This window comes from Pelecanus crispus, chromosome Z (genome assembly GCF_030463565.1).
Source record: "Pelecanus crispus isolate bPelCri1 chromosome Z, bPelCri1.pri, whole genome shotgun sequence".
Lineage (NCBI taxonomy): Eukaryota > Metazoa > Chordata > Aves > Pelecaniformes > Pelecanidae > Pelecanus > Pelecanus crispus.
This window is the reverse complement of record NC_134676.1, coordinates 85,408,164-85,552,342: the sequence shown is the minus strand read 5'-3', so window position 1 is coordinate 85,552,342 and position 144,179 is coordinate 85,408,164. Positions and strand designations below refer to the sequence as shown.

General features: G+C 43.4%; 3 protein-coding genes across 4 annotated transcripts; 1 reads left to right on the top strand and 2 right to left on the bottom strand.

Annotated features, from left to right (window-relative positions):
* Positions 1–14,805: 14,805 nt before the first annotated feature.
* MELK (maternal embryonic leucine zipper kinase) lies at positions 14,806–37,167 on the bottom strand. The gene is made up of 15 exons (XM_075726210.1): positions 37,141–37,167; positions 36,454–36,597; positions 34,567–34,635; positions 33,330–33,422; positions 32,070–32,168; positions 28,894–28,962; positions 28,249–28,347; positions 27,179–27,265; positions 25,701–25,829; positions 21,776–21,922; positions 20,827–21,043; positions 18,963–19,056; positions 18,352–18,520; positions 16,133–16,236; positions 14,806–14,999 (listed from the first exon to the last, which is right to left on the bottom strand). Exons 1-15 carry the CDS (start codon positions 37,150–37,152, stop codon positions 14,822–14,824), a joined length of 1,710 nt encoding a protein of 569 aa, XP_075582325.1. The 5' UTR covers positions 37,153–37,167; the 3' UTR covers positions 14,806–14,821.
* A 16,360-nt stretch (positions 37,168–53,527) lies between these two features.
* ERAP1 (endoplasmic reticulum aminopeptidase 1) lies at positions 53,528–69,611 on the top strand. Its single transcript, XM_075727119.1, has 18 exons — positions 53,528–54,015; positions 54,165–54,303; positions 55,550–55,684; positions 56,263–56,383; positions 56,740–56,894; positions 57,472–57,585; positions 58,331–58,462; positions 58,976–59,107; positions 59,256–59,339; positions 59,785–59,942; positions 60,419–60,498; positions 60,779–60,962; positions 62,382–62,538; positions 62,629–62,813; positions 63,536–63,697; positions 64,629–64,769; positions 64,877–64,958; positions 68,276–69,611. The coding sequence occupies exons 1-18, from the start codon at positions 53,528–53,530 to the stop codon at positions 68,420–68,422; spliced, it is 2,796 nt and encodes a 931-aa protein (XP_075583234.1). The 3' UTR covers positions 68,423–69,611.
* A 1,482-nt stretch (positions 69,612–71,093) lies between these two features.
* Positions 71,094–124,505, bottom strand: CAST (calpastatin). Of its 2 annotated transcripts, none has more exons than XM_075726026.1 (28): positions 124,474–124,505; positions 106,578–106,637; positions 101,105–101,155; positions 100,713–100,769; positions 100,437–100,550; positions 98,192–98,317; positions 97,601–97,702; positions 96,730–96,810; positions 96,583–96,636; positions 95,897–95,989; positions 95,639–95,734; positions 94,850–94,954; positions 93,608–93,691; positions 92,579–92,626; positions 89,988–90,092; positions 89,614–89,715; positions 88,542–88,643; positions 87,411–87,494; positions 86,572–86,619; positions 86,303–86,398; positions 85,634–85,732; positions 84,124–84,225; positions 82,289–82,381; positions 80,861–80,914; positions 80,355–80,444; positions 74,549–74,628; positions 73,400–73,466; positions 71,094–72,339 (listed from the first exon to the last, which is right to left on the bottom strand). In XM_075726026.1, exons 1-27 carry the CDS (start codon positions 124,498–124,500, stop codon positions 73,409–73,411), a joined length of 2,211 nt encoding a protein of 736 aa, XP_075582141.1. In that variant the 5' UTR covers positions 124,501–124,505; the 3' UTR covers positions 71,094–72,339; positions 73,400–73,408. The 2 variants fall into 2 exon arrangements, with proteins under 2 accessions (XP_075582141.1, XP_075582142.1); XM_075726027.1 differs by having other exon boundaries at positions 74,549–74,623.
* Positions 124,506–144,179: the final 19,674 nt, after the last annotated feature.

Here is a 144,179-nt window from a genome sequence, read left to right as displayed (position 1 = left end):
TCTCTCACACCTCTGAGGCAACGTGGTTTGACTGGCCAAGAAGGGACAGAGCATGTGGAGGTGCCAATTTTCTCTTGTTGAAAGTGCAAAACTCTACAAAAAATGTAAATCTATTGTAACTTCAAGTGCGACAACATCCTGGTTGGCTCCTTTCAGCAGCGGGCTCAACAGTGAGATTAGAGAAGCTGCATCCAAAGCAATATTCAGATAGCTGGCTGCAGAAAATACAACATGCTGCTCGGCATCCTTTGGGGGAAAGGTTTGGCACACTGCTGTTAAATGGAGTTCTACTAATTATTTACAAGGCATATCCTTAAAGATCCATTCCATGATTAAATTAACATAAAATGTATTAATACATGAAAATCACCAAACAGGATGTATTTGCAAGGGATTTTTTTTTTATTTTGTTTACATTTGATAGGACATAATGAGGCCATCTTGGTGCTAATTGTGTCTCTGCTAGAGACATGATTCAAGAGCACAGCCTACCATTGTTGAATGAAATTGCCCAGAAAAGTAATTGCTTTTCAGGATGAGCTTGTGCTCATTTATATGATTATGATTTGTTGATTAACCTTTTTTTCTTTCTGTTCTGTGCATAGTAAGCAGGATCTTCTCCTTTTGTAACTTTATCATTTTAATAAACCTTGGCATGCCAGCAGCAACCCAGAGACCATCGTGACCTGCCCATGACCACCTGAGCCCTACTTAATCAATTTAATTAATCTACCTTACACAATCCTTGATATCAAGTTTAATCAATTCTATTTGATACACCAAAAACTCACTGGCCAGTCTTGTTACACTTTGTGTGGGGGTTGTAAAAGCTCTTGAGTTTGTCTTTTTAAGAAGAAATCAGCTTTCTCTCTAAGACCATTGCTAAGTGAAACTATATAGATGAAAAGTAGAATAACTTCTCCCAGCAAAGGAAGAAAATAAGAGCAGCCATACAGGTCCATTCAGCCCATCTGGCTGTGACCAGTATGGGATGTCCAAGAGAGAGTACAGCAAGATGGCAATCACTTTATTATGATTTTATCTGAATATTCTCCCACTAAGTAATGATTTACAGCTCATGAGCATCAGCCACCTCATCTTTAGTGAGATGTCCAACTCAGGAACGCGAGGAGGAATAGGGATATGCCCCCGTTGTCACAAATACATTTTTTTACATGGCTTTGGTTAGCAGCAATTTAAGATTTATTAATATTTCTGAGATAGATCACAGTATTAGGTTGTATAATTCTTAACAACACTTAAGCATCAGTCAATTTGAAACAACGATTTGATGGAATTTGTTATAATCAAGACAGCGACTTAGTTAAAGATTCAAGAATGGCAAGGTTCACTCTATTACTTACATGGAATAAGTACACAAAGGAGAATTCAGCTACACAGAGGGATCATGGGTGCAGGGGATAAGGAGGACCCTCCCATTGAGTCACGAGATTCAGAATAGACCTTGCATTCTAAACTCCTTTTTGAGAAGAGTCTAGGTGCAGCTAGGTCCCATCTTAGTCTCAGACTTGGTCAATGGTTTATGTGAGTAGGGATAGTATATAGGGATATATATATAGCCAAATTGCACACACACACCCCGAGGTTAAGCTGTGATCAAAATTTCCCTTTTTGTGAGTTTCGTGAATTACTTTTATGTGCCGGCATTCATCAACGGATGGTCGGCGAACCTCATGAAGTCAGTTCTTTGAGTCCTCATGAAATCTACCCTGAGAGGCGTCCCAGCTCAGGGGGAGATACTGGGTCACACAGCCCGCTGCTGTCCCAGAGAGCTCCAAGGGGTCTCCCTCTTGGGTCGCTATTTATAGGATCTGGAGATGATTGGCTTTGGTCAGTAATTTACATTCTGGCCACAATTTGTGCTGAGTGGTTCTGCTGTACCATTCAGGCAGCAGACAGCCCGGGTGTGGACAGAGATTGCCTGACGCCCAAGTCCTTATGATCAAGATAACAACACAAGAGGGCTTTTCCTGGGATCTCAGAATGGCCCCGGGGGCTGTACCACCACACCCATTCCCCAAGTTTATAAACTGGTTGCAGAAAAATCCTACGAAAAAAAAAGAAAAAAAGGAAGAAAAGTTGACTACACAGCTTAAAATCTGGTCAAAATTGTGAAGTCACAGCATGCTGGAAAAAGCCACACACACAGGGACGCGAGACTTGAAAGAAACCTGGGTGACCGAGGCACCATCGCTGGCAGCCCATGACGTGTCGACCCCCGAGGTGTCACCGCAGCATCTCCGGGAGGGAGACCTGCCACCCCCTCTGCCCTCCACAGATGTCACAGCCGCCTCTGGAGCCAGCGCATGTCTGCAAGGAGCTCTGTTGCAGAGGGGGCTTCTTTTAAATGTTAGGGATGATTTGACTTTGATTTTTTAAAAAATCATCCACTCTAGGTATCTTGAAATGACTTATCTCCCCCTGCTACTGTGGTTTTTTTGTGAGATGTCCTTGCAGAGGGAGATCTGTCTAGAAGTCAAGATATGCATTTTGCTTCAGGCTGAACAAAACATCTCCCCTGACCCTGAAAACAAAGTCAAGAAGAATCATGTTCTGCTTCCACCCAGCATGATCTGTGGTGGTTCCTGGCCAGCTTTTCACCATGAAGGGAGACCTGAAGACCAAGCACTCGGATCAGCTGCACAGAGCTGCTCCTGCCCTGGAGAGGATGGGTTTGGTCTGCATGAGGGCACAGGGAAATCCCCTTCCAAGGAGCCAGTGCTGTCACCAGAGGAGTCCAGTGACCTGCAAACCTGCTCACCGCTGCTTGCCACGTTGCTTGGTCCCCCTCCGTCCCACCAGAGCCTGAGCGACGAGCGTGCAGGGTGTGTCCCCTGCCACTGCTACCATCCCCAGGCTCAGCAGGGATGGGTGTGAGCTCAGGGATAATAACCACATGCCTGAGCCCTGTCCTTACACTCGCTCTTGGCAGCTCTGCCAGTTGCAGCCCATGCGTCAGCATGGCTGGGTGGCTGTGGGCTCACAGCATTAGAGGCCAAGGATTCCAGGTTTGGGGATATGGAAATTACCTGCTCTGCACCTTGAGTGCATTTGCAGTTCCTTTCCCCAGTGTCCCAATTCACATGCCCAGAGACCTCTTGTGATTTGAATGGGTGGGTTCTGAGCCCAGGCGGGACCCAGCACGCATTGGCCCAAATGACCATCCCTGCTGGAGAGTCCTCTGACCCCTTTGCAACACTCTGTCCCCTGGGTCAGCTCACCTGCCAGCAGCACCCCTTCTTCCCAGCCCCAGGGATCCTCACCAGTCCAGCTGACCCCTGCAGCAGCACAAGCCTTTTCCTCCAGAGCCAGCGCCTGCAACGGGGGAGAGCAGAGGGTCACGCACAGCACTGGCAAGCAGAAAAGGAGGAGCCTGCTCCCAGCTGCACAGCACCCCCTTCTACTCCCACCTTTCCTAAAATGCCTGTCAGTCCCCAAGTTAGAGCAAAGTCCCCCAAAACCCCCATTCTAGCACAAACTCCCACGAGGGGCCAGGAAGGGTGTCCGCACTGCTGCCCCTGTGCCCAGCATCCTGCGCTGGACCGTGTGCCCTGCTGCACGTGCTGCTGCCGTTCTGGGGGTCTGCATCTGAGGCCGCTCATCTGACCTCCACACCACAGCGGGTTGGGTCACCCTGACACCCCATCAAGCCCCCTCTTAGTTCAACTTCCCTTTCCTTTCCATACACACCTGGCAATTACTTTTCATGGGACTTTGCCTCTAAAACCAAGTACGTCTGTGTAGTGGTGTTCTGTTTTGCTTTGCTTTTTAATTATGTAGGTGTGTACCAAACAGGTTTTTATCTAAGCAGCCCAGATCCTAACATTAAACCTCTTTTTCATCCCACAAGTTAAACAAAACTGAAAAACTATTACTACACAATTAATTAAAAATGGACGAGTTTCTAACTGCTGAGCTGTTAATTAAAAGAAAATCCGTCTTACCCTGAACATTTGCATTAGGAGGCTGTAAAGTATCACTGCACAGTGATACTGAGAGACTTTGGAAAATTTGACTGCAGATCTCCATGTTTCAAAATAAAGATGCTGCTACCAACAGCAGGAAGCCACTTTACTGTTCCCCATTTGGGAGCTTTGCTTTGTCTTAGCTAAACTTCTTCTTGCTAGCACTCAAGACCAACACATCCAGCAGCTCAGTTACATTTTCCCAGCTGGTCTGTGAAGCTGAAACCCTGAAAATGACTACTGGAGCAAGGCTGAATATTTTCCATTACTTCCTCCTTTCCCAGATAGCTAAAGGTTTTCAAGAAAAACAGTTTTGATGGGGAATTTCAAATTGCAAATAAAAATTTAATTTTCACAACTGTTAGCACCATTTTGCAAGGCAAATCTTGATCATCTCTCACCCCGAGAAAAGGTATATTGCTTTTCCTCTGCTGCAGGAGCATCTTTACGTGTTCATGCCAGTTTCTGTGCTTGCTCCTATACTTCTCCTCAAGCTCATGAAACTCCTTAGAACTTTCCTGGGGTTTCCAGAGCCCCATGAGCTCCCTGTCCTGCCCTGGCAGGCACCTTCTGGCAGCCTGAGTGTGGGGCATCCTCTCTTTGGCCAGACCTTTGCAGGGAGACCCAGCTCCCGCACTCTGGGGAAAGGCCTTATACAGATTGAGAGAGGTCCCAGTCCTGAAGGTCCCAAACCTGCTACCTCACTCCATCATTTCCACTGGTGTTCATCTCCCATGCATATGAGCAAGCTGCATCTTGCCCTGGGGTAGGCAATGGTGTTCACACATGGTTTTATAAGCATGGAGGCACATAACACAAAATAAAGCTGTAATATTGCCCAGCATCAGCAGTCTGACACAGGAATTGTCTCCTGTAGGGAATCTTGGGGTATTGGGTTTTCTTTTTAAGCTTCTTGTCATTCATAGTTCTTCCTTGGTGTGGTGGGTTGACCTCGGCTGGCCACCAGGTGCCCACCAAGCCACTCTATCACTTCTCTCCTCAGCTGGACAGGAGAGAAAATATGACAAAAGGCTGGTGGGTTGAGAAAAGGACAGGGAAATCAGTCACCAATTACCTTCACAGGCAAAACAGACTTGACTTAGGGAAATTAATTTAATTTATTGCCAATCAAATCAGAGCAGGGTAATGAGAAATAAAACCCAAACCTTAACACACCTTCCCCCCACCCCTCCCTTCTTCCTGGGCTGAACTTCACTCCTGATTTCTCTACCTCCTCCCCTCAAGCAGCGCAGGGGGACAGGGAATGGGGGTTGCGGTCAGTTCATCACACGTTGTCTCTGCTGCTCCTTCTTCCTCCCACTTTTCCCCTGCTCCAGCATGGGGTTCCTCCCACAGGAGACAGTCCTCCACAAACTTTTTCAGTGTGGGTCCTTCCTATAGGCTCCAGTTCTTCACCAACTTCTCCAGAGTGGGTCTCTTCCACCGGGTGCATTCCTTCAGAAGACGACTGCTCCATTGCTGGCTTCCCACAGGGTCACAGCCTTCTTCGGGCCCATCCCCCTTCTCCATTGTGGGGTCCTCACCGGGCTGCAGGTGGATCTCTGCTCCACTGTTAACCTCCATGGGCTGCAGGGCACAGCCTGCCTCACCATGGGCTTCACCACGGGCTGCAGGGGAATCTCTGCTCTGGCGCCTGGACCACCTCCTCCCCCTCCTTCTTCACTGATCTTGATGTCTGCAGGTTGTTTCTTTCATAGAATCATAGAATCGTTTAGGTCGGAAAAGACCTTTAAGATCATCCAGTCCAACCATTAACCTACACTACCAAGTCTTCTTTCACGTTTTCTCACTCCTCTCCTCTGGTTGCTGTTGCACAGCAGTTTTTCCCCTTCTTAAATATGTTACCACAGAGGTGCTAACATCAATCACCGATGGGCTCAGCTTTGGCCAGTGGTGGGTCCATCTTGGAGCTGGCTGGCATTGGCTCTATCAGACATGGGGGAAACTTCTAGCAGCTTCTCACAGAAGCCACCCCTGTAGTCCCCCCTGCTACCAAAACCTTGCCATGAAAACCCAATACACTTGGGATCATGATATTTTCTGATGACCTGAAGGTTCAACCTTGTCTTGCTGTTGAGGCTGTCTGAGACAGCAAATTCTCTTCCTACCAGCAGATAAAACTGAGACTGTTGCCCTAGAACCGATGGTTATTATCTCACTTTGTCTGTGTTGTCTTCAGGAAAGGTGGCAATTACTTCAGAAGACTCAAGCCTGGGCCAGGGGTGTGGGCAAGGGAGAAGGGGAGCCTGGGAATTGAAATCCATGAGAAGCAGCAGAGGACCTGGAGGGGATGCAGTATGTAAGGAGCACCTGGGGAAGGGAGGCTAAAAGCATACTCCATGAGGAAGCTTTGGGTGGGAGGTGAAGGATCTTGGAACTGCCACGGGCTATGAAGGTCAAAGACTTCTGGAAGAAAGGGAGAACTGGTGGAGCAGGCAAGGAGGAGGAAGGTCATACAGGTGAGAAGGGTCTCAAGGCTGTGGGACAGGATGTGTTTGGAAGGAAAACTTGCTGTGGGTGAAAAAGTAGTGCTAAGGGTGGAGAAAAGCAGACCATAGCCTCTCCAGGGCTGTGATCAATGAAGATACCTCAAACCGCAAGAGCTACTGCTGAGGACGGGGCTTTGCAGGTGTATCTGTCTCAGGTGAACTTTGAAAACCAAGGTAATCCTGTTTGAAGCAGGGGCAGACAACTTCCCTTGGGGGTCTTAGGCTGTGATGGCCACTGTCTCCCACTCTCTCCAGAGGCAGGAGCTGACCCTCAGTCCTTCCTCCCTGTCCCCCCGGGCAGCCCAAGTCAAATCAGAATGTGGGTGATGCAAGAGAAGAACTACTCCATTTGGGGGGTTGTTGGGTAACGGTTTAATTTATATCATGATAACTCAAGGCAATAGGAAGGGCTAAAGAAGAGCTGCTTGTTAAAGCACGATTATTGCTCTTCTGCTATGGAAACACAATAAGATCTGCACATTACTCTCAGTAAGATGTGTTTTTCCTTCCCTTTCCTTCCGCAAAAAGAAGTTCCTTGAATTAAAGTAATCCCAAAATATAAACACACTTTATTTTCCCAACACTTGGATAGACTTATTGTTTCCACCATTTATATTTAACATTAAAGTTTAATCATGAAGTTGTTAACCATAAAAAACTATTAAATGAGTACAGAACATTAAAAAAATTAGTAAGTATTTCAGAATGAGCACTTGAAAAGAAAATTTATGCATAGAAACAATGGAGAATTACAATTAAGAGCTCTAGGGATCTGAGAATGATTTGTCCAGCCATTACACAGTCATTTCAATTTAAATTAAAATTGTAACTATTTTCTAGTCTACTAAAAATATGTGGTGTCACATTAAGAGTTTTAATGGAGCTTTCTCTAGGGAATGCAGAAAAGCTAGTTAGTAGCACATAAATAACTATATATTGGAAACTGAATAAATTCTCTGCCAAAAACCTAATATGATAAAAACAAAAATGACAGTGGATTATTCTATTTTCTTTAACGAAGTGCAGCCCTCATATTAAACCAAAGAAACAGTTCATAGGGCATCTGTGTCTAGATGGTTTCTCCAGAGCTGACTGACAAAAATAAATGTCTGCCTGATACATTTTTTAACTTGGCAAACCCCTGTATGAATTATGCTGCGTGCGTTGTTCACAAACTGACAGTGTAACCGAACAGTACAATCTTCCCTCCTGCTCCTAGAATATACAGAATAAGTTGCTATGGTCTATCCAATACCCCTGATGTCTGGAAAATTGTCTTAGTCAAAGTTTTAACCAGTGTAAAACATGTTTTCAGAAATAAAGAGAGTTTTTTTAGTGAGCTGTTTTATTCAAGTCTACTTAAACACACAGATCTGACTGAACAAAATGTACTCATGCACCAAGGCAAAACTGGCCTTAACATGGACCTGGATGAATGTGCAGTTCAGAAGGTACTGGAGATCTTGGAGCTGCATCCTGCTATGCTGGAAGTGAAATCCAGGTTTAATAAAGAACAGAACAATGTGTTTTGCCTGCTTTGCTCACCAGCACTGTACTTGGGATTTCATAGAAACACAAAGAATCTGGAGCTCTCCCCATCCGACCACCAGTGCTCCAGATGGGGCCTCCGTAGTGCTCAGGGATGGGAAAAGTCCCCTCCCTTGACCTGCTCCTCTGAGCACAGCCCAGAGAGCCATGCTGGCCACCTTTGCTCCCAAAGAGAAGGATCTCCCTCCTGCTCTTGTGCTCAAAACGTAAAGGAATCCACACAATTATCTGGTCTGTAAGTGCCTCCATACCTGTCAGACCAAGCTAGAGACTGGTTAGTCAGGTGTCTCTTCTTGTACCATCGTTAGCAGATCAGTGTGGATTGCAAACAAGCACTGTGCAGGCCCGGGCAATGCCTGCACCTGCATGGAGGTGCAGTGTGCTATGTGGGACGGATGGCAAAACACATCTGTGAATGTACAGGGGTATTTTGAGGAGGTAGAAAACATCTCCCAGGCGTTCAGTAAGCTTTGGGAACAGGATGCAAAGCTTATTCGAAGCCAGTTTACTATTATAGCTCTCAAGCACCCAGAAGTTAAAGCTTTAGGGACTGGCAGCTACTGCCAAATATATTATAATGAAGCAACTAAAATTTTGTTATTTGTCTCTCCAAACAAAGGTTGGTGGCATTTAGACATTTGATAAGCTTTCCATATGGCATTCCTGCTTGTTTTTTCAACTATTCACTATTTTCATAAATTACAGATGTCAGAACAGTAATTCCCTTAGTTAGTATATTGACTTTAATTAAGTAAAACAAAGGGCAAGCAATTAGGCTAATAGCCTCAACCCTGACTGAATCTGGAAAACAAGTCTGTGCTTTTTTTGCTTTGTGTTACGTCTATACCAAATATCACTCTATAGACTCAATAACTAGCTTAGCTTCAATATGTAAACATATTTCGCTATTCCCTTCCTCTCAGAATTTAATTCCAGTTTTGTCTGCTCAAATTACACAGATCTGTTTTAATCTTAACACAGAGCAGTTGCAATTTCTCCATCAGTTTCCTGTTACGCCCCCGAACCATCCACCTGCCTGTTCCTCTGCAAAACCCTCCAGCAGGCAAGTTCAGAAGAAAAGAGGCTAGGAGAGCAAAAGCAATGAGAGGGTGATATTCTCTATGAAAAACATTTTCTGTGTTACAATTTTAAAGCAGGGGCTTTAAAAAGGGTCTTTACATCAAGGTTTGAATGGAAAAAGAATTAAGCATGAACAGATGGGCTGTAGGGTAAAGCAGAAAGGGTTCACTGCTGTCTGTTCTGCAAAATAAAATCAACATGCAACACAGTTTTGGTAAAGTATCAAAACTAGTCCAGTCCTTCTTGGGGAACTTGTTTTCTAAACAATACGTAGCAGAACTGATCTGCACTTCTGAAGGGCACTTGATACTGCAACAGATAGGAAATGGATTACACTGGGAAGGATTGGGATTACTCCTTGAATTACAAACATAAGAGTGTCAAAGAGATGAAAGGTGATCTGCTGAAGAGGGGAGAGCCTCCAGTAGTTTTTTCAAGCATTGGTCTGGGACTACTCTTGTTATATATCTTTATTTGTGGCCTGGACACAAATTATAGAAGGTGTTATAGAAATTTTCTGATAGCACTGAATTAAGAGGAACAGAAGGGAGGAACTGAGAATGTGTGGAGTGGAAGGAACATGAATATCCATAGAACAAAGTACTAGGGACAGTAGTTCTGCTAGAAAGAAGGCACAGAGTGTTGCTATTGCATGAAGTCCATATAGGGACTTTCAAGAACAGGGACCATTCCACCACCTGCTTTCAAAGGAAGATGAACCAAGATCAGCCAGGGGCATACTTGACACCAGAATGATGAAATCAAGAGCCAAGGAGAGGCCTTAAGAGCTTGGCTAATTCGTCTTACAAAACACATGTTGATAAGTCATGGTGGTGTGGTTTAACCCAGCAGGTAGCTAAACACCACGCAGCCGTTCGCTCACTGCCCCCCTCCCCAGTGGGATGGGGGAGAGAATAGGAAAAAAAACCATAAAATTTGTGGGTTGAGATAAAGTCAATTTACTAGGACAGAAAAAGAAGGGGAAATAATAATAATAATAATAATGATAATAATAATAATAATAATAATAATAATAATAATATACAAAATAAGTGATGCACAATGCAAGTGCTCACCACCTGCCAACCAATACCCAGCCAGTCCCTGAGCAGCAATTGCTGCCCTCCAGCCAACCCCCCCAGTTTCTATACTGAGCATGACATCATATGGTATGGAATAGCCCTTTGGGCAGTTAGTCCTTGACTAGCATAAGCAGTACCTAGCAACAACTAAAATATCAGTGTGCTATCAACATTATTCTCATACTAAATCCAAAACACAGCACTATGCCAGCTCCTAGGAAGAAAATTAACTCTATCCCAGCTAAAACCAGGACACATGATTACTCATATACTTGGGCAAGTGGTAGCATCATGGAGAGATAGGACGAGAGGAAATGGCCTCAGGGTGCACCAGGGGAGGTTTAGATTGGATATGAGGAAAAATTTCTTCACTGAAAGTTTTGTGAAGCACTGGAACATGCTGCCCAGGGAAGTGGTGGAGTCCCTATCCCTGGAAGTATTTAAAAGACGTGTAGATGTGGTGCTTAGGGACATGGTTTATTTGTAGACTTGGCAGTGCTAGGTTTACGGTTGGACTCAATAATCTTAAAGGTCTTTTCCAACCTAAATGATTCTATGATTCTTAGTGGTAATTCCAAGAACACATTCACACACAATGAACATAAATTGTTTAGACTCTAAAAGGAAATGAAGTTAGGACAGCCTCCTAGGTGTAGCATACCAGTTGATTTCAAGACTGACTGATACGCATGACTTCATACAACCTGGCTGCCTGCAAAAGGAGCAGTCTGAATGCAGGGAGGCAAGACAAATCTTCTGGCCTTGTGTTCCTCTGTGCAGAGGCTTCCACAAGCTTGGCACACAACCCATGCTCCTCGTCATCCACACAGCTCCTTTATTTGTTAAACCTTGTTTTTGCCTCCCTCTGAGTTCCACCTGAGATCAGCTGAAATAGACTTCCAGCAATCTCAGTAAAAAAAAATTACTGATAGCATAGCAGCAGTTGGGTTTCAAAAAAAGCACAAATGAATCTTGCTTCTTGCCCGTTCTCTGATTCCTATCACCAGATGTCATTCATTCACAGCAAGGAATATTAGCAAAAAGAGTCAGGATGGTAGCCTATGAAGAGGAACCTTATTTCACACATCAGAGCTTGTAAGACAACTTGAATCAATTATCGCTCAGTTGTTTGTAGCTTAAAAAGAAGGAAGGAACAAGACATCTTAATTACTGTTTGTCCTTTCATAACATCAGTCTTGTCACCATAGGGAGGAGATAGTTATTCACACAGAATGTGCTTTTAAACTGTGGAAGTTCAGGTATTTCAGTATACTTCTGTAGTCATTCCTGAAATTAAAACTCAAGGAATGCAAGCGAATGTTTCAATTCTTCAGCTCTTGGGCTTTGCAGTTGATTGGTGATCTAAAACATATATCATGCTATTCATTAGCTACACTGTTATCAATATGCCTCGTTCAATCAGCCCTTCCATCTTCTACCCTTATTTTAATTCAGATCAAGTTCCAGGCAGAAGCCAAATTCTTGGGGAAAAGTTTGTATTCAAACAACAAGCAAGTGAGCAAAAAACAGAGCTCGCATGATACTGCAGCACTCCAGACACGTATCAGCTACAGCCCTCAGCTGCATTATTGACATTTTTAGCCAATTTCCAACTGATATTTAGCAGACTCAAATTTCAACATCCAAAAACCAAACAGGAGTCTAATATTGCAGCTAGAGGCATCAGGTACAAAAAGCATTTAAGTGCTCATACTAAGCTTTAAGCACTAATTTATTAGAACAGTAGGTTAGGTATGCTTTTATCAACACAAACCCTTAATTCATGTGCCGGTCACATACCACTTGTAAGATCTCCTGCACTGTGTGGGCATCACCATTTATATTTCTATATTAGCAATTAAGGGATATCAAGACCATGGCTGCCTCTTTCAGCACACGTGCACTGGTGGGTCCCCCGAGCACTGCCACAGCCCCTCTGACCCCCAGCACTGCTGCCCAGACCCCGGCCCTCTCACCCCACCACGGGTCCCCTGCTCGCCAGCTGGTCCAGCTCGGTGCTCGCTGCAAACACGCAGCACTCACACATACACCCCATGGGTGCCCCACGCTCATGGTTCCCCCAAAACCAGCACAGACCTGCCGCCCACCAGATACCCCTGCCCAGACCTGGGGCCTCCTACTCACCCACTGGTCCGAGCCTGATGTTTGCCGGCGAATACACGCGTGCCCCACGCACACCCGGTTTGGGGGAGATGCGGACACTCACCCCCCCAGCAGCCAGCACCAGGCACTGGGCTGTGACCCCTGCACATCACCCCACTGGCTGGCACAGTCCCACCGACCCCCTCCAACATCCCGGGCCCTCGGGCTTCCAGCCTCACCCGCTGCGAAGTCCTGGGTTGTGACAGTTTCCCCAGAGCCCATCCGCTACGGCGACTGACCAGGTTTGTTTGTTGTCTTTCTGTCTCTCAGGTTTGCATCCTTCTATTTTTTATTTCTGACTTCCCCCTTTTCCTTAATATCCCATTTGACAAGGTCCTCGATCACATAACCTTTCCAAAATGAACATTGCCACATTCCACACACCCTTATCATGAATGTGACCGACCAAGTCTGGTTCTCGTTATTGTCTCTCTTACCATGTGTCGTGGTTTAGCCCCAGCCAGCAGCTCAGCACCACGCAGCCACTCGCCCACTCTCCCTACCCCTATGGGATGGGGGAGAGAATTTGAAGAGTAGGAGTGAGAAACACTCCTGGGTTGAGATAAGAACAGTTTAATAATTGAAATAAAGTAAAATAGTAATGATAATAATAATATAATAATGATAATAATAATAATATACAGAGCAAGTGATGCACAATGCAATTGCTCACCACCCACCGACTGACACCCAGACAGTTCCCGAGCAGCGATCGCTGCTCCCCGGCCAACCCCCCCCAGTTTATATACTGAGCATGATGCCATATGGTATGGAATAGCCCTTTGGTCAGCTTGGATCAACTCTTCTGGCTGTGCCCCCTCCCAGTTTCTTGTGCCCCTGGTAGGGCACATGAAGCTGAAAAGTCCTTGACTAGCATAAGCAGTACTTAGCAACAACTAAACCGTCAGTGTGTTATCAACATTCTTCTCCTACTAAATCCAAACCACAGCACTATGCCTGCTACTAGGAAGAAAATTAACTCTATTCCAGCCGAAACCAGGACACCATGTCAGTCAGGTTTGTGTCATTGCATGTTCTTATTCATGTTGTCCTCCTTTTTTTGCTATCCCCTTCTGCATCTAAAAGGTTCTTGATCAAAAACGCTTAAAGGAGCAGCAGCTCTCTCCTTCCACATACCCCTGCAAACTTTTCTACCTTTTCTTGAACTTCACTAAAGATGTCCCTACTCCTTTACCTGTCTAAAGAGCAGCAAAGGGACAACTTGGCATTGGAAAAAAATGATGGACACCTCTACCTTGGTCAGTAACTACTTTAACAAAGAAATTACTGCATTAAAGGTTGTGGATAGTAAATGGACAATTTTAATTAGCAGCTGTATCTCATGTTTGTCTGGAAGTTTCCAACAACACTCAACTATCCACCTACCCAACCCCTGGGTGTGTGAGCCTCAGGCAATAACATGGGGTTTACATGCGGGATATGCCAGAGTTGCCTTCACGTACATGAAGAAAAATCTGCAGCACATTGTCAGCTTGTCTAGATATTACTGAACAGCTTTGCAAAGAGAGAGGCTTCAACGCATGTCTTCCCACTGCTACTACTGCTTGGATTTATCCCGGTGTGGTTGCTACTGAAGCAAGGCTACATGACAGACAACACAAGTGCTTGGGAGAGATGTGCCTTTTTCTAAGATGACACCCTAACACCCCAACCAAGTCTTATGTGTGCTTACTAGCTCTGTATATTTCAAATTTCCTTTCTAGTGCTTAAGTTCTGCACCCAGCACTGTTAAAGGTGTCACTCTGAATATCTTGTAGACAGTATGCCTTCTCCATTTACAACAGTTCAAAGGTGCTATTGTTCTTAACACAACAATCTGACGATCACTTAACACAAGAGCATCAGAAAATACATACACTTGTTAGGCATCACTGAGGCTTAGTAATGAGATAGAGTAATGTTTGGTATGGGATCATAGTTTAAATCCTAGCACTCTTGACTTTACATTTATTGAACAGTCCTATTTTGTACAACATTGAGCATATAGTGTAACTCTGGGAACCACAGCTGTGACTTAGTTAATGATCTCAATAAATCCTACTTAAGCAGAGACAAGAAGAGAATTATGCAAATGGCTACTTCTGTACCACACGTACTCGATAACTGAAGACATACCAAAATAAGCTTCAGCATACAGACACCAATACTTTAACCCACGTATGTGAAAAATGTGCAAGACGGGGAACAGTTTACAGAACTTTATTTTAGAAGAGTTGCAGTTGCAGAACATTTATTACAAACTTGATATTAAGGGAAACACACAGAAGGCATATGTACAAAGAGGGACAGTGAAAAACGCAAGAAAGATGACAGATTTTTCAGACAGCTATGAATGTGACAAAGAACTACTTTTCTGAACAGACCTTTCTAAAACATTACGATTAAAACCTCAGTACAAAACTGGGGCTTTCTTAGCACTTGCATCAGCCAGTCACACTTGGCAGCTAGATAAGATGTCTTCCATCAGCCTCTTGTAGACCCAGGCATCACCTTTAAGCCGCTGTCGCCGGATACCCACTACTTCAAGTTTACTGAGTTGACACACTTCTAACTCGAACTCCATAGTTACTTTGCCAAAATCTGACCGTGTTTGACATTTCAGGGTATAACTGTACAAAATGAAAACCAGAATAATCATTGAACTGTTTAATTTTTTTTGCAATGCAATTTTGAATTAATAAAAACACTTTACAGAAATGATCCCATTGCTATTGAGGATTTTGGGAAACAACCCAGAATTTAGTGAACTGAGAACTTTGAATACTTGAGTCCCAGAACACTGTTGTTATCTGTAAGTACCAACACATGGTATCAATGTCCTACCCAGCCACAGGAACTACTGCTAGCCACAGAGCCCCATTCTCAGAGTGCAGAGCTGGAAGGATGGAGATGTTCCCCCATTTTTCCTGGACAAGGAAAAATCCTTGTCTCTCCTCTCTGCAGAGACACCACTGCTGAGAGGCTGGTTACAGCTCAGCTGGGGTGAAAAGTGGAAAAAACTGAATGTGAAGTTTAAATCACCACAATGGGAGAAGGTGCTTCTGGGCAATTCAGTATCCTTCCAGATTTTGAGCTTGGAAGTGCATCAGTGGTTGAAATATACTCTGATGTTCTACAATGCCTATCATTTAAATAGGCAAGAACTTTAGAAAATGTGTATTTGTAAGTGAGCACAACATTTCTTTCATGCATTGGAAAATTAGGAAACGGACATGAAGCTTCAATAAGAACTAGGAACCAATCCTACTCAGTACCTTAGTCTAGTTAGTAAATCCTACAAATTAAAATACAAATCCTACAAATCAAAATAATCCACACAAAGGTGTGTGAATTCTGTGTGGCTTTTAAAATATACTGATCTCTTGGCCAAAGAATGAGGGTTAACAGGTATCCACATTACCTCCCCAAACTGCCCGATTTGGTCATACATAACAAACCTTTTGTATTTACAATTTCACAAGAGAGACAGAAAATTCACATCAGCCTCTAAGAGCTACCTCACTATTACCGGTTCATATCTGTCACTCAAAGAGCTCCATTAGAGCTCACTTAACATTGTTTTGCATTGTGTGGACAAGTCTTATTGCAGACATTTATTTACTGCTCTGTACACTTTCTATAAAATTTGTCTATTTTACAATATGGGGCTGAGAAAGTAAGTTTAAATACTCCAATCCTTGATAAAGTGGAGTACTGACTATTCAGACAAATACAAGTTGAAGTCATCGTATTTTACACTTACCCCTTCTGAACATATTCCACATGCTTCTTTGAAAGAACAGTGATTATTTCATTCAACAGTTGGTCTGGATTCAGCAGCCGAGTGGTGGTAACATTATAGTGTGCCTAAAAGTAGTCAGCTCATTAAAAAACAAAAAGGTCAAGGTTGGGGGGAGCCAACCCACAACTTTCTCATAAAACTGAAGGCATTACAAAAAGTTCTCATAAAGAAAGCTTTGGAACAGCTAACCATAGTGACAAATGCTTCAACTTCGCAATATTATCATAACTAAGACTTGTAGTAGCAACAGGAACACTAAACAACAACTGCTGGACAATTAATATCAAAGCATGTCCAAACTATAATCCATCATAAAATCCAAAGTAGCAGTGATGGGCCAGGGCAGCACAGAGGCTATTAGAAGTCTTGTATGTAGCTAGAGGCTATTCATGGAGAGAACTACAGGAGACAGCCACAACAACTGTGCTTAGAATACCCTACTGCACGCTCCAGTTGGGAGATTGCCTGCAGTGTGTTGCCTAGCTGAGACCAAGCACTCCCAATATCAAGGAACAGGTGTGGTGCCATGCAGCTTTTCTAGGACTAAAGCATCACCATAGTTAAAGAAAAAAGGTAACTTGCTACTCGTAAGTTCACTGTTACAGGGGTTTTATATCACTTGTCCAGTAAGTGACTTCTTGAACAACTTTCAGACACCCATACATAACAAGAGAAAGCATATGCCAACTGTAATATGCCACAAGCGCCCTATCTAGCTTCTGAAGTCACAGAAGCAGATGAGAGAAGACAACATCATAAAATAGCTTGAGAAATGAACATAGGTTGAAGATGCAAAGTCAGAGTAAAAAAGACTGGTTCTTACAGTTCTTATTCAGCCTAAAATGTATGCATCTCTGTGCCATAACTGCTGTAACACTGTGAAATAAAGTTTTTCTTCCCCTATTGCACTCCGGTGTCCCTAGACATCCATCAGTAATTTTGCAAATACTATGGACAAGGGAAACTGATGCAGAAGGATAAAAGCTTTTAGAGACAGAAGATGTAGCTTCCATTTCCAATTGGTCCAGTTCCTGAATTATTTGCACAGTCTGGACTCCTGACCGATGAGTTGGTCAGCTTTGTAGCCCAAGAAATGTTCTGAACCTGTATGACTACCACCTTGCCTCTGACAAGTGCCTGTTGGAAAAGCTTCCAACTGGAATACAGTAGCTGAATTCCATTTACACAAGCTGCAAAACACAAAGTAGTCCTTCTACTGATAGATAGCCCCTGCTGTACAGTAGGTGTCCTAACAGCTGCAGCTCCAGGAGCCAGTCAGCTGAAGGTACACATCACTTATTTCTATGAACTGTTTATGCCTCAGTAACAGCCTTGCCTCTTTCACATTAATCATGTTTCTCAAACATGTCATCTACAGATTCAAGTATAAATTCTTCCTTGTATAACTTCTGAAGTATATTAGTTGCTTTTGAATGATGTATACACTTCTGTTCACTACATTAGTATTACGCCAACACCATTTGATGTGTATTCTACAAAGCTAATATTAACCTCACGAGTCAGCTTTGGTAGGTACAAATTATTAATGTAATTTTGAAGTACTCTGTGCTATGCACTATCTGAGGCACTGCTTTTTTGATGGTTCCTGGAAGAATAAGTAGTGAACTGGTCAGACACAGCAACATCAAAATTTTAAAAATCAAAATTATGCTGACAGTGTCAAAAATTCTTTTATAAGGGGTAGTTATTTAGGCTTTAAGTTTAATCTCAGGTTCTCTTAACATCTAAAGACTGTCTTGGAACAGACATATCACTCCTGGACCGCAGAAATCTAAGTGACGAACGTCATAAAAATTCCTTTTTTTTGTGTGGGAGAGCTAGCAGTATCTCTACAGAAATAACGCAATTAAAAATTTTCAGCTAGGGTTCCTTTAAAACCATCCTGCTTCCCTCAGATTTGGTTTAGATGGGATATAAAAAGCAATGGCCAGACTCCTCCCTTGATCTGTTGGTGACTTGCCTGAGTCCAGACTAACATGACATCTCTTGGCGATACCTGGGACATTATCATGTTAATGGGGATGTAGTAAGATCAACTGTACTTTAATGTAGAATGCAGGCAAATCAGATCACAGAAGTTTTCACACGACCATTTCTAAGGTATTGGATGTTTTCAATACTTATATTTCTTTTCACATAAGATTTTTCCAGCAACATACCTTAAGTTTCCTTGGACGATCTCTAGTGGATCGTTTCTTTTTGCTTGGCGTAAGCATTGTGATCACTTTATCTAGGCCTCTTTCAAGACTGCCGAATATTTTGGCTTTTCTCTTCTTTTGGCTGCTATCCACATGAGCTAAGTTGAGATCTAATTCCACTGAATGACACCTGTTACATGAACAAATTAATCAGCTATATTTCCTCAGTGTTTAGAAATTAGTTATTTCAGATACATTACTAAAATATTACCAGATCTGACAAAATGAAGAAAACCAAAGCAAGTGCAGTATATTGAGAGTTTCTGTTTGAAAGTCAGTTGAGATTTAAGCCCAGAGATGTATATAGAAACTGCAGCCCTCTGGGGAACTGGAATAAGGAATTTACACTATGGAGAGTAGGAATATATTCTGAAGATAATTGAGTTACACAGTTTTAAAACTTTTCTCTGCCTTCAGTGCTTTCTAGTGAATGTAGAAAGAGGTTTTAGGAAGATTTTTACCAAGAGAATGGAAATAACAGCTTGCTGTTGTAACAAGGCTTCCTAGGCAGTACATGGATTAAGGTAGTCCTGCTCTAAATCACAAGTGTACACAAATAACTGGACATTTACCTTTTTTCGGGAAGAACCTCAGTCGCTGTCAATTCGTCTGTGTTTGTTGGGTTTGTATGTTTCTTAATTGGGGTGGCTGCAGTGAACTGGCTCTCTGAAAGAAAGCATCCAAGCCAAAGTGGGTATGTTTTTGCATAAAGGATTTTCTTTTCTTCAGCATGGATTTCTCATGATTAATAATTTATTTCTAAAACCAGCCCCCTTTTCTATCTCAGGTCAGTATCTTCAGAATGATAAAATATATTTTTAATTAGTAACAATACTACCCCTACTCTACAAAGAGAAACTGCAACTGATTTCCCAAGGGCTCTACAAGTCAAGCCTTAGAGCGACCGATGCAGTTCCATATTAGAAATTTGGAAAGGAAAAGGATTAGATTTGCTTTCTTGCTCTGCCACTGGTCCCGGAATAAATACCGAGCAATTCACTGTGTTGAGTCGTTGCATCCTTCACCAAGCCATTTCCCTTATATGAAGGGTGTGAGTTTATATTGCCAGGTTTAATAATACACAATACATAACAGTCTAAAAAGTTCTACTACCCATACACTGACAGTTCTGCAGAGCATGATTTTGAATGTGCAGAAGCAAACACCAAGTGAAACAATCAGCAAATGAGTCATCACAATTAAACGCAACTTTCAGTGTTCAAAGTTTCAGCTCTCTACAGAATTGCACCTGGCCCCAGACAATGATGATCTCAAAATTTCCAATGGATACTTTCACTTTTCCATCTCTAAGAAAGCATTAATACCACCTTTCCTGAATCAAAGTTCTCTCAATGAAACAGAGTTAGCTTTTAACTGTTTAAACCTCAGAAATATTTCACTAAAATGAGCTGAAACAGTGTTTCTGCATTTCCCGTTTCAGAAAGAGTACCTACTTTTGCTTTTTAAACTTACCATGAAGTCAAACTTCACAAGTTACCACACAAAATCTTATGAGAAAAATCAAACTCATAAATAACTAGTCTTTGTAGTGCACTTCCTTAAATCCTTTACAAAGAATGTCATTGAACAGCAGTATGTCCACAATCCCTTATAACTTGAACCAGCCTGCAAAGATTCAGTAGATCTGAACAATGTTCCCTAGCATCTGGAACAGAAGTCTCTCCTATTGTAAGAATTCCTTGGCATTTAAAGGACAGAGTTAGCATTACAGTATCAACACCAAAACTTTTATGTTAATGTTTGAAGGGAATGGTAATGTACATACAGGATCCACCATTTTTCATAAGAATGGATTAGACATGCTGAGGACAGAAATTTCTGGTAACTCAGAAAAGCTGATATAATTTAGACAGATTTCTGTGGTCTATCACATAACTGTAAGATCTATACATTGTTAACAGAAGTACTTTTGCTGCCACACTGGGCTGTTACTGTGCAAGTGCTGATATGCTACCATGAGAAATCCAAAGTTAGATTTCTCTTAGAAGAAGCAATAAAAGCGGACTTGACTAAAAGTATACCTTTATTTTCACTCAAGGTAATAACAAAGAAAAACCAGAGCATTGAGGAAATAGTGTCCTCAACCTTCATGGAAAAGTGGAACCGGATGCAGATTTTATGAACACAGCACTTGGCTTCATGTCAGTGTGGCAAAAGGCATGTACATGCGATACTGTAAGCAGCCAACGACTTCTGCAATTAACACACAAGCAACGTGCCCTGATGTATGGTTAAACCTCTTGCAGCACCTTACCAGATGTACTAGAAGAACCAGCTTGGTGAATATGGCAAAAAAAGTTAAGTCTTCCAGAAATAGATATATTGGATACACAAGTACTGTGTTCATATCTTAACTTACAATAATTCCTAAGCAACATATATGTTCTAAATTTTCATTAGTTACATTCACCATACCTTTGAAGGCAGGTGCCTGAAAGGGTATGGTTTGTACTTGCGTCTCAATCTGACTCTTTGCAAAAGGAGCAGGAAGCGCAGAGGGCATTTCAATTCTTAAAGCTGACTCTGTATCAACATTCTCTTTGTTTTCATGCTTCTTTGATGCCACTTTTCTTGTCACTGGAGTTGACAGTGTGAATTCCATATCATCCAGTTGAGCATCATGCCTTGAATGCTACAAGAGATGTAACAAAAAAAAAAAAAAAAGACATCCTTTGCTGTATTCTGATCACATTCAGGAATGTTACAGACAAGGAAATTCTAAAATTGAAGCAGCTTAAAAATACCATACAATGCTTGCCTATTGAGCAAGACAGTTAAAAACTCTTCAATACCTCTGATTCCCTCTATAACTTGATAATAAACATCTCAAGTCATTTGCCATTTCCTTATCTGCTCTTCTAAATTCTTCAGCTTGCACATTTAAGACTATTCCTCACCAGCTCATCTAAGCACAGCTAAGAATTTTCATTTGGCTTAATTGTATAATTAATTGCTTCATTGGATTTTCTTGTCCAATACAGACAGGCTGAACTTCTTCAAAGACTTGTCCATCTATAGCCTAGCTCCCAGACCTTGCTTGCTGTACCTTAGTGTTTTCCCATCAGTTTTAAAATCCTCATTGCCTCATTTACTCATACCTTATATGCTGGTTTTATGGTAACCAAATGTCAAAGCTCAAGTTCTCATCAAATGAATCATGACCTACAGCTAAAGAAAGTCACAATTTATGTTCAGCTATATATTTAAAACATTGCTTTACTCAGTTTGTAACTTCTCTTGGCCAGGGTCCACCAAACATTTAAATATGTAATAAGTTTTATGTACAATGAGAGTAAGATGTTTTTTGATTAAGAACAGTAAATCTATTTTTTTTTAAAGTAACTAGTATTTATTCTTCAAATACCTGTTTTGTTTTGTGAGTATTTAGAATAAATTCTTCTAACGGAGATTCTTCAAACAGTGAAGCTGCATCAGAAAATACCATGGATCCAAATGCATGCGGCACTTCACTGCAGTCTGGCACATCTTCATATGTCACAGTTTTTTCAGACTGAAAAGAAAGATTCAGCTGAGATTCTATTGCACTATTAAATGGAATACTTCATCAGAAAAGTGTCATTAAAATCTAAACATGATTTCTTTCTAAGTTCCTAATTATGGTTAACACCTAATGGAAGTTTCCATGCTGGTGACCCAAGTTTTATAATATGAATTCAATATTGTCATTATGGATTTGTCATTTGTATCAAAAGTAGATATGAAATTATTCTCAAAGCACCATTACCAAGTCATCTTTCATGATGGGACAGGGAGGTGATTCGAGACAGCCAGCACAGATTCACCAAGAGCAAGTCCTGCCTGACCAACCTAGTGGCTTTCTATGAAGGAGTAACTGCATCAGGGGACAAGGGAAAAGCAGTGGATGTCATCTACTTGGATTTCTTTAAAGCGTTCGACACAGTCCCCCACAACATACTTCTCTCTAAATTGGAGAGATATGGGTTTGATGGGTGGACTGTTTGATGGATAAGGAATTGGCTGGATGGTCGCATACAGAGGGCCATGGTCAATGGCTTGATGTCCACATGGAGACCAGTGACAAGTGGAGTCCCTCAGGGGTCCATACTGGGACCTGTGCTATTTAACATCTTTATCAATGACATACAGTGGGATCCAGTGCACCCTCAGCAAGTTTGCAGATGACACCAAGCTGAGTGGTGCCGTTGACACACCAGAGGGACAAGATGTTATCCAGAGGGACCTGGACAAGCTGGAGAGGTGGGCCTGTGTGAACCTCATGACCTTCAACAAGGCCAAGTGCAAGGTCCTGCACCTGGGATGGGGCAGCCCCCAATATCAATGCAGGCTGGGGGAGGAAGGGATGGAGAGCAGCCCTGCCGAGAAGGACTTGGGGGTACTGGGGGATGAAAAGCTGGATGTGAGCCGGCAATGTGCGCTTGCAGCCCAGAAAGCCAACCATATCCTGGGCTGCATCCCCAGCAGCGTGGCCAGCAGGTCGAGGGAGGGGATTCTGCCCCTCTGCTCTGCTCTGCTGAGACCTCACCTGGGGCACCGCGTCCAGCTCTGGGGCCCTCAGCACAAGGACATGGACCTGCTGGAGCGGGTCCAGAGGAGGCCACCAAAATGATCCGAGGGCTGGAGCCCCTCTGCTGTGAGGCCAGGCTGAGAGAGTTGGGGTTGTTCAGCCTGGAGAAGAGAAGGCTGCGGGGAGACCTTAGTGCGGCCTTTCAGTGCTTAAAGGGGGCCTACAGGAAGGATGGGGACAAGCTTTTTAGCAAGGCCTGTTGTGACAGGACAAGGAGTAATGGATTTAAACTAAAGAAGAATAGATTTAGACTGGATATAGGGAAGAAATTTTGTACAGTGAGGATGGTGAAGCACTGGCACAGGTTGCCCAGAGAGGCAGTGGAGGCCCCATCCCTGGCACCATCCCAGGCCAGGTTGGACGGGGCTGTGAGCACCCTGGGCTGGTTAAAGCTGTCCCTGCTCACTGCAGGGGGTTGGGCTGGGTGACCTCTAAAGGTCCCTTCTAACCCAAAGCATTCTATGATTCTATGTGTGTCAAGAAGAGAAGCAACTCACAAAAAATACCTGCCTTTGATTTCAAGACTTAAACCGCAAGCTCTTTTTACCAAAAGCCAAATAATAAGCTGGAAAGAACCCAAGAAAAGAATGCAGTAAAGTCTGAAAGGGGGCTGGATAAAGGTAAACACATTACATCCAAAACATGATTATGCAATCTGCAACCGTACTTCAACTAGCATTCGGAAGCCTTCATTGAATCGCTAGCCCTGAAAAAAGTTGTCATTTATTAAATCACAGGTTTCATAACTTCAGCCAAGATTGCTAACCTTCATGGCTCACACCACATATAATCAGATGTATATCACAGTATCCTTAGTTTTTAACATCTGTTACTTTCAGGAAACTGTTCCCAAGGACTTGTTTCATACCACTTCAGTGAAATTGCATACAATTATTTTAAATTATCAGTCCTCAGCCGGAATGGATACCATTTTAGGAAGCTGTGTTCTGCTGGCAGGTAAGTTTCTCTTGGCCTGTGACCAAGGATATTGCAATGATCAGATCTCTTGTCACTACCTGAACAGAAACAGAGTCCCGGTATGCTACCCAACCTACTATGACGACTAACTAAAAAGCCCTTACCAGAGGGCTGTTAGCTACAGCCAAGAAGCTAACAGCCCAATATTGTAGCTGAAATCACATTCCATTACAGTAGGAATGCCTGAATAAGATTCCTTGGCTACTGTGTTCCAGACGAAATTCATGCCATGGTGAATGTTTTGGAATATCCTTCTACATCAAACTGCTTGAAATAAGGCAGTATTATGTACAAGCTTGTGCCACCACATTCAGAAACTGGCTAAGTTAAAGGTTCTGTTTGCTTGGTTCTCTTCACATTTGACCAGCTCTAGCTAGAAAACTTTGATAGTTGGGTATTTCAGCAAATTCAGTCGATATTCACTCACAGTATCTACATGCAGATAAGTTAAACGTGTCCTGAATGCTGTGGAAGCACTAATGCATTGTTGTGTTGTGTAGACATGATTTTCACAATCACCTGTGAAGGTATAATGTGTATGTTAAATAGTAGCATCAGCCACATCAAGTTACCTAGGACACCACTGACATGAAGTAAGTTCACAGCATCAGCGCTACTGAACCTAGAGAACCTCCACCTTACAATCATCTTAGTGTAGAAGACTAACCCACCATGAACATGGAAATCACATTATGCATATTCAGCAACACTTATGATTCATGATCTGTTATGCAGCACTGGTAGTCTTAGAATTCTCATCTGTGTTTCAAAGCAGTTGTATGGATTAACTGAAACGATTTACATGCAATTCAATCAGATGCATAAGAAAGTATTTATTCTGAGTGCTCGTCTCTATGCAGGGAATAGCACATTCAGATAGCTAGTTAACAATTTTACACAGATGTCTACAGTTCAAGGGGGAATGGCTAATAGGAAGTCTGCAATTTTACTGAATGCTTTTGAGTTTGTCAAACACAGATGAGTATCACCAACATCCCATATAGCTGCATTTTATATATGATATTGCAAGCAATTTAGCAACTTCAGACGTTGTCTAAAGTGCCCTATTTACACTTTGCTACCAAATCAGAGGAACAGAAATTACCATAAGATATACAAAACCACTTGAGAATCCAATTCATCAGCATCGTCAGCAACTTGTCTCTTTTACTCAAAATAAACAGAATCCTCTCTGGGATTGTGTTATAAAAGGAAACAGATGAGGAAGGAATCAGTCTCTCCCCTTTGACCATCAGCTCATGTAGTGTCCATGCCATCTCAAAGTAGGTTGCCCAGATGACATACCAGGACATTTCAGAAGACTTTCCTTACTACGCCATGCTCAATGCAACTAGCAAGGTACAAAAATATTTACAGACTAATGTGAAAAACTGTAGTAAGAAGGTAGGCATCACAGAGGAAATCTGGAATGATCACATAGGCCAGACAATGGGCAATTTTAGTCCATTTCTGTGAGTAGCCAAGAGGACATTCTGTGCAGCACTCATAATGCACCATGTCCTCCCAGACAGTTATTCCAGTAATGTCAATTCGTAGAAGCAGCCCAGCTTGCTAAAACATGCTAATGAGGAGACCAAACTGTTTAACGACCAAGACTCTGGCTGACTGCACACATGCTCTCTTACTGATGTTTAGGGCACCAGTCTGTTTTCCCAGGCAGAGCTTTGTTAATGCAGAGCAGCATTTTAATCAGTATGTTGTCCTATTGAATTCAAAAACTTACCTTGAGGCCTGCTGATTGTGCTGTACTGGCATGCCCTGTTAGACATGGAACCCTTAAGCGAACACGCTTGCCATGAGCCTTCTTGGATTGAAGCAAGAGATATGTTGCTGACATTTGGTCATATTTCCACTAGGGGGGAAAAAAATAACCAAGAGTATTTTAATCTCCTCTTTGGAAACATTGCAAGTACAAAGCAAGCTCAGCCTTCTAGAAATTTCTGCCTTTCTGCAAGTTTTTCTGCCTGATGTGCATCCCTAACATTTGATCACCTAAGTGTAATTTCAGACTTCAGTTGATTCACAGTATATGTTTGAGATCAAGAAACAGACTATGGTTGTTGTTCTTTGCAAATCAGTTTGTAGTATGCTCACTACAGTGAAAACTAATGCTGGGACCAGAATCTGTCTACTGAAGTGAATGGCAAAGCTATTCAGTTTAGCCAATACTTCAACCAGAGACAATTGTTTGGAAGTCTCCCTGCCCTGTTCTTCCCCCATGAGCGGCACCAACTTTTTGCATGATTTTCAACAACTCTGCTTGTGTGAGGAAGGTGGGTACAATGTTTGACAGGTTTGCAGCCTAGTACAATTAGTTTGAATTAATTATAAGGGCTTACAAGTCCTCCAGTAAAGGACTATGCAAGTGCCACAAACCTATTTGGAAGGACTTTTCCCCATGTGTCAGATTATTTCTTATAACTGAAGAACAAGTAGCATTAACTCCACAAATCCATCTTAAGTATCACATATGTTTTAAAAGTCTGTTTCTACTACAGTTACGTGGAAACCGTAACAGTTTTTCCAAAGTGAAGAACTATGCCACTGCTACCATGAAGCAAAAATTCAGTTTCAAGGGAGAATTTTCAGATTCAGGTTAAAGCTGGTATAGGCATTATGTTTTAAGTCTCTTCTACAGCTTGCAATTTCATTGCTAAGATTTGTACAATTTTTCTAGAAGTAGTCAGTTCAACTATTGTCATTTATATTCAAAAGTGACTAAATGCATTCACTTTTTTTAGAAGTGTGAACAGTAACTCCCAAAAATATATTTTATAGTTTGGGTGATGCTCTGATATTTTTCTCTTACTCTTCCCCCCCAACTCTTACTTATTGAACCATTTCAAAGCAAAGAGTTAACCCAGCAAATGGCATCTGTTGTTCAACTATAAATTTCTGGAAGTCTATTTTGACTTTAAGAGATTCAGAAGGATTTTACCATGGTGGGATATAACAGTAATATTTAGGAAACATCATGAGCACAATTAAAGGTAGAAAAGGAAAAAAACAAATTTGAACTTCAGAACTGTAGTTATAAGCTACAGTAGTTAGATTCTGGGGTTCTGCAGGAGGTCCTTAATTCTGAAAAGTATTAAAAATTTCATACTTGAGAATAAGTGAGCATTACTCTGTTAATACAGTATGTTTATTTACTGTATTATGGTGTTTAATTACTGTAAATTACTGATATATACTTCTTACCTCTGATATTAATTCCGATATACTCTCCCTGCTCTGTTTATGAAACACAGAAAGCTCTGTTACGCAGTCTTCATCAAGATGTCCCAGCTGCAAGAACATGACTGATATTGAAGCATGAGGCTTTCGACTTGTCTCATAAACCATATCTGACTGTGACACTGTCATGAAACCCAGCGGGCTGAGTCAATAATCAACCATGATTTTAGACCTTGTATTCTACAAAGTTAGCATCATAGCTAAATATTGTAGGGAACAGACTGAAAAAGTCATACAAGTTCAACTTCACAGTCTGGCCCCTCCTTGGTGAGAGGTTGTGAATTCAAATAAGAAAGCCTGACAGCAGATGAGATTTTTATTAGAATGGAAGCTACACTTTCATCTCTCCTTAAATATTCATAGCTATCAGACATGCACATCTTTTCTAGAGCCAGTTAGAAGTGATGCTGCAAGCACAGTAAAGCTGTTCTTTACTTAGAGAAACAGTGGCATCCAGTGGCCAAAGGGAGGCATTGGCTGCAAACACACAGTAACTTACTCAGTACTTACTACTGACAGCTAATTTTTTTTTTTCCCCCTCTCCATACTACCTTAGTCTCTCGCACAAGTAAAACAAGTGATAGAGACACAGGATGGACACACTTTCAATGAGGTAATTGTTATTCAAACTAGCAATTTTCAGTGAGGACTACATACAAGATAAACCATAACCATGTCTAACACACACTCAAGAACATTTGTGTTTTGCACCTTAAATGAAATATTGACCAAGTAGCCTGGAGAATCAACTGGTCAGTCATATGTGGAAATACTTCACATTTTGATGAAGTCAGTTATTTTGCAAATTAACCATCAGCTGCAGATTACAATGAAAACACACTTGAAATTACTCCTCAAGAGAAATGAAGAGAAAGTAATAACATTTTGATAGCAAGAAGAATCAGTAAGAAACCATGGCCATCTCGAAGTTCATCTTTGGAGAAATGTCTTCACACCCCCATACTGTGAGGGCAGTAGTAAGCCAGTAAAGATTACATTAAATACTTTAGTATTCATCTGACAAGTGTACTTACTGGGTATTTACTCTGCCACTGAACAGCATCAGAATAACCTTGCATGAGCCAAGGGTGACTTAATAGATGTTTAACTGTAATCCGCTTCTTTGGGTCCACCTAGTGGGCAACAAAAATCAAGCTGATACTGAAGTCATGGAGAAGAACTGAAGAAACAATTTGTTTTCTCAGAATCCTAGGGTAGTTAGAAGCTCAAATGGAAACCAATACTTTTTCATAGCTTCACCAAAAGGAACGTCAAACACGTGAGTTGTGAAAAGCAGTTACAGAACCTACAGTTACAATAAATGTTACAGGAATATTTAGCATTGGCTAGATTGCTTAGATGTAGCCCAAATGCATATTCAGTATGTCCAGCTTCACTTATAATACAGCTCTTATTTATATAGCACAATTAAGAACAACCAAATGCAGGCTGCTTGAAGACTTTGTTTAACCATTTAAACCTCGCTTAATTATTTCTATACCAAATCATTCTTCTCAAAGAATTTTCAGCAGAAAGCAATATTAATAATTTCTTCAAAAATTTGTAATAATTAAACTTCTTGTTTAAACACTGAATATTTTTAAGTATTTCATCAATGTAATGTTTTGACCTACACAATAGTACTTTATAGACCTACTGCATAGAAGCAATACCTTTACCTGCAGCATTTGGTTAAGTAGTAGTGTACTGCTAGGAGACAGCCACTTTGGAATACTGTATTTTCCTCTCTGCAGAAAAAACAAAAAAAAGAGGATTTAAAGTGAACCTTGAACAGCTAGCTCAAAAGGAACCGCTAAATTACTTGGATGATAGTGACATCTGTATCTGGTCAAAAAGGAAAAACAGCAGGCACATGCAAACTTAGCTTTAAGAATGACTTGAATAAATTTAATGGTAGCACTAAAACCCAGCTGTATTAGTAAGGAAAATGATGTTTGAATTACCAGCTGCAGTTTTCACCCACACAGCTTGTGTGACATTTCCCTCTTAGCCCACTTTTGCAGCTAACCTGCTCCTTATCTATTGCATTGTTTCATCATAGCAACTTGATACTGAAGTTTTGGAAGTGCGAACATGTTGGAGCATGAATGACTGATATCAGCACTTTGAAATGTGAATATTTATTGAAATCACTGCTTTTCAGACACTAAAAATAAACCATCCTCTACATTTAGCTATTTTTTTTTTAATAGGTTACATCTAGTGCTAGAGTTTTGATCTCTACTCATACTGCAGACAGGAAAAAGGCTGCAGATCTAACAGATTACGTTTCTTTCAGTCAAATGATTTACTGGGTTTTTTTTTAATTCTTGATTAGAAGAAAATCGAAAGTGGCTTTCAGATTTGAGCTACAACACTAGTAGCTAAAAAACCAAACCAAATTCACCATCAAGGATGATTTACTTCTCAATGAAAATAGAGGGGAAAAAAAAGATCAGTAAACAGCCATTGTGAAATAACATAACTATCAATTTGCCAAGGCAGCTTTATTTCTACCAACAAATGGCTCAGTAACAAAACACTTGGTATTACATGCAACATACATTTCTAAGCAAATGTATGTAATGCTTTGATATCACAGGTTAAAGAATTTAAGTTACATCTTTACAGACACTGCTAATGAGCTGTTTATAAATAGTTTGTAGGCTGTTTCACAACAAAGCTTTACTCTGAAACAAAGCCAAGTCAAGCAACACAAGTAATGTGCATTTTGTTTTTAATAAACTGCTACAGAACAGGAGACAAGGAAAAATGAAATTAGCATCTACTTGACCGAGGGCAATAGCTACCAGATGCATAAGATCACACCAGAAATAAGTTGGGGGTTTTGTTTGGTTTTGTTTTTTTAAACAGAAGTTACATCACATGCTTGATTTTTCATTCAAAAAAGTAAAGGCATTTATTCAAGTATTCCCAAATGAAGAGACATGGAACATTCCAGGGAAAGAAACATTGGATGTAAGTCATAACAATCCTAATTAGATTCAAGCAGCAGATTATTACATTGACTTGGAACAATAGTTCTGAGTTGAGATTACAATAAATTTCAGGATCTATAATGTGTGAAATTAAATTCCACAACAGTGTGTAAGCATCCTCATTTCAAGCAATTTTCAGCTCACAACCACATAAAATTAAAACAAACTCAGAGTGGAAGCAGCAAGCCTGCATCTTAACATCTGTACCATTATCAGTTTTCAACTGCACCCAGACTAAGTTTTAAAACTTGGTCGTCTCACTTCACTTAAACAAGTTTCACTGTCCAACGTTCTGTCAGTCCAAACAACTCAGCTCCTAGTTCCTCTGCATGTCAGACAACTACAGCTATGCAGAAATCATCTTTGATAATCTTAAGATCTCTGTTCCACATCTAAGCTCTCTGTTCACATTTCAACTATTGACAAGTTTAAGAGAATGAATACCTTAAGCAGTTAGATCATTTACCAGGTTCTGTCTGCATCTTGGCTTAATGACCAGCATAAAGGATTTTCTGTCATCCTACAAAAGTATACTTACAAATGGACAAGCTCTCAATCTATACTGACCTTGTGGGTAGGCAACACAATTTACACCACAAGCAGAGCAGGAAAGGTAGCTCAAGTCTGATTGATGACCTAGTTGATTCCCCTTTACAGCTATTTGACTGAGAAATTGCAAGTGCTTGCTAACATTACCTGGATGACGCTCTTAGTCATATGGTTTAGTCTTAGGTAGTCCTGCAAGGAGCAGGGAGTTGATGATCCTTATGGGTGCCTTCCAACTCGAGATATTCTATGATTATGCAAGTAGGAAAGTCATATCATTTTAATGGTCATTCATCTGAGTATCAGCACCTTTACACATTCTCTTTGGATCAGTTAGCCATTGCTGCCTTTTTTTTTTTTTTTTTTTAAGTTCTTCACAGCAACTCAAACTGAGCTTCCTACAGACCTTCTGTCAAGGTACTCAAGTCTGTTCCAATTCCAGACTCAAAAGCCATGCCGTTTGATGAACTAATCCTGGGCTTTATAGAGCTCTGATTGTTATGCACCACAAAAACACTCCCTGTGTAGATCAGCTGTCAGTTGCCTCCTGCCAGAGAAGTCCTTGAACACTCTCGAGTTTTTCTGGGTTTTATTTTTAGACATATCAGACTCTGGATAGAAGGACAAAGAGGTAGAGGAAGCCAAAGCTCTTACCCAAGATAGCTACTCCTCACCCAGTCGCTTACTGGAGGTTTTATCAACGTAAGTTTTACGGCAGCTTAGAAGTGGTTGGTAGAGGTGTATGTATGACGTGGAACAGCAGCTGTTCAGCTGCATCAGGAGGAGTTTACAGGGAAACAGAACCAATTACTGAATTCTATCACTTACTATTTATTCAAACTTTTCTGTTGATTGTGGTGTCTCACACTTCCTCCTCATTTTGGAGGAGGAAAGCATAATAGCAGATAGAGAATCCTGCTTTTCCTAGGCATGAGAATAGCTGACATTTAAGAACGTTATTTTTGGTAAATCAAATGACGTATTTGCAATTCTATTCCATACAATGCAGGGAGAAGCCAGATAAAGGCTCAGACACAAAAATCCAGCGCACCAGTAAGAAAATGCTTCTCCTGAAACTCAATTTCCTATCATATTATAGGACCAAGCTAGAGTACCGCAAAGCATGATTTAAGATGGAAACAAATCCAGAAAATATTGATAGGAAAAGCAGCAAAGTGTAACAAAATTCAGCAGATATGCCTTTTTGCCCTAGGCACAGCTCAACAGGTTCTGCCATTAGAAAAGCAAAGGCCTCTCATAATGCTTAGCAATGTCTGTTCCTAGTGTATTCTAGCACTACCAATACCTACCATTATCTTCCTGTAGACAGCCATGACATTGTCGTCATCAAACGGGAGAAAGCCACAGAGCAGAGCATACAGCAGTACTCCCATGCTCCAAATATCTGCCTAAAAAATAAGAGTGGAAGTTCATGAACTTGATCTATCTAAAATGGCTTAGAGACAGGTAGTACTGTCCCCCTTTGGCAAAGACCATGTACAACTCATGAAAAGTAGGCTCCTCAATTCTGGACAGAATTCTTATATTCCAAGTGAAAGCACACAACCCAAATTCAATTGTCAATTCACTCGAGCTAGAGCACCAGTAAAACCAATATCCTCTCCTTAGGTCACCAAACTGCTGCATTACCTTCAATCTACAAGGATTTCACTGGCAAAAATGAAATCAAACTCATCACAAGGGATTTAGTACGGTAACATATTACAGATTACAACAGCTGTCAGCACAGTTACAGTCAACTTCAAAGCCCTACTGCTTCTTTCCTATTGTATAGGCACAACAAGGTACACATGCCTCATACCACCTCATACTGTAATTCCCACTTAGACCATGAAGAAAAAGGAGGCTTGAAAAGCACTGGACTTCATGGAGAACAAAACCAAACAAAAGCAAGCAGGAGTTAGAGGCCAAGGACAGTGGTGCAAAGGTACATAAAAGGAAAAAAGACTGACTCCACCCAACAGCAATTTAGGAAGTTCGAGGGGACTGCAATTACAGCATTTTGGATGGATTCACAAAGGCAAGTAGCAGATCCTAACATTCTAGACATGGAATCAAAGCTGGATGAACTCCACATGTTTTCTTCTCTCAAATTTTACTACACTGTGCAGTACAAAACCAGCAAGTTTTCACACATGAATTTTAAGCTAAAGAAGGGCCTGGTAAAGCACACAAGATACTGAGACTACACAAAAATTTGCAACAAGAGTTGGATAATTAATGGAACAAATTGCCGCTTGAAAGAATGTGCAGTAGAAGGCAGGAGTTTAAATTACTGTTTCGTAGGGCAGTGAAATATGGAGCAACAAATGGAGACAGCAAAGGATCAGTCAGAGACAAACTAGCCAGCTCTATGATCTGTGGCCAAGAGCACCATGTGCTATTCCAGGCTGTGACTGTTGAGGCTAGTCACACAGCTTCTGAGAACTACCAAGGCACTGTTAGGCAGCAGTATTCAAGACTAAAACCAAGTAAACATATCTGAACCTCACCACTTTTAAATACACAGGGTGGGCGGAAAAACGCTAACCCAAAACTGTGCTACGTACCTCTGAGCCAATATATGCTTTGCCCTGAATCAGCTCAGGTGCTGCATAAGCTGGGCTTCCGCAGCATGTGTTCAGATGGTAATCGAGGCCACCCTAGAATAACACAGAAAACCGATCACACAGAAGTTATTGGCTTTAGCACAGCTTAAGTCTTCTAGCAATGGCATATTAAAGGCCTCAGAGGCTTCATTTTCCTCTGCTGTACATATACATTCACCTTATATTTTGCTTTGGTATAATATACAGTTTCACTAGGCAAAATTGTCTAAGACCATAAGTATCCCATAAACTTTCAGATCCCAAGCTGCTCATTCATCTATTATGTTAGCAGTATTTTCCACAGTTCCTCCTCTAATAAGAGTACTTCCCTTTGCAACTGCAAGGGAGGAGATGTAACTTGGGAAGAAGTGATCCAAGAGCTACTGGGCATGAGGCTAGCTGGTTATTTATAGCAGTATTTAATGCAATAAACTGACGAAGAACCACTAAAAACATTTCCTTATTAAAACCATGTTATTACTTTGCCTGGGCTTTGTTCTAAGCAGATCAGAGTAAGATGATATTATACCGCCAAGATGATGGTCTAATATTCTTGATTGCCTGCAAGATGCTCTAACCTGAGTCAAGTAAAACAATCTGAGGAGAAGTAACTGTCTTTGGATCAGTAAGACCTTCTTCTTCCCATTAAATTGTTTCTTAACAGCACACACCTCACATGTTCAGCTGGGAAATAAAGGTCTCCTAGAAACCAATTTTAAACTCAGGAAACAACTCAGTACAAGCATATGGAACCAGAGGATTTGTAAATGTAACTGGAATAAACTATTTGATTTGATCCACAATCTCCGCACACATGTAAATCTTTTGAAAGAAGACATACACCACTGAAACTTATTAGGGAAAAATGCACACCAACAAAAGATTTATATTAAGGCCTTTATATTGGACAACAGAAGCTGTACTCACAAGATGATCTCTACCTTAGATTATGATACAAGATGAAGTGTGAGAGGAGAAAACAATCTAACAGTCTGGTCATAACATGCAGTTAACTGCTGTCTCACACAGTTAAGGCCCTACCAAGTAATTAGTGATTGGATGACAACTATACAAACAACTTGAATTTAGGATCTTTGGGCAAGTCTCTGCATTGCACTCTGAAGTCAAACATGCATTTTTTTATGTGTGTGCAGTAGCTGATTTAGCTTGACTCTGTAAAAGCAACTGATACTCTTACCTTTGGCTTTGCACAAAGTCCAAAGTCTATCAGCTTCAGATTATGGTCCTCATCAATCAGCAGATTTTCCTGGTAAAAGAGGAAGTGCTAATGAATGGTTCTATAACGTAATTATCCAAGGAACCACATTATCTTTTGCCTTGTTTCTTCTTGTCATTAGCAGCTAGAATTTACCCAAAGCTCTCCTCTGGAGATTTTGATCGGCTGCTAATGAATATATCCCATATTCCAGATGGGTAATACTAGTTCCCATCTGCTGAGAAGGGCCTGGGGCAGGGGCGGGTGATGAGCAGCAAGCTCAATATGAGGCAGCAGTCTGCTCTGGCAGAAAAGATGGCCAGCAATATCATGGACCGTATTAAAAGGAGCACAGCTAGTAGACTGGGGGAAGTTACTCTAGTCCTCTGGAGTAGTGCATCTAGTTTCTGCCCACCCAGCACAGGATAGACATCAAACTGACGTAAGCTCAGTGGATGGCCACCAGTCTGCTCAGTGGCCTGGAGCATTTGCTCAATGACAGGCTGAGGGAAAGATGTTCGTTCAGCCTGTAGACAAGAAAGCTTCAGTGGAGACCTCATGGCAGCCTTTTAATAACTACAAGGAGGGCATGAAGACAGAGCTAGTCTCTTCACAGCAGTGCATGGTGGGATAATGACAGGCAACAGGCATCGAGACATTCAGATTGGAAATAAGGAAAAGCCTTTCTCCTCATGAGCACAGTGAAGAGCTGAACAGGTTGCCCAGAGAGATTTTGTCGCCTTAGCCTTGGGAGAGGTCAAAGATGTGACTGGATAAAGCCCCAAGCTTGGGACGACACTGCTTTGAGCAGGAGGTTCAAGCAGAAGCCTCTAAAGTCACTTCCCACCCAAGCTGTCACATGATCATGTGAATCCATCAGCTCTCCAGCTACAAGCCAATGCCTTCCAAAAGGTACATATAATGCTTCATAGAATCACAGAATCATAGAATCGTTTAGGTTGGAAAAGTCCTTTAACATCACCCAGTCCAACCATTAACCTAACACTACCAAGTCCACCACTAAACCAATTAAGGGGAGAGTAATAATTAATTTCATGTTTCCTGGCTTGGTGACTGGATTATTTTTAATGAAAGTAAAACTAGGAATCATTAAGGTTGGAAAGGACCTCTAAGATCATCAGTCCAACCATCAACCCAACACCACCACACCGACTAAACCGTACCCCAAAGTGCCACATCTACTTCATTTGGGGTGAAGTTCTTTGGAGATAAAGATTTCATGAGCTGTCTAGGCAAACGCTCATGTGCTAAGAATTTGCTTTTCTCAGAGATGTCAGCATCTCTAAAAATGCAAATTTCTAATCCCTTCAAGGAGAAATGGACTCAAGTCTTCCATTCCCTAAACCTATGCTTAAACTCTGCAACAACAGCAAGGCCACAGGATGCGCCCAGTCGCATGCATCTCCCCCTACACCCTCTGTCTAGCCATTGCTTATATAAACTATCAGTGTCACTTTTTCATTTGGGTGTGAAAACAGAACAGTTTGCACAACAGAGTGGCACCATAAAGACTCTCTCCAGGTGCAAGCTGGAATAAGGGGGTTAACAAAAACACCTAAGCAATGTTCAAAGTCAGATCCATGTCTCTGCTCCACTTCCAGCTGGGGCATGTTGTTCTGCTTCTCTTTCAGAGAAAGCTCCTTCCTCAGATATAGCCACATCCAGCTCAGCTGAGGAATGTAGTAGCAAGAAGAAGTAATGCTGTTTCAGAAGATGTTAGATATAGAGCTCTAAGCAGAAGAGAATGGCAAAGGCATAACTTACTCCAACTCCTAATGGAGAAATAAAAGTGGGTGTTCATTATTATCTATTATTAATCCAGCAAATCTGACTACTATCCAGGCTTACTGGTTTAAGATCCCTGTGGGCATATCCCTGACTGTGAACATAGGCAATTGCTGAAACAATCTGCCGAAAAAATACACGAGCTTCCTCTTCTGAAAGGCGGTCCTTAGAAATAATGTAATCAAACAGCTCTCCTCCGGGACAGTACTGCATAAAGACAGGAAAAAAGAGAATACATTTAGAATGCAGTAATGAAATCTAAACACCGACGAGAGCTCTGGACAGCAACTAGAAGACATTCTTCCATTCCCCCTGCTTTATCACAGCAGCACCCAAGTGCCCCCATGTATGCCCTAGGTCAGCACTGTGGCAGACCAAGCAAGCTGAGAAGCCTGACTCTTGCCTGACATATTGCCACAGGTACATCACACTAACATCACAGGCGATAGAGATTGCCCAGGAGGTGACAACCACATGCGAGTTCTGGGGTCCCACATACCCTGCTGATGCTATTTTAGAATAACTGAAGTGCAAGGTAGGAATTAACATTTTTCACGTATTGCAAACAGTGAAGAGCGGCTTTTACAAGAAGACAGAACATAGAACATATTACCAGCTTCATTTTTAAACTAAACAATGAGCATGTTCAAGATGCTTGAGATAACTTTTTAAGAATTGTTTCATTTGAACTCTGTTATCATCTACCACTACAGCTAAAACCTGGAGCCTTTGCCATGACACATTTCTTACCTCTAAGACCATGAAAATTTTCCTGGACGTCTCTATCACATGATACAACCGGCAAATATGCTGGTGACTTAAGTTCTTCATGGCATCAATTTCTATTTTAACACGAGGCAAGTCATCCTAAGAGACCACAACAGCAAGCTATGAAATTGCCGACTACTTTAACAGCCTGTACATCAGAGTAAGCATCAGACTATTGTGCAACACAAAATTTCACAGCATGTATATGACAGCACACAATTCAACTGCTCAAATGCAATACAGCAGCGGCTCTGCCATTACTTGCCTACAATTCTGGCACATTAATCAGCAAAACAAAGAGGGGCAGATGTAAGATAGCTAGTATTCTCATCAGCATTGTTTGAATTACTGTAATAACCTTTAACTTCTTCAATTTTACAGGCAGAGAAAGTTGCTCTCGCCATAACACGACACAAGATTTGCAGGCTTCTGATAAAATTCCTCCAAGTCTACAGTGTCTGTCAATAGCCAACAGGACAAGCAGGCTGCATTTTGGCATGTTGTACCCCTGTGTTCTTGAGAGCTCCACAAGAACAGCAGAAGATGCTACCAACTTTGAAGTATCTTTTGGCTTACCCCTAGAGCAAGTTTGTCCATGATTTTTATTGCAACTTTTTCACCAGTGAGAAGATGTCGGGCAAGTTTTACCTTTGCAAACCCACCTAGAATTCAAAAAACACATGTTTAAAGCTCAGTGTGATGGCATGCTTTCTTGCCTATAATCTCACAGTTGCACTGGAGCACGTACCACACACAGCGTGCAGTGTCTTTGTTAGAGGAAGAAGTGATCAGTACTACCAACTTCCAATTAAATTTTCAGAGTTCTGCCCCCCCAAAATACACACTCAAAACATGACCTATAGGTTCTGCAGTAAGTTAATCTATACTCAGACAAATACTAAAGTGGTTAGACAGATCGCACACATCTGTTTGCACTCACGGATTAAGCCTACCTGTTCCAATTGTTTCACGTAACTCATAGTACTTGAGAATTTCCTCATAGTCACCTACAGCCATTCTGAGAGGAACAGGGATCTCGCAATTTTTCTCAGCACCTGCAAGGAGAAAGCGTAGCCAGTGTTTATGCTTTTCCACTCTGAGCAGACTCGGAGAAACCGAAAGCAGATTTGCTGCAGCTCGGGGGGGAGCCGGGGCGGCGGGGGGCATCTGCTTTCGCTACCAAGTGCCGCAAGCGTAGCAACAAATTCACTAGAGGAGTAAGTCTGAGCGCCTGCAAGCCAAGGGCACAAAACGCCAGCGTCTCCCAGGGGCTCCTCGCTAAGGCTCAGCAGTGAGAGCGGGCGATGCTTTGCCGAAGCGGCAATACCCCGACCCCTTCCCCCGCAGGGCTGCGGCCGGCACCCAAGAGGACGCCGCAGCGGCCTCCCCCCTTCGCGAGCTGGGCCTAGGCGGCGGCCCGGGGGAGAAGCGACTCTAGGCGCTGCTCCCAGGCCGGCCGCGGCCCAGCTCTGCTGCAGGCCCGTCCGGCGCCCGCAGCCATGGCCGGGGCCGGGCTGGGGCCGCCGGGCGAGAGGCGCCAGGCGCGCCCCCAGACTCCCCAGGACCCTGCCACCGGGGGAGCAGCGGGAGGCCGTCCCGTCCCCAGGGGGTGCGGGCAGCGGGGGCTGCAGGCAGCACTCATCGGACCAGCGGCCGCCTACCAGCGCCGCCGTTACCGTTCAAATCTCCCTGCCGCGGTGCCCGCTTCCGGCCAGGACGCCCGAGGAGCCAATCACCGCGCAGAGCTTGACCGGAACAGGCGGGGACGTGCCGTGCATGACGGGAGGGAGGTCGAGACGGAGCTGGGGGAGTGGGCACTGTCAAGGCGGGAGGGTTCCCGCCACGCATAAGATGGCCGCCCGCCCTGCCGCCCCGGGGAGACTGCGCCTCCTGAAGAAAAAAAAGGAAGACAGACATTTCGGGGGGAGAGAATGGGGCCGTTTTTACTTTCCTGGAGATGTCTCTTCTAGATGGGGTGTCATGCATTCCTCACGAGCCAATTTACAGTTCTTTGTGTACTGATGAATACGGCCACCCGCTCTGAAAAATGTTGATTATGTCACTCCTATATTTTCAGCCATTCCCTACTTGACTGTCACAGAATAAAGACACTGAATGGGAGGGATGAGTGTCGCTTGTTACTGGTATTGACTGAAAGAAGGCAGGATACCTTGGTGCTGAGGGTTAACACTGGTAGGCTGTGAAGCTCCACACAGCCACTCGCTTGGGTCAGGGGAAGAGGAAAGGGAGAGTAAAAGCGAGCAACCTGGTGAGTCAAGATTAAAATTGTTTCATAAGCAAAGGAGAAGTGGAAGAAGAGAAAACAAACCGAAGCAAGTAATGTGAAGGCAAGAGGCAAGCATCCTACCATCACCCATGGGCAGACCTATGCCCAACCCATCGCTAAGCAAAAGCTAGCTAACCTCCTGAAACCCCCTCCCCTCCCTTTTTATTGCTGAGCATGGCGTCAATGTGGCATGGAATGTTTCTTTGGTTAGTTGGGGTCATCTGCCTGGCTGTGTTGCCTCCCAACCTCTTGTGCCCACTCCCCCATCTATTCACTGGGGTGGCAGAGCGAGACACAGAGAAGGCTTTGAGGCTGTGCCAGAACTGCTCAGCAGCAGCCAAAACATCAGTGCGTTATCAGCACTATTCTGGGCACAAGTCTAAGCCACAACACCATAGGACCTGCTACAAAGAAAATTAACTGCATCCCAGCCAGGCCCCGTGCACTTGAGGAAAACGCAATGGGGCTAATGACCTCTGAACATCTAGCTTCAGCTGTATGCCACAGAGATGTGTGTTAACGTTGGTTGTCCAGGCAATAACACTCCTGGGGTGGAGTGACAAGCTCACCGCCTGTCAAGTGCTCATCACGTTGGAGCATTACTAGTCTTAACAGAAATGTCAAAACACATCAATGGAATACAATACAATAGTATCATTAAGGTTGGAAAAGACCTCTAAGACCATCTAGTCCAACTGTCAACCCAACACCACCGTGTCTACTAAACCATGTCCCAAAGTGCCATGTCTACATATTTTTTTAACACCTCCAGGGATGGGGGCTCAACCGCTTCCCTAGGCAGCCAGTTCCAGTGCTTGACAACACTTTTTGTGAAGAACTTTTTCCTAATATCCAATCTAAACCTCCCCTAGCATGACTTGAGGCCATTTCCTTTCATCCTATCGTTTGTTACTTGGGAAAAAAAACCAAGCCCCACCTTGCTGCAACCTCCTTCCAGGTAGTTGTAGAGAGCCATAAGGTCTCCCCTCAGCCTCCTCTTCTCCAGGCTAAACAACCCCAGTTCCCTCAGTCACTCCTCATAAGACCTGTGCTCCAGACCCTTCAACAGCTTTGTTGCCCTTCTCTGGACACGCTCCAGCACCTCAATGTCCTTCTGGAATTGAGGGGCCCAAAACGGGACACAGTATTCCAGGTGTGGCCTCACCAGTGCTGAGTACAGGCGGACAATCACCTCCATGCTCCTGCTGGCCACACTATTCCTGATACAAGCCAGGATGCTGTTGGCCTTCTTGGCCACCTGGGCACACTGCTGGCTCATGTTCAGCCGGCTGTCACCCAACACCTCCAGGTCCTTTTTGTCCAGGCAGCTTTCCAGCCACTCTTCCCCAAGCCTGTAGTGTTGCCTGGGGTTGTTGTGACTCAAGTGCAGGACCCAGCACTTGGCCTGTTTGAATGTCATACAGTTGGCCTCGGCCCATCGATCCAGCCTGTCCAGGTCCCTCTGCAGGGCCATCCTACCCTCCAGCAGATCGACACTCCCACCCAGTTTGGTATCATCTGCAAATTTACTGGGGACGCACTCAATCCCTTCATCCAGATCATTGATAAAGGTATTAAACAAGACTGGTCCCAATACTGAGCCCTGGGGAACACTGTTAGGGACCCGTCGCCAACTGGACTGAACTCCATTCACCACAAGTCTCTGGGCTCAGCCACCCAGCCAGTTTTTTACCCAGCGAAGAGTACGCCTGTCCAAGCCGTGAGCTGCCAGCTTCCTAAGGTGGATGCTACGGGAGACGGTGTCAAAGGCTTTACTGAAGTCCAGGTAGATGACATGCACAGCCTTTCTTTCATGCACCAGGTGGGTCACCAGGTCATAGAAGGAGATCAGGTTGGTCAAGCAGGACCTGCCTTTCATGAACCTGTGCTGGCTGGGCCCGATCCCCCGGTTGACTTGCACATGCCTGTTGAGTGTACTCAAGATGAACCACTCCATAATATTCCCTGGCACCGAGGTCAGGCTGGCAGTCCTGTAGTTCCCCGGATCCTCCTTCTGGCCCTTCTTGCAGATGGGCGTCACATTGGCAAGCCTCCAGTCATCGGGGACCTCCCCTGTTAACCAGGACTGCTGATAGATGATGGAGTGGCTTGGCAAGCTCCTCCGCCAGCTCCCTCAGTACTCTCGGGTGGATCCCATCTGGCCCCATAGACTTGTGAGCATCCAGGTGAGGTAGCTGGTCATTAACTGCTTCCTCCTGGATTATGGGGCTTCATTCTGCTCTCCATCCCCGTCTTCCAGCTCAGGGGGCTGAATACTCTGGGGATAACTGGTCTGGTTATTAAAGTCTGAGGCAAAGAAGGCATTAAGTACCTCAGCCTTTTCCTCATCCTTGGTGACAATAAAGGACGGAGATTCTCCTTGGCTTTTTGTTGTTAATGTATTTGTAAAAACATGTTTTATTATCTTTCACAACAACGGCCAGATTGAGTTCTAGCTGGGCTTTTGCCTTTCTAATTTCCTCTCTGCATGACCTAATGAGATCCCTGTGCTCTTCTTGAGTTGCCGGCCCCTTCTTCCAAAGGTGGTAGACTCTTCTTTTTTCCCTGAGCAACAGCTCCCTGTTCAGCCAGGCTGGTCGTCTTCCCCGCCAGTTCATCTTCTGGCATATGGGGACAGCCTGCTCCTGTGCCTTTAAGACTTCCTTCTTGAAGAATGCCCAGCCTTCATGGACAGCTTTGCCCTTCAGGACTGCCTCCCAAGGGACTTTCCCAATCAGTGTTCTGAACAGGCCAAAGTCCGCCCTCCAGAAGTCCATGGTAGTGGTCTTGCTGGTCCTCCTCCTCACATCACCAAGAATCGAAAACTCTATCGTATCATGGTCGCTAAGTCCAAGGTGGCCTCCAACCATGACATCTCCCACGAGTCCTTCTCTGTTTGTAAACAGCAGGTCAAGTGAGGCTCCTCCCCTGGTAGGCTCATTTACCAGCTGCATCAGGAAGTTATCTTCCACACACTCGAGGAACTTCCAAGACTGTTTCCTCTCTGCTGTGTTGTATTTCCAGCATATGTCCGGCAAGTTGAAGTCCCCCACGAGAACAAGGGCTAGCGATTGCGAGACTTCTGCCAGCTGCTTATAGAACACTTCATCTATCTCTACATCCCGGTTGGGTGGTCTATACCAGACTCCCAACAGGACGTCTGCCTTGTTGGCCTTCCCCCTTATCCTTACCCATAAGCACTCAACCTTATCATCACCACTGTTGAGCTCTATAGAGTCAAAACACTCCCTAACAACAAGAACCACCCCACTGCCTGTCCTTCCCTGCCTATCCCTTCTGAAGAGCTTATAGCCATCCAGTGCAGCACTCCAGTCATGAGAGTCATCCCACCATGTTTCTGTGGTGGTGACTCAGTTCCTTCACCTTTCCTCTTGGTTTCACAGCCCAGCAGAACAGCTGGTGCCCTGGAGCCACGATGCAGGGTGCGGTGCATCCTGCATGGCCCCAGGCTGCTTGCAAGGGGTCAAGTCTAGCTGCTCAGGTGGTGCCAGTGTGCAGAGCACCCCGGGATCAGCTCTGCTTACAGCTCCAGGCAGCACAGCCAGCCATCTCCTGGGGCAGCGTTTGAGATACCAGGGAAGGGAATGAGAGGCTGCTGTCATTCACCTTGCCTTGAAGGGCTGAGATGGAAAGGAAAAGAGCTGAGGTCAGCGCTCAGATCTGCAGGCACCTCAGAAGCCTCTCCGCCCTGGGCCCCCACCCCTCCCCAGACCTTCATACAGCCAGGAAGGGAGGCAGGGGCACTGGGATCAGCCGGAAGGTGCTGGCCACCAATGCCCCTGAAATCTCCTTCTGCTCTGCTGACACCGCCCTTCAGCTGTGCAGGGAGCAGAACTCTCCTTGGCCAGGGCAGGGATTGGAGCTGCCTACCCAGGATCTTCCCTCGTCCCTGCCAGGCCTGCAGACACCGCACAGCCCTCACTCACCTTTGTAGATGACCTGGAGCTTCTCCTGGCACCCATCCCTCAGCTGCGTCCCGGCAAGCCCTAGGCATACACAGCCCATCACAGATCCCGCTGGCCTGCCCACCCCAGCAGCCCAGCTCCCCCTCACTGGCCCCGTGGGCCTGGCCATGTGCCCTCCTCCCCTTGGGCAAGGCTGAGCCCTGGGCGGTTCCCTGAGCATGAAGCTCAAGAAGGCTGTGAGGGACCCAACAAGGCTCCCACTAGCCCACGCTGCACAGACAGGGGTGGGAGCCCTGTGGGCGCCTGGCCCTGCATTGGGCAGTCAGAGCTCTGCAGCTGCCCAGTGGATGCGGCAGCAGCCGTGGCTGGGGCTCAGCTGCCGAGGGGCAGGGAAGGATCCCCAGCGGGGTTGTGGCTCACCAATTAACCTGATGGCTGCCTTGCACATGGGCTTCTGTGGGCTCTGCAGGTACGGCAGGCTGTGGTGCAGGTACTCCTCCACTCTTCTGCTGTCCTCCACGAGCTGCAGAGAGCACAAGGGGACAGGGTTGGCGCAGACCCTCCTGGGTTAGCTGCCGCCCTGGGCAGGGGCACAGCTGCTAGCCCCCTGCACTGGGCATTGGGGAAGAAGGGCTTCTCCAGGCTGGGTGTGGGGCTTTGGGGCCATCCTTACCCAGCACTCGCCAACCTTCCATGTCTGCTCCATCTCCTGCAGCTTCCTGAGCTGCCTCTGCTTCAGGAACTTGGCAGCTCCAAGGAGGGCTTCCCAAGAGGCCTGCAGAGCAGCAGAGACAGGGAGATGGCACCGCTGCCCAGGGAATAGGACCTGGGGGTCCCTGGGCAGAGCAGGGGGGAGGCAAGGGTTGGGGTTCCAAACCCTGCCTCAGACACCTGCAGGTGCTGCTGGGAAGCCCATGAGGGCTCCAGTGCTTAGGTGTTTGTGGCCACGCACTGCTGCTGAGCTCTACTGGATCAGGCAGGGCAGGCATAGGGAATGTCCCTGCCCACCTTCTCAGCTGCTGCCAGCTCTGCGGCTGCAGGCAGCGAGGGGCTCTGAGACCTCCTCAGGGACTCCGGAGGTTGGGCCCCTATTGAGGCACATTCAAAGGCCATAGAAATCCCCACCTGAGCCACACTGTGCTCCTTGTCATGCAGGTGGAAGAACAGGGGCATCACGCTCCTCTGCACGTCCTTCCCCATCTTCTCTTTGTGGGTGCTGACTGCAACTGCCATCGCATCTCTGCAGAGGAGGATGGGGCGCTCTTGCACATGGCTGGACTCCTATGAGGAGAGAAGGAAGAGGAGAGAACCTCAGTCCCAGCTCTTCCAAGCCCCTGGTGAGGAGACACATGCTTGTGGCTCTCCCTCTGGAACTCACAGGCTGGTGGGCATGCATGGAGAGGGAGGCACCACCCCCAGGCCACGCACACATGCCTCCCCCGGCATGCTAACCAAGCCTCTGCTCTCCCACCACCTTACATTTTCAAAGAGTGGCAGGAACATATTGACCAGCTGCAGAGCGGTGGGGACAGCTGTCTGCCTGTCCGCTAGGCAGAGCATGTTGCCGAGGACAGTCAGGACTGCTATCCTGATGTCGCAGTCATCATCCTGCAGTCACTGCGTGACCTCTGACAGCAGGCCTTGCAGAGTCGCTGCCTATGTGAAACACACGATTTCATTCTGTGACGCAATCGAGGACCACACTGGCAAAACCACTCTGCGTGTATCAGCTGCAGCGCCGATTGGGCAGAAATCTTTCCGTGTCCAGCACAACCTAGGGACTGGCCTGAAGTGCTCAGGGGCTGCTGAACAGGGCAGTGGGGGCAGTGGGAGCAGTGGGTACTGTTCCCGCTGCTCCTGATTCCTAGCGAAGCCTGAGCAAGCTGCTGCGTGCACCACCGCCTGCAGCCCAGCCCCAGGCAGATGCCCTCACTGTGCCCAGCTGCCCCTGCCCACCTTCTTGGGTCTCCCAGACAGCGTGATGAGGCTTCTGACTGCCATCCTGTGCAGCACCAAGCTCTCGCTCTACAGGTGGAAGAGGAGGACACACAGGACATGGTCATTGACATGCTCAAAGTTGGTGTAGTCCAGGAGCTGCAATGCACCCAACAGCACAGTGAGATCCCAGCACAGCCAGCCGAGCTCCTGGATGGCTCGGGGCTGGGAAGCAGGGCCGGTCACAGCCCAGGCAGGAGGCAGCAGGGCCCACAGAGGGCCCTCACCACCTCCCCTCTGCCCTCTGCTTCGTGCACGCAGCCCAGCTTCCCCCCTCCTGCCCTCAGAGAGGCAGTGCTTGCCACCCAGGCCCACCTCAACAAAGACAGTCATGGCACTGATGTCCTGGTAGGCCTGTCTCTGGAGGAGGCCTATGACTGTGTCCTGGTTTCGGCTGGGATAGAGTTAATTTTCTTCCTAGTAGCAGGCATAGTTCTGTGTTTTAGATTTAGTATGAGAATAATGTTGATAACACACTGGTGTTTTAGTTATTGCTAAGTATTGCTTACACTAGTCAAGGACTTTTCAACTTCTCATGCCCTGCTGGTGAGAAACTGGGAGGGGGCACAGCCAGGGCAGCTGACCCAAACTGGCCAAGGGGATATTCCGTACCATATGGCATCATGCTCGGTATAGAAACTGGGGGGAGTTGGCTGGGGGGCAGCGATCGCTGCTCAGGAACTGGCTGGGCATCAGTCGGCAGGTGGTGAGCAATTGCATTGTGAATCACTTGCTTTGTATATTATTATTATTACTATTATTACTACTACTACTACTGGTTTACTTTATTTTACTTCAATTGTTAAACTGTTCTTACCTCAACCCATGCGTTTTCTCACTTTTAACTCTTCAGATTCTCACTCCCATCCCACTGGGGCAGGGGGAGTGAGCGAGTGGCTGTGTGGTGCTTAGTTGCTGGCTGGGGTTAAACCATGACAGACTGCCTGTTCAGACACGGTGTCGCAGCAGGCTGGTACTTCATGCCGCAGCACCCTGGCTGGGGGCAGAAGGCATTGGATTGGTGGCACCGAGCTGCGCAGGAAAAGTTCTCTGGGACTGGGCTGCTAGCCCCAGCCATTACCCTGCAGGCCAGGCTATGCATGGCAAGGCTGCGTTTGCACCTTGTGTTGACAGCTTGCGCCTCAGCACCCATGAGGAAGGGAATCGTGCAGGGGGCCCTTCCTCTGCAGGGGAGGAACACTGGGGGAGACAAGGATAACTGACGAGGCTCTCACCTCATCAGCACAGTGATACTGGTGTGGTAGGTCTTGCAGCATGAGCATGTCCAAGACACCCTGCCTCCCAGTGTCTTCAACCTGGCATGCACCGTCCAGGCAATGGAACAGAGTTTGCATGGTGCTCGCTGTGCTCCTGCATGCAGAGCAAAGCATGGTCACACGTGGAGCCCCGGCCCCCGCCCTGGGCCTGGGTCTGAGATGAGGGAGCAGGGACAGAGCACCTGAGGGAGCAGACTGGAGGGTGCTCGGCCTCCCTGCTCTGACTGCCAGAGCTGCAGCAGCGCTGCTGTGGGCCCTTCAAGCTGAAGGAGATCTGGAAGACCACTGCCATAAAGAGCTCCTCTGAAAGTAACTGCACACAGCATTGGCTGGAGGGCACCAGGAAGATCTGGTGCATGGCCAGGGCTGCCTGCAGAAAACACCCAGAGACCGCTCTCAGTGCAGAGACATCCCTGCGGCACTGCCCGGGGCTGGGGGCAGGGGTCTCAGGCACTGCCCTAAGCTGAGGGAGATGCCATGGCAGAGCCTGGCCCAGCTGCCTGGCCTGGAGCCCACCCGTGGCGGCTCTCAGGGCTCAGCTCCCATTTGTAGCACGGGCGTGCGAGCCTTCGCGGTCCAGTGGGAACAGCCCAGCCAGCCCCGTGGGCCCTGCCAGCTGCCCTGGGCTCCCCCTCCCCAGCCCTGCAGCCTGCTCTGGCCAGGCAGACACCCTGTCCCTGGCTTCCCAGCTGCCGAGCAGGCAGGAGGAGGTGGGGAGGGAGGAATACCACTGAGGGCAGCAGGGGCAGGGGCAAGGGCAGGGGCAGTGGCAGGCTGCCTGCTTGCGTGCTGCAGGACCAAGCAGCATGCACTGCCCTGCCTGGCTGTGGCCCCGAGGCCCCTGGCCCAGGCGGCCCTGGGGAGGTGCAGGTTTGGGGGCAGGTGGAGGGGTGAGGAGGAGCTGGAGAGGGACACGAAACCCTGGGGCAGGGTGGAGCAGACCTCATCCAGGCACTTACAACCAGGAAACAGCAGCAGCTGCATTCTCCCTTGAAGCTATGCTGCCTGGTGCCTCCCTGCTGGACCAGCAGCCACGTCTTTGGCACATTGTCCACGAGGCAGGGCTCGGAGGCCAGCAGGCTCCACATGGCCCGGCAGTGCTGCAGAGCCAGAGCATGCTGTCAGTAGGGCTACCTCAGCCACCACCCTTTCTGCCTGGGCAGGCCCCAGAGGTCCTGGGCTGCCCCCAAGGCTGACGGGCCACCTACCCATCACAGCGTGGGGAAGCGTGCAGCAGGCTAGTGGTCACCTTCTGAGGGTACAAGTGGGCCACTTGGAGAAGGGTCCTCCTCAGGATGTCCCAAAGCAGCTTCTGGCTGATGTGTGCCAGCTGCGTGTGGATGGTCCTCACGACCTTGTGAGGAGGCAGGGGGGTGGAGCGGGGTGGAGTGCAGCCATGGCCCCAGCTGCCACCAAGAAATGCTTCCCTCCCGTCGCTCCTTGCTGGCCTCAAAGGCCGCCCGTCGGGTGCTCCCAAGCCCTGGACTCGGGGTGGGGGGAATGGCCCCAAGAGGACACACGTGTTGCCTCAAGCACGTGTATTTTATTCATCTAGATGGAACAGAAATAATACAGGACAAATTAGTAACGAAGACAGAGGTAATAGTTTAAGGATAGAAACTAGCACATGAGAATTGTGTTATGCATTATATTCAAGGCAAGACATAATGAAATGATACATGCCTTGCTAACAAGTACACCCACAAAGAAGAACTTCAAGGATGGAAACGTCCTGCTCCAGGGAGGGTTGTGAAGATAAGAAGAATGCCACAAACATGGAGTCAGCAGAAGTCACAGTAGCTAGGGGGAAGGTAAAGACGGCAGGGGAGATTGTGACCACCAACTCCATTGGAGACTAAAAGGACTAGCCCCTCCACTCTCCTTGAGCATGTGCAGTAAACTAAAATCACATTGTAGCTTTAAATCGAAGCGAGGAAAATACAGACTAATGAGAGGCTACTTACTAATAAGAAGAGTTTAGAAAATGAACATGTATAATCAAATTGTGTAAGTACTATACTTGCCTGACTGAGTGGGGTGCTTGATTTGTGGAAGTATTCCACCTTGCACCCTGCACAGAATAAAGCAATGCCTCCTCTCTAAACATACTTCATGTGTTTTGCGAGTTATTTTACAATGCAGGTAACACATGCACAGGGCAATCCAGCTGCACGCTGCCTACCTCGCTCAGCTCCGAGCACACCTCCAGCATGTTGGCAACTGGCTGGGTGTCAGAGACCCTTGGGTGCGCCATGACTCTCAAGACCGTGAGGATGTACTTTCATTATAAATAATCCAGCCACCAAACCAGGAAACATGAAATTGCTACTCTATCCTTAATTAGTTTAGTGGTGGGCTTGGTAATGTTAGGTTAATGGTTGGACTGGATGATCTTAAAGGCCTTTTCCAACCTAAACGATTCTATGATTCTGTGATGAAGTTGCTCCTCCCAGCGTGGATGAGGAAGCTCCCAAATATCTGAGGGAGAGAGGGAGGGAAGAGGTGTTGCACTGAGTGGGGCACAGCTGAGCAGCGGGGGGGGCTCTGAAGTGAGAAAGCTGGGGCAGCGCTGGCCCCCCTGGCCTAGGACAAGTGCCGGCAGCAGGGGCTGGTCTGGGGTGACTGCAGCCATGGAGGGTGTGGAAAGGGAGATCCCCTGTGGGCTGAAGGAGAGGGGTAGGGGGCAGGGTCACGGTGCGCTGGCTCTGCCGACAACTTGAGCTCGCCGGTGGCCAGGGTGGCCAGAGCAGCTGTGCTGATGCGGCGTTAAACCCTTTGGCTACTCCCTGTGGAGAGGTGGTGGCATCCTGCAGCCTGATCAGTGGGAGGCCATGCCATCCTCCCCGATGGCTGATGCACTGGTTCATCCAAGTCTCCTGCCAGCCCCACAGCCAAGACCCCCAGCAAGGGAGGAGCTCGTTACCGTCACGTCATCAGCGGGCTCCTTGGGCCAGAAGGTGCTAGCGCTTTCCGGCTCCACTCGTAGCTCTGGATCCTCCCGTGCTGCCTGGCAGGCTGGGCAGCGTCTCTAACCCTGTCGCAGCAGAATGAACCTGTGGAAGGTATGCAGCACCTCTGCAGCCCCGCAGCTGATCTCCTGGTCCTCCTCGGCACAGGACAGGGTGAGCTGCCCCAGGAATGGCAGAGGCTTCTCTTGGAAGAGAGAACAACACTGAAGCGGCTGGGCAGCAAGCCAGAGGAGGGAGGGAGGGCTGTCAGAGCCTGGCCTGTGAAGTGCTACCATGCCCTGGGATGGAGCGGGCTCCCAAGAGAAAAGGCACAGGAGAGAGCAGCTCCCAGAGAGAGGGGCAAAGATGCTGGCTCAGGGCTGAGCCTTGCTGAATCCCCTGCCTGTGCCCAGGCTTCCCTTGCAGGCAGCGCAGAGCTACCAGCTACTCTGGGGCACCACGAAGGGGCGAGGGGTGCGGCGAGGTTGCCTGCACCGCAGGCCCCTTACCTCCAGCGTCGAAGAGGGCATCAAGAACTGGCTTAGGCTGACAGTCTTCCCCACAGCCCTCCAGCGCCTAGCCACTTCCAGGGATGCTTCCATCTGCTGCTTTGATTATATACCACAATGAGTTGGTGCAAACTGTGGCCAGAACGGAAAATACTGACCAAAGCCAATCATCTCGAGATCCTATAAACAGCGACCCAAAAAGGAGACCTTCTGAGCTCTCCAGGGCCACAGCAGGCTGTGTGACCCAGTATCTCCCCCTGGGCTGGGACACCTCTCAGGGTAGATTTTGCGAGGATTGAAGGATTGTCCATTGACGATTTCACAAGGACTCAAAAGCCTGACTTTGCAAGGTTCACTGACTGCCTGTTGATAAATGCCGGCACATAAAAGTGAGTAATTCATGAAACTCACGAAAAGGGAAACTTTAATCACAGGTTAACCTCTGTGTGTGCATTTTGATTCAGAACTGTTTGTCTGTGTGTGTGCGTGCGATTTGATTTAGAGCTGTTTATCTGTCTCTGTGTGTGATTTGATTTAAACCTCATCTATGTGTGCAACCCTGCTGTAAGTTTTGGGTGATCCTTGCCATTCTTGAGTCTTTAAGTCACGATTTTGATTGTAACAAATTCCCTTGAATTGCTCTGTTAAATTGGCTGATGCTTAAGTGCTGTTAAGAATTACACAACCTAATTTTGTGATCATGCCGTGGTGGAATCCACAGTCTTGAGGGATATGGGCCAGGTGAAGAGTAGAGTGAGGACACTGAATTGTAGGAGAGCAAACTTTCGGTTGTTTAAAGAATTGGTGGATGGGATCCCCAGGGAAACTGCCCTCAGGGACAAAGGAGCTGAACAGAGCTAGCAGCTCTTTAAGGACATTCCTCTTCAAGGACATTCTCTTAGCACATAAGAGCTCTCGATTCCCATATGTAAGAGATGTTGGGCAAGAAAGACAGGAGACCAGCATGGTCCACCAAGGACCTCCTGGTCCAACTAAAGGAGGAAATGCAGACAGTGGAACCAGCGACAGGTATCCTGGGAAGAATACAGGGACATGGCCTGGATGTGTAGGGATGGGATCCAAAAGGCACAGCTGGAGCTGAATTTCACAAGGGATGCGAGGAACAGTAAGAAAGGTTTCTACAGGTACATTGGCCAGAAAAGGAAAATTGGAGAAAATGTACACCCCCACCTCAACCTCCTCCCCCAAAAAATAAGACAGGAGAACTGGTGACAACCAACATGGAAAAGGCTGCGGTGCTGAACAATCTTTTTGCTTCAATTTTCATTCTCTCTTCTCACGTCTCTCAAGTCCCTGAACCGCAGGGCAGTGACTGGGGGAATGAAGTGCCTCCCATCGTAGGAGAGGATCGGGTTCAAGACCGCCTGGGGAACCTGAACATACACAGATGTTTACTGCTATTTCTGACATTTGCTTCTCCCAACAGCATTTGTGTTGAGTGGGGGCAGGAAAAGAAAAGGTAAATCTCAGGTTTGTTCCCTGCCTGTTCGCTCACGCCACACAAATCCCACAGGACGGTCCTCACGGGTGTGAGAATGGCTGCCCTGGAGAGTTTCTCATGAACTTGTAGGTTTTATTACTGAGCTTCTTTACAATAACATTTACTAATTGGATGTAAATATACTGCTGTACATCTGATGAGGTATTCCACCAAATCACACTATGTTCCAAGCCTGTTCTCACGCTGTGCTTGGCAGCTGTGTGAAGCACGCTGTGCTTCAGCATCCAAGTCTTAACAGGAATGATGCTGCATGTTTAGAACAAGACTGAGGAAAAAACAGTCTGTAAAACTTTCTGTGATACACTAAAATCCAATGTTTTAAACTTGTCAGAGCAGTAAGTAACGTGTTCCCAAGTTACTGCTATAGCCTTGAAAAGAACAAGAGGAGACACCAAGGCCCAAAACATGTTGAGGGCTTACTTGACTTTTATTCCACTATTAAGAGAAAGAAATTACATGCCAGAATGGAAGCTTTAATAGAATCATAGAATCACAGAATGCTTTGGGTTGGAAGGGACCTTTAGAGGCCACCCAGCCCAACCCCCTGCAGTGAGCAGGGACAGCTTTAACCACATCAGGGTGCTCACAGCCCTGTCCAACCTGGCCTGGGATGGTGCCAGGGATGGGGCCTCCACTGCCTCTCTGGGCAACCTGTGCCAGTGCTTCACCATCCTCACTGTACAAAATTTCTTCACTATATCCAGTCTAAATCTATTCTTCTTTAGTTTAAATCCATTACTCCTTGTCCTGTCACAACAGGCCTTGCTAAAAAGCTTGTCCCCATCCTTCCTGTAGGCCCCCTTTAAGCACTGAAAGGCCGCACTAAGGTCTCCCCACAGCCTTCTCTTCTCCAGGCTGAACAACCCCAACTCTCTCAGCCTGGCCTCACAGCAGAGGGGCTCCAGCCCTCGGATCATTTTGGTGGCCTCCTCTGGACCCGCTCCAGCAGGTCCATGTCCTTGTGCTGAGGGCCCCAGAGCTGGACGCAGTGCCCCAGGTGAGGTCTCAGCAGAGCAGAGCAGAGGGGCAGAATCCCCTCCCTCGACCTGCTGGCCACGCTGCTGGGGATGCAGCCCAGGATATGGTTGGCTTTCTGGGCTGCAAGCGCACATTGCCGGCTCACATCCAGCTTTTCATCCCCCAGTACCCCCAAGTCCTTCTCGGCAGGGCTGCTCTCAATCCCTTCCTCCCCCAGCCTGTACTGATACCAGGGGTTGCCCCATCCCAGGTGCAGGCCCTTGCACTTGGCCTTGTTGAAGCTCATGAGGTTCACACAGGCCCACTTCTCCAGCTCGCCCAGGTACATGCGCTCCTCTCCAACTGGCCAGTCCACAGAGGTATTACCCCTGAACCCACACACACGGACACTGCCATGTCCAGCGCCTCTGGCCTTCCCCGCAGCTGGCTCCAGTTCAGTTACCGAGCCGCAGCGCTCAATCCAACCCACTTAAAAGAGTCCCCACGGGGCCGGGGCCACCCGCGGCGGGCGAGCTGGGGTCCGTGGCTGCCGGTCGGGGCGAGCGGCGCAGGCGGGTCCGGCCCGGAGCGCTGCCCCCGGCTGCCCCCGGCTGCCCCCGGCTGCCCTCCCCGCCGCGGGCCGCCCCTCAGCGCGGGGCCGCTCCCATGGGCCGCGGGGCGGGCGCGGCGGGGCGCAGCGTTTCCCTTTCCCTTTCGCTTTCGGTTCGCTCCCGCTGTCGCTCCCGCGCTCGGCGAGGGGCGGTGGCGGCGGCAGCGCTGGGGCCCGGGGCCGGCGGCAGGTACCGGGCGTGCTGAGCGCGGCGGGGGCGGCGGCGCGGGGCCCTCAGCGCTGCGGCCGGCGGGGGGGCGCCGGCGGTTGGTGCCGGTGCCGGTGCCCGTGCCCGTGCCCGTGCCCGTCCCCGTCAGGCGGCGGCCGGCGGGGGGAAGATGGCTGCGCTGCCAGCTCCAGGCCGTCCTGCGGCCGTGGCGGCGGGGCTGCTGGGGCTGCTGGGCGCGGCCCTGGCTCTCGGCGCTGAGCCGGGCGGCGGCAGCCAGTTCCCTTGGGACGCGGTGAGGCTGCCCGAGCACATCATCCCGCTGCGTTACCACCTGCTCATCCACCCGAACCTCACCACCCTGACCTTCGCTGGCACCGCCGCCATAGAGGTTACGGTCGCGCAGCAGAGCAGCGCGGTGGTCCTGCACGCCAAGCGCCTGCAGATCACCCGGGCTGCCATCGAGGACGGCGGCGGCCGCTCGGTGCGGGCGGTGCGGGTGCTGGAGCACCGGGCCTTGGAGCAGGTGGCACTGCTCGCCGCCGAGCCGCTGCGGGCGGGGCGCAGGTACACGCTCAGCATCCAGTACGCGGCGAATCTCTCCGAGTCCTTCCACGGTTTTTATAAAAGCACCTACAGGACCCAGGAAGGAGAACTCAGGTAATCCTTTGTGACATGCAGAAGGTTTGGTAGTACCTGTAGTTATTTTGTAAATGTGAAATTACTGTTTTCACACATGGGGGGGGTGTGTGCGAACACGGCGCATATGAAGGTGTGTGACCAAACTCCTTTTCTTTCCCCCCGCTTAGAGTGCTTGCAGCAACACAGTTCGAGCCGACGGCGGCGCGAATGGCCTTCCCGTGTTTCGACGAACCAGCCTTCAAAGCCACGTTTTCAATTAAGATTAGGAGGGAACCAAAGCACCTTGCGCTGTCCAATATGCCAATTGTAGGTGGATACTTCTAACAACATGCTGTTGATCAGTGATCTTTGAAACGAGAAAGCAAAAGGAGAACAGAGTGCCCAGGCAGTTGCTGTTAATGGGAATGGTGATCTGAACATTACCGCAGCTCTTCATGAGAGTGTGTGGTGCTGTTGCTGGTAGTCTTGATACGAGGTTGAAAAGGAGTTGAAAATAATGCATTATGTGGGTTCCTGCATCTCAGCAGAGGTGTGAGAATGATCAGCACAATGTAGTCTCCATAATCTTTATTTTACTTGCAAAATGCTTTCCATGTTGATCCTAAATTTTAAGATTAATCATGAAATACATATGAATAAATACATGATTCCTGTGTATTAACTTAATTGTCAGATAAGCAGGACCTTCTCTGTGAAAAAAAAAGAATACTTTGGACTTAAAAAAAAAATCTCGGAGTGAAAGTGCCGTACATGTAATAGCTACAGATATCGTTTGCAATTATAAATATGTGTGCATATATAGGGTTAACTACATTTTGTACATTTGATCATACTCTGGGTGTAAGAGATTCTTCATAATTTCTTCTGTGCTATTAGTTGCTGGTTTGCAAGGAAACTAACTGTTATAAATGAGGGAACAGCACCCCCACGCACCACCCCCGCCCAAGTACCTTTCAAAAATGAAACATTTTGAAAGTTGGTATAAAAAATCAATTCTTTTGTAGAGAAATGGATAAAATAATGAATAAGAAGTGGGTGCCAGTGTTAACAGTTCAGTGTGGCTAAACATGTTCCAGGTCTAAGTTAGTTAGCTAAGGCTGTCTGTAACCAAGAGGGGAAAATGGATACCTCCAACACACGACTCATTTTATACTACACTATATATCTGCGGTAACTGAATCATGATTTGGAGGAGTTAATTGCTCTCGTGTGTGACAACAACTGCTGAGATTTACACAGCTGCTAATCAGCTGAAGTTGTGTGAGATTAATTTGATCAGCATGCTGGCAGACACCGAGGAAAACTGAAGCAGTGAACAGTATTTTCATTTTTCTAGTTTTACCACTGTAGAAGTAAGTAACGCTTACAAATGAAAGTGTCCATATATATACACATATATGTGGTTTTGTTCTCTGTGTGGGGAAGACTGGGCGTGGGGGTGACTTCTTTCCAGTGTATCTTTGAAATGTAACTGAGAAGAAACACCACAATTGTTGGTGCCAAGGTCCTCACAGATAGTGCTACTGGGTGATAAGCTGTGCTTGTTTTTTAGGTGAAGTCTGTGAATATAAGCCCCTGGCTTGTTGAGGACCATTTTGATACCACTGTCAAGATGAGTACATACCTCGTGGCCTTTATCATTTCAGATTTTAAATCCATCAGCAAAGTAACCAGTCATGGAATTAAGGTAGCTCTATCTCATTTTCTGGGAGCTTGTTTGTGTTTTAAGTCTGTATGAATATATAATGGTTTACTTTTCAGTTAAGTCATCGGATTTATATATCTCGCCATTTTACAGGAATGAAAGGAGAGAAAGAATTTGGTTTTGTAATTGGATGACTGGTTTGCATTCTGGGCTTTCTTAGTTTCAAAAGTTTTTGGTAATGGGCTTGTTACATAATTATATGCATTGGTATCATAGTTTGTTTCATGTAAGATTATATAATCAAAGGCAAATGAAATACAGTTTTCATGGAGAATCAGCAGTAAAATAAACCTGTGTCAGTTGAATGACTCTAACATGGTAGGGCTGGAAACAGTAGGAAGTCTTTGTAGGGATATAATGGTTCTGGTGGGTAAGTTTTAAAACTTGTATTCCTAATTCTGATAATATTTTTCTGCAAATGTTTTAATAACTCTTGCATGAGAATGTTAGGTGTGTGCTCTAGTGTCGCCCTTTATGGTCATTCAAGTAACTGTGATAAAAAACAGCTTCTGTAAACTTTTGATGCTGGTATTGAAGTGCTGCTTGCTTATCTGCTGTAGATTTCTGTGTATGCAGTGCCAGACAAGATCAACCAAGCTGATTATGCGTTGGATGCAGCAGTGAAACTCTTAGACTTCTATGAGGATTACTTCAGCATTCCATATCCTTTACCTAAACAAGGTAAGTGTTAAATAATTCAGTGTATTCGAGAACATTATTAAGCACAGAGAATGCAATAGCACAAAATCAGTAATTTAGAGTATTAAGACAGGGCCAAGTTTGACTCACAGGCTTTTAAAGTGGCTGCCTCACAGAACTTAAGGACAGATTGAAAAGCTCCACTGGGAACTGAAGATCCTTGTCTCCCTAATGGAGCTTTTTTCTAAAGTATGTTTTTGCAATTACATTTAAGAGAGCCCTTAGAGGTATGTGTGATATGTGTGCCTGTGTGGGAGCAGTCACAAAGTGGGATGAGCGGGTGAGTGAATTCTTAATTGAGTAAAATGGTACTAGTACTATTTTATTGTTTTTTCTAGATTTAGCAGCTATTCCTGATTTTCAGTCTGGTGCTATGGAAAACTGGGGACTGACCACATACCGGGAATCTGCATTGTTGTATGACCCTGAAAAGTCCTCAGCATATTCTAAACTTTGGACTACTATGGTAATAGCCCACGAGCTGGCTCATCAGGTGAGATTTGGGGAAGAATAAGGAGCTCAAATGGGCCTGCAGAGGGGTCGGGGTAGATGGATCCTGTGTGGGTAGGGAGATCTTGGAGTTATAAGCTGAAAATCGCTGCTTTGGCTTGAGGGCCCTCATCTGTGAATCATGAGGACTGTTTCTGGTGAACGAGTCCTGGCAGGCTGCATAGACACGGAGGGCTGCAAACATAAATGTGTTCAGTTCAGCAGCTCAAATGTTGCGGGGCCTTTGCACCATTGTCAGCCCTTGAAATCAATTACAGGCCACCAAAATAGGAACATAAAAGCTTGGAAAGGTTAACTGTTTCATATGCGGCTCTCCTGCCAAACGTGCTTTCTTTCCAAGGTTTCTTGGAACATGAGTGGAAGCCAGTGTTTAAGTGCATTACTATTAAAATGAGAAATGCAATGGGAAGAGGCCAGAGCAAGCTGTATCGCTAAAAAAAGGTTCCTTAGAGGTTAATAACGTACTATAAATGCATTTTCATACAGGTCAGTAGCAGCTTTTGTGATAAATCAGGTATTTAATTTCAGAAGCTCTTTTTAATTTTTTGTTTCTCCCCCAGTGGTTTGGCAACCTCGTTACCATGGAGTGGTGGAATGATCTGTGGTTAAATGAAGGGTTTGCAAAGTTTATGGAGTTTTTGGCCGTCAGCATTACCCATCCAGAACTGAGAGTTGTAAGCAGCTGTTACTGTATTTTTATTTTATAACTGCCTTCTAAATCCAGTAATTAGTAAGGAAAAAGATCAAGCAGATTTGTGCTGTGAAGCTCTTCTAAATTTCTGTTTGACAGGATTATCTGATGTTAACACTGAAGGGTAGGAATGTTGATTTAACTATATGTAAATATTTTCAGGAACTGATGATGGAAGTTAATGATTGCAGTGAAAGTGTATTCTTTTTTTAAAGACATTTAGACTTCCAAAAATGTAAAGAAATTATTTTATCTTATTTCATCAAATAGGGTCAGACTTGAAAACACTGAAGTCCTTCCACTAGCTTTAGCAGAGCTCTGATATATGAAATTTTCTACCAAAGTGAGATGAACAACACATCTGGGCAGAACTTTGCTGTAGCACTACAGTGGCATGATAATAGGGAAATTCACCTTTTTTTCTTTTATTGTTTTATGGTCACTGACCACTCTGTCATCAAACTGTTGGAATGTGTGAGTGTCTTTTTGGAGTTATTTTTAAGTCTTACTAGCTCAACTACTTAAGTTAGTTTAGAACACTGGAACTCATTTGGCTGTCTGTATTAGTGTTTTGGGTTTTCTTATGCTCTGGAATAAAAGGAAATACATGTTTTGTTTTCTTTGTATGATTTAAAGATCACGTGGAATAGACTGAAAAGTGAATGAATAGGGATTCAGTGGTCACTGAGCAAAATTGAGTAGTAATATTTGGTTTTGCCTCCTATTAGGAAGACTATTTCTTAAAGAGATGTTTTGATGCCATGGCAGTGGATGCATTAAATTCAACACATCCTATATCTACTCCTGTGGAAGATCCAGCTCAAATTTTAGAAATGTTTGATAATGTTTCTTATGAGAAGGTAAAATACATAACTGCTATTGATTTCAGTTGTACTGCTTGTACTATGCAATTGTATTTTACTGATTTCACCCCTGCATATAAGACGTCCCTGACACAAGGTGTTAATGGTTTTATGACTTGAATAATTCCTTGTCCAAAACATGTGGGTGGATTCAAATGGCAGTTGCCTTTTCCATTTCTGAAATGAAGAAGCCTTTACTTCTTCTATCTGTTCTGTATCAATTTAGTCTTAAACCATTTTTTTTAGGTTCTTAACCCAAGGAGCATTTTTCACTGGAGCATTACATGGTGCTGGCTTGTATAGTAATTAAAAAAATAATAATGTAACTTACTCATATTTTTTGACAAAAAAACAAAGTACTGTTTCAATATACATAAAACCCAATTTTTTTTTAATTAGAGAGACCTACAAAAGTGAACTGTTATGTAGATTAGTGACATGCTGAAATTTTTCTGAAACAAGCATCTTGCCAGCTAAGGAGTAGTTTCACTTTATCACTCTTATTTTTAGGGATCTTGTATATTAAATATGCTGAGGGACTACCTGACTGCTGATGTGTTTAAAGCTGGACTTGTCCAGTATCTGCAGAAATATAGCTATCAGAATACAAAAAATGAAGATTTGTGGAACAGCATGACAAATGCAAGTATTCCTTATTCTCTTTATTTTTTCAAATTTCATAACTTCTCATGAATAATGTGTCTCTCTAATATATTACTGGACTGTGACCAATACTTATGATTATGACATCAAAGAGAGATAACCAAAACTTTTTTTTTCCCCCGTTCAGATTTGCCCTACAGTAGGTAGAGATAAAAATGAACTAGAAGGTGATGGTTTTTGCAGAAGAGGCCAACAGTCATCTTCAAATGCAGTAAGCATCTAGTTTTCTACCCATCAGTATTTAGGAGTTTGACGCATATCTGCCCTCTCACGTTACTATTGCATGCTGTGGCATTGATACGTGCACCTTCCAAAAGCATTCTCTGCCACTTGAACATGGTTTTAGGGGGAGTATAAGTTTCTTCAGTTCCACTGGAAATCTGTTTTCTCTGAGACTGGACAGAAATCTTATTCCTGTGCCCAGGGCTGCCTGAGAAACAGCAGTACTTAAAAGAGATGTCATTAACTATATGAAAATGTCCACAAGAAAACTAGCTGGACATGTCATGATATCCAGTCTAAACATACCTATGTACAGTTTGCAGATACCCAGCAGCTTTTTAGAGTTCTTACATACCCATTTATGTTTCACCATCAGTGTACACCCATATGCTTCCTCTTCTTACATGTCTTCTTTTTCCCTCACTAATAAACAGCACTGGACTAAAGGAGAGACCCTTGATGTGAGGGCAATGATGGACACTTGGACACTGCAAAAAGGTTTTCCCCTGGTAACTGTCACAGTGAGAGGGAAGAATGTCCACCTGCAGCAGGAGCGCTATGTGAAGGGAGTAGATTCTCCTTCATCCACAGGGTAAACAAAATGGGGAAATCTCAGCACGCAGACCTATGGCAAACGCTGTTGTACAATAAGAGCTTTTGCTGTTGTTTCTTAAGGAACGCTCCCTGAGCTGTTTGGTGGTGAGTCTTTCCCTGTGTAGCTCAGGATCAATAGTAGTCCTGTTGCTGGAGCCTGCGTGCCTGTCCAAGGTCCCGGTAGCTGCAGAGATGCAGCAGCTGGGCGGCTGGGTGAGCCTGTGCCAGAGATGTGCTAGTGGAATTGGGCTGGGGGGTTCATATTGTTGTGGCTTCCATGTCAGTGATCCCCCAAGCAAACTAAATGAATGCTAGCTAGATGCACCTGGCTCTGCACTGAAGTCAGAGGTGTGAGTGCAGCACGTCGCTGTTGCTGTGCAGGCAAAAGATACTGCTCAGTGGTTAGGCTGGGGCAAGCTGGAGAAGCTTTTGCAAAGTTCTTTTATTAAACAAAGCACTTCTGTTTTGCAATAGGTACTTGTGGCAGATTCCACTAACGTACATTACCAGTAAATCCGACACTGTTCAGAGATTTTTGATGACAACTAAAGCAGGTAATTTCTTTGACGAATTAGGCGATTACTTTATTCAAAGTTTGTTTGCAAGCCTTCCAGTTTTGCAGGTTTTTTTTCAGAATGGGGAACTGGAACTAGTAGTACTAGAGAAGAAAATTTTTGTCAGCTCAGTAATACTGCTAAAACGATCTCTTAATGTTTTCAAACTGTGTTACTGTGTTCTTTAAATCACTGCAATAAGAGTAACAGTATTATTTGGTATAGTACTAGGATGTGTTTGAATCACTAAGAAAAAAGGGGGTTACGTTTTTGTTTCCAGATGTCATTATCCTTCCGGAAGAGGTGGAGTGGGTTAAATTCAATGTGGACATGAATGGGTATTACATTGTGCACTACGAAGATGATGGATGGGATCGTCTGATTAACCTTGTGAAAGAGAACCATACAGTGATTAGCAGCAATGATCGAGCAAATCTCATTAACAACATATTCCAGCTTGTGAGGTATGGCCTTCTGTCCCAAGTCTGAAAAAAATGCAAACTCTGTGTTTATGAGTATATACCGCTGAGGAAGGAAGTGTTGATAATGTAGATAGCATTCATTAAATCCATTAAACAGACAGAGCATATTCTTTCCTGCTTATAGCAGTGTAAACCTGGGATTTCTCTTGATTGCAGTGCATTTATCTAAGCCTATGTAGTGAAACATGTCATGTTCAATGAAGACATGCTAACGGAAGGATGTCAGGGTAAAGTTGTGGACTAGGATAATGTTTTTGCACCTGGAAAGATACTGGTGCCATTTGTCAGTTACAAACAAGGCTATTGCAGTCATGAAGATGTGTCGTGATTATGATCGTCATTAGTCTCAGTTCTGTGGATGCATTAGGAAAGGCTGTGTCCTGGAGGTGCTTTCCAAACACTTGTGCATGGCCTGGTACAGAGACAGAAGTAGTTCCTGGTCTGAGTATAGGTGTTCAAGAAAGAGGGTAGTGGGGGAGCTGGAAGAGAATTAAGATAGTATGAATTTGAGGTGGCAGCTCACAAGGCGATGTCAGCAGGGCTAGTCAAGATTTTTGTTTGGACAGCAGAAGAAAGGTCTTCCTAGTTTGAAGAAAAAAAAGAAGAGAGTGAAGAACATTGCTTAGCATGTTCAAGGAGCTCAGAGAGGAAAGGAAGAAGGGACAATTAGAGATGCAAATTGGGTTAAGTGGGGTTCATTTTATGATGGGTGACTAGAACATACTTGTATTTTGAGGCAGAAGAGGTAGGTGAATAAGGACAAAATAAGAATGTGTGCAGGGAGCTGACATGGAAAGGAAGCAGAAAAAAGGTTTCGTAGAAGGATGAAAAAATGAACAGGAGAGTGAGAAAAGACCTCTTGTATTTCCTCTGTTTGCACTTGGAGGAAATCATTGAGATGCATCCTGGAAGAGGTAGAAGACAGTTTGCAAAGTCAGGTAAAGGCAGTGAAGGAGCAGTTGGGATTGTAGCTTTGAGGTTTACCGAAGGCTACATATCTGCATGTCGAACTAGAAAGGTGTTGCCAAGGAAATTATCTCAGTCGCTGGATTCCTTCTCTGTGTATGGTTGTAGAGCAAAAGCAATAGTGGGGAGAGAGCAAGAGGGAGAGGCTGTGCTCAGGTAACCTTGGCACCTGAGAGATGGGAAAAAGTCGATCTTTCTCAATCTTCTCTTACAGTCAATTTCTTAGCTCAAAGATTAAATATTAGGTTTCATAGCTTATGTAGCTGCTCAGCCACATAATACGTCAAAAAGCAAAGTTAAAAAAAGATTTGGAAACACCTTTAAGGATTTCCTATTTGTGTAGTTTTCTGAAAAACATGTCTTGGATTTTGCTTTTAAGTTTGTCTTTTGAGTTTAATTGTAACTCGTTTTATCCCCTCTCTTCTACTTCCTTAGAATAAAAAAACTGTCAATTTCCAAAGCTTTTGATTTAACTTTGTACCTGAAACATGAAAGACAAATCATGCCTGTACTCCAGGGTATGCATGAGCTGATTCCTATATACAGGCTCATGGAGAGGAGGGATATGGATGGTACAGAAAAACAGTTAAAGGTAATATTTTAAGTATCTAGAACTTTCTAACTCTGCCTGTACCCTGTAAAATGCACTTTAAAATATATCTGCACTGTTACCTTATTTTAGGCTTATATAGTCCATCTGTTCAAAGACCTGATTGACAAGCAGTCTTGGAGTGATGAAGGCTCAGTGTCCGAGAGATTGCTTAGGAGCTCGCTTCTGCTGCTTGCGTGTGTGTACAGGTACCAGCCGTGTGTGGACAAAGCCAAAGGATATTTTACAGAATGGCAGAAATCCGATGGAACCTTGAGGTCTGTTCTGTAACTATTACTGTTTTTTCTGATAATCTGTTTAATTACACTAGAGTTAATTTACAAAAAGGGCTAAACTTCAGTTCTTTCGGTACTCTGAAGTTGAACCTTCTTAGTTTTGTATCTCATGCTTTAGCTTCCCATTGCCTTTACAGTTCGGTGCATAACATGTGCCCAAAGTAGCACGTACATCATGTGGTATTCCACAGCTTGGGTTGTTAAAGATGTTCTGAAAAGTGAAAATCACATGTGTCCTCGTTTATGTGTCTGAAGATTGACCTATACCCGTTGTAAAAATAGGTAACTACTGTTCATGAACTTCACCTTATTTTTGTTTCTCATCGTGACGTAAGAACTCCCTAGAACACCCTCCTAAATGTCTCTTGAGAGATTGTTCTGGGCAGGCCAAAGAAGACTATATTGGTATCTGACTGGGCATAGCCATGAAAGGAATATACAAAAATAAAGAAGGAAAAAAAACTGGAATGGTGAGTCCAGAATTTCTGGAAGTCATTTCGAAGGCAGGAACAATCCTGAGATACTGTCTGAGATATTTAACTGTTTCCCAGCCACAGGGATCACTTTCTAACACCCCTGAGGGACCAGTATTTTTTAATAAATTGTCTGCTATGCCAATTGACGTGTGACAGTGACATGGTTGTGTCTCTACGTGTATTCCTAAATATGACATGGAGAGTAACTTGGTATTCAATTTGTTGTAGCTTGCCAGCAGATGTGAAGGCAGCAGTGTATGCTGTTGGAGCACAAACATCTGAAGGCTGGGACTTCCTCCTTAGTAAATACAGACTGCACTCGTTCAGTGTAGAGAGAGAGGACATTGAATTAGCTCTCAGCCACACCAGAAGTAAGGACAAACTGCAGTGGTAAGTAGTTACACAGAACAGAAATGTGTTTGGGGAAAATCTACGAACATTGAAATAAGAAATAGAATTATTCAGAGTCTTCGTTTCCTAGCTTTTGAATTTCATGATGTATAAAATGCTTTACAGAGTTAATACGGTGGGAGGAAGCGGCTGCACCTTTTCATTTCAGTGTTTTGGTGCCGGGAGTCAATGCACTTAGAAATTTGCAGTAGCAAACTGGGACAAAATACAATAAACCAGCTATTCAGATACCTTATCTTTGCTTGACAGACACTTCTTTATTTACCTTTGTAGTTAGTTTGATTATAAGTACATATGCTGTACCTTTCTTACAAAAATTTGAGGTTTCCTGCTTTTAAGAGAGCTGAGCACCACTGAGGTTTTCAGGTGTTGCCTTCAGACCATGCATTCTGTGAACCTGATTTCTGCCATTTGATGGGGGAGACAGCATGGGACACTAATTTAACTGTGTTAAGATGTCACTGGAGACATACTTTAGCTGTTTCATTATGTTGTTATTTATTCTTTGCATTGCAGTGCTGTTTGGACACCTTAGTCATGAGCAGCACTTGCAGGCCTGAATTTTCACTGGTACTTAGTGTAGCACAAACACCTTTCTTACAGAGGGAGGAGCAAGGTTCATGTTAATTTGGAAATTTTGAGGAAAAGCAAAAGGTAGCTTCGTTTTTATCCTTACTATTCAGAATATGGGTCTACCAAGTAACTGTAATTGTGACAGTAACAGAAATGAGAAAGATGGATGTGGCCAAGGAGTACCTCCTGAAAAGCTGGAAGTAACCCAGCAGAAATGATGGGTCAGGACCTTTAGAAGTGTGAACTCTCAACCATAGTACCCAATACTAACGGAATAGTAATTTGTCAGCTTTATCTACTGGTCTAAACAACTTCCATTTTTGTTATTAATTCTCAGGTTAATGGATCAAGGTCTGCATGGTGACATCATAAAAACTCAGGATCTTCCACATATTATTGTATTTGTTGCCAGAAACCCATCTGGCTATCATCTAGCATGGACATTTTTAAAAGAAAATTGGGATAAAGTTGTAGAAAAGTAAGGAACATAAGTTGTTTTACTGCTCTCTCTACCCAATTGTACTTTAAAACTCTACTTTCTACAAAAATAGACATTTTCTGAGTGTAGGTGATTTTTTTTGCCAGATTTGAACTTGGTTCGCGTTCCGTAGCAAGCATTGTCACTGGAGTGACAAGTCGGTACTCGACAAGGTTGCAGCTTGCACAGGTAAGCCATTGTCACGAATGCAGGTTTGTGAATCCTGCTGATTATGTCAATTCACTATGAATGAGTGACTTCACACAGTTTGATTTAGTAACAGTTAGAATTCACTTGTAGCAAATCGCAGAATTTGATTATAATATTTTTAATAGCACTCAATCATCAATGATTAGTAAAGTTATTAGACAAAATTGATCAAAACAGTGACTTAGTTACAGATTTGAAGATGGCAAGGTTCACTCTATTACTACATAGAAGCATATAAAAGAGACTTAAATCACACTGAGTTAGAATGGTTCATAAAGGGATTGCATATATATGGAATAAGGGGGACCCTCCCGTTGAGTCACGAGGTTTAGACGAGACCCCCTTGCTTTCTGAACTCCTTCTCAGAGAGGAGCCTAGGTGCGGCTAGGTCTAGTCTTAGTCTCAGACTTGGTCAATGGTTTATATGGATAAGGAGAATGTATATATAAGTATATATGTGTATCTAGTACATAGGAAAAGTTTATAAAGGAAATTGGGTTATATATGAGAGAGAGAGAGAAATCGTATGTAGGGGATACGGAAACCCTCCCGTTGAGTCAGGAGGTTCAGAATGGACCCCCTTGCTTTCTAAACTCCTCCTCAGAGAGGAGCTGAGGTGCAGCTGGGCCCACTCTTAGTCTCAGACTTGGTCAACGGTTTGTGAGAGTAATGCTGTAAGAATAATACAGCAGTATAAAACTCCCTTTAAAATTAAACCATACATCTACAAACTACTTAAATTGATTCACGCATGCACACTCACAACTATAAATGCATATATGAAAATAGTAGACCTGTTAAAAATTCCCCTCGAGTCTAGTGAAATACTCACGTCTAATGCCTTGGCATTTCTCAACGGGCGAGAGTAGAGCCTCGAGGAGTGAAGAATATCAGCAGCCCAGGCTCCGTTGTCGATCTCCGGCAATGGAGTTCTGGTGGCAGCAGACTTTCGGAGTCTGCTAGTTTTCGCTGACTCTGAGAGACATTTCGATCAGAGGGCGATGCTGGTGCGGCCCGCGGCACTCCAGAAGAGCTCAAAGGGCTTCACTTAGGACTGCCGTTTATAGGATTGTGAGATGATTGACTTTAATCACCAGTAAATTTCATCCGAGCCACAATTCGGGTCGGCTTGTTGTTGGAATTCCAGCAGTGATGATACCACCCTGTTTCAAGGCTGTCCGGGGTAGCTGTTTGTTCTCGTTCCCCTCGTTAGCCATAATATGAATCTTAATAAGAACAGAGCCGCTCTCTGCTCCAGCCATGTAGGAGTTTCTGGTACAATTAAGGGGCGCTTAACTGACCAATTCGCTACACAAAAGCTGTGGCCTGGAATTTCTGAGATTGTAAAGCGGCCAAAGTGAAGGGGAAAAACAGAACAGAAAAATAGAGGCTGGGGGGGGGAGCTGTACCACCACAGCCGTTCAGATCCTGGTTTTAAAAAATAGCTGCAATATAACTGAAATGAAAATTTGGATTAAATCTTAACATGGTAAAAGCATGATCAGTTATGAAGCGTTAAGGTGATATCCTGCCTTTTCCTTGAAAAAGATTACAGCAGTGATGAGTTAAGACTACTGAAGGGAGAGCATTAAGTCAATGGCAAGGAGAAGGACGTTCTTTGTTTAAGCAGTGAGCCTGGAGGCAGAGTATGAATGTTTGTCTGCCAAAGCATTCGTGGTTTACCTGCTTCCGTTAATATTTTCTACGCACCCTGGAAAGTAGTGAGGGAAAAAAAAAAAGGTCTTTTCAGAGAGCAGACAGAAGAAAAATGCTGAAGGACAGTGAGAAATCATCTCATTGTCCTTCATCTTGTATTCCAGGGAATATTCTCCATGCTCCTGGATGTCATATATGATAATAATTTTGTCTTCTTATTCCACAGTCTCTGTTGATGGTAAAAGACTGGTCAATGTGCAGATTTAATGGCATTCCTGACAATATTTTTTCAGAAGCTGCTACTTTTGTTGCCAGTTTGAAATTTCCTGCTTTAGGGCAAAACACAGAATGCAACCATATTAAATATAAAATGAAAGAATACAGAATATAGTTCTCAATCTTAATTGTAAATCTGAGTGGACTCTCACAGTCTGTCAATAGCAGTGTCTTGGCCAGTGGCATGGCCTGCTGGGACATTTCTGTGTCCTACCCAGAAATGTGGCTGCATCTCCCTTGGGGGTCCGTGGGACTTGGCTATGAGTCTCTGAACACAAAGGCAGTATAAGGTTGAGAGAGAAAATCCCGCAACTCCCTTCTTCATAGCCTATTTTTATCTTTCTTGTACTTGTGCAAGTATTTGCATCTTGTACTGTACTCATCAAAGTAAATTCTCAGAAATGATGTATTTAATTTATACAGTATGTTCAGTCACTATCTTTTGAAAGTATCTGTCTACCGTGAACACTAACTCAACTCAGGTCATATTAAGTTTCCACAATGAGCCTTGTGATCAGGAGTGCGTCCTTTTAAAAGAAAAAAAAAAAAAAAAAAAGTAAGGCAGTTGCCAACACTTCCAGCAGCCACAGGGAATGCAGTGAATTCAAGGAGTAGAAGCAGCTTCCAGGTTCCCAGGGGCTGTGTTCCCAAGTGCTTCAAGTGTGAGACTAGTGGCTTCCCAAGCACTGGGGGAGTTCGATAGGTTTTTTTTTTAGAAAACAAAAAGGGGACGCAGAATTTCCCATGTAGGGAAAATTTCTCAGAGTATTTTACCATCAACACTTATGCTACTGCTGCTCCTCCAAATGGGCTGAACAAGTGGCTCGCAGGCTCACGTAGGTGACTCGTACTGAGTCACTCCCACATCAGCTGCAAGGCCGCCTCTGTCCCGCCCGGTTGTCTGTATCAGCAGGAACACCCGCTTCAGCTGGCAGCCTGGCACCTCACCCCAGCTGCAGCTGAAGGTGTGTTACGAAGCAGGGCAGCCATCAGGCAGAGCAGGGCATGCTCGGTCTCCCCAGGGACATCCACATTGAAACGCTGCCGCCCTGCCTGCGGGTGCCGCAGCTTCAATGGCCGCAGGGGTTTGTTGAATGAGCAGGAACCAGCCGGATCCCACACACAACATGACAGTTCCTTTAACTGCCTTTTTTATAATCTAATTTTAAATGTAATATTCCTCGGCTTGTGAGGTCCAGGAGCTATGAAACCTTCTTAAAAAAACTGTTCTTGGGGTAGGAAGGAAAGAGGGTGGAAGACCCAAGGCTGGGTTCAAGTATCGCAGAAGTCTTGCTGGTCTTCCTGTGCACTTAAGAGACATTGCTGCCTCTTTGTCAACTGTCTTTCACGTTTTTTGTCAACAGGTGAAAGAATTCTTCAGTTCTCTGGGGGAAAAAAGCGCACAGCTTCGCTGTGTCCAGCAAGCTATTGAAACCATTGAAGACAATATACAATGGATGGACAGAAATTTTGAGAAAATCAAAACATGGTTGGAAAACAACCATCTGTAAATTAAGGCACCTTGCTTATGTGTGCCAGAAATAACTGAAAAGCACTGAAAAGCTGTGAAAATGCATGGCTGGAGGGACAGCTCAATTTAAATTAGTTTCTTTGAAAGGACCTCTAAGGCAGTCTAATGCTGCTGCTCAGCATTGTTCTCTCAGCGTTGTGGTTTGCTGGGAACAGAACAAGACCGTTGTTGATCGCTTTCACAAGGCAACACGCTTAAGAGAAAAGGAACATTGTACAGTGAACTAAGGCGTGGGGAAGGCTGACAGCTAGAAACCTGGAATACATTGCTTAGGAAAAAGCGTAAGGTGGCAGGAGACGAACAACCAAGAGAACGTCCCTCCTGCAAATGCTGACCCTTTGGTATCTTTTCCTGCAAAGGCACAAGTGGCAGCTGCATTTCACACTACAGCTCTGGAGCAAGGCCGTCTTTGCAGGTGTCTTTATCCTTAGGGTTTATGTTTCCAGGACAACAATTTTTACAAACATGTGCTGTTGATCAAGTGTCACATAATTAAAAAAAAAAAAAAACCACCAAGTTATTAACTCTAATTAAAATTGCATCTGCCGAAGTAAATACGGTAAGGACTATCTATGCAAGCGTTATTGTGGTCTTTCAGGGCTGGAGGCAGTCACGATGGGTGGTGCAGGTGCTGCACAGGGCTTATGCCAGGTCCTGCTGCGCTGCTGCCCCTTAACACCAGCCTTTCCCAGGGGTTCCGCCCAACTCCTTTTGCTGCTGATGTAAATACTTCCCCCTGCACTGGAAACATTCTTAACACTTTTAGGTAACATTCAGGAAATCAGTACACACGTTTTGTGTGGAAAAAAAAAAAAAAAGTAGTTGGTGAATTTTACTTGAGATGATTAACCATCAGTTCGTTTTAGCAGGAATTTTTGCTTTTAATTATCCCTTTTTCGCATAATTGAAATGCAACTGTTGTCAGATGTACTTACTGACATTTAAAAGGACAGTCATTCATAATGGTTTTTATCTGTAGGGTAATGGTACGAATTGCAAGCTAATTGCTCTAAGGAGAAAAATTACGTGCTCAGAAGGGACAGTTACTTAAGAAAGCTAAGTTGAAATCTTGGAGGTGGGTGGTGGGTTTTTTTTTGTGGAGGGTTTTGTGTTTTGTTTTTTTTTTTTTTTTTTTTTTAACAGGCAACTGTGAATGGCCTAAACTAAAAAAAAAAAAAAAAAAACCCCAAAAAACCCCCAATTAATTACTACATGTGCTTAATTGCACTTGATTTCTTCGCTCTTACAACCATGACTGTGACATGATTCCATAGTGTTTATTTCCTCTGTGGCTCTGACCTGTCTCAGTTTCCTCACTGATACACTGAAGCATCCAGAAACTTTCAACAAAGATAAAGACTCAGGGGATAATGCATCATCTGGAACTAATCGTAAGCTTTTGACTGTGCCTTGCTTGCTTTTCGCTCAGCTAGAAATTATATGCCCAAGAAGTGAAAAGCTCCTCCATCAGAGTTCAGAAGGGCTGCTGGGTTCTGCTGTTGAGGGCAATATTCTATTGTTGTAGAAAATACCGTTCCCTTCGTTCACTGTATCCTGTTATACATAAGGCATCTTGTAACTCATTGAAGGAAACAGGAATTCCGAGTAGGCTGTGCATCATGCGTACAACATTTTCTGGTATTTCAGGTATTGCTGACTGTTGCTTGCTTTAAAATGTTTTCAGAGCTGAAAATGGAATGTAACAAAAAATAAAGTTTACAGGATTCTAGATAAAGTACTTAATTTATGTCATTTTCCACACTGTTTCTTTGGCTGTTGTGAGTAGTAATTTGCATTGCTGTTTGCTGCTTCCACTGCTTCATCTTCAGTTTCTCAACTCTGGGGAAATACTAAGTCATGCTTGTTGCCCTGCCCACACCACAGCCCCCTTCTCACTCCAGCCCCCCGCTTTTTTTAATTGAGGAAGCATCAATTAGCCAGCGTGTACCCAGATGCCTTGCAGCCCTCTCTACAGAACAAAGGGAGCATCACAAACAGGTATGTTGATATGTCATTTGTCTCAACATGATACATTTCACTGATGAAGCTCGTGTGAGTGGACACTAATAACGTTTTAGACTTCCGTCTGAATGTCATGGCAGTGTGCTTGCAAAGCCAGATGCACACAAGACTGAACTGCTCGTCTGTGCAGTCCAGAGAGAATCCAAAGAGGTACAGGGATGCCGGGCAGGGTTCACGTCATTAAAACAGTGTTTCATCTGTCACCTGAGAACAATTGTTAATCATTTGTCCACCGTGCATTTCAACAAAAATTCTAATGGCAATTTTTCAGCAAAACAATAATTTTGTTTCTGAAAATGCTTGTGCTCATGTCTGAATCTTTTGTCTGCTTCCCTATGCAACGGGAGTCCACAAGTTCAGTTTGGTCCTACTTAACTGTGATACAGCTTTGAAAACCAAAGAAAAGGGGAAAAAAAACATAGCTGCACATTGATCAGATTGTGAGGGCCTTCACGAAGCATCACTGACAGGTATTCTGCAAGGTTTTTTTTTAAACACATTCAGTTTTAATATGCCAATGTTTGGAGTTCTGAAATTATTTCTAGGGCTTCTTCTGTCTTATAATAGCTGTTCAGGTAACAGCAGTAATAAATGAAAGGTCATGAACAACGTAATGCATTCTTCAAAACTTTATTTAGTGTGACACAGGTTGTCGGTACAGACTGCGAAGTACAGTCAAAAGTCTAAATATCCCCAAGTTATATCTCCAGGCTGTCTCTGTCTGCAACGCTACGTACTAGAGTCTGATTTGGTATCAGTACAAATGTTGGTATGACCTTCCTCTGCAAGCTAATGGTGAAGCAGTACATGTGTAAGGATGTGCAAAAAGATGTTCTGCAGGTGATGAAGACAGAGGAAAACACAGGGAGGCACTGGGCACACCTCAGTGGCAACAGCCCTGTCTGCAGCAGACTTAGGAGAGGTGCCTACTCATGCCTGCTCTCTTGCAGAGCAGGTGAATATGACATTGTTCCTTGCAGCATTAACTTCTGCCCTATCTCTGCATTCCCTTCTGGAGTGCGAGGAACAGAAGCAAGGACCAGAAACAGTGCAAAATGAAATATAAAAAAGTCCGCCTGTTGACCTGAACTTCTCTTTCATCTCTGCTAAGGCTTTCTTCTTTATTTCCTCTTCTGTGATGGTAATGGTGTCATTGTTACACCAGGATTTGTATTTGTTCAGTCCAGGAGACTCCTGAAATTACGAGATAACAGTACAGATGCTATCGGGAAAAAAAAAAAAAACAAACTAAAATCCTTATCTGGTGCGTTTTTGTTGTTTTAACTACGGTTAAGGCAGCATCCAAAATACCTGGTTTGTTACTAGATGCACTTGATGAAGCAGTTAATCCCCAGTTTCTCATTCTTTAGCTACCCACAGCTTACCTATGGTTTCCTACCAGGAACCGGCTTGAGGAAAGACTGCACAGCCAGGCTGAGGATAACTAAAGCTCATTATATTCCAGAATACTTAATGCATCACGGCAACATTGAAAATGCTTGCACATACAAATTCTTCTGAGATTTACAGGCACTATGTGGAGATTATGTGCAAAAGTCTGCAGATTTTTTTTTTTTGGCATTGCTATTCATTTCTGAAATATATTTCTTGCAAATATAAAGCATTCTTTGCCTCTAAGAACTGAAGAAAATTACAAAAAAGTTGAAGTATCTCAGTATAATAAAATGAATGGCTAGGAAAAAAAAAAACACCTTAGTCGAGTACTGGGAAAAAAGAAAATATGAAAAAAGTTCAGCAACTATCACTGTAAAAAAACCACCCAGAATAACCACATGCTTTTTGCATCAGCTTTTGTTCTTCAGGAATAATTATCGACCAACAGAAAGAAGACGTTTTACATGATGCGCCAAGATCCTGGGGAGAAGAAAAAGAAACCAGAATTAGAGTGCTTATCTTCTTTAACTTGGAAAAGAAGTTCACCAAATAAATCTGTGAAGAATTATCGGAAGCATAAGTCTCTAGTAGCAGAAAGAAATCCAGGAAGACTTAATATCACAAGAGATTAGGTATTGTTTGAAAGTGATACTGCAGTCAGGGTAGCAGTCCACTGCAGATACGCAAAACCGATGCATCTTTGTCTTGCCCATTTGAAGTTGGTTGCCAAATCTTCACATGGGATTTCACTCCCTATCATTACTCGCACTCTCAAAGGACGCAGGACTGCCTCTGCTGCCAGAGGAGAGAGGCTCCTCTGCAGGTTCTTCCAAAAGCCAGGACTCAGACCCTCCTGGCTGGCACATGGGTGGACAGAGCCCAGCACTGGATGTGCCCTTGCCTCTCTCCTCCACACCCCAGGAAACCCTCCAGCCTGAAGTACTTGTATCCAACATCACATGAATACTTTACATGAATGCTTCCATGAACTAATGGTGATGATGAAAGATGCCAATTACTTATTCTTACGTTAAGCTAGGTGCAAAGAAGTACATGGTGGCAGTGGAACACAAGAGCAGAACACTGAAACCTGCTGTATCTGCCAGCTGAGCTGTGGGGCTTTTTATATCTGTTCTGGACGCTGTTCCAAAATTAGCCTGCTGCAGAAATAATGACCTAACCTCACTGTCCTAAAGATAAAAACAGCCAGTTGAGATGTGCTTGGTCTTCATTACTCTCTGAAAAGGTCTTACTAGGGAAGCAGTATGTCATGCCTTGGAATCCTTAGCTACATGAACCTGAAGGAATTTAGATACATGAATTAATTCTGGACAAACTGTACGGACAAAGGGTGTGGAAAAAAAGTAAGGCCTTTTTTGCCTAGGAACACTGAAGTTCGAACTCATTCCAAGTGTTGTGTCTAACAGTGTCTCTAACCATGTCTTGGTTCAGTTAAAAGACGGTCAAAAAAACTTAGCTTTAATATCGCTAGCAAGAGTTGTCTTTGGAATTGCAGAGAATAGAGAGGAAGAAATCTCACCCAACGATGTTAACGTTTAGCTTGTTTTCTGCTTCTCAGATTTGCTGCTGGAGGACTGTCCCTTTGCCTAAAGAGCAAGAGAAGCATGAGATAGTAAGAAAGTGTGAACTAAGCTGAAATCTGAAATAAAACAGCAACAGATACCCATCAGAAGTCACAGTTCAGACGTAAATATAATCTGCACTTGAAGTAGAGAAAGTTTAGCAACAGTACTGTACCTTCTGTTGTGTACATGTATTTTTATTTTTCCACCATCACTTTGTTTCAGCTAAAGAGGGCTGTGCCTGATCTCTTCATACCCTATTTCTCAACATCCTTTTACCCATGCTAGTGATCCTCTCACAACTCGGAACTTAAAAAAGACATCCTTCTGAAGAGAAGTTAAAGACTCCCCCCAGTTTTACATCAAAAATTTTAAGACACTTCTGTTGTTACACAAAAGGCATGCATGGCAAATTTTGTAATAGAGAAAAATCCCATCACATCCAGGCATCTACCTGCACATATCCTGTGAGAGAACAAAGTGATGGGAGAAGTTTCACCCTTACCTAAATCAATTTTCTGTATTTCTGGATGACAAAAGACAAGCAACACCTTTTTTTTTTTAAAAAAATATAGAAATAACGGCCTGCCTTTACCACCAGACTCATTCTGCATACTTATTTATGAATATAAGTAGGTTTCCATTCTTTTTTTCTAAATAAATTATGATAGTAACTTGAGAAAAGGACGTGCGGTTGAAGGAGTACATTCTAATCACTTTTAGAATGCTGTTATTCAAAACTGTCAAGAAAAGAGAGAAGTGAGGGGGATCCCAAGGCAGCTATAGGCATGTGAAGTGTGACTCTTAGATCAGCAAATACAGGTATGAGGAGCCTGCGGAGCATGCACTGAGCCCCCTGTAGAAGACCACACTCTCTCTGAAACAAACGTATTTTAGCCCTCATTTATTGAAAATTTCCCTTGAAATAGGTGCTTTTCTCCTACATACATGCTATGTACAAAAATGGATCAAGTTTGACCTATTGATGTAAAATTCTTCCCAAAGTAATATCCATGTAATATGAATCCAAAATCCAGTTGCCCATCTTTAACATTTATAGTGTATGGTAACCATGACTGTCTGTATTACAATATGTATGTTCCTACCGTTTTAGGGTCTTTGGGTTTTCCTTCATCCTTTGGGCTTGGTTTAGTGGTGATGGTTTCCTTTCCACTTTTGTCCTACACTCCAGAGAAAAAAAAATAATTACAGTTACAAACAGAAGAGAGAATTTATGGCTCATGCTTTGACATCTCCTATAACACATTATTTTATATGTGGTTGGTAAGGTGGGAGAGTGCTCAATGCAGGATGCATGCATGTAATTACTGCCCTTAGTCCACAACAAGCTGGAATCTGGAGCCTTGTTTAATACTGGGGAGACTGGGGCACCAGAAAGCATACACAGATAAAAAAGCCCTGCTCTGGACATGCTCCAGCACCTCTATGTTCTCATTCTACTGAGGGGCCCAAAACTGGACGCAGTATTCCAGGTGCAGCCTCGCCAGTGCCGAGTACAGGGGGTCAATCACCTCCCTGCTCCTGGTGGCCACACTATTCCTGACACAAGCCAGGATGCTGTTGGCCTTCTTGGCCACCTGGGCACACTGCTGGCTCATGTTCAGCCGGCTGTCGACCAGCACCCCCAGGTCCTTTTCAGCCAGACAGCTTTCCAGTCACTCTTCCCCAAGCCTGTAGTGTTGCCTGGGGTTGTTGTGACCCAAGTGCAGGACCCGGCACTTGGCCTGGTTGAACATCATACAGTTGGCCTCAGCCCATCGGTCCAGCCTGTCCAGGTCCCTCTGCAGGGCCATCCTACCCTCCAGCAGATCGACACTCCCACCCAGTTTGGTGTCATCTGCAAACTTACTGGGCACACTCAATCCCCTCATCCAGATCATTGATAAAGGTATTAAACAAGACTGGCCCCAATACTGAGCCCTGGGGAACAGCACTTGTGACCAGTCACCAACTGGACTGAACTCCATTCACCACAAGTCTCTGGGCTCAGCCACCCAGCCAGTTTTTTACCCAGCGAAGAGTACGCCTGTCCAAGCCGTGAGCTGCCAGCTTCCTAAGGTGGATGCTACGGGAGACGGTGTCAAAGGCTTTACTGAAGTCCAGGTAGATGACATGCACAGCCTTTCCTTCATGCACCAGGTGGGTCACCAGGTCATAGAAGGAGATCAGGTTGGTCAAGCAGGACCTGCCTTTCATGAACCTGTGCTGGCTGGGCCCGATCCCCTGGTTGACTTGCACGTGCCTGTTGAGTGTACTCAAGATGAACCACTCCATAATATTCCCTGGCTCTGAGGTCAGGCTGGCAGTCCTGTAGTTCCCCGGATCCTCCTTCTGGCCCTTCTTGCAGATGGGCGTCACATTGGCAAGCCTCCAGTCGTCGGGGACCTCCCCTGTTAACCAGGACTGCTGATAGATGATGGAGTGGCTTGGCAAGCTCCTCCGCCAGCTCCCTCAGTACTCTCGGGTGGATCCCATCCGGCCCCATAGACTTGTGAACATCCAGGTGAGGTAGCTGGTCATTAACTGCTTCCTCCTGGATTATGGGGCTTCATTCTGCTCTCCGTCCCTGTCTTCCAGCTCAGGGGGGTGAATACTCTGGGGATAACTGGTCTGGCTATTAAGAACAGAGGCAAAGAAGGCATTAAGTACCTCAGCCTTTTCCTCATCCTTGGTGACAATGTTCCCCACCACGTCCAATAAAGGACGGAGATTCTCCTTGGCTTTTTGTTGTTAATGTATTTGTAAAAACATGTTTTATTATCTTTCACAACAACGGCCAGATTGAGTTCTAGCTGGGCTTTTGCCTTTCTAATTTCCTCTCTGCATGACCTAATGAGATCCCTGTGCTCTTCTTGAGTTGCCGGCCCCTTCTTCCAAAGGTGGTGGACTCTCCTTTTTTCCCTGAGTCCCAGCAACAGCTCCCTGTTCAGCCAGGCCAGTCATCTTCCCCGCTGGTTGGTCTTACGGCATACAGGGACAGCCCACTCCTGCGCCCTTACGACTTCCTTCTTGAAGAACGCCCAGCCTTCCTGGACAGCTTTGTCCTTCAGGACTGCCTCCCAAGGGACTTTCCCAACCAGTGTTCTGAACAGGCCAAAGTCCGCCCTCCAGAAGTCCATGGTAGTGGTCTTGCTGGCCCTCCTCCTTGCATCACCAAGAATCGAAAACTCTATCATATCATGGTCGCTAAGTCCAAGGTGGCCTCCAACCATGACATCTCCCACGAGTCCTTCTCTGTTTGTAAACAGCAGGTCAAGTGAGGCACCTCCCCTGGTAGGCTCATTTACCAGCTGCGACAGGAAGTTATCTTCCACACACTCCAGGAACTTCCAAGACTGTTTCCTCTCTGCTGTGTTGTATTTTCAGCAGATGTCCGGCAAGTTGAAGTCCCCCATGAGAACAAGGGCTAGCATTGTGAGACTTCTGCCAGCTGCTTATAGAACGCTTCATCTACCTCTTCATCCTGGTTGGGTGGTCTATACCAGACTCCCAACAGGACGTCTGCCTTGTTGGCCTTCCCCCTTATCCTTACCCATAAGCACTCACCACTGTTGAGCTCTATAGAGTCAAAACACTCCCTAACAACACGAGCCACCCCCACTGCCTCTCCTTCCATGCCTATCTCTTCTGAAGAGCTTATAGCCATCCAGTGCAGCACTCCAGTCATGAGAGTCATCCCACCGTGTTTCTGTGATGGTGACTAAGTCATAGCTATCCTGCTGCACAAGGGCTTCCAGCTCCTCCTGTTTGTTGCCCATGCTGCGTGCATTGGTGTAGATGCACTTGAGCCGGGCTATCGATTTCACCCCCAGCGTTGCCATGTCACCCTTAGGCTCCCCTCTAGTGGGCCTGGTTATGTCCCCTTCCCACTTTGAACCTAGTCTAAAGCCCTCTCAATGAGTCCCGCCAACTCATGAGCAATAATCCTTTTCCCCTTTGGAGACAGCTGAACTCCATCTGCTGCCAGCAGGCCTGGTGCCATGTAAACCTCCCCATGATCAAAAAAAAACCAGAAGTCCACCGACGACACCAGCCTCTGAGCTACTTGTTACTCAGGTGAATTTTCCTATCCTTTTCAGCATTCTTCCCTGCCACTGACGGGATAGAGGAAAACACTACCTGTGCTCCTGATCCTGCAACCAATCGGCCCAGTGCCCTGAAGTCCCTTTGGATTGCTTTTGGACTTCTCTCCGCAATGTCATCACTGCCAACCTGCATAACCAGCAGTGGGTAGTAGCTGGAGGGCTGTACCAGATCAGGAAGTTTCTTAGTAACATCCCTAACCCGGGCCGCAGGGAAGCAGCAGACTTCCCTGTGGGATGGGTCTGGACGGCAGATTGGGCCCTCAGTTCCCCGCAGGAGGGAATCACCCACCACAATTACCCTCCTTTTTTTCTTAACAGGGGCAGTCGTAATCTGTGGGGTTGACTGACTGGCCCTCGGCAACCCCCTGGCTGGACCTTCACCTTCACCTACCTCCCCACTTGCCTGGCCCTCAACTTCCATGGCCCCATATCTGTTGTGTAAGGGCAACTGGGAAGGTGAGGGAGGCCGGGAGGAGATTCGCCTGCCATCCCGGGCAGGGACCTGTTTCCATTCCCCCGTCTCTTGGATCCCCTCCTCCTGCTTGCCGGCAAGAGGGCAGGGGATCCTCCGCTCCTTGTGGGGCCTCCGCCTGCTGCCCTGGCCCCAGGGACGGCAGGGTGCGGCTCCACCAGTCTATTTCCCTCTTGCACTCCCTGATACTCCTCAGCCTTTCCACCTCCTCCTTCAGCTCTGCCCCAGGCTGAGCAGATCATCTCCCTGGTCACACCGAAGACAGCTGTCATCTGTGCTGCCCTCCGGTACGAGCACAGGCTCAGGCACTCCCTGCAGCCGGAGACCTGGACAGCTGTGTGTTTATGTGAGAGCTCTGCCTGGGTCACCGCATTCTTTCTGGCAACGGCTTTCGGGCGAGTGGAAACCACAGCTGCTAGGTCCTCTCCTGGGAGGGCGATGACCACTGCCTGAGTTTCCCTGTAGAGCTAGGAGGGGGACTGCACCTTCCCCACATGCCCTGCCCGCACGAACTGCTGCGCCACGGCCTTCTGCCACGCCACGCCCTGCTTGCCAGTCCTGTTCGCCGCGCTTCCTGGGGGCTGCTTTTACAGGTGAGGTGGTTTGGCCGCCGTCTCTCCTGTCCCTGCCCACGCTGCATCAGAGCTGCCACCTGTCAGCAGCTCGCCCTTTCCCGCTCTTTCCCGCTCTAGGGGGGGCTGGGCTGCCCGCTCTCTCCCTGCGCTTTTGCCACCTTAGGAAGGGTGCCCTGGCACGAACCTCTGCTCCGGAGACCTTCGCCTCAGTGACTTCGTTGAAATGGCACCTACACCAGGTTTTAAACTGCTGCCATCGTTCCTGTCCCCACCCACGCTGAGTCAGAGCTGCCACATCTGATTTGAACCTCAGTTTCAAAGCTGCTGCTTCTAGGTCCGCCAGGAGAGGAACAAACACAGCATAAAATCACAGATAATCAACATTTTAAGTATGGACAAACTTATAATTCGCTCTTGGTAACTGGGTGCCTTGTAGTACAAGCTTAAGGAAGCTAATGCAGAATTTCACTTGGGAACTGGTGATGCTTTCCACAGCTGTGTCTGTCCAAGAGACTCCATTTTTGACTGCTAATACACTGGTTCAGTCAAAGAGCAAAGATCTTGTAAATTCAAGCTTCATGTTTTTCTTTCCCCTTGCAGGAAAAAGGCAAGGATGGGCTGGCAGGAGTCAGCAGCAGACAAGAAACAACAGGAACTGCTTTAACCAGCTGAGCACAAAAACTATTCATCATTCAAAAACCCGTGTACCATTCCCTCTGTCTGTAGGTGAGGGACCAGGGCACAGAACATGCCACACACAGGGTAAGAGAGCAAATGGCTAACAGGAGGGAGTTACTGGTTCTTAACTAGTTTGAGCACTGGTAGAAAACAAAAGAAGTCCATGATTTTTGCACAATATCCCACCAGCTGCCCTAGAGTGCCCTTGGGATCCTCTGCCAAGGAAGCATGTAAGGTGACTGTAGTGGCACGGCGGATGTCTCAAAGCCATACACAACCTCTCTCTCTGTCCGAGCTCAAGGTAACAAACGCCAGGTTAAGAGCAAGGAGAAAGCATGTCTGACAGTGATTCTTCTCACATGTGGACCAAATCTCAGTCCCCTTCTTCACACTCTTTTCCAGCACAACCATCCTTTCTCAAACACCACCCTCATGTTGGTGACTTCCAGATCTATGCAGCTTCCACTGCTACTTTATTTCATAGAGGCTTGCATGCGTAGCACTTAGCTGACAAATGCCTGTCAGACTTTTCCCAGCAGTGTTTAAGATGATTATATGACAAACACTCCATTTCTCATTACAAGACCTCTCCAGTCCATTCCTCCTTCATTTTTCTTGTCAGTTTTACTGTTTTCCCTAACACACCTAACTCGTTTCTACTCCTAGCACTTCTCTCTGCAAAACCTTCTTGATCTGTTTCTCAGTTCTAGCCTACAACTATTGCTAGGTAGCACACACAATCATTGAATAAAGATTTCTCTGCCTCTATACATTTTTTGAGCACTCTAATCTGTACAAAAACTGTTACCACCACTCTCTGCTCAACTCACTTCTCCAAGCCTGTCTTACCTCTCTAAAAGACCCTAAATACTACAAACCTTCCTTCTTCCAAATATTTAGTACACAGCAAGATGCATCAAATTTCCATTACAGTAGTAAGACAACCACTGCATCTGGACAGCCTCTTTTGGAAGATGCTACCTCTAAACCTAAACTGACCTACTGCACAGAAAAGTGAGGAACTTCCACAGAGTAGCGAAAAACTGTTTATTTTGCAAATTATTAGCAGAAAATGTCCTACCTTTGAGTGCTGTGGTGTGGCAGGAGCCTTTGCACAGGTATCGAAGTCACCTGATAGAGCATCAATAGCTGCAGAGTCATCCGTAGGCTTCTGCAATAATTTTCATATTGTAGTCACACAAGATGCAGTACTTCCCACAGTCAAATTAATGTTTCAGGAATTTATATCTACTTTAATTATCCCTTTCTCAAAAAAAAACATACCTGAGCTCTACACATGTATTAGAACAGAGGTGCCTATTTGAGGTTTCCAAGATACACGATTTCTTTGAATACTGGACCTGAACATTCACAGTGTAGTTGTGCATAAAAACTGTATTTATTGTGAAGAGTTACTCTTCACAAAAGTTTTACTGTCCACACTGTTACTATTACCTACTGCATTCAATAGCATTTATGAGAATTTGCAATTAATTGTGCCTTGAGCCTACAATGACACTACTTCAAAAAAAAGATCAGAGCACACAGCATGAAACTAACACAGAATAAAAATATCATAAATTTTACCTTTTGTTCTTTGCTTTTTGCACCATCCTTTGCTGTTGGCTTTACTGGTTTACCCTGGGGAAGAAGAAAGATTACGTCCTCATTTTGAACTCGTCAGATTAGTTTTAAGATACAAGTACTTACGTATGACGTTGGGAGTTTACAGATTACCAAGAAAGTGGAACCATTCTGAACTGATTTCTTTATTCCTCATATTCCTCATCCTGTTTATTCAAAGTCAGTTCACAATGTATTTTCAAGCTCTGTTACTTTGACTACATCTGAGATGTCATCTTTCTATCCTTGTAGTCTACTGGAAAAACAGCTTCCTGATCCAGAAAAGATCAAATCCAGCTCTGGAGCCCTCAGCACAAAAAGGACATGGACCTGTTGGAGCGGGTCCAGAGGAGGGACACCAAAATGATCCGAGGGCTGGAGCCCCTCTGCTGTGAGGCCAGGCTGAGAGAGTTGGGGTTGTTCAGCCTGGAGAAGAGAAGGCTGCGGGGAGACCTTAGTGCGGCCTTTCAGTGCTTAAAGGGGGCCTACAGGAAGGATGGGGACAATCTTTTTAGCAAGGCCTGTTGTGACAGGACAAGGAATAATGGATTTAAACTAAAGAAGAATAGATTTAGACTGGATATAGGGAAGAAATTTTGTACAGTGAGGGTGGTGAAGCACTGGCACAGGTTGCCCAGAGAGGCAGTGGAGGCCCCATCCCTGGCACCATCCCAGGCCAGGTTGGACGGGGCTGTGAGCACCCTGGGCTGGTTAAAGCTGTCCCTGCTCGCTGCAGGGGGTTGGGCTGGGTGGCCTCTAAAGGTCCCTTCCAGCCCAAGGCATTCTATGATTCTATGATTCTAAATCACTGTCAGAGCAGTCACTTGCTCCAGTGACTGGCATTTTCACAGGGCTTTAGGTATACCACCAGCGTTAATACCTGTATATACACTTTGTCCCCAAACTTGGAACAAAACTACTTGGAATGAACAAGTGTTATTACCCACAGTTTGCGAGTATCTCCTGTTTAAAAAGAGACTATAAATCCAAGCTGTTTCAAAGGAGACACCCTACTTTTTCACCTAGTTTTCTGGAGCACCTAAAACACTGAGCCAGTGTAACTGGAATCTATACTGCTAAATCTCCAGGACGTTGATTACTACTGGGTGGTTCAAAGTGATTTATTTGTTTCTATTACCTGATTTTAAAAAAGAAGAAAAAACCCTTTTTTTTTTTTTTTTTTTTTTAATTAAATGCATGCAAGGATATACAGAGCTACTCTAAGTATAGGATATTTACATGTTTAACCCTAATACAGTACACACACTTACTCACTTACTCAGCTTCCCTGTTCTCCCTGTAATTCCAAAGAGGACAGACTGGCTCATATGCACAAATTTCTGGTGTTGCAATAAGACAGCTAAATTAAAAACTAACAAAGCTTTTCCTTACCTGCTCGCCTGACTCCAGAAGTTTTCGATAGTCAGGTGGGATAGTATCATCTCTTTCTCCAAGTTTGTCTCTGTGTTCAGATTTAGCCTTTTCCTGAAAGCATTTAATTTTTTAACAGCTTCAATACTTATGTTAGAAACATTAGCAAACAGTAAGTCAGAGTGCTCATTAAACTTACGACACCTGCCTTTTTAGAATTTAAAATTTCAAAACTACCAGAAAAAGAACCCATATATTTATTTCACTATGAAGTATGTTTCATGCCTGGAAGTTCTACATTTACTAGCTCTCAACAAGTGTAGACATTTAATATGCTAAACATACACATAAACAGCAGCACCCCAACATAAAAAAAACTGTTATGTCAACTTTTAGTTCTGCTTTTCAACAATATGACTAACAGGAGTCATTCCACACTGCTGCATCGAATCTCATCCATGCACTGTAGCTTTAACACAAAACTGATGTTCTTGCAACGTCTTAAGATGTGAATGCATCTGAGTACCTTTAGCAAAACCCAGGGCACTTACCCACCTCACACCTGAACTGATCAGGAGTGGCCTACATTTCTCATCAGACTTAGGAGCCAGAGTCGTCAGTTTCAAATCTAACACCACTAGAAAGCAGAGCACCACAAGCTCCTGAAAACTGCATCAGAGGCAAGCATTCCTTCCACTATGTTTATTTTTCAATTTATGTTGCTTTGATTTCTGGCAAACATGCTAGAAACATGCCAAATACAACACCTGCTTTAGATACAAGTAGGTTTTTAAGCATACTGTTGAAGAATATTTTTGTATTTATTAAAGCAGACATTTTAAGGAACTCTTCTTTTTGAAATTTTTTCATCCAGTATAAGCATTTTCCATGCCTTTATAAAGAACAACACATGAAAAAAGCTGGGCTCCTACAGCTCCCCTGAAGCAAAAGAGCTGCTGAGATCTCACACATGAAGCGATCACTCCCTTGCTGTGGCAAGGGGCAATGCTACCCAGACTGTATAAACCTGTTCCTAAAGCAGACAACAACCTCTGCACTGGAGCCTGGTCTAGGATTAGAAATCTCCCTCTAGATTCCAGCCTAAATTTATTCATGGGCAGCTTATGGTGTTCTTTTCCCCCAGTAATGTCCTTTACCTTAAGTATTTCAGGTTACAATTTACTATTACTACTACCACCACTATGTAGAAATGCATCTGATTTTCTTACTAGCAGAAAGGTCTTTCAATATATACAATTATATGAAGAACGACTGAATGAAGACAAAATGAGCAGAAAGAAGCAAGTTAAAAAATGGGACTGATTAAATGAACATGTCTGTTGATGAATTTGGTATTTGTGGGGTTATGAAAGTCAGTTTGACAAAAAGAACGCCACAAAATTAGTTTTAGAAACAGAGGCCAGAGAAGACACCTGAAAGAATACTTAGAATAATGACAATAAAAAGCACTGAAATAAAACTATTGAAAATTTCCTGTAATATTTCAACACTTACCTCCCAGTGGCTAGAGTACATTAACTACGCCAACATTTTTCACAAAAAACACAAGCAATCCAGCTGATTGAATAGTGCATGCTTAGAAGCAAAAGTATTTAAGTGAACTGCTCGATATGCCTACATGTAGGACAACATAAGAGTATGCTGGTTTTTTGTAACAACCTTACTCCTACAGCTGAAAATCACATGCCATGTACTCCTACACTCGTAGGAATCTAAGAAATATTACCGTATACCATTTAAAAAAAAAAAGTCTAAGAAATACGGCATCTCCGTTTTTTGCGGTTTTTTTGGTGTCCCTCTCCCAACTGCCGAAGTTTCAGAATGTCTTTTTTTACCTTTACTTTATCCACAACCGGTTTGTTTTCATCAGGGTCGGGTTCCCTCTGTCCCAGGGAATCGGACAGGAGATCCAAGGCTTCATCCATCTCTTTTCCTCCCTAACAAAGTATAAACACATTTGTGAATGCAAATCAGCTGTAAAAGTAATTTAATTCATCAAGCTAATATAAGTACTGACTAATGAACTGTCAACTCCAGTGAACAACGAACAATCATCTCTCCCTTTGTAATTACAATGTAGTGCAATAGCTGGGGAAAAGAATGACAGAATATTCAGACCTACAGAAAACATAATTTCAAGAAGGGGTTATGGAATTTATTTTAATCGCTTTTTTTGTTACACATAAGCCTAGCTGATCTAATGAGAACAGTTCTATGAAAAGACTGTTTTTTGGTAATTCCCATTCATTTTGCAAACATCATTATCACTGCAGATTAGCTGCTAAGGAAGTGTCAATCTGAATTAAAACTTATTAACATTTTATGTTCACAGTATGTATGGTCTTTTGCTAATTCACACATTCAAACACTGGTCAGAACCGCCCCCCCCTTAAAACCAACTAAAACCCAGGTATATTCCCCTTTCAAATTAGGCTGGAAACACTAGAGGGAGCTCCCACTGCACGTTATCAAAATGGAGACAGAGGAGGCACGCAACACTACCACTAAATGCAACAAAGGGAAGTTCTGTATTAAAATGAGGCCATAGCGCTGTCTGTCCCTCCATTAACCTTGAACTCATCCTTTTATAGGTTTAACAGATGACTTTGCCACTATGGTAATGACTACACTATTATTATTTTAAATGTTCTCATCACCTAACCAGGAAAAGAGAGGTGTGGTTCAGCCGAAGGCCCAAGCCTAAAAATGAAACCATTTGCACATAGGTAACTACACGTATCGACCCCAGAAAGGAAATGCACACATCCTCTGATGTGCTCAGTAACCCTGGGGGAATCAACACAGGACTGGGCACCTCCTTTTCCAAGCGCAGGTGAGGAGGTTTCAAAGGCAGGCTGAAATACGACGGCGAGCGAAAACGCAGACAAAACGGGCAGACTAGTCTTTACAGTCAGATGAACATGAAGTGTCCTGAAGTGTCCAGAAACTCACAGCTTTTTTTCCCAGAGGAAACATTTTCTTTCCCCCCAATAGCCAGTATTAGCAATAAATTATTTAATTTTGCAACAGTCTATATTAGTAACACTGGCTGGATCATGCTCCCATCTCTCTTCGTAAGTCAGTTCTCAGTTTGAGATAGACTAGAACAGAATAGAATAGAGTATTTCAGTTGGAAGGGACCTGCAATGATCATCTAGTCCAACTGCCTGACCACTTCAGGGCTGACCAAAAGTTAAAGCATGTTATTAAGGACATTGACCCAATGCCTCTTAAACACTGACAGGCTTGGGGCATTGACCCAAGGTTGCCTGTTCCAGGGTTTGACAACCGTCTTGGTAAAGAAATGCAGATCCTAGATAAGGATCTACAGAAGAGATTGCTTACTGAGGTAGAAGCTGGAGGAGCTGCCGAGTGCACTGAAGAAACTGTAGCAGCAGAGATAACTTCCGAGGAATCTGCAGGTTTTTTACCCTCCTTGGTTTTCTGAAACAAGACTCAGCATCATTACTAACACAGAGGACTAAGAGAAAAATATGCATCAAATTCCACACATCTAAAATGCAATGCCCATACAGTTTATTTCTAGGACTTTATTTTTCTTAGAACCTCTACTTAGATTGAAACCCCTTCCTAAGAAGCACTGTGCAACTGTTTTGCAGCTCGGTTTGTTCACATTCAGTCTTCCATCTCGACTACTGGGTTAAACCCTGGCATAGCTTAACTCAGAGGCAGGTTTTACGTGACTTCAGAGGCGCTAAGATTTCATCAAGCCCATCTATATTCCTAAGTAACACTTTCAGAAGTTCCAGCTGCAAAGCATTATTTATGCAAGCAACTGGTAAAAAGATGAGACAACTAACTTACCTATTTCTTTCTAATTATTCAAGTCCTTCTCTCTCTTCTATTAATTTATTGCAAAGAATATTTAAAATTTTTATTTACTGGATTTTATTTAAGAAAGTTTACATAAACTTTAAAGGAAACAAATAAAATATCAAGATTATTGAAACAATTTGAAAATAAAACAGGTTTTCAGAAATCAAATATACTCACCTTTATTACAGTTGGTGTAGGTAATGGGGCAGATGGGGATGGAGAACAGGAAAATCCTTCTGTCAAACCCTCTAAAAGATCATTTTCACTCATAGGCTGTCATCAAAAAGAAATAAAAAAACAAGAGGCTCCTAAGCCTTTTCATCTATTAGAAAGTGAGCAGGTAACACAGCCTATCTCTGTTTTTAAACTGAAGACTAGGAAACCTTACTGACATTTGAGCAAGTAATTAATAAATTAAACATTCATCTGAATAGTCACTTTTTTACCTGGGACTTTTCTTCAGGTTTTGGTAAGAGTGTTTTTCCATCTTTATCCTACAAAAGAAAAAGCCCATTGTATTAAACCAAGCAGTCCTTAAATGACCATGCAATACAAGTACTCCAAGAGCATTCACTGAACAACAGATAGCATTACACAAGGAAATGATCTAACTAGTAACCTCTAGCATCTACTGCCGTTACTCAAGGAATCATTTAAAAAATCCAGGTCCTGTAACTTAGAAACATCTGAGTGCCGAAACGAGATTCAGTGTGTAGGACTCTGAGCTTCCCTACTTTGTGTTTCAGTTTCCATGGAAGTAGCACAATTAGTGAATAAAATCCCAATTTCCAGAAGGGTAACAATATTCCTGGACGCAGAGTCCAGAAAGGCCGTATCTCTTCACACCAGCAGCTGTTGCAGGTGCAAATCTTGGCTATACCTAAGCAACCCATTTATGGCAAATGAGTCGCATGGTGATGTTTGTAAAAATAGCACCTTGAAGCACTGGGTTTTTTAACAGATTTGATCAATCACAATTTATTAAGCTCTAAAATACAAAAAGCTAATGAAAGACTCCAGTGCACTAATCTCAGCCAAAATTATTCATGTGTAGGTACTTGCATCTAAACCACTTCTGTGCCTATGCAGGCATCTTATGATAGATGTCAGATACTCAGGAACTACAAACCGGAACTTTTATATACTATAAAAATGGCTGAACTAAACTATAAAAATGGCTGACCTAAACATCAACATTTCAAAATGAAATGGAGTTCCAGTTTCATCCATATATTCTGAGGAATGAAAGGAAAGTAAGATTTAAACAGCACATTAAATAAATTACTTTTGCTTCTGTTAATCTGTACTCTGGAGGAATTGTTTCTTCATCTTCACCCAGTTTTTTGCGTTCTTCCTGTTTGGTTCTCTCCTGCGAATGCAAAATAAAAGTAATATTAATAAAACCAAATAACTACATCCCAACAGACATGCCTATGAGCAAGCTTTCAGTGTCTTCAGTCTACTGATCCAAATTAGTCTTTCAATCCAACTACCAGACAAAAATCTCATGCAAATTAAAAAAAACCCCTTTTCTCTTGAGAAAGCCTTCATTTCTCTGCCTGTTTCTTTCTGTGTATATCAGAAGTACCTCTGCCTATTTCAATGAAGATCAACAGAGTTAAGTAAATAGACAAGCATGGACCAATAACAAAATAGCATTATACCTCTGAGTCTTAATTCTTGTCTTTTTTTGAAATCCACTCAACAGCTACATGGGCTGCATGCAAAGGAAGGCTGAACAGAGAAATCAGTCGCCGACCTCAAAAAGGACTATCCACCCATACAAGTTATGTTGGAAGATGATGACTAAGAAAAGGTAGTAAAGCAAACTTTCAGAACTTTCGTGTGATAGAGTCCCAGCCCAACAGAAGAGCTGCCCTCTATTTTTGGCTCCAGTCAACACCATCTGGCCCATGGTTTGGGGTGACAAATAGGAGCATTCAGACTGTGACTATGAACAGCATTCCCTTAGACAGAATACACACATACCAGTGCCTTACTTAAAGCTCCCTGTTAAAATAACAAGATCAGTGAAAAAAACGTTTTATGTATCATTCCTAATTTAAACAATTCCTCATAAAGTTGTTTCCTTTTGAAAAAGGACCATAATCTATGCTGCCTCTGATGTGCATGTTAATTTTGCTTTGGTTCAGCAGTAAGACACTAAGCAAATGCAGTTTTCAGGAGCTGAGGGAACTACTGTGCTGTAATAGGCAAAAATGATTAAGAAAATGTACTCAGTGTGTTGAAATCCTACTGGTACTTCCTAAGCAGAACACAACTGGCTTCACAAGTAAATTTCCTTTTTAAAAAAACTGAAAATATTATCTCTAAATTGTTTCTAGACTGAGGAAATGCAGCAACACTGAAGATAGTTACATCAAGTCGATTTTTTGAGGTCTGATTGTTTCTCTACCTTAACTTTGTCCACAGCAGGTTTATTTTCATCTGGATCAGGCTCCCTCTTTCCTAGGCTACTGGACAAGGCTTCCAGCGCTTCATCTGCCACATGACCAACCTGTAAGGGTATCGATACAGTAAAAAACAATTCTTAGCTTGGAGTTCAGCTGCAGCTGAAGAAACCTGTTCATATACTACCACCACCAGCCACACAGTACTTAAGGTAAAAATTGAGAAGTAAAAAAAACTCTAATGCTTCTCTCCCTGATTGTCTTCACATACTTGAGATCTGCTGAGTTCAAAGCATAAGGAAACTTTGACAGGTGTTGCTCTGTAAACAGGCTTCTCCCTTCAGAAGACTTACTCACAGCTAAAATGTTACACATGGGTTTTTTTTGTTTGTTTTGTTTTTTTTAATAGAAGCATATATATTCTGAGAAGAGATGCAAGAATGTCCGCCATTAATTCAATCTTCCAAAATATTCAGTAGGACAGTTATGGGTTTTTTGTAGAATTTGTCTTTTCCTGCAGTACGTATTAAGCTGACGAAGAGCATTCCTTTTAGAGCATTACGAGCTAGAGTAGACCACAAGAAGTGTCAGTTTGACTTCCCCTATTAAGAAGGTCACTGACCTTCCCCGTTCAGTTTGTGCTTGACTTGATTTTTTTGGAAAGCACTTAGCCTTTGTGGCTTACCTCTACAGAGGAAGAATATGCAATACTGAAATATTGATGACCCTGCTCACTGCAGGGGGGTTGGGCTAGATGACCTCTACAGGTCCCTTCCAACCCAAAGCATTCTATGATTCAGGCTGCCCAGAGAGGTGGTGGAGTCACCATCCCTGGAAGCGTGCAAAAAACAGGTAAATGTGGCACTCTGGGACATGGTTTAGTCTAGTCTACCCTTGATTGGTTTAGCGTGGACTTGGTAGTGTAGGTTAATGGTTGGACTGGATGATCTTAAAGGTCTTTTCCAACCTAAATGATTCTATGATTCTGTGATTCTAAATAAGCATCTTGACAATATGCTATACCACTGCATAAATGATGTTCTGAGTTTTGCTTTAGCTCCAGCTAAGACTACTCACTGAGGACACAGCTGACGGAGCTGAAGACTGCACAGTGCAAGCTGTGGCATGAGGAACTACTTCATCCTTAGTAGTTTTTGCAGACACAGGATCTGAAGGCTTCTGAAACAAAACAGTTACACTGCATCTTACTCAAAATGTACCTGTTAAGTGGCTTTTTTTTAATACAATACAAAAAAGAAAGAAAAGTCTAAATTTAAAGGTAGAAGCCACTCAATTAAGGACTAAGTGCAAGTATTCCATGTTCCACTGAAGGCAACGGGGAGAAAAACAGTAACAGAAGAAAGTTTTTTTTTTGTGGAAAGAACAGTAGCATTATCTAGTGTTAGCAAAACTATCAATGTCAGCATCTTCAGTGAACTAGAAAGACATACTTTGGATGTGCTGCTGGGCTTCGATGGTTTGGATTGTACTGCAGGCTGTGCAGGGCAGGCAAAGTCTTTTGAAAATTCATCAGCAAGATCAGATTCACTCAAAGGCTGCAAAAAAGACATATGTGGTACAGGTGACTCACAGCCTGTTTTTAGTTTATTTTTTCAAGAATTATATTTTAACTACTCAGAAAGCAGTGAAACTTTTGTAGCCTACACCAAAATAACCTTTCATATTTATGTGCGACAAAACAGCATGAATTTTGCAGTACATAAAATTAAGAAAACCACTTTTCAGAATGAGTCAGTTGCTTTGTTATCAAAAGTCAGTATAATGTAGAGAACATTATGTTCCATACTGTTTACAGTGCTACTGAAAAGGAAAATGCAACCTCTTCATTAGAAAAAAAAAAAGAATGCTAATATTTACTAGATAGTATTTACTATAACAGCATTATATTATTATAATACTTCAAATATAAATTACATATAGGTAGCGGAAAGCAGTAGCGGAAAGCAGTACCATCAGATTATGATTCTCCTATTTTAATTTTTTTTCCTGTTTTCCAGAAGAAGTAGAGTTCCCTCAGAGGCTGTGTCAGCTGGAAGTTCTCTCAGCTTGTGCACTGACTGCTGACACTGAGTGGTTTTCACTGCACATGTTTTAGGGAAAAGTGAATAAACTGCAGTTTTAGTTCCCTACTGTGTAATCTACTACAATCTGTTGATACTACATGATCTAGTACTATGTGATCTACATACTTCAGTGATCTATTACTAATGCTCCTGGGATCCTTCAAACTACTGTTTACATCTAAATGTTTAAATCTTTCCTAGTAGTGATTGCCATTCACTTGCTACATGGAACTTAATTGGTTAGGGTCATTTGGTCAAATTCCTAATATGTAAAATGACATTTCTTAAGGAGAGTCTCTTATTTTCCCTCCAACTTTCCTTCCTTTGTCGATCAGTGCCCCTAAGTCTTTGTAAAATGTCTTATCATGTAAATCAAAAAGCATTTAGGCAATAACAACTTTTTTCACAAAACTAATACCACTGCATGTGCTTAAGGGTATGCAGAATGGAGGCCCAAAGTAATAGAAGTCCTAGTTGAAATCATGAAGGAAGAAGAACTTTCCATTCACCAGGATTTAAGGAAAAACTGTAAGTGACTGAAGGTTTTTCAGCTATTGACATAACTTTTTTGTTTTGCTGGTTTTGGTTTCACAGATTTAAAATACTGATGGTACCACAGAAATACTGGTGAACACACCTTGCTCAAAACTGCCTTCTTCAAACTATAAATAGTGAAGTAGTGCTGAGAAAAATACCGTAACATATGACTTCAATACCCCTGTGATTCATTTAGACGGCAATTGTTCAACTATATTTGCGTCTCTGCCAGGGGTGGAAGAGCACAGAAATACTTCTTCTTCTACTAACCACTTAATTCTTTTGGCATAAGACCTTATGATTCTCAGCTCATCTTCTGCTTTTGTTTTGTACTTAGCTTTAGTCAAACTATGAACGAACCTCCCTTAACTCATGCCATGATCCTCTTCTGGAGCTTTTCTTTTTTTTTGTGTGACACCTCTTTTGTGCTCCCTGTGAAATAGGAAAGCTTGTCTCCTAAGATTAGCATCTGGTTCCCTCAGAGCATAGCTGTTCTTTTTTCCTTACAACATGCTTGGCAGGCGCTCCTTCTGTGCAGCTCTCATACATCACCCACTCAAGACGACTGCATGTCTAAGACCTGACACGACAATTTATAGAGATGTAAAGTCTTTTCATCACTGCCTTTTTATTCTTCCATATTTCCAGCTTGAATAATACAAATGACTTCACATTTCTGCTAAAAAGACACAGTGTCATTCTTGCTCAGATTGGACCTGACCTTCACACCTGGTTCAGAAGAACGGAGGTTACCTGTACTTTTCCAATTTCAGCAGCACCCCTCAACTCACAGTATTTCCAAAGTGAAACCCTCTGTTTTTTCAGTGTACAGTTCCTTTGTTTTTTCTCAGTTTCGCTTTCTTCCTGTGCATTTTCAATTAACCTTATGTAACTTCCTCTTTCAGTCTTTTTAATCTATCTTGCACTTTCTAGGCCACGGTGGACACTTTTTGCAAAGTCCAAGTTGTTCTTTGTGATTAGGACAACGCCCACGACAGCTTTTCCCTTCTTTCCAGTCATGTTCCTTTGTATTTGATGACTAATGAAAGGAAACTATCAAGAAAACAAAATATTTTCCTGCCTCGCCTCTCTCTGTCTTTCAACAGCTCCAACAGACTTCCACAGAATACCTCACAGTAACTCCCCACACAGCTTTTCTTTGTGTCAGCAGCCATTTCTGTAACTCTATCCTATCTTTGTAATCTGTAAATCTTTTTCTTACCATGAGCTCTTCACTCACAGCCGGTGAATTTCAGGAAAACCAACTTTCACTTGACACTTCAGATCAGCAGGTTTTGTGCAAGGAAGTAAGCACACAAGCAGACCAAGAGACTTACATAATGGCACAGAAAGAAATGATAACAGAGAGGGAGAAAACAGGGTATCTATTCACACTCCTACAATACCATCAGTTTTCTAACCTTAGGTTTTTCTTCAGGCTTTGGCAGTATTGGTTTTCCATCTTTATCCTAAAAGTAAAATAAGTATTATTGACATTTTTCCATTGTTACAATAAGTCCCATACTCCATAATCACGAGCAAAATAATATAGAATAAATGATACACACAAGATTAAATCAGTGACACAGTAACAGGAATTCCCCTAAACAGGGGAATTCTTACATGGCCAGGTAAGTGGATAAGAAAGCCAAATGTGATGTCAGCACAATACAAATGGTCCAAGAAACCAAAAAGTGTACATTCCTATCAGTATCAATATGCAGCAGGAATTAATTCCATAATAAAAGAGCAGGAATTAATCCAGTAGTAAAACAAGCTTTGAATGCAAAAACCAAACTTTTGCACTTGAACAAATATGGGGTTAAACCCCAGGTCTGCAGTCAGACAGGCTTGAAATCTCTAAAACAAGGGGTACAACTGCTCCTTTCAAAACAGAATGTTAACATTCAGCTCCAGCAAGGTCAGTTTATACAGCAACCTTGTTAACATCAGTTATACTAATAACCAATTGCAAAAACTTTCAGTTCTGAACTTTATGGAAAACACATCTCAGATTTATTGTTGTTTTGCTTAACCTTGAACAAATATCCATCACTTGAAGTGACAATATGAAAAAATGAGTGTCATTTTCATACCATTTTACAACAGTGTTTCAAGGTTACATCACAAACTGATACCCAAAAGCACTTCTGTAAAGGCACAGATTTTATAGCACTGAGGTTTAATATCAGAACCAAGTAACACCACTCTTGGAGAAGGAATACGTGACCTGGGAAGATGAGATCTTTGCTCAGAATTCCTGAAAAACCCAGTCATGCCCACAAAAGAAGGGAAGGAAATTAAGAGATACAGAAATCAGCAACAGGAGAAAGCCATTGATTAAATACTAGTTTTGCTTGTTTTCTGCATGTTCTTTCCTTCTCTGTGATGAAAGAAAGCGTCAAATGCAGCGCCCTACTTACAAAGCAATGGAGATATGAAAAACTTACCAACTCTGGTTTTAACCTGTATTCTGGAGGGATCGTATCATCACGTTCTCCAGCCTTTTCTTCTTTTTTCTCTTTAGCTTTTGCCTTAAAAAGAACAAAAAAGATCACTTAGAGAAATAAAAACTCTAAGTACACTCAACCTCACTAAGATTCTTCAGTCTACTGTTTGAAGAAGTACTAGCATCAGATAAAATTATTCCATGTATCAAGATACTACAATTCCTCAATCTATTCCTATCAAATTTCTGTGGTAAAATCATCATGGCTTAAGAATCAATGCCATATGTGAATATGGTTGTATTATTTTACATTCTAAAAAACTTCAGACACTATTCAGAGCCGTAGCTTTGTGGCAGGTACTTTCAGAATTTTTGGGGTGTACAAAGTCCTCAGGTTTCCTTGGATTTCAACACTCTGATTATACAAGCTGTAATTCTGTACCTTTTTCCATCACTCCTAATGAAACACAGCTTTTAATTTTCTGGACCGCCTTCATGAAGCAGTGCATCCACTAAGTTATCTGAAAGCCCAGACTGACTGAATCTGCAATACAACATGCTCTATTTTGTCAAAACTGAGCTCCAACATCTTCTCTTGGCAACAAATGATTTTCTGCTATTTCCCTGTCATTTGTTTGCTCTGAGCTGTAAGTGAAGACAGGGGAAAATAACTGGTATTAGTAAGGTTACAGGTGGAGTTTGCAAAACTAAACTAAAAAGTCAAAGTTAACAGGCAAACACAGGGCTACTGTTAAAATCTAACTGCTGAAGAAAAACAAGTCTTAGAAGACGCAGTGGAAGGCAAGACCCAAATTAGAAAGACAGTGGCGTCAGATAGAAAAAAGGAGTACATGCACTAAAACCCCAAAAAGTTAATTAAAAATCAAAAGCAAATAAATATGTGCAAAACAAAAGCTTGCTATAAATTGTACCCAGTAGTTTGGGGAAAAAACAACTACACCTACAACTACACAAGGAAAAGTGTATGTACGTATGCTTGTATAGCCAAGTGAAATGCTTATCGTTTTCCAGACCATCTTACTATATTCTGCTCTACCTGTATCCATGTGGGATTTCTTCTTTTCTTAATTTTCTTAATCACATAAGACTCAGACATTCCTCAGGCTTTTGACACAGAAGTTGCTTTGTTATTATTTTACACATTTGTACAGTATCTAACAAAGAGAACATGGGATTCCATGGGAGAGTCTGAAAGTGGCTATAAAAAGGAGTAAGATTATACCTCTGACACCTCTACAACAGGGCTAAGACTGTCTTCAGGTTCAGGTTCAGGTTCAGGTCCACCAAGAGTATCAAGAAGAGCTTCCACTGCGTCATCTTTAATTTCCTGTATTTAAGGAAATAAGCAAATCATTTCATTATTTCTTTAAATTGACACAGGTTTTACCTTACATGTATTTTATGTTGTATATGAAGTAAACAGCCAGCACCAGACTAGTCATTTCTGTTTGGCTTTACCTGATTTCCTTAAGATCGCATTGTAGGATATGGCTAATTATGTGGTAAGATTAGTACAGTCTAATCAAGGCATATCTCCTCTTAAGGAGAGGGGAAAGGAAAAAGCAAAACAAAAAAGCACAGTATCCCATAACACAATTGCCACATGCTTTGAAATGGCAAACCCAGAAAGTGTAAGGTCACACTTGCTCTCTACAGAGGAAAAAAGAAAGGTTTGTAAAACATGAGAAAATTACATCATATCCAAGTTTTAAACACACCTCACATAGCTACAAAAATGCATTTTTCCACTCTATTGCTTCTAATCAGAAGAACTACAGTTACCCTGCAGAAGAATCCAGAAGGAAAAATCATCTGACCCATTAAGGCCGGATCTTTCAGGTACAGTTAAGAGTCTGAGCAATGGCAATTCCTATACTTCCTGTGATAAACAGGATTTACAACTGAAAATGAGGATGATGAGCATCTTTACAGCATCAGGCACACATAAAATACGGCATGTGCTTGTAAATTTTGATTAGAAGTTAACTAGTCAAAGAATGACTATGTATACCTCTTTTGATTTTGTCTCCTTATCCTTAGGAGGAACTGAGGTCTTCACTGAACTTGCTGCTTGTGCTTGCACAATTTCTCCTTCCTTGCTTGGTTTCTTTAACATAAGGGCAAAACAAGAGATATGAAATTATGGCAAATTTGCAAAAATGAAAAGAAGGGGGAAATTGTCAAGATAATTTTAAAGCAGAATATTGAGATAATAGTAACAGTATTTCATTGCAATAAATGCATGCAATGGCAATAAAAATATGAATACCTCTGTCAGACTCTTCTTTTCTTCAGCAGGAGCAGTACTACAGGTGAAGTCAGACGACAGGGCCTCTGCAAGCTCATCATCTGTCATTGGTTTCTGAGCAAGAAATAGCAAACTAGGTTATGATTATTAAAGTTCAAATATCAATGCTGTAAAACTTGGTTTAAAAATCTGAGTGTGTTCCATGCTTACTCATACAATGACCTCATAAGCACACGCTGCTGTCACAGAAAAAACAAAGGTATTTCCCCTCACTGGTTGATTCATTTTTTAGATAAGCTTTTATCTTCATATGTTAAACTTATAAACAGTAAAATTAAGCTGGCTTACAGAATTCTTTTGCTAAGTATAGAAATTCAAGTAATCTTTGCTAAAGACATTACAAAGAGACTCCTGCATGCACAGCTACTATTTCTTCCCTTTGTTATTATTACTCCAAATATCTCTATGAGCATTTATTTGACTTCTTTCAGCTTCAGTCAGTGTCCTGAAAATTCCTACTTTTTTATTAAAAACATCTGTGCCAAACTCTATTTAGTTTTACCCATATCTATGTTATCTGGCACTCCACAGCCCTCCCCCACTTCCTGGGATTTTTGGAAGACAGGTAACTTTTAAATTTTCCTAGCAATCCAACAATAATTGAGTTATTTTCACCTTCCAATATTAAAAAAAAAAAAAAGTCTTACTTCATCTCGTTCATCTACTTTTGGTGGGACTCCATCTTTGCCATCCCCTTTGCTCTAAAACGAGAATTCATTTTGTAGTAAATGTGAAGCAAGAAGATACAATATGAAACAAAACAAGCATCAAGAATATTTTTTTAACTCACTAACCTTCAACAATTTAACATACTCTGGAGGGAGACTACCTTCCCGTTTACCCATTTCTTCCAAGTATCTTGAAGATATATCTTCCTATGAAAAGAATGCACACATTACTGTTTTTGTACTCTTGTTTACTGAAATAAATTTCTAATGTAGAGCTATCTACAGTGATACTTCTGGAAGAAAAATACAAGGGCTGGCTAGGTCAGAGGGCCAGTCCTGGACTGTGGCTATATAGTGTCTTTCAGAACCTAGTGTCATGCACATGCATCTCAACTAGCTTCAAGTGTGCATGTCATCTAGCAAAACTCTGCATCTCCATTGCCAGATTCCTTCTGCATTAATATAAGCCATTTCAGTGTCTCAGACCACAGACTGTACTGCTGTACCTAGATTGATTTTTAAGTATTTATAAATTCCAAAATTTTTATCATGGCCAAGTGCTGCACTGAGCCATTGAGCTTCTAATCTTAATCCTTCTTATGTTAGTCTCCCATTCTAACTCAGAAAAGGTATGCATTCTTCCCCAAATTCTCAATATTTTACTCTTTCTCAAGTAGAAATGGTATCTCCTAGGTTGTTTATGCTCTCTTATATGTCCACCACTGCCTTTTGTAAATCCACTGGAGACCACGCTTGGAAGTCAGTTCAAAAAGCAACAAACTTTCTTTGTTGACACTTTACTGTTTTCTAGTGCAATACATACCTAACTGTATCATTTCTCTATTACTGAAAACAACACTAAAATGCAACTGTGCAAACTCTGGTTTACCTCTTAGCAGATCAAAGTGACAAATACTGCATCAAAGTAGCAGTGAGCAACTACAGACACATTTTAGAGATGAATCTTTTAAAAAATAAAAATAAAAAATGAAAATACCGTCACTTCCGGACCAGTGTAAACAGGACTAGTAGGCACATCATCTTCAGGTCCACCTAGGGTATCTATTAGGCTATCTAGTGCCGACTCATCCATACCAGGCTAAAAAATAAGTAGACCATTACAGAAGTTATCACACTGTACAAAGGAAAAAAAGAAAACTGAATCATCTGATGAATCTGTAGAAAACTCCTGGAAACCAAACCAAAAGCTTTCTTTCAGTCGGTCCTGCACTTGCCAATTTTTCAGTGAGAACTGTTCTTAAACTCATTTCCCAATGTCAGTAATAAGATCGTTTGTATTTACATACCAGCTGATATACATGCATACATATACAAACATAATTGAAGATAAAGCAAAATTAATTTTATGCTAGTTGTGGTAAAAGTGATTCTAAGTAAGTCCTATTTGACAAAACACAAGTGACGTGCCACTAGTTTATTACCTACTCTTTCAGGTAAGTCCTTCACCATATGTAACTACTGCACAGCAATACTTCAGCAGTTACCCATTTCTTTTTCCTGAAACTGAAGTGAAAGTTTCCTGAAACTCTCTAAGACATTTTCACAAGGGAAGCATTTGTTTACCAACCTCAGTGCTTGACTTATCAGCTGCAGTAACCACACTTGCACCGGCTACGCCTGTGCCAGCTGTGCCTGTGCTGGCTGCGCCTGCATCAGCTGCACGAGCCACTATGGACGTCTTCTCAGACTTAGGCTGGAGAAATAAGAGAAAAAATTAAGAGATGGCTTTATTATATAGCCCTGTGTTAAAAGTTCTAGAGACAAAACAAAGTAAAACAGAGATGTTCTCAGGAATGCCTATCTATAGTCCCTCCTCATCTATACTTTGAATAAAAAAGATAAGCTGGTTCTGCCTACTGGCTGAGTGGTCTGGAAGTTGAGCAGCTACAGCTTGCATGATATTGAGCCCAGCCTAAAACATCCAACTCTGAGGCTGCACTTAATTTTCTGGACCCAGCCGCTGGCTACTACACCTGCACAGCATCCAGATGCTTGGGCAGAGCAAGCTACCATCTACCTGCAATACTATGGAGACATACTCTGTTTACAGTGTGCTTTTGCTGCGAGAAAGAAAGCATGCAATTTTAAGTACTCTACCTCCTTACTCTTTACCAGTAAAAGAACACGGCAGTGCAGAAAGACTATTAGGCCCCTTCCAAGTCTTCTGAAAGCTTTCATTTACACCTAATACACCGTTAACACCAGCAGCAAATACTGCTCAAACAGATAGGGTGAAAACTGCTTCAAAAGTTAGGTGCAGGAGCAACACCAATACAAAATGCAGACTTCTGCATTACTGACATTCTCATTTATTGCAAAAAAAGTGGGCTGTTGTAGAGGTGCAGGAATCCTTCATGTTACTCTGGTCTCATCACCCAGACACATGCAAACTAGAAGACCAAAAGATCTAGATCCTGACTCTAATACACACTTTTGCTCCAGCTTTTTCTCCACTTGCCCCTCTGAAATGACCCCTCCCCAACTTCTTCCCCAGCCTTTCTCTTCCTAGTTTTTTTCAGGGTCTTGCAGTCAGGGTGTACGTGTTGCCCTACTGCAAATGGATAACCTGCTGACCTGCTGCATTTGGTGCCAACACTGCTACTACAAACATGCCTGAAAGTCCACAGGTGAAGGAGCTCCATGATGGCAATGCTCATGCAAACAAAGTATTTGCTTGAAAGACCAGATGGTCCCTTCTGTTCACCTTCAGCAGTGAAGGGGCAAGGGAAGAGACTGACAAAGAACCCATTACACCCACGTAGCTGCAAGGAACTTGCAAAAAGCTTGCATGAAAGACAGAGGAGCCCCAAACACGTAACACATGGGAACAGGGCTACAATTGTGATAATCTTAATGTCACTTGCTTGGCTAACAGCCAGAGTGTGTTGGACAACGAAAGCAGACTGTCATGGTTTAGCCCCAGCCAGCAACTCAGCACCACGCAGCCGCTCGCTCACTCCCCCTACCCTGATGGGATGGGGGAGAGAATCGGAGGAGTAAGAGTGAGAAACACTCCTGGGTTGAGATAAGAACAGTTTAATAACTGAAATAAAGTAAAATAGTAATGATAATAATAACAATGTAAGAATGATGATAATAACAAATAACATACAAAGCAAGTGATTGCTCCTCCCAGCCAACCCCCCACAGTTTCTATACTGAGCATGACGTCATATGGTATGGAATAGCCCTTGGGGCAGGTTGGATCAACTATTCTGGCTGTGCCCCCTCCCAGTTTCTTGTGCACCTGGCAGAGCATGGGAAGCTGAAAAGTCCTTGACTAGCATAAGCAGTACTTAGCAGCAACTAAACCATCAGTGTGTTATCAACATTGTTCTCATACTAAATCCAAACCACAGCACTATGCCTGCTACTAGGAAGAAAATTAACTCTCTCCCAGCCGAAACCAGGACACAGATGTACAAAGAGGACAACAGAAGGTGGATGCACATCAGGATCACCAAACCACCAGCACAAACTACCAACACCATCTGGCTGGGCAGCTTTATCTGAAGCTGATGCTTACCCATTAATGCTGTCATGGGTTAGCTGGAAGTGGTATATTCAAGATGTTGTTTAAATTAATTAGCGGGTAAAGCGTGAAGTTTCTAAGTCCGAGATTTTAAAGCAGCACAAGGAGGTTTGTCATACACACCTCTGAACACAAAAGAGCTTTTGAGCTTTTCTACCTTGTGATTTTTGGGGCCCTGGTCTCACTTTACAATATTCAGCGTAAGAATCCATCCTGATGTGGATTTCTAACCCCTACAATAACATAAATAATAAAAATTGGATTGCTACTTCTACTATACCTTTGGTGTCTCTATGGAGGTTGCTTGTGGAGGCTGATCAGCTTGAGTTGTAGTTACTTTTCCTGTATTATTTGGTTTAGAAGTTGTTACAGAAGACGAGGTTTGGCTTTTTGCCTGTGTAGAGATAAACTATTATCATTAGATATGGAAGTACTTGTGGGCTGGCTTTGTTTATTTTTAAAATTTTTTTTAAATGAAAGAAAGAAAGAAGAAAAATACCACAAGAAGCCCTCATTAAAAAAAAAAACAAAGAGATATAAAAATTATACAACTTACATCACTGGCTTCCTTTTGCCTCCCTTCAGACATCTGTTTATTTTGAGAGTCTGTTGGCTGTCATAAAATAAAAAATAGAGATCATTTACCCTTACCACCATTCAATGCTATGGAACATGATCTACACTAGTTCAAGTAAGCACAAGACAGATTCAAAGATGGTTAACAGAACACTTCTTCAGCTGTTGTGAAGCAATAAAGCATCCTGACTGTTCCCCCAAACACTGCATTTCCACACCTGTCAGCTCCTAGTGCTTTTGTACACAGGCATGTTACTAATCACATGGCACTTTCATGTGGCACAGTAGTAGCAAAAAGTTTAGCCTCTTTTTTCAAAGTTAGTCAGAGACCAAAGTACAACAACTTGCCAAAGGTGAAAAATAAGTACTTACCCTGGTTGACTGTGAGTCTTTTCCGGATTCTGTTTTGGTTGTTGCTGCAGACTGAAATATAAGCAATATATATTCAGACAAAGATTAATATGCTTGGTTATTTCTAAGGGGTCGGCTTATATAAAGAAGAATATCAGACAGGTTCACACTGGTGAGCACACATTTTACGTACTAATATACAGCGCTTTGACCTTGCAGTTTACAACATCCTGGCATAGACCTCCACTCCAGCAATCTAAGAGCACTCAAATGTGTGCAGACAGACACACACGCTCCTCACATGAAGGATCAAAAAGAGAAGGAAAGAAGATATTAAACAAATACAACAAACAGTTTGATTTACACCTGAAAATTTTCTGCAGCCGTGCCACAGAACTGATTCCTGTGATTCACCTCAAGTCAAAGTACAGTAAGCAGTAAATTACTACTAGTAGGAACATGTCAGAACAAACACTGAAATATTAAGGAACAGTTTTATCTGATACAAAGAAAGAAAAGTGAAAACGCCAGCCTCCTCGCCATATTTTTCTTACTGTTTTTAATTGCTCTTGCTACTTCAGCTGTGCTATGATTAACACAAAAGGGGCCAGTGTGGCTACTGGAAAGTCATCTAGCGATGCCAAAGAGAAGGCTGTTGCCTACTGCATGAGCCTTAGGCACTCTGGCCGCTGAATGGCCAGGGGCGTGCACAGACCCGGCCAGGGGAGTGTGATCTCATCTGCCCGGAGCAGCACCGGGTGCACAGTGGCAGACACAGACCCTGAAGCCTGGGCCCTTTCCCTGCTTGGGGCTGGCATCCCTGCGCTTCCGCTGGAACCGGCGCGGGACGCCAGCACCGTGTCTCACTGCACTGTCCACCTGCAGCACAGAAGTTTTTTTGAGAGGCCACAGACAGAAGCCTTCTTTATCCCCTCTACCCTACTAATACACTGCACATATTTAAAGTTACTAAGAGACAAGTAACAGTGTTTTTTTCCCCAGTAGCCTATTAGAAGCCAGTGAACAACCAAATAAAAAAATCTATTAGGTGGTAATTTATATTTTTTCATTGCTTTGTAATTGTTTCATTTCAGCTGCCAAACATTAATTACCATTTAGATATAACCAGCTTCTGTTTTCCAGCTGACCACACAGCAAAATTTGCTAAATTTGTTTACCATTTGTTATGCAAGTATTCACACCCACATACTGAACCACAGAGACTTGGTTGGGAAATCCTGAACATGCATAAAAGTGTAGATGCCCGGGCATAAGCTTGGCAAAGGTCTCGAAGCTGTAGACCACAGTAAAGACCACAACAAGTCACAACAGGTAAAATATTGATAGAGAGAGAGAACAAAAATTTCTCAAAGTGGGGAAAAAATTTAAAATTAAAAGAAAAAAAATTGCTTAACCTCTCAAAATCTCAAAACCCCTTTGGATTTTCTCTTGATGTCTACCCTGATTAAAACACGGTACTTCTCAGGTTCAGTCACACTTTATATGCTGACACATTGTATTGGGTTTGTGTGGCAAGGTTTTGGTAGCGAGGGGGCTACAGGGGTGGCTTCTGTGAGAAGTTGCTAGAAACTTCCCCTATGTCCAATAGAGCCAATGCCAGCTGGCTCCAAGACGGACCCACCACTGGCCAAGGCCGAGCCATCAGCGATGGTGGCAGCACCTCTGGGATAACGTATTTAAGAAGGGGGGGAAAAACCCACAACCCGACACAAACTCCAGCTGGAGTGAGGAGGGGGAAGTAGCCCGTGGGAAGGACCCACGATGGAGAAGTTGGTGGAGGACTGTCTCCCCTGGGAGGGACCCCACGCTGGAGCAGGGTAAGAGTGTGAGGAGTCCTCCCCTGAGGAGGAAGGAGCAGCAGAGACGACATGTGATGAACTGACCGCAACCCCCATTCCCCGTCCCCATGTGCTGCTCAGGGGGAGGAGGTGGAGAAAATCAGGAATGAAGTTGAGCCTGGGAAGAAGGGAGGGGTGGGGGGAAGATGTTTTAAGATTTGGTTTTATTTCTCATTACCCTACTCAGTTTTGATTAGCAATAAATTAAACTGATTTTCCCCAAGTTGAGTCTGTTTTGCCTGTGATGGTAATTGCTGAGTGATCTCCCTGTCCTTATCTCGACCCACGAGCTTTTCTCTCCCCTGTCCAGTGGAGAAGAGGAGTGATAGAGCAGCTTGGTGGGCACCTGGCATCCAGCCAGGGTCAACCCACCACACACTTGTACATCCTCATGTTTATTTACTTGCACTTCTATCAACACCCGTCAACAGCTGTATAGAACATAAATTCACATTCTTAGTCTGCCAAACCAGTTATTAGCAACTGCATGACTTTTCTTATATATTGTAAATATTATTTTACTAAATACTTAATGTATTTTTTGTGTAGGGTATGCATTATTCATTATTCTTGCATATCTTTTAAAATGTGCAGAGCTGCTCACACTATAAAATAGTGAAGAATATATGGACTCATATGGGCAATGCTTTGATTCCAGACTTAAACACACACGAAGATGCTAAGGCCATGTGAAAACACATGATCATGAACACATACATGCTCACACACACACACACACAGAGACACATCTATTTAGATACATTTTTAGCAATAACAAAGTTCAAATCCAATTAAAAAAAATTATTACCAGGCAATTCAAACCAACAATTTTAGTATGAGACTATACATTCAAAGGTGACTATTCAGTCATCCTTTAAACAGTCAGCTGTGAGCAGTCACAGCCTGAAGCCATAGCATCAGTTTACAATGTACACTGAACTCCTACAGGGAAAAAAGATGTTCCAACTCCCCTGCTACTGCCTGCTTCCACCTGCACTGTGCCAGCATCTGAGAGGCTGCATTTTAATCTGACTCAGGAAACTGAAAAGTAGCCTGGAAAAGAAAAAAATAGTATTTTTTAACTAGTTCCCTAGTTTACAGCGCAGTTGCACAAATGTGTGCAAAAGGAAGAAAGCTGACTGGGATTTGTTTTTCTTGGCAGCAGCAGCAGCACCCTGCTTCCTCCATTCCTCTAGCAAAAGCCACAGGGCACCTGCTCTCCAGCCTCATCCTCCAATCTTTCCACCTAACCTCCAGGGCTTCGCCTGCAAAACAAGGAGTTCAACATTCCTTCCTCTGCCTCAGAAACTCACAGCTTTCTCAGATGGGCATAACCCCGAGGGTCAATCTGAGACCAAGGATTCACATACACAGAGCTGAAAGCGAAAAAGGGGTCCAGAGCACGTTTAAGAGCAGCTGCACACTAGAGAGACTCTAAGACAGATAAATGATACACGGTTACAGCAGGCAGTTAGGAAAGAGTTGTTAATTTGTAAGAAATGTAGGACTAGAAGTGACAGTGACTCAGCAACCTGATTTCTTTTCAAAGTCTACTGTCAAAATGCAGATGACTTGCTGTCGTGGTTTAGCCCCAGGCAGCAACTCAGCACCACGCAGCCGCTCGCTCACTCCCCTTACCCCGATGGGACGGGGGAGAGAATCGGAGGAGTGAGAAACACTCCTGGGTTGAGATAAGAACAGTTTAATAATTGAAATAAAGTAAAATAGTAATGATAATAATAACAATGTAAGAATGATGATAATAATAACAATATACAAAGCAAGTGATGGACAAAGCAGTTGCTCACCACCCGCCGACCGATACCCAGACAGTTCCCGAGCAGCGATTGCTGCTCCCCAGCCAACCCCCCCCCCCAGTTTCTATACTGAGCATGACACCACATGGTATAGAATAGCCCTTTGGGCAGGTTGGATCAACTGTTCTGGCTGTGCCCCCTCCCAGTTTCTTGTGCACCTGGCAGAGCATGGGAAGCTGAAAAGTCCTTGGCTGGCATAAGCAGTACTCAGCAACAACTAAACCATCAGTGTGTTATCAACATTCTTCTCCTACTAAATCCAAACCACAGCACTATGCCTGCTACTAGGAAGAAAATTAACTCTATTCCAGCTGAAACCAGGACACTTCTTTAATCCAGCAGGAGGAAGGCATTAATAATGAGACAGACATTAAAAGAAACCACTAATTGTCTTACACATGCAAACGCAGGACATTGTTTCAAAGGGATTTGTGTTTACCAGTCTCACAGTGCTGAAGCACAGTATGCCTCTGCTACTCTATTTTTGTCTCATCTTGCAAACACCAGTTTCAAAGATCTGATTAGAAATTTAACACATTCTTCTAGAGTTTTTTCAAATTTTAAGCTGGGAAAGACCATAACTACTTTTAGATAGCTGGCTGGGTTAAACCATATGGAGAGGTGTGTCAGTAATGAACATGACACAAATGAATTTGCTAACAAACATAACAGGAAGATGAAACTGGAGACGTGCAGATACCTTCATTTATGAATAATGATGATCACGCACAAATGGAAATGGTTTAATTGTCATCCAGCGCCCTGCTACTAGTCTCAGTCTTACACATGTACATGGAGGAAAAGGGTTTTAAAAGGTGGAGGGGAATGTAATGGCTAACTTCAAGATGGAGCTAGGCTATCCTCAGAGACGCACGCTAAAATGACAAGCAGTGACAGATTCAAGTTGCAGCAAAGCAACTTCTCATTTGATAAAAGAAAAAAAAATCATTGTAATGAAGGTAACCAAACATCGGAACTGGCTACCCAGAGATGTTGCGCGATCTGCATGTGCAGGTATTCAAAACTTGTCTGGCAAGGCCTTGAGCAGTCTGATTTACCTGCAGAGCTGGCTCTGCCTGGGTGGGAGAGCTGGACCCGATGCTCTCCTGAGGCCTCTTCTACTAACCTTCTACTCTACCCTCACTAAGGCAAGTGCTCCTTTATTCATATTTACACAAGCTGCAGACAGTCCTCAGTTTTACCACTGCACAAGTCCCTGCTGGTCTAGTTTGGTATTCAATGTTTTTGTTGGTTTCACTGTTACGATTATGGAAAATGAAGGAACGAGGGAATCATTAATCATTTCTTTAAATAATATACATAAATTCTGTTAGGCAACAGATTATGACTCTCTTCTAACACGTAAAGTACGTGATTGATGACACAGCTTCAACACTAAAGAAGTTCTAGTCATAAGACAAGACAGAACAAGCATAAAGGACAAAGGCAAGGAAGCTGTCAGACAGACAAAGATACGAGATTAACGAGAAGATGCAATTGTATGTACACTGAAAGCTGACACTCGTCCTGAATTCTTTGAATATGTGAAGAAGTATCATTAGGTAAATAACCCTGTAATTACACTGGAGGGAGCTATATACATGTCATGTATAGCTAAAATTAAAATTAGTATTGCTGTCATAAAATCCTCTGAGTACTTTGTGCAGCATTTTTTAGATTTTTTTTGAAGAGGAAACTAAGCTGCAGAGAAGAAATATGCAAAGTAAAGTTACTGAGTATCGAAGTATTAAAAAAGAAATCCCCTTGCTTCATATATTTGTGATTAACTGCAAGCATGAGTTTCTCAGGAATTCATACCTTTGTTTCAGATGGCTTCATAATTTGTGTTTTTGATGCATCTGAAGAGGGGGACTGCTTCTGACAGAAAAAAGAAAGCATATTAATTAATTTCACCTTTGTTACACATACTACTATTAAGCAGTCATAAGCAACCTGCATTCATTAGACATCCAGCTAAAAATTAAGAATAAATTATTGTTGAAAATTAGATTTATCATTTTAGACCTTCTGTCTTGTTTGTATTCCTACAATACATGTATGTAGGATTTTAACAGCATGATGCCCACAGATCTTCTCACAGCATTTTTTTTCCTCTGACATGTACTGAAAGCACATTTCATACCAAGCATCAAAGCAAACTCAAATACTGCTGTCACATACTGAAGCATATACACTTACTGTGCAGGATTCTTCCACATTGCACTTTTGGATTTACAAGTTTGCCACACAAAATATTTAATACTAAACTAGCAAACTCAAATATGTTGAGATTAAAAGGCATAATTAATCTGTATGTAACACACACATAAGTGTTTCTATGTATCATGCAACCCTTTCGGAAAAACTGCTTATGACGCAGTCTGTTTTCCTAGCTTCAGTGATGTTAATCATGTTTTAATCCTGCTGTCACTGTATCAAACTTCAAAACCCAGAAATGAATATTCTAATTGTCTCATCAATACTTTATACAGATGTAATACTACCTCTCTATTCCTGCTTCTTGTTCCTCTGCTTAAAGCTGTATTTGCCATCTCGATCACAGCAACACATTCATAGTTTACGTTTAAATGAACAGCACAAGTTATCGATTTTTCTGGATTTTTTTCTTCATGTTTACCATGCCACTTGCTGCATGAAAACATGCATTGTCTGAATGAACTCAGAAGCCATATTACTATTCCATACCTGGGGTTATTTCTTACTTCCACATGGAAAATTTTTCCATTTCCAGAACTTTTCATAGTACAAGCATTTCTCAACAATAAGACAAAAGTTGTACAGTATTTAAAAGGTACACTATGGCTGTAACAGTGTGCTCTCCCTGCCAGCATATCTGGTATCTTGCACAACCTTATTAAGAGGTTTGACTACTCTAAATATACACTAGAGAGAATTTGCAATTGTCACACAACAGAAATGTAAGCAAATAGTATCTGTTTCCATATATGTATACACTTATAGATTGACTACGTAATAGGTGGGAACTTATGTATGGGTGGAGATGTACACAGGAATGTATAGAGCCTCCTACACCAGGACAGGGAACAAAAGGTTTTAAACAACCTTTTTATGCATTTCCATTACCACCATCAGGTAATCTGTAGGCAACACCTTATTTTTCTTAATTTGCCCTTTAACAGTTTTCCCTTTTCTCTTCTTTCTTCTTTGTGAAATTAATCTGAATTCCTTCTACATGACTAACAAGTAGGTATCTGTTCTACACCTTCATTAGTCACCCTAATCCCTGTCCATTTAATAAAACCACATTTATCTGAGCCCTTCTCCCCTCTTCCCCTCTGAAAACTCCTACCAAGTCTTTTTCTTCTAACACACCGAAAAATTCTTTCCCAAGTTCCAGCGCAGCAGCACCACTACAACCTGCAGAGGTTAGTGAAAACCTCCCAAAGAAACTAGCTGCTGCTTCTTTCTGCCCTGTCCAGCTGGATGGCAGCAACCAGCAGCAACTAAGAGATGAGTTTAAATACTCATGGAGGAAGAAGAGTAGTTTGAGGATAGAAAATGGTTTATGCATGGCTGCTGATCAGTGGCTACGAAGAATACCATGCCATCCTCCCCAAAACCACTCAGGGTTGATTTGGGAAAAAAAAAAACCTGTCCTGGGGAGCTGGTGGGGTGAAGCGAGAAAGGTGGCGGAGAGCAGAGGACACCCTCCCACAGACCACTGCACTGCCTCGCATCATTTACAGCACTTTGCTTGAATTCCCCACCATTCCATTCTTCCACTCCCTCCCCAAAAAGAGCCACTACAAGGAGGAAGGGGGTCTTTGTCCTACCCAGTCCTTTAGTGCTTGGGGTCTGCAACCACGCTGAGCCTTGCAGATTGACAACGCAAGAAGCTGCCAAGATCCAACCCCTTGTTTGGTAGCCACCATGCAGCTGGTCAACACCAGCCTGACTTTGGGGGACTACTTTTTACTGCGGATTGTTCTGCTTTTCCTCTTCCGAGGGCTGTGCACTGTGGCTAGCCATGCCCAGCTGTTAACCGGCTGCATTTGCTGCAGCCTGACAGCCAGGCTGCGGAAGGGGTGAAGCAACACATGGACACACGTCAGGCGTGGAGGTAAATATTAAAACGCTGCCTAGCAACCAGCATAATAACCGCCTGACGCACAGTTGCCGCAGCGGCTGCGGCCCGGGCAGGCACACCCTGCTCGCACCCAAGGGTGGTGAACCCCCGCCACGACCTGGACAAAACACCCCCTCGCAAAAAGGTTATGCTGCCAAACAGAAAAGCAAAGACAAGGAGAGTTCGACTTGCTCCGGAAAAAGCCAGGTGCTCCCGCGGAGAGAGCAGTTTTTGTTGTGCTGTTAGGGATGGCCAGAGGGCAGAGCCAACAGATGGAAAAATGAGCGTCACTGCTGCTGACGCTTGTTCCTTCTGTGGCTGCACCCCTGTGGGTCCTGCCCGGACACAGGTACAGGTGTTGGAGGGTGCTGTGCCAGCCCCAGTCCTAACCTGCAGGGAAGTTCCCCTGCAAGCAAAGGGGCAGCTGGGGGGTCCTGGCCCAGGGCATGGCTGCTGCACAGCTCTTCAGAAAGCACCTTCATGCAAGCTGGGAGAGGAGGCAAACTCCACAGCAAAGCATCCACGACCACAGGGAGCTCACTAGCAGGGAGCATGCAGCGATGCTCCTCCCTGCAAAGGAACCCACCAGCAGGACGAGACCCCCACAACCACCAGAGAACAGGCTCAAAAGATAGAGAAGAGGTTAATACTGATTAAGCGAAGACTGCTACCTGTTAATTACCCCACCCTGCTAGCAGAGCTGTCGGGTGACAGGCAGCATGATGGCTGCAGTATCACAGCAGGTGCTCTCACCAGCCCGCCTGGCAGGCAGGACAGGCACAGACAGACAGACAGGCACAGGAACTGACCAGTGGAACTCAGAGGCTCTTGGCCATGAGTTAGAGGACGGCTTTCCAGGAACGGCTGATGAAGAGGCTGGGGATCTAATCTGATAAGGGAAGGAATACCCTTAGAAACTCGTTAGTCGAATTAGCGGGACAGTCGTAACAGCAAAACTGCCACAAAAGCAAAAAAGTGGGTTAGTAAAACAAAACAAAAAAGCCTACCAAAAATGGGTTATCTAGTCTCACTGTGTGTACATCAGAAATCTGGAAGTAAAAGGGAAAGTGCAACAGGAGAAGAAAACAGAGAAGGTAAAGGTGACAAACATCAAGAGAACATAATTTTATCTACTCAGGGAACTGGATGCAAATGCCTGTTTGGAAAAAGAAAATGGTACGTGAAGAACTCCATGAAAGCTCTCAGTTATGGAAAGCTGGAAATCACCGAAACTACCCCATACGCAATGTAGCGAGAGCTATCATCAACTAAAACTATCATGGACAAGACTGATCAGACTGCAGGAGGACATTGCCCACCCTTAGAAAGGAGCAGCCAGGTAACAAGGGAGTAATGAGCTACCTTCAAAAAGAGAACAGATCCTGAAAACATTTACCAAGCAACCAATACAGAAACTTAGATGGTAACAAGAGAGTAAGAAAGAATCAACAGATTGGTCAGGAATAAAGCAGGTAAAGACAATGTAACACTTAATACACTCAAACATGGAAATAAGCCTGGTGGATAAAAATGAAAGAACCTCCACAGGAGGACACACTGTCACTGCAACTTTTCACAGTACTTGAGGTGACATTTTCTCAAATGAAACGGGGAAGTTAGTGTGTAACACTGGGTTACAAGCTTGCTTTCAGCCAGCTTCCAGCCTGAACATTTCAGGGAGTCTGACAGGCTGGTGGTAGGTTGAAGGAGATCAGACGCAATGACACAAAAACCCAAAAGCTAGGCAGGCAGCAGTACTGACAAAAATAAATAAGGTTACAATGCCACTGCCTGAGATACTCTTGCCAAAAACAGCCAAGGAAAGAGGAATCAGAGATAAAAATCTGTTACTGTGGCAACATAAATACAAATGTAAAATACAGAATAACTTCCCATCTTTTTGGCTTGAGCTTCTCTAGGTCAAGTGCTAGGACAGTTTTGGCCATCACACTGCGGTACAGATGAATAAAGAAAGATCTGAGGATGGGTTTAGGAAAAAAAAATCCCCGAAGATGAAGTATGTATGAGGAACTTAGTGAACAGGAGAAGCAAGTCGGCACCTTTGTCCTCTAGTCAGGGAGCCAAGAAAACAGGAAAAGAAGAAGAAACCGGCTTATTCTATAACAAAGAATCTGTCAAGTCAGAGCTCAAAGATCTTCCTTCTTGGCAGAGGCTACCTAGATGAACCAGGCACTTTCAGCCCTGCCAGCTTTGGGCCAGCTTAAATAAATATTTTCTGAGTGATCTGGCTGTACTCAGTCTAGGACAGAGGACTGAAGAGCCACCTGAGTACTCTTTTGGGCTTACACACCTTGCACATGAATGAGTTGGGACTGCGTCTCAGGCTTACAGCTAACATCAACTTTATTATATCAGCATTACTAACTTACATGGTTACTTCAATACAGCTGTGTAATGCAAGGCAAAACCTAATCAACCTGACTACAAATGGTGACTTCTCTACATGAATGGTTCTGTTACTAAGCTTTAATAAACAGTGTTTGCAAGATGCGGGCAGCAAACGCTCTTCAGAGAACTTCTGTGAAAAATAACAGGTTATTTCACTTAAGTGTAAAATAGTACTTGAGCTGTTACAGGTTAAATCTCTCACTTGCTTTCATGGTGTGTGGTAATGGCCATGCAACCCTCACCTCCCCAGACACACAAAGGCTGCCAGCAGCAGAAGGCAGGCCAAGGATGGCATTTCCGAGAGGCCATTCCAGCATCTCACAATGCACTTTGTAACACTGCGAGCAAAGCAATGCAGAATCTTCCAAACAGATTCGCGACGAAGAATCAATACTGCGATCTGTGGCATAAACACAATTGCATTAATTTTCCATTAAGCCAAGTGGAGTTGCAAGACACAATCTGAGCCAACACCTGTCTGTGTGAGTGCATATGTGCAAATATATATATATAAAAATACATAAACCTACATACTTAAAGCTACACAGCAGCTAAGATATGCAGTGACTTAAAACTGGAAAAGAATGTAGCAAATTATAATTTATTTTATATAAAATCTTTACATAGATTTTATGATTACAGTATCTGTAATAGCCGAGTTAAAAATTACAAATTTGAGTGCTTCTGTGTCATTTTCCATCCCAAGTAATTCTGGAAATATGCTACTGTTTTCTAATTACTGTTCTTATATATAGGTCTCCTATTAAGTTGTTAAGAAAAACACTACCTTTTTAAAAGAAAGATAATAAACCCCCATGCAACCAAGAGAACAATATTTTTTTCCAAGATTTCAGGCTCTCAGTTAATTCTGTGGAGGTTTAATATTAAAAACCTAATGAAATGGAATAGCAGGATATAGGTGGCCAGTTAATACCTGTATATTATTCAGACACTGGTATATTTACACAAAACATGCCTACTATGTATGCCACTATGTTGTCCTGTTGTGATGAGTTTCCTTGTAGAAGTAATCAGCATGATTTCTTTTCTAAACAATTTACATTGCAATTTTTAATGACTGATTTTGCCACATGTGACTACTAGCATGCCTCTTTCATCTGTAAAGCCTGTTATCATTGTTGAAATTCACAAACACTGCATGTTACAAACAAAGCCTACTGCCTGTGCCAGCTACTGAGAGGGGGTGGGAAAAAAATCCTTGGAGGACAGTTACTTTTTCTGTAGCTACATTCTAATTAGATCTAAAATTCTTTGCTAATGTTGTTACTGTGGTGCCACTGAGCTCATTACAGCCCTGACTCAACAAAGCCCCCCAACTCTGCACTGGTCACCATAAAGCAAACCAAACTAAACAGGATTTAATATGTAAGCACAGAGATTCATTTGAACAGGCAGTTTGTTGAATTCATGCTTTTGTGGTTCAATTCTTCCATATACATGGTTTTAAATACCCATCTTAAAAAACAAAACAAAACAAAAACAACAACAAAAACCATCCCTATCTCTAGGGATGCTTCCTGTGCTTTTAACATTCATAAACTCGGCTGCTGGGAATATAGCCTAAAAATATGTAAAAACTATTACTATTGTTTAAATTTCCACAACTTGACAAAGATAACAAGGAAATTAATTTGAGAGACACACTGACTCCCGCTCACAGCTAAGAAACTTAGGAATAGATTTGCTCTGTTCAAATACGCACTCACAGTTCAGGGCAAACGTGAAGAATAAATGGAAATAAAGCTAAAGTACATTCATCTGCAGAGGACAGGCAATCTTCAACAGGTAAGTTTAGGTGTCAAAATGAAACTACATTGAGACTCTTGGTATAGATGCTGGCCGGAGTGTGGTGCGCAGGGACATGAGTGGGTGGAGGACTACCCACAGAACTCAACCATCAGGAGAGCCTCATCGGGACATGCCTGTCTGAAGTGCCATCTTCAGAGCGCTCCAGGAGTAGATTTGCCATCTGACAACCTTCAAACTCCACACACACACACTCTCTCTCCTCCTAAACGACAGTAAAACTAGTAACAAGTAGTAGGATCATGTTGATGCTTCTTTTCCAGATCGCAAAGTTGACTGTAGTAAATCAGAGAGACAAAACCCAAAGACCACTGGTTAACACAGGACCATGTCTCTCTGCAAAACTCAATTCAAAAGATGATCTGGATTACTACTGGGGAAATGATTAACCCTGAAATTTTATTCTTCTGCAATTTTCTCACCACACAGAATAAGTATTTGCAACAAATATTAATCTACACCCAGGAGCAAGATCAACCACCATTTACAGATCCTAGAAGAGCACACAGGAAATAAACAAATCCATTTTCTCATGAAACAAAAACATGACAAATTTTCTAGAGACTGGTTTGAACCAAGAAATTGAAAAGCTGATTAGCTCATGAGGTGTTTTTACAGCCTCAAGTGCTGCTACATTTATTGACGATCGCAAGCACATCGAGCCACACAACTTTCAAGAGACAGACTCACACTTACTGTTTTCTTCTATTTTGATTACTGAAATAAAATTTCTCCCATTTTGGCACAGAAAAGAAACTTACCAATACTTAATCAGTGAATTTTATGTATCAGCTAAAGCTGATTGACCATACTACTCAAATTTAAAGTAATAGTTTTTTAAGCAGTGTTTTTTGAGATAACCTACTTGCATTTGAATTTGGTCACACTAAATCCAGTGTTATCAAGCACAACCTGTGAATAAGATCACTATTATATTTACCACAGTGTAGAGCAAGGCTTCATACCACCTAGAAACTAATTAATCTGTCAGACCATCTTTAGGTTAGATGTCTGTTTTAAGATTTCTGGATTTCAGCAGCCTATGTCAAGTCCAAAGCTTAATACTGGTATGTTTGTTTGTCTTCATTTTAATAACTGTTGAGTCACTATTAAGACTCTGAAACAGCTTTATGCTTGAACAAAAAAACAACCGAAGGCAGCAAATGACAACTGACTTTAAATAATCTTTGTACCATTCGACTCTTTTCTTAAACTTCCAATACCTCAGTTAATGCTTACTTATACTCAGGAAGCTAGGGATATGCAGAAAAATTTAGAACTATCCCACAGCTGATAGTAAGAAGCACTATGCATCTGTCACTATCTCCTGCTGTGTCTAATGATTCCACAGTTTTTTTTGTTTGGTTGTTTACTTCGTTTGGAAGCAGAGGAAAAGCATTTGCTAGTTGGTCACAGAACATGCACAGTACCCGAACACAAAGAACCTTTATATACACACAGTTCAATTTGCAGGCAGAAGAAATCATTTAGACTTAAGTATGTAGCATGTCTACTGCTCTATAACCTTTACTATACAAGGACAACTTCTATTTAATATCCTTCCATGATTATTACAAGTGATCTGGAAAGAAAGCCAGTATATGCTGAACAGGGTAACTGAGTTCATCTGCTGCCTTCAGATTCTGCGTGTATGCAGACAGACCGCCACTTGAGTATCAGGCTAAACACTCCTTGTTTCTTTTAAATGGAGTTAAAAGCGAAGACTGCAAGAAAGCTCTGGGTTTGTATCCAGATTATACTTGCCCAGCATCAAACGGAGGCTTTGCTTCACTGGAAAAGTTTTTCAACTCACAGCATCAGGCAAGTAGAAATATTTTATTTTCGAACTTACTTTTCATTGTCAAAGATGTTCACTTTACTGTCATTTTGATGAAGAGTGAGCTCAGAATTTCCACTTGATCACAGAATGGGTTACCTAACCTGAGATTTCCCTCAGCTATGCATGGAGAAATACTCAGAAGAGCCAAACTTTTGAGCACCAGGTAAAACTCCCCACTGGGCATACAGAAGTGTCATGAAGAGAGTTCTGACATCAATAATTTGTTTTAAACTCCCCAATCCTATTTCTTCTTAAAATGTGCTCTTCAATTACCTCCTTTTGGGAACTTCCTGTTTCCATCACAATAAATTCTACAAGTTGGCACATACTGAAATTTCATTTTCATTCAGTCATATTCAAATATTAGAAGCAGCACACCAGTACTGTCACCGCTCTTCTCAGGTTCCCACTCTGCACAACCGAGCATTACAGCAATGTATGAGCTGGTCACCTTAGCAGTGCTCTCCTTTTTTGTAGGAAGCTCAAAAATCCTCTTTTCAGTTCAATGTCCTGCAGAAGATTAGTATTTAGCTGTAATTACTACAGCTAACTGTTTCCATTTCTGCATGTTCTTTTAAACACCAGAATGTTCCAAAGCTATCTGCAGCAGCAAACTGCAAGCTGATAAGAAAACACCAGGAAAACACGCGATGAGGTGCCAGCCACATGCCACACAGAGCTGCTGCGCTCAGCTAGGATTTGTGTCTGCAGTGGCACCAAGGGACAGCATGCAAAGCCCTTCTCAGCAGAGCTGGAACAGAAAGGGGGAATTACAAACAGAACCAGTATTGTTTAAGGGGGGGGGGGGGGGGGGGGGTTGGTTAAAAAGATTAAAATGTTAGGTAAAAGAAGACTTCATCTTAAGAGTGAAGATCTCAGAGGCTATGAGCTTGGTTATTTTTATTACAATAATCGAACTAGACAATACTCAAAATGGGTGGCTGGCAGTCACAAGAGCTCTTGAGTGATCCTCTGAATTAGAAATTGGATTTTTCACCCCCAGGATGCAGAAACACAGTATTATTAATGAAACCATGAGAACCGATACACACATAGTCTCAACGCTGTTGGCTAACAAAATGAATGGGAAATAAGATAGGAGGATAAACAAAAATCACCAGGTCAAGGAATTTTAATAGAATTTGGTTTCAAAATACAATCTAAGGATAACAATGCATAACCTTTGGAGGGGGTGTTGTTTTTTTTTTTTCTTACAGCATTTTAGAAAAACTCAACATTGTTTTACTATTCCTGCTTAGAAAGAGCCAGATTCGGGCATTTCTTGCTTCAGCATTGGCTCTTAACAGAATCTCTCAAATTGCTTCAGAAGGGCCCTCTGCATGCTCTGGAGGAATAAGCACATTATTGTTCAATTAAAAAATACAATCTCCACCTTCATGAGGCCTTGTCCTGCCTCACAGAGGCTTCCTTCCTGGAGATCAAAAATGTGAAGTTTTCTCGTCAGTTCAAGCACTTCTACTAAGTAAGGCATAAATGCAGCCATAGAGCTGACTTCTTCCAGAACCAGGAAGGTTTCTGAGCCTTAAAGCTCTCCCAAGGAGCCCACAAGGCCACCGACCCCCCTGCCTCCCTACGAGGTTCTTCCTTCGGCAGAAGAGACTCTGGACAAAGTCCCAAGCTTTTTTGAGCACAGGTTTTCTTCCCTCAGGAAAACAAGAGCAGAAACGAAGAGAATGAATACACTGAAGACCAACTCACTGAGAAAAGTGGTTCCTTTCTGGAGACAGAAGTTTCTCCTCTACCCTCATTCCCAGTCCTCTAAGAGCCACTACCTTCAGTGCAACGCACCTTTGCCTAGATTTCAAACTGGGAGTGTCTGCCTAAGGTGCAAAGCTCCCGAACTAGAGCTCTGAGAAAGACTGGCTGAGGGACTCGTCCATGAGACTCCAGGATCAGGAACAGAATTCTCTGCAAGCTCACCATACCCCATGTATCAAATCACTCTTGAAAAGAACCCCAAAACAAAAAAGCACCATTTTATACAAGGGGATGACAGTAACAAATATGTTAGCCTAGAAAAGAAAATGTCTGCCATAGAAGAAATTATTATCCAGTATGTTTTATGTCAATGAAAGAAAATACAACATTGAGAAAACTTGTAGTCAAAACAAGGTAACAGATCAAGAACTCAGCAGACATCTCTGCAATGTTCAAGAACTCTGTGTTACTTAACACACTATTTTCACTTTCTCCAAAGAAGAAAAGAGAAGGACAGATGATACTGATACTGTCACTTGTCACATAAAGATAGATCTTGTTTTCTCAGTTTGTTTTTGGACGAAACTGAAAACACTCATGATTATGGATCAGCAGTTTTAGTTTGCAGTAACTATAATCAAATAGTGGCATAACCTAAGCAACACCTACCTATCTAATTTCTACTACTACAAAACCAACAATAATATACAGTTCATTTTAAAGTATTATTTTTTCCCATGTGTTTGTTGTATTTGATATTTTAGCATCTTTTATGTATCATGTATAATAAACTTATTGTCAACATGTTATTGATACCTAAGCATACTTCAACCAAAGATCCCCACACCCTGACTACACAATATTCTATATGTGTCACAGGCATACTAAGCTCTGCATTTGTATTCAAAAAAAATTATATGAGTTTTTGAAGACATAACAGCCTGGGCTGTGAACAATGGGAAAAAAAACAAAATCCAACCCCAAAACAGAAATACAAATACAGAACTTAGACACCACTTTTAAAAGTCTGCTTTTCCTTGTCCCTCTCTTCTTCAAGACTGCTTATGTCACGTAAACCATTTGTTGCGTAATGCATAAAACATGCAGTCTTACACAGTGTCAAAAATGACTGTTCCCAACATGCAAAAATAATTTAAAAAGCCAATTCACTACTCAGAGCTAGCTCCGGAGCGCTTCAAGCCTGCTGACGACAGGATCACGTCGGAAGCCCTGGAAGTCAGCAGCTTGTGGTATTTCAGCCCGCAAAATTCCCGGAAGAGGGAGGAAGGAAAAAAAAAAAGAACTGAAAACAAATGTAAATTAGCCTAAAGCAGAGCTAGTAGGAAAGCAAAGCCAGTGCAAATCACTAACTTACTTGGTACACACGTGCCTTCTGTTTCCAGCAGGAATGCCAGGATACGGCTGCTTCTCGCCCCAGTGCCAGAGCAGGCTGTGGTTTTGGTTTTCAGGAGGTGCTGGCCAAGCCCTCGGCGAGCCAGCCTGCCGAGTGCCGCGCTCCCCACCCAGCAGGCACAGCCGCCCCACCTCCAGCACAGCCTGCTGGTGCCTGCGCCCCAGGAGGGAACCTAAATAAGCAGGTTCAGGCCCTGACAGCGCCGCGAAAGCACTGATGTGAAGGCGTGCGTGGGAGCCCTGCCCTCGGCACCGCCGTGAAGCAACGACAAGCAAACCCCCTCTCCTGCTTCTGAGGTCACTTCTGGACGTGGCTTGAGCAGGTTCCCTCACCAGACACAGCGGTCACCAAGCCGATGGCACGGAGAGCCACGCGGCGCAAGCACAGGCGAAATGCCTCCCAGGACGGCGCAACTCGGGGACGGAGCTACTTTTAGCTTTCAAGAAGCAGCGCTGTCTTCCACCTTTTGAGTTAGTGGCACTGGTGCTGAGGGAAAGAACCTACTCATTTCCCCTCAATAAGACTGATACTTTTACTAGAAGTTTACCCCTTTCCTAAATTTGGACTGATTATCCAGACTCCCTAAGTACATAAATGTTATTAACCAAAAGAAATAGAGACAGTTGGACCAGTTAAGGCCACTGGAACTTGACTGATTAGGACTATTTTTAAGCATAACAAATCCAAACAATTTATATTCATTTAGAAGTTAAAGGTCCTTCTTGCAATACTAATAGTGGCCTCCTCTTGAATTTTTTTTTTTTGCTATAGAGTCAAATTCTCAATACCTGTAGTATGGGAGGAGATTTTTGTATGTTTGTTTCTAAAGAAAAAGCCCCCACACCACTAACAAACCCTGCAACCATTTTTTAATAATAGCCTCTATTATGAAATAGTCCCCTTTATCTCAAGGGAACAAGCAATGAAAGTCAGCCCTAGAAGGGAAGTAGAAAGCTGAAAATGCCCAAAGAAACGACATAGACTGATGAGGAAAATATCCCATTTTTGAATGAAGTACAGAATATTTTTTTTGTGGCATAATCGTATTATTTTGATCATTGCATAGTTTTACAAACTGCAACTTCTACAGTGGTCTCTAGATCAGACGCTTCTTTTACAGCCCTGCTTTTCAAACAGAAAGATGACCTCGGGTGATAGATGCCACATCCCATATTAGACAAAGCCAGCTCTTCCATGCAGGGGGCGGCTTCTGTACTCCTACAACTTCCAATTTTTAATGTTTTGGTCTATTTTTAGCATGCCTCTGCTACCAAGAAAACCAGCACTGTTCTCCACACGGGCACAGTTCTCGTGATTTTCACACGCAGGGCTACGTGCTAGCAACAGCTCTGAGGGCAATGTGTAATAACAGCCCCATGATGTTCCACAGTTTTGCTGCAAAACACCTATAAATTGAGGATGTGTGCCGTGACACTCGCCCACTCATGGAACATGGAAAGGAAGTTCTCAGATAGCCCATTTAAATATTTTTCTGAATAACCTCAAAATTTAGAGATAGTCTTTCCAACCTTCACAATATGACTGGTAACATAGGAATAAATTTATGCACTTCTGTGGACATTGCCAATCAGTACTGTGACTTCAGATGCCTTTACTCAAAAATGCCTTCCTTCACAATAAGACATCTGTAAAAAGCTCACAAAATAAAAATATAGCAACAGCTAAGTAAGCTATGCAGCAGAAAAAAACATCCCAGCAAATACAGTGACAGTAGGAATCACTTTTGATGATAATAGAGATAAACTTGTGACAGAATTTCCAGTCTGCTGCAGAAATAGTAGGGACTTTACTCAAAGATATTTAGTAATTGCTCTTTTTTTCTTCATGTTTTCCAGTCTGTTGCACAAGCAGATGGAATCCCCCTTTAAAACAGTGTTGATTTGCATGCCAGCTGAAAGTAACTAACTTAAAAGTTACTAATTTAAATTTCTTAAATCATTAAAATCAAGAAGCTTCCTCTGAAAGTATTCAAGATCAGTCAAGTCTGAAATAAAAATAATTCTTACTGAATTTCCACTGTTGTTCAATTCTTCCAGCACTGCTTCAATAAATTGTCCATGATAGTAATATGGACAAACATTCTAACTTCACTAAGCTATAGCAGCTGGCAACAAAGAGAAAATTATTACTCATAAAGAACTCAGTAAGAGCAATGCCAAAAAACTGTTACATAAAAAGCAGCAAAACTTCATTTGATATCAATAGAATTACCATATAAGAACACAAAGATCCAAGAAAGATAGCTGGATCCAGCTGTGTTCACATATTAGTGCCTTCTATTAATAGCTATGATTGAACACTGAGCTAGAAATTGGCTTTCCTGTTGGCTATGGAACTGGCAAAAACAATTTAGAAGGCTGTAAAAGAAAACACAGTAGTGCTGGTAGAGTACCTTCCACAGAGGAAGGAGGTTAGTTCAGTTTTTCCTCTTCTCTGTTGCCTGCTCATCATGGAAGCAATGACCGCCTGGTGTGTGCACCTTGGCAGTTAATGTATACATGGAAGAGGCTGCTCATGAGCCACAAGTAAATAAATATTCCTGATGATCATAAGCTTACGTAAATATTAACTTTTCACTCCATTTATCCAACAGGGTACTACAAGGCATGTGCTTACTGAAGAGACCCTGGTATAAAATAACAGTCATACAGGACTTCATATCAAAAAAGAAATAAAGGCTTATGACAGAAAAAAGTCAGATTGTCTGTTTCAGTTAAGTATGATTCTTAAATGATTCATGTAGATTTGAGTCATATAGGGCACTGGGCCCATCAAGGCTGCCAATTCAACTTTCTAGGTGCCCTTAACACAGGGAGCACAAAAGCCATACAGGTATAAAAGAGAGGAGACAAGAGAGGCCGCACTAATTCCTTATTATTCTATAATACTATAATTATTATTAATTATAGAATTATTATAGTTATTCTATAATTCTCTAATTCTATGATTATACTACACAGACACATATGCATCTGAATAAAATCCCTATAAGACGACATTGAGCAGAAGCAGTGAGTAAATACTGGCTGCAACACCAGTAACTTAAAAGTGAAACAGTAAAGAGCACAGGGATAAAATTAGAGACACAAAGAATGGTAGTTCAGATGCACAGTGCAACAAAACGAAGCCAGACAGGTAAGTGCTTTCTCTTAGGAGTAGTCACATTACAGGATACCATCACTGGAAAATTTAGGTGTCCACATATTAGCCAGGCATCAAGCAATGACAAGCATTCATCACAAGCAAGTTCCTGTATCTTAAGCTCAGCAATACAGGCAACCCAAGCAGAACATGAGCCATCGGTTATTGTGACCTACTAACTGAAAGAAAAATTACTTAGGCCATAATACAGAGGCAGCAAAAAACCCTCTGGCTATTCAATTTAGAGTAAGTAATTTCACCATAGGGTAAGTGTAGGTTAAAAAATTAACAGCTCTGTCTGGAGCAACTTAACTGCCCCACCTCACCCGCCTCTTCCAAGAAGTTAGAAATTTATCTGGGGTATGGTACATTAATGAAAAGTATTATTGACCAACAAAATGATTAAGAAATCGCAAGAGATTTTGCACACGGGACACATTAAAGCTACAGCAGGGAAAAAATTTAAAGGAAGCAACAGTAGTCCCAAAGTTGTCTAAAAACTGGTGGAATATTTCTGACTGCATTAAAAGATTCGATCTATTTTTGCAGCAAGAGAAAAGGCTGCCTTGCCTTTTCAAGGAATACTTCCTTTCCTGTAAAATTCCTGTTAAAAATAAAAGAAATCCATGCAAAATTTTTCTTTTGAATAGGTATTTTTAGAGACAAAAAGAAGGGCAGAAAAGAATACAGCTAGCCAAATGGCTTAAAAGAAGTATGAGTGGCACAAACTACAAGAATAGAACAATAAATCTCTGAGTTTTGCTCTATTTTAACTAACACTACAGGATCACAGGAGATTGTTAAAATTAAGAGACATAATTAATAGAAGGTTTAGCCTAACTGAACAAAGGTGGTCATGGCCAAGTGGGAACTAAAAAGGTTAAAACTTGAAATAGCTATTGATTAAGACTCAATATGAGACAGCATGAGGGAAGTATTTTTATAGTACATAGTATTTCCCAATAAATATTTTGGAATGTCACAGAAACTGGAGAAGTACCAAGTACTGATAAAATACATAGCCTAAGTTGTCATAACCTAACATAAAGCAATTCCTGGCAATTACATTATGTCACATTTTTTTCATGACACTGCCTTCCAGTTCTTATGCTTAACAGCATCACTGGAAATTGTACCTTGCACACTTAATGCAAAAAGATATGCTTACAATAGAAAGAACACATACAGGAAAAAAAGACTTAAAGATGTGTTAGCAAATTAGATGTGAGCTTCCATGGGACTATGCAGCTGGTGACTGATATGCAGAAAGATTATACTCTAGACCATCCCACCCTGCACAGCTGTCATGGGAACTACGTATGGATGACTATATCCAGCTGAACTAGCAGGAGAAAGGCCCCGGCAAACTGCAAGGAATAGAAAGAAAAGCAACAAAAACGCTGGGCTGTCTTCAGTAATAGACAAAAACACCGAAAGAAATGGACAACAGGATTTATATCCTCGTGTCCTCCTTCACTGAGTAGAAAGGAAAAATAATTACCTAGGTAGCACAAAGGTATCTGTAGGAGTATTATTTTACAAAAGCATTGATTAAGAAAAGAAAAAAATCCCATTCAAAAGCAGAAACACTTCCTGCCGATATGACCTTTCAAACGATGGGGTATCTCCAGATCTGGAATGCTGCAGGGGATTCATGTGACTCCTCACCGTACTTTGGTTCAGGCTGACTAATGAGCAACCGGCCTCACGTCCTGGGGGTGAACCGGCAAGCTCTGGGGGGTGAACCCTGGCTCACGTACAAGGGAGCAACGTTGTTTTGAAAAATATTTCAGAAGGTGATTTCGAAACCCGAAAGTGCAAGATAACCAATGTACAGAACAAGATACCAGAGCTAAAACGAAGACATCTATCTTGTCTATGCTATTGGCTAGCAGCCAACTACTTGGCTCTCTAAATGTTACCACCAGGACGGGCCTGGTTTGAGCTCTCCCAGAATTGCAGCTGGCCTGCATGCCAGGTGACTCTCCCCTTGAGCAGGAACACCTCCCATGGTTAGAGATTCCTTACCTGAGACTAAGAGATCCTTCCTTACCCAAGGTGGAGAGAACCCCTACCCGCAAAAGATCCTCAGTAAACGACTGATAGCATGGTGAATTACTGCTATGAAACATTACTAATCCACATAGTTCCTCAATATTATTATAAACATTGTGTGGATAATTCCATTAGAGATAAACCATTGTTCAAGTCTGAGACTAAGATTGGACCCAGCAGCACCCAGGCCCCAAAAGGAGTTTAGAAAGCAAGGGGGTCCATTCTGAACCTCACGACTTAATGGGAGGGCCCTCTTTATGTCTCTGGTCTCTATGTGAATTATTGAAACTCAAGTCTGACTCAATTTTCCTTTGTATGTTTCTTCCATGCAGTAATTAATAAGGTGAACCTTGCCATTAAACTTACTGAACCTTGTCAAACCACTGTTAAATTTTGTTGAATTCCATCAAACTTATTGAACTGTCAAATTATTATTTTACCTCAATAAAACATATTGCTACTTCTCTCTTATGACTTAGGTGCATTCCACTCATCCATGACAAATATGCATCTAACACTGATTACCAACTACAGCCATCAGTTCACCTGTGACCACCACCAGAAAGTGTATTTTCAACACCCTATTTCAATACTTTGCAAGCCCTGAGCATGTTTAATGTGATCCCTGCTTCTCTTCATGAAGTATCAACTGCACTCAAATATGCAAGTCATCTTTGTAACATCTCTTACACTAACTTCCTCAACGACTGAACTGCTCCAGGGGCCATGAAAGCACGGTTATCAGTGCTTTGATCTCATCAGGTCTGGCTGAGTAAACAGAATCTGAACATACAAACAATATCTAAGGGTGAAAAAAGAACCACAGCCCCATAATGAAGTCTGGAGCCCCAAACCCAAATGAGGTTTGTCACCGATATCAATGGGACTGGGATTTTTTTAAAGTAAATAGGAGACAAAGAAGACGTGAAAGGGGAGAATGTTACCAAGTCTATTTCCTCAAGAAGTCAACCCTAGCATTCTGCTGACTTGCATTCCTCTTTCATTTCAATTCACTACGACTTCTAGCAAGACATGAAGAACATCTGGCAAACAAACCGTTTTCCAGCAAGACATGAAGAGCATCTGGCAAACAAACCGTTTTCTATCCCACTGCAGGGGACGAAGTCATATCACATCCTCTTCACTTTTGAAAGAGACCATTTCCTTAAGTATGCATTACCTTAACAGCAGAAGGTGCTCCACTCATCTGTGTTTTGGGGGGTTGGCTGACATTAGCACTTGCTGTTTTCTTCTACAAAGTAAAAGACAGACATAGTAAATGTCAGAAATGTTGATGAAGAAAAGGCAAGTAAAACTGTAAACAAAAAAAAAAGTACAAAAAAAAGGCACACTAAAAAAAAAAAGTCTATTGGAACATTTTATACAAGGCAAGTCATCCAAAAATAAATTCTCCTATGTAACCTTAATTCACACAGACTCATTGCAGCCAGTTTTGCCCAGCCCAGAACAGGCTGAGTTCTCTTGTACTGTTTTACGGACGATACATATATCATGCTGTTTCCTGTGGCAGAAAGACTCCATTTTAATTAACTGTTAAAGCAATGAGTACCCACATATACCTTAATGAAAAGTATCAATGAAAATAAGATGAGTAAGCTATTGCTGTACAGACATAACTGGAATGACAACACAAAAGGTAACATTATACCTCAGGCAAGGAAGTAAAGATACAAAGCTAAGGGTAAAATTATGTTTGTTCTAGTTAATAAATATTCTTGCAACTGAAACAAAACCATGCCATCCCTTTGAACCTCCAGTTTTCAACCAATGCAATGCCATTATTATCAAGTACCACTAAGTATCACTGCAAAAACTCAGTGATTGTTGAAATCACATCTAATGAAGACTGGGAAAATAAGCCGTTAGTAATCAACACAGCAAACAGCCATCAGATTTTTGGAGGCAGCAGATGGGTAAGACCTATTCATTTTCTCTGATAAGTGGAAGCTCAAGATTCACAACACAACCAAAGCATTCACATTTTAATTACTCTCTACAAGCAGGAAGGTCTGCAGAATGACCAGAGATTCAATCAGCAAACTTGTACGCAAACTCAGAAGCACCAGTTTTCAATTGATGGAACGCTAGGTACTGTAACAGACTGGGAGACTCAGAGACCTCTGTCATTAAGGGTAATTCCACCTCCTGTTCTCTTTCTGATTTAGCTCCAACACCAGGAGAGCATTTGAAATAAACAAAGCTGCACATGCAACAGTCAACCTCCAGTCAGAGCCTGGGGCAGAATACCACCATGTGTGGCCATTTACATAAGGTTAACATCACAAAAATGTGGCCCAGCAGTACAGACTGACACAAAGTGGGATATTTACATCAAGGATTTCATGCTCAGTATTGGCCACACTGCAAACAGTGACATGCAAGTAAGACTTCACAGTATGTTGCAAAAAACAAGTCTAATAGTGATTTTTTCCTGCTAAAGGGATGTTAGGAGTGTGGCTGCCTGCACCAGATGCTCCGGCCCAGGACCCTCCTGCACAGCTGCCGAAGTCCAGTGCTGCTACAGACCAGTACTACCCAGTACAGACCTGCCCAGCCGCTGGAGCCCAGTGCCTGGGGACCTGGGGTCTCTGCCCAGGCTGACAGATGTGGCTCCAAGTTCAACCAGCAGCAAAGCTGAGCACATAGCCCAGAGACACACAGACACAGACAGACACACAGGACACTGATGGCTACGCTGCTGTCAGCAGCACCCACACACAGGACCCACATCACACAGCACACCCACGTCCCCTCCTCTGGGGCTGGCAAAGGCAGGAGGTCACTAGTCCAAGCACACACTCAGCACCCTCTGGGCTCACGAGCAGATGCACAGTCACGGGTCCCTCGAGCACCGCCACAGCCCCTCTGACCCCCAGCACTGCTGCCCAGACCCCGGCCCTCTCACCCCACCACGGGTCCCCTGCTCGCCAGCTGGTCCAGCTCGGTGCTCGCTGCAAACACGCAGCACTCACACATACACCCCATGGGTGCCCCACGCTCATGGTTCCCCCAAAACCAGCACAGACCTGCCGCCCACCAGATACCCCTGCCCAGACCTGGGGCCTCCTACTCACCCACTGGTCCGAGCCTGATGTTTGCCGGCGAATACACGCGTGCCCCACGCACACCCGGTTTGGGGGAGATGCGGACACTCACCCCCCCAGCAGCCAGCACCAGGCACTGGGCTGTGACCCCTGCACATCACCCCACTGGCTGGCACAGTCCCACCGACCCCCTCCAACATCCCGGGCCCTCGGGCTTCCAGCCTCACCCGCTGCGAAGTCCTGGGTTGTGACAGTTTCCCCAGAGCCCATCCGCTACGGCGACTGACCAGGTGACTGACTGGTCAGCCCTCGGGGACAATGCTCCCGAAGGCAGGTGATGGAGGTGTGATGCATTGTGCTTTTGTAGAGACAGTACTGCGATATAGAACGCCTTGGCTTTTATCTCTGATATAGTACATTAAAGACTCAGTACTAAGCATTATCCACAAACGCTTCAGCTTTTATATAAGTTATTAAGTTGTTGAAGGAACAAAATTTTAAGTGCTACCTTTCCATTTTCAAAAAGAAAAGAAAAGAAAAAAATAATCAAAAAGAGCAGACCTCTGAAGAGCAATCAGTATTCAAGATAGGCCTTCAGTATCACAGCTCTTCATTTCCACCTCAAGCTCAGGTGAAATCAGTCTTTGGTCCAGGACCTGATGGTCCACAGTGTTCAGGACTTACCTTCGGTACCTAAGACTATGTCTAACATAACTGTGACACTCTGAATAATCCATAAATAAAGAACTGTTTTGCAGGAGGAGTTTTTATGACACCTACCAACATATTGAAAAATTTCAGGCACAAGGCTAGCCTTTCCCACCCCCTCCAGTCTGAACTAGAAAAAAACTAACAGAGTGAAATAAATGCTTGTTCTGAGCATGAACTTATGTTAATCAATTAAAGAGTACAAGGAAAAGAATTGTTAATTCAAACATTTCTCTGTTTTGTGGTAAGTGTAACAGCAGTTCCACTTACAGGTAGGAGAGAGAGAAGAAAAAGAAGCAAGCAACTTCTCCTCTGATGTAGAGAAAGACTACCTGGAGATAAGCTATGTGGAAAGTTAAGCCACAACATCAAATCAGTATTCTTTACTGAATACTGACCACGATAGGCTAAGTAGACTAATACATTTGAGTTCCCAGGGTCATCTTTCAACAGTAACTTCTTAGGTATCTACCCCTTAATACATTTGTAAAAGGAGAAAAATTGGCCACATCATGCTACTAGGTTCATCCTTCTTTTACTCTTGTTAAAAAAATGATGTTATGTGCTTCCCAGCATTCTGCCCACAATGCTCCCTCCAGGCAAACCAGCTCTGACACCGATGAATCCATCAGAGCTGTTCCCATCTCCCCCTCCATAAAGTGGAAGAGTGGTTTTTTTCCTGTGAGTCTCAGACACAGCTGAAGAATCACCTTGCAGCTGTACTCACACCTCGCTTCCCAACCTGATAATAACAGAGCTAATGAATTATCAAAGCATAGCTTCTTTATGAAATTAGTTAAAAGAATCAACAGCCTGTACAGAATTGCATGTGAAGGAATAAAAGCTGCGGCATACAGGTACTTATAATCTACTCTTCAGTATTAGCACTGGCTTCAAAACAAAAGGCCAAAACACTGTTTCAGAGTAGAATATTAATTCTCCCATGTTTAATAAAGGGGAGATAAAATACATATCCCTTTGATATGTAGATTTTCCAAGTAAAGACATGCATGAAGACTGGTGTCTAGAAATATGGATTAAATGTTCATTTTGGACTATAACATTCAAGTGTTCATTACAATATTGTAATGAGAATGTATATGATGCAGTTGTTTTAAGAAAAAAAAAAATCACATCAGGAAAGAATGTGCGATCTCTGTTCTAGAAATGCTTTTGGCAACCATAAACAGTATTTCAGCCTCCACCTTTGAATCTTTCATTCAAGAGCTGATTGAGCAGCAATCATACTCTATTTCTTCCTGCGGTGGGAACAGCCTCACATCACGGCAGTTCTCAATGAATACCAAAATTTAACCGAAAAAATCCAACCAAACAATGCAGTTCAAAATATATAATTTGTTAGCAAAGTAGAAAGGAACCTCACAAACACACCAATCAAAGTTACTTGTGCACCTCCCTAACTCAGACCAGTTGTGAGCACCCCGACAGGTTTTTACCAGTCATATTATCTTTACTCAGCATTATGCCCCTGGACTCTCCAGTAATTCTAATGCTTTTTCTGGATAAAGAATGCTGCACAACAAGCATCAGGATTAACAGCTGCCACAGAAATCCTGATGTTAGAGCAAAGGATCAACCCTAGGATAGTAATGCTTCAGCACCAATTATCACTGTCATCCTTTCAAAGTAAAGAATGTATTTCCTGTTAAGTAAAGAATAATGAGCTGAGCAAGCAGGACATATTTGTCTACACTGCTGTAAAGCATGACTCAAAATGGCAGGACACGTTAGGGAGGGTCTTGTTCCATACCATATCTGGTTAAACACCGCCTCACTCTAAGCTGGGGCTTCAAATTCCTAGAATATATGGCTCTGTCTTCCTTTTAATACTGCATTTTTATGTTCAGACACCAGCAATGCACAGGCAAGATTTTTAGACTGATACAGAAGTTCTCCTTGGTATTTCCCTCTATGACAGTAAAAAAAGAATAGGTCTTTCCAGATCATGTGCAGTTAATAACACAGGCATGAATCCATTCAAAACAGAGTCGGGGGGTTTCAGAGCACAATCACACACAATAGCAGCATTTGGTTTGAATTGATCTTAGGAATTACACAGGTGGTTATGAACTAAAGCACACTGCACCCCCAAGGCAGCCCTCTGAAGGGGCAATACTGAACACAGTGTTCAAGAACAGGACAGCAGGAGCATGCAACTCAGTACAACACAAGACCTGCATTACTGAGTCTGGCTGAAGTTTCACTTATCCCACATCCCTGTCTCTAGCAGTAGCCAAGAGCAGACATAAAAGAAAACAAAAGCAGTGATGCAGAAATAGGTCAGATACATGTTGATACTCCTTTCCAATACTCTCATAAATTCAAACAACTTGTGGCCCTGGACTTCTTAATTTCAGTGTATTTTATAAACTGTCCTGGGTTTCTCCTCAGTGATTTTGTCCATCTCCCCCTGAGAGTATTTGTATTTTATCATCCAGAAGCTTCTAGAGCATTAATGCCTTGATGGCATACAAAGTCTGAAGTGATCCGAAATTTGGTGGAAGGGCGCACGTAAGATGATGTCTAGACAAAGGGTAAAGGAAAACCACACCAGCTGTCTCTCATATTCTAACACTTTATGTACAAAATTGCTAAAAACCTTGGAACATCAGGAGGGAAGGAGAAGAAAGGAGATTTCCTATTTCATATACTTTACAATGGTGTGCTGCAAACTGTTGACTCAGGACCATAATGTCAAAACACAGTGGGAAAACAGAGGGACAGGTATGGGAGAACAGCAGCACATCACTCACTTCTACTGGCTGGCAGGTGCATCCTAGCTGCAAATGTACGCAACAGCTTCAAGTGCATGAGCAACCACTAATTCCAACAATGATCATTTATTTTCTGTTAACATCTACCATCTAACATCTACAGCATCCACAAGGAATGAAAACATTTCACTACAGCTGGTTTAGATTCCCAAGAAGTGTCTGATTCTCCTTAGAATGCGCATTCAACAAACGTGAGGTTCTGAAAACCAAAGCATAAAGAGTTAAGGTATATCCGTGTGACCTGAATCTCTGTCCTTGAGCAGTGCCCCCAATACAACCATAACATACACACACTTTCACTGCCAACTACACTGATAAAGAACTGCCTATATCTTCTTTTGATTATGTGTTCTAACACACCTGCAGTTTCCAACTCTGTCCCTCCAGCAAATCTTTTGCCTATTTCTACAAGACACCATGTACAGATACACATTCAGTTGTTCATCATTAGATTGACAAATTATGTGTATCTCCACCTAAAGCTGATCATTCCTGTTGCAAGTAGATGCCCCAGCCTGCCTAGACTAGAAGCTTGAGTAGCACTGCTGAAACGAGGTAAACCAGTATGACGGCATCTTTCCTTCGCTAACATGTATTAGGTAATAAAGTGGAGGAGATCAATCTTGCCAAGAGCAACATGGCCCTGCGAAGTAGGATATCACAGTCCTACCCCTTCCAAAACCCTTCCACAATCTCTCTCTCCTGCGCTATATGCGACGGCACTGAGCTTTAGTGCAACCAAAGGGCTTCCAAATAACTACCACAGGCTACTGTGAAGGATCAGGGTTAAAGTAAAATGGGTATTGTCCTGGTTTTGGCTGGGATAGAGTTAATTTTCTTCCTAGTAGTGGGCATTATGCTGTTTTGGATTTAGTAGGAGAAGAATGTTGATAACACACTGATGGTTTAGTTGTTGCTCAGTACTGCTTATGCTAGTCAAGGACTTTTCAGCTTCCCATGCTCTGCCGCATGCACAAGAAACTGGGAGGGGGCACAGCCAGAATAGTTGATCCAAAATGACCAAAGGGCTATTCCATGCCATATGATGTCATGCACAGTATATAAGCTGGAGGGACTTGGCCAGGGAGTAGCGATCGCTGCTCAGGAACTGGCTGGGTATCGGTTGGCAGGTGGTGAGCAATTGCATTGTGCATCACTTGCTTTGTGTATTGTTATTATATTGTTATTATTATCATTACTATTTTACTTTATTTCAATTATTAAACTGTTCTTATCTCAACCCAGGAGTTTTCTTACTCTTACTCCTCCGATTCTCTCCCCCAACCCACTGGGGCAGGGGGAGTGAGCGAGCGGCTGCATAGTGCTTAGCTGCCAGCTGGAGCTAAACCACAGCAGGTATATAGCCTTAAGGCCACATCTTAGTTTTTGTTTTTAGAAACTGAACAGACTAGCCTCAGTATTCTAGAAGAAAGAGTCAGAACCTTAGTACTGCAGTAAGCTTTATGTTTCTGGCCACTCAGCAGAAGAAGTGAGAGTGGACCCTTGGGAAGAGAAGCAGGGAAGGACTGTGTACATCCTTCACCTTCCAAGACAAACAGCCATCAAGCCGATCAGAGCTTGCTGGAACAGTTGAACTCACCTGTGGCCTGTCTCTTCCAGCCAGTCAGCAAGTTCTAGTCGTGTGACTTCACTGTCAGCCACTCCAGTAAAACACAATGGATTTTAGAAGCTCTGGTTTTAAGTGAGGAGTAGACACAAGCTGCAGCTGCCAGCTATGCTACCGATACCATGCAGGAAGGGAAGCCTGCTCCATGATTCAGAGGGAAAGGCTCACTGCCTTCAATGAATTCATGGTTTCCCCCTTGAGCTTTGAGGACACTGTTTATCACACAGCTGTGTGGACCAGCCTGGTACTTGGTGACCTGGTTTCTCTCCTCCCGAGCAGCTGGATGACCTTAAGTAAGGCAATTCCAGCTCTGTGCTTCAGCACCTCCCCCTCCCCACTTTTTAGCTATGCCACTCAGATAATATGTCTAGTCTCCTTTATACAATGCTTTAAGATCTAAGGATGAAAGCGCTGTGTGATAGTTAAGCAGCAAGTCACTGGAAACTTAAAAAGTAAATACTTCCTGAAGAAACAATCTTATGAATTAACATCTGTTGGCACGTCATAGGTAAAGTGCACATACTCCCTGCTGTGACCGTATGTTATTCCAAAACTACAGTGTTACTAAATAGATCATCTTCACACTGCTAACTCCTAACTCTTTTAAAGCACTACTTTATTTTATTGTATTATGATGCAAAAAATGGAAAAATCTTATGGAGCCATTTAATCTCCTCAGCACCTCTCTGTAAGTGCATGTCTTACCAAGCAGGTTTCTATTTACAGTAAACCTGCTGTGTTTTTTTTCAACATACTTTCAAGTCTCCAAGAAGGAAAGGCTTAAGAAGCCTATTCTACACCTTAACAGTACTCATTTTGAGTTCTCCTTGATGTTGCAGCTAATCAGCATCTCCTGTGTCAGACCTTTCCTACCTTTACTTTTCAAAGCTTTACTCTTCTTCTCTCACTCCTTCAGGACTACATACCCAAAGAATCTGAGAGACAAGAGTCATCGACTGTTATTTTTAGCTAAACAATGAGCATATGGGCTTTCACAATTTTCCCTTTGACATGCATATGAACTCTTCAAAGACCTTTGTGTTTCCTTGTCATTTTTATAACGCATTACGAAACCTTTTCTATTATGGAGGTGCACAAACTCAGTATTCTACACAAGGCTGTCCACAGCTATCTACAGATAGATTATAAATTTCTGCCTCAAAAACTGAATTGAAATTGAAGACTATAGGAATAACCTCCGATTTTTAAACAAAAATGTAACACTGCAGACTCTTGGAAAAGCTGTGGAAAGATTTCAAGTTGCTACCTCAACTGCTTAAAAAAAAAAAAAAATCAGAGTGTTCTGGAGCTAGATGTGAAGCATGGCGGAGCTAATGCTATTCCATGAGCCTAAGGAAAAGCATTTTGATCTACTTTCACTTTCAAGCATTGTAAAATCAATGGAACAAGTCAAATATACAAAGAAATTCCCAAGAGGAAACACACACACAGTACTCTAAGGACTCAAAAAGCAAAAGCACCAGGACAGTAAACTTAGTAACAGCCTTCTTTTGCTAGCTAAAAACAGATCTCAGTAAGAGGTCAGAAACAGTAACTCCACAACCCAAACTACAGGCTTCAACTCCCACCATTCCCACAAAGAAGTCAGCACTTCTATATTAAGAACAACAACATGCAGTCAAAGAATTTGGCATTTAACTAACAAACTATGAAAGAACAATGTTATTTAAGAAAAAACTAAACTGTCTAGGGAGGAAAGGAGGAACATGTTCCCAAGCTTACTTGGTATTTGCTTTAATCATCTACTTCAGAGGATGGTAATAAAAGCTTTCACTGGCCTTGATCTGCAGTGCAGTTAAGCACACCACAACTTAGACAAAGTTATTTTCCAAATAGCTTCTGCTATGAGCAAAGTATAAGGCACACGTATTTCTGGCTTCCCTGTACCAATGACTGACATTTGAAGCCAACAAGTAGACAGCTAGTAATGGACGTTTCTATGAATTCTTCTCTTTCAGAATCTGCTGTGGGCCTCCCTTGGGGAAGCAGTGCTCCTGCTTGCTATAGCAGAGGCTCTCGGGGAACTAATGATCAGTACCGGCATTCGCGTCCCGGCTTGCACGACACCTTCCCTTTGCAATGCCAGCCTGACTCACTGTAGCACCCAAGGACCTACCTCCGAGTGGCTAATGGCGCTTGCAGCTGCTGGGAGAGAGGTGACCCTTCAAAGTACTGTTCCTAACACTGCCCACAACCCACGTGGCTTCTGATTGTTAACAACAGCTGCTACGCTCAGACTGTAAAGCTGCTTGTGTAAACTCAATGTTATAACCCAGCAGGGACCCTTGAACTGTAAATACCAGTTCCCGAGGAGGCAGTATCTTGAAAAATAAGTATTTTTTCTAAAGTACAGCACTGACCACGTATTTGCAAGTGTGTCAGGAGATAGCCCAGATGTGCAACATCCATGTACAAATTTGGATTTGTATCTTTGGAAGAAAAGCCAGGATGCAGACAAGGTGGAAAGCATCATAGGGCACTCACTTCATCCACACTTTTGGACAACTGAAAAACGAGGACCATCAGATGTGTTCCACAGTGTACCTGCACTGCAGAATAGACAGATCCACTGAGATCATTTCCACCAATAGTAACATGCATTATGAGTGAGAGGATGAACAAAGAAATATTTTCAGTAGGCTGCTCAGCAGCACAAGATAAAACTATATATTCCTGGAAGGAATAATGAGTGACTACAGCACCAGCCAATTATCTGAAAACTACCACTTTGCTATCAAAAGACAAAAACCTGTATATGAGGAAATTCATTACCACCTTTTCCTCTTAATATGTTCAAACACTTGAATTTACCTCTGCTGCTTCTGCTTTTTTCTCTCTCGATTTGGAAGAAGCTCCACTTGCCTTCTTGTCACCATGCTGTAAGTAGAGAAAATAGATGTGTAGTTATTAAGATCTTAAATTATACCTTCTGTGTAGACAAATTCCCAAACATCTTAGTACATGTATGATTCCTTTCACCTACCGCAATACACAGAAGGTAACATTGTAAGTTTTCCTTCTCACTAGTGACCAGGATTTCTAAATGACCTGCTGGATAACTTCAAGCGAAATCACAGTTGGAAAGTCATGATTTCCAAGGCAGTACAGGTAATATGATCATTCTTGTGAAAAGTTCTGGACGATATTAAATTAAGCGTATCACCCATTCCTCACCAGCTCAGCACACTCTGATACTTGCTCCGGAAACACTGTTCAGTCCCACAGGCCTCAGCAGAAACTGAACAGCTCTCAGAGAGACTGACACGATGTGTGCCACCATGAGCACCCACTCCAACATCTGAACTTTCCTCAGACACATTAAAAGAAAGCTCTTACTATGATTTCTAGAATTCTGCTGCTGATATACAAAAAATAAATGCCGTAACAGTTCAGGCACAGGTGCACATTAGGAAATACAGTTTTCTTCCAGGTTCACCAAACCTCCTGCATCTTTCATCCCCTCCAAGACTTTAAACCTCTTGCTTTCATCTAACCTGATGTGCAGTCCCATTTGCTCCCCATGTGTGGCAATGTACAGAAAGACAGTTTGTTCATCATGCATGCTGGCATCCAGTGCACATTTTACTCTCTGCATCTCTGCAAAGTGATGAGTACAGTCCCTGAAAAAATATTTTTCAAAAGCATACTGTTGAATCTTTGGAATTAAAAAAAGTAAAAAGCAAGAAATTTTACCATGAATATAAAAGGCAACATAATATAGCTATTATCTAATATCTCAGCTAGTGTAACTTCCCACAGGAACTGAGACATCTGGGAATGAGGATTCATGGCTGGTTTGTTTGGTTAAGTAAAGACGGGAGATGATTTCAGACCTATTTATTCCCTTCTGTTTTGAGGATGGAGCAGCAGGAGGTAAAGTTTGCTAACCCACTACAGTAATGAGTTCCTACAGATTCTTCTTTACATGGCTATAGGGAGAAAGTAATGATCCATGTATCACTGCACTATCTTCAACCGGAATGTGTTCAAGCACATCAGCAGACAGGCTGGGAAAATACTATAGCTGAATGAACAAATAAAACTAAAAGTAAAAAAATAGCATGTCTCTAATCTGTTTCCATTATGGTGGTACATCGCAAAAATTTCAAAAATTGTTTTAGGCAACCTCTAATAATTTAATTTTTTAAAATAAGTTTGGGCATGACTAAGATACTCAGCAAGTTTTAAAATTGAAAATGCCATTCTCATGTTCCAATTGTGCCTCTTCAGAGGAAAAACAAGCCCCACAGGTAGTCTTTTCAGGTAAGAGATGAGTCAATTCACTGCCCCATAATAGCACTTTCAGTATAGACCCATTTAACCCAGTTATCTGTGCTTTTTACTGCTGCAATAAAAGCACACCACACACATACCAGTAAAAGCAACGTCAGTGAGCGTGCTCTTGCTGACAAAACGGTAACTCCAGAGCCAGCACTGCTGTAAGGCTCAGGAGCTACAGCGGCTGGCCAGCAAAACTCTGTTGTGTAGACTGGGCTCTCTTCCCAAACAGATACCCCCAGCATCACAACACTCTAAAAGCCAAGTGCTACCCTCAATCCAGCTAATTCAGCTAATAAAGCAAGCACGTCTTTCTGTACATTGCATGTATTTTATGTCTTTTCTTCACTTGCTTCTTCAAACTTGGACATCGATTTAAAAGCAGCATCACCAATTAAAGCCCAGATTTTATTCTTTTTTTCTTTTATTACACCAAGTGACAGAATGCAGGAGCCTTGCTTAGTTCCTACTGAGTGTGCCGGGCTTTTACCAGGGCCAAATCCTGGTAAAGGATTTGGTAAAGGTAAAGGTAAAAATCCCTTCCTCCCTAAGTCCATCTCCTCATCTTCACACCAAGGAAACCCGTACCAGACAGGACACAGTATCAACAGGGCACCCAGTCCCAGAACTACGAAGAAGGGGATATGCTGTGTCCCAGCGGGTGGATGGAGCTCAGAGTGTCCTCTCATGGGTGTCAAGGCTTCTGCGTTTGCCTGCCTTGGCAGACATTTCTCCTGTTTCCCCATCCCCAGGCCAGGTGGTCAGGTACAGTGGCCTGTGCTGCCTGCAGAGTGCCCGGGGGGCAGGCAGAGGGCAGGAGAAGGGTGCTGGCAGGATTCCCTCCACCACCCTTCAAGCCGAATATCAACTCCATGTCCCCGAGGCACCCTGGGGTGGTTTCACTGGCCAGAGAGGACAAGAAACAGACCAGGACAAGGACCAGAACTTTGCCACTCCTAAACTCAAGTCAGAGAGAGATTAAATGCATACCATCTTCCCTCCAGAAGGCTAAGTCAAACAGCACCTATAATAATGAGACTTTGACTTAAAGGCCAAATACTGTTTATTTAAACCGTGGGAACAAAGCACATATGGCCCAACCAAAGCAACTTTTTATCCAGTAAGCTGGAGTCACGCACTGTGTACACATTCCATGCTGATACTCTCTGGCCTGAGATAACAGAACAGCCTATGAAAGTACTACCTCACTTGAAAGTCTGCGGTCCTGAGGAGGTAACTGTGGAAAGCACAACTTCCTAATACACCTTCTGAGAAGACCATGCTGCTTCCCTGAACAGCTGATGCTTAAGATATGAGAAGGGACCCTGTTTCAAAAATGCCCTTCAACAGCTCTTTTCTGCTCTGTATTTCCAAGCTTTGAACCTTCCAGTAAAAAAACTAAATATATGAATAACATAAAGCCAATAAATCAATCTGCTTGCAAGAGACTAAGCTCAGGTTTTCTGGGACAGTATGCATGCATGCCTCCTTTACCTTCCCAAGTGGATGACAGAACTGACTTTTTCTGTGGGCACTCTTTCTTTTTTCTGCTTGTCTTTCCTTACAATGCCAAAGAAACATATCCATAAACAAGGCAGTGGACAGGAACAGCTCCAGCTCTGTCACATGAACAGTGGACATACAGTTAAAGTTACATTTCTAGTTTAACTAGTGAGCTAACAACAATTCCTTATGGTTGTTAAGTTAGCCCCAAATATTCTCGAACTTCACTAACTAAAAGCAAAACACGCAAACCCACCCATAATGACATCTTCACAAAATACACAAAGAAGTATCATGAACAAGAAATTTTATCCTGAGATTTTCATCCTGTTCTACACTGCACACAAATGTCATGACACTAATGTTTTATAGACACACCTTTAACTTCTGATTCAAAGAGCATTCACAAACTAGGAAGTCACTGGCCTAGGTGAAAAGCACAGAGCAAAACACTAACAACTGAACATGCAACTGCACAGTCAGCCCGCACTTGCAAAAAATCAGACCTCGGCTTTAAGAAATTCCTTCTAAACCTCAGGAGCCCCATCAGCATTAACAAGCCATTGGTTCAAAGCCATTGCAGCATCTCGGAGGACTGCAGCGATGACACGTTCAGTAACTGGGTGAGGAGGGAAGTCTTGTTGCAAGATTCTCAGCTGAAGTCAACCAACTTTGCATTTCAGATATTAAAGGAGACTTATCATTTCAGGCGGACGGGAATCTGACCTTCATTTTCAGTTGAAACTGGGAAGAGGATGGAGATCTTTGACACTGCTCGGAAAACTGCCAGATGGAAAGAGGTGTGAGGGGAACTACAATCAAGCAATGGTAAGGAATGGAAAGGTAAAAACTAAATTATTCTTACAGCCATCCCATTCTGCTTTAAATACACCAGCCAGTAAAAACATTGGTAGAGCAACCAGTGAAACTCCTTTGCCTCTGTTCCTCTCTCCACCTTTTCTCCTTCGCTTACTCATCCTTTAGGCCATAAGGTCTTCCAGGCAGAAACTGCCCTATGTGACAGATATGCACAGGACAAAAGTGGACTCCACCCTCTCGAGGAGTGTGCTGCTCTGGTGCCAACCACTGTAATGGTGGGTTTCCAATGGAGCATGTGGAGGAACGATTTCCTTACCTGATCACAGGTAGTCACATGGTCTTAGTATCTTTTCTTGCCCTGGATTCAGTGACCCAGAACTACCGAGGCATTTAATGTTCCTGTCACCACTTAACGCAGCAATTCCCAAACTTTCCTCCATGTGACTTTGTGTCACCTCCACCACACTCTATCATTGGTCTGCCTTGACACAACAAATGATACCTGAAAACACTACGAAACACTAATCCAAGCTAGTCAGAGCAATTTAAAAGCACAGTTATAAATTCAACAGATTTAATCTACCTGATTATATATTTAGGAAACACATTAAAGTGATGAAGTTTTCTCTGAAAGCCACCTTACATGACGCATACTTTCTGCAAAACTTTAACAGAATGCAAACTGTTTTCCGCTACTCCATAGAGAGACCAAGTGTCTCCTCATAGGACTGAAAAATTATAAAGAAGACTTTTTAAGGCAATTGCAGGTTTGTCACAGTAATGAGCAGTGACCTTAGTCCAGCCAAGCCGCAGGGAGCCATCAGAGAGCTGTGCTTAACTCAGGGAGCATCTGGCAAGCGACGGCTATTCCTGGCAACTCCCGCACCTACCTGCAGTTAAGAACGTGCTTCTGAAAAAAGGCACTCGGCGGAGGATTCTTTTTTTTTTTTTTCCAAAGCAGAAACAGTCCCATATAAATTCTGCCTTATGCCACAAACGGAGCGGTACCGTTTCGTCAGCTAGCGAGCTTGCAAAATGCAGAAGATTACAGAACGGCCAGCAGCTCCAAAGCTGCCTGTCTCCCAGTGCCGCTCGCGCGAGACCGCAGCGCGATGATGGCAGCGCGTCCAGAGAACGCCAAGTCCCCATCCGAACTTCCCAAATACGCTATAGGAGCGCCGATTTGCCTCCGGGCACCGCAAAAATCCTTTCCTTATCCCTTCCTGAGCCTTCGTGCCAGGGAGGGGAGGCACCCCCGGCGGAGCCCTCTCCGTCCGGCGCCCGGCCACTCCCCCGCGGGGGCCCCGGCTCCCCCGGCCCCGTCCGGGCTCCCTCCCCGCCGCCCCGGGCCCAGCGCCGCCGCCCCGCATTTACCGTGGCGTACCACCACCGCGCGAAGGCCATGGCGCTGCCGCCGCTCCTCGCAGCCCGGCCCTGCCCGGCCCGGCCCGGGCCACCGCCCCGCCGCCCGCCTCCGCCCCAGGGCGGCGCCCGCCGCGGCCCTCCCAGCGCCGGGCCCCGCGGCAGGGCGGCGATCGCGGCCCCGGCGAGGCTGTGGGACGGCCCCACAGCTCCACCGCCATCGCCGCACCCCCCCCCCCGCCACCGCCCCACCTTACCGCGGCGGGGGGCGGCTGCCTCCCCGTCCCGGGCTCCGACATGGCGGCGGGGCTCCCTGCCGCCTGCCCCCGGCGCTGCTGCTGCTGCCCCCCGGGGAAGCGAGAGGGACGGCCGGCGAAGCGGGGAGGGGGCGACCGACGAAGCGCAGCGGCCCCAGCTCCACAGGCGTCCCGCAGGGCGGCCGGTCCCTCCCCTTCCTGCCGGGGCCGGGCCGGGCCGGGCCGGGCCGGGCCGGGGGGGCCGCGGGGGAGGCGGGCGGGTGCCCGCGGCTGCGGTTGGGGCCCGGGCTCAGGCGGCCGGGCGGGGACCGGGCGTGAGGGGGCGGCCCCCGGCGCCCCTCGCCCTGCGAGCGCCGGCGGCAGGACGACGGTGCCCCGAAAAGAGCGGCTTTCCTCAAAAAAAGGGCGTTTTGGGGTAAAAAAAAAAAATGTACAGACGGTTTCCCTTTCCTCAGGAAAGTCGGCCTTTCCCCTTGGAAAAGTGTTGGGTTTGGACACCCGAGCCTCAGCTGGAGGTTGGCGCTGAGGCAGCTCCCACCAGGGATCCTGCCCCGTCACGGCTTCCCCCGAGTTGGGCAGCAGGTGCCTGCGGCTGCTCCGGCGCCCCGGCTCCCCCGCCAGCCTCCCGCCCCGGCCGGCTGCTCCGGCGCCCCGGCTCCCCCGCCAGCCTCCCGCCCCGGCCGTCATCTCGGCCCGACTGGCGCAAAAGGCAAGGGATGCTTTCCTGCCACGCAAATGCCCTGCGTTGTGAAGTCGGTCACATATCCTGTGGGCCGGTGTGGTGTTAACGCTCACGTCTAGGGGATTTACTGCAGCTCAGGTTATTAAATGAAAACGCTTTCAAGGTCTGGTGGTTTTTTAAGCGTGAGTCCCAAATGTCCCCGTCCATGTGAGTCTTTACACAAATGAGCTGCCCAGGATGTACTGGCGGCTCTTCCAAAACGCCGCAGGAACAGCTAGTGGCCCATTAACGTTGAAGGAAGATTAAGCATGACCAAACCATCCTGCTCAACAGCTGGAAAATCCTCTGTGAGTAGGAGTGAGTGATCCTGAGCTCGGGTCAGCCCAGGTCTCCTGTTCGTGCAGATGTGTAGCTGGAATGAAAAATTCATCATTTACCAACAGTGGTTCTCCGAGGACGCCTTGGTAAAGAAACGAACTGCGACTGAAGTGGTGCAGCAAATATTCTTGAAGGATGATGGCAAGAATTATGTGATTAATAACATGAAGTCAACCTCCAGTGAAAGGGATTCAAAATGCAATAATTGCCTGTAAGCCCGTATGAATAGCTTTGTGTGGGTGCCCACACGCTCATACACAGAGGTTATGTGCAGGAATTGGCATGGTTGACCAGCTTTGTCTTGCCCAGGTCTGGTTTGTGCACAACTTAAGTAAAAGACATAGGCAGCTGGGGTGTTCTGTGCTAGGGGAAGTCTGCGCTTAGTGGGAAGTCTGGAAACCCAATTAGTGCTCGTGCACTCTCCTGTCAGAGAGAAGGAGATGAGTGGGCAAGGGTGAACCCTTCGAGGCCTTGGGGAATGGCTTTACCCTCCAGAGTGGAAAGATGGGTTAGAGCCGTCCCCGCTCTTTCTTTCTGATTAGCTGCGTGCAGATTTATGGCTGGCCTTTTAAGTGTTTCAGCCTGTGACAGGTATGGGGTTTACATTCCACTCAACAGGTCACCTGCCTAAAATTTTAAGTACCCAGCCTTTACCTGAGCTCTGTGTTTCATCTGGCAGTGGAAGTGTAAAGCAGTTATCTGGGATGAGCTTGTAAGGCTATGCATCTAGGCAAGGTGCTCCGGAGAAGATGAAGGGGAGGGATGTGCTTGATACATGACTTTTACACAGGCTCTTGTCTGCTGTTTTATCTGGGGTCACTCTGACTGGTCTCACGGATTGTACTGCATTTCTTGGCTGCAGGCAGCGGACCCTCCCTGCTGACACAGTGCTCCAGGAAGCCTTCAGCATGCTTCACCCTCCTCATTGCTACGTGCCTGATGACAAGCAACTGGAGCTGACAGTAATTGAGATTGTGGAGTTGCACAGTAATGAGGCAGTAATACGTGAAATCCTTGGCGATGTCTGTATCATGCTGGGTGTTGAGGGTTCTGCTAATCCAGAAGCACACCCTCAATTTTAGAATTGAACTCTCCTAGTAAGAAGTTAGGTATATAGATGAGACCTGAACAGTGGATAGCTGCGGGAAGGAGGAGAGCCATCCAGCCAATTTACTCCAGTTCCCGCAGCCGCTGCGTGCTTCTGCAGCATTTTGGAAACTGACTGGGCTCCAGCCTTGCAAGGAAATCTTGCTTCTGGGCAAAGACATTGGCACTGCCGTTTCTATTAGAAGGCTCCTCTAGTTCACCACTGCTTTAAGAAACCATTGTTTATTGGCAATTTCTGCATAAATTTATTCTTAACTAGTTTAGACTACTTTTATATGTGAAGGGTGTAGACAGCACCCTTTTATCAAGAGACTGAAAAGCAGATACTTGTTCCTGTAACAGAAGTTATCTCAGCTGACGATGCCCGAGTCAGCTCTTGAACTACTGCAGTACTACCTAAACACCACTCCAACAGTTTACTTATTTGGGTAGACATTTGGGTATTTGAGTGGGGGAGTTGCTAGTAATTATCCAAGTCAGTCTGACACTTACTATCTTTAATCAGGAAAAGTTTTTCTTGCAGCTTTCAGTAGCTTACTGTAATTTCAAAGTCACATTGTGTTTTCTGTTGCATTTTCTACTTAGTCGTTCACAGCATCTGCAAGTGAAGAAACCCACTCAAGCCTGCTGAGATTTTATGTGGCATTGGTAGTGCAGTTCCACACAGAGCTGATCAGAAACAGATGCAGGAGATGATGGGTAGCCCAGATGTACAGTTTGTTCAATGTGTATCGGTTGGAGCAACAGCAGGTGGCCACGTCAGGGACACAGGTTCTTTCCTGTGGTAATGTGTAATGTAAATAAGTATTTTAAAACATTTTGTATGCTTTTAATGGTCATGTAGAGATATGTTTCATGGTTACATTTACATTTAATTCCAGGTATTGGGAGCATAAAATTGGAATCCAGAATCACAGACTCATTTCTCCCTACCATACTCTATCTCCAAAGGGTACCAGTTGACGTTAAATGCCTCTGAATAAAAAGCTGCTCAAAATTCTGGCAGGATAGGATGAAAATTTTGCCAGGCATACATATTTTATTAGTATAACTTGCATAATAGTACTACTGCAAGCCTATGAGTCATTCACCAAATTTACAAAATAAAGTACAAAATCTCTTGTGTAATTGGATTTTTGTCTAGGGTAGTTTAAAAAAAGTCTAAAAGTAAGTATAAAAACCAGTCAAACAAGTTGTTTCATCTCTTCCTCTTCTTCTGGTTTACCAAGGAACTCATCACAAGTGTTCGTTCTGTTCTCTTCCTCCCAAAACCAAAATTGTCAGGATTTACTTTTTCTTTAATCTGATATATGCAGTCCCACCCTGTTTTAACACATCAACAGTAACAAAGACAGACAAGTACATTTCATTTCTTCTACTGTTTTTGTTCACAAAGTGTTCAGTAAATGGAAATTGGAATTTTCAGTTATGGCAATCCTATTTGTTGATAAGAGCAAATGGTTTGATAACATCCTTGCTCTATAAAGCAATAATTCAAATCCTGACTGAAAGGTTTCTTTCTGTATGTATCGATACCTATGTTTTTGTACATGTTATAAGCATGTTCTCTTTTATCATATAAATGGTATGTCCTCTGCTTGTTTAGTGTGGTTTGAAGATTTCCTGCTGGAATCCATCCCTCTGCTGAATGGAAATTTCCTTTCCACAGACAGAAATCCCAAGCTTTGACACCAACCAAGAAAAAAGTTTTCCTTGGGTTTTGTTATTTTGTAAATGTCTAAATACTGAGCTGCGCTTCAATTAAAAAAAAAAACAAACTTCGAAATTAACTTTGAATAATTACTGGAGCTGAATTTGGGTCATCAGTACAAAAGTTTTTATTTATCCAGATGTTCTGTTTCATTACACTGAAATAGAGCAAATCCCAAAGCTTCAGCAGAATGCATCACATACAACCATCAGTGAAAAAAACATATGTTGTAGCCTTCATTCTACAGGACTTTGTTCCACCCTCACATGTTTGGTCCTGTCTTTTCTCCACAGCCAGATTCTACTGGGGAAGCCAAACAGTGCTGTCAGCTTTGGGAGTCAGCAGAGAGTCAAGGCAGCTAAGGTGAGACCACTGTATCCCCAGAATAGTTCTAGCTGTTGACTTGGAAACAGTTGGGGAATGTGTGCTTCAAATCATTGATTTGTTTCGATATAAATTCAGCTTTTAGCAAATTCTGGACTGGATACAGGTACAAACAGTACGAGGTTGTAACTCCGAAGTGAGGTCCAAAAGGAAGTACAGCACAATGAGCTTAGGCGTCACCCCGATGAA

Excerpts from the sequence above, each read along its gene's own strand:
- CAST (XM_075726026.1), bottom strand. The coding sequence starts at position 124,500 with ATGAGTGGAGCACCTTCTGCTGTTAAG. Across the intron at positions 95,990-96,582 it reads AAGTAGATGAACGAGATGAA|AAACCAATGACAGATGATGA; the intron begins GTAAGACTTTTT and ends TTTCTTGCTCAG. Across the intron at positions 88,644-89,613 it reads CTCCGTCAGCTGTGTCCTCA|GTTGGTCATGTGGCAGATGA; the intron begins GTGAGTAGTCTT and ends ATACCCTTACAG.
- MELK (XM_075726210.1), bottom strand. Across the intron at positions 33,423-34,566 it reads GACTTTGTGCAAAGCCAAAG|GGTGGCCTCGATTACCATCT; the intron begins GTAAGAGTATCA and ends GTGTTATTCTAG. Across the intron at positions 25,830-27,178 it reads TATCGGAATTAATATCAGAG|TGGAAATATGACCAAATGTC; the intron begins GTAAGAAGTATA and ends TTTCCCCCCTAG.
- ERAP1 (XM_075727119.1), top strand. The coding sequence starts at position 53,528 with ATGGCTGCGCTGCCAGCTCCAGGCCGTCCTGCGGCCGTGGCGGCGGGG. Across the intron at positions 59,340-59,784 it reads AACAGTCATCTTCAAATGCA|CACTGGACTAAAGGAGAGAC; the intron begins GTAAGCATCTAG and ends ACTAATAAACAG. Across the intron at positions 60,963-62,381 it reads AACATATTCCAGCTTGTGAG|AATAAAAAAACTGTCAATTT; the intron begins GTATGGCCTTCT and ends CTACTTCCTTAG.